The sequence below is a fragment of the Antennarius striatus genome, chromosome 7 (genome assembly GCF_040054535.1).
Source record: "Antennarius striatus isolate MH-2024 chromosome 7, ASM4005453v1, whole genome shotgun sequence".
Taxonomy (NCBI): Eukaryota; Metazoa; Chordata; class Actinopteri; order Lophiiformes; family Antennariidae; genus Antennarius; species Antennarius striatus.
This window is the reverse complement of record NC_090782.1, coordinates 532,131-676,309: the sequence shown is the minus strand read 5'-3', so window position 1 is coordinate 676,309 and position 144,179 is coordinate 532,131. Positions and strand designations below refer to the sequence as shown.

Here is a 144,179-nt window from a genome sequence, read left to right as displayed (position 1 = left end):
CTGAAATGTGTGTCGTTGTAGCTCTATGGTGACCCAGAGCCTTAGAAACAGGTCTATAATACCCCTGCGATGCGTTCATTACATCACTGTCTGCCACCTGAAGTCCCCCCACAGCTTCAGGAATGTTTCCTGTAAGCGATGGTTTGACGGGTCAAAGCCTCACCAGTCAGCCCTGGTGTGTCTGAGACTTTACATTCCTTTTCGCACAGGCTGAGTTGATATGAGAAAGTCTCATGGGTCAGCAGTTACAGTTACTTAAAACTTACATCTGTATTTACTATGTTCTTGTTTTATAGTAGATCATTCTAAAAGATTTGCCTCAGTAGAAACACACAGAAATCAGAATAAATCAGGAGCAGCTCAAATACTTTGTAGAGGAGTTACAGGAAGTGGTCTGGCCGGTTTGATTCGTTCTGTTGTTGTTGTTGTTCTACGCTGGATTACTCGGAAACGTAGTTACATCTCTATTGATCCATTAATATGAGAAAAGTATTCATTCCATCCATCCATTTTGTTATGGATGAGAGAATCTGGTCTCATTTTTTATTTATTCAATGTCATTTGTATATTTACAATAAATTGAATGTGACATAAAAGCTGTTCCTAAATTAGTCTAATGGGAATATTTTTTTCATCTCAACTGATTTTATGACTTTTTTGGCTGCACGTATTTCCTTATAAGGTTTAAAAAAAACAGTGTAAAGGAAGGAGATGGAAAGATGAAAATAAAGCCTTCAACAACGTGTAATGTTTCCATGTTAAAACTGGGATGTGAATTATTAAAGCCCCTTGAAGCAGTCTGTTCCTCTGGTTTGTGTGTAAATGGATGAATCAATCTCTTATCATCTGTTTGCCCTGCAGCCTCTTTCCCACGTGAGCCAATCAGAGAAGTGATGAAGTCGTGCTCCAAACAGACGGGATCTCATTTGTCTCACACGTTTTTTCTTTGTGGGTTTTGTGTTGAATTACATAACATTTGACAATCATATATTTTTATACTATTTTTCCGGCCCCTGTTTTATCAGCTCTGTACTTCATGTGCTTTTTGTGCTTTATGCCATGGTGTTCACTTTCACGTGTTGTAAATTATTAATAACTTAACACTTCCAAATACCTTTTTACAGATAGAGGAGAGCAAACGTTATATAGTTTGTGTACTATACTGTATTTTAAAGTTAATTTTATCCAAGATTACTCCTAAATATTTTACTTCACTCTTTTCTGCAAGAGTTATATTTTTGATACGAACCTCAAAGGTATGAGCAGCAGGCCTGCTGCGGATGGAGATGCACATTGAGACTGTTTTCTGTACATTTAAAGTTAGTTGTGACGACTCCAGCCAGTCTGAGATGTTCTCTAACTCCTGTGTCGGCTGCGCAGCTGCCATGCTGGCTGTTTTAGCAGATGCATAGACGACAGTGTCATCAGCACACATCTGGCAGCTAACGCCTGGACAGGTATTCAGAAGGTCCTTTATGTACATAGTAAACAGCAGCAATGTTTATTTGCGCATCAACGCTCACGACTTCACCTCATCGCAGATTTTTGGTCAGCAGTCACATGATACTGTACACGCATTCTATTGGCTGACGGCATCCAGAAGTGTGTTACGTTCTGTGAGTCTCAGACTCCCATGAGACACAAAAGTGTTTTAAACAGGTTTTAATATCAGTATGGGGGGGTTCACAAATGTACCGTAAATAATTGGATAGTTTGTCGTTCTATCGCGGAATTCATTAATCACATGTGGTTCACGTGTGGTGTATTTTTACTTTTCGTAAGTCGAAATTTCTTTCGTAACTAGAGGTAATATTTTCCTCCTGAGAAGTTTCGTAAGTAGAAAATTTCGTAGGTAGAGACATTCGTAAGTAGAGGTACCACTGTATATTATATTATATTATATTATATTATATTATATTATATTATATTATATTTATTGCAACATAAAACCAATGAGGACTAATTGTCTACACTATAAATCACTTATAGAAAGTAGAATCTTCTTGTCAACTACAGAGACAAGAAAGTTGTCTGACCAAGAATAGCACGTGTAAAAGTCCCTCCTCTATGCTGTAACACTATAATTAGCTCAGACATGTAGTAGTAGTGATCTTATAGTCCTCTTTGGTTGTTCTTAATAACACATCGCTGCTGACCACGTTTGCCACTCTTTCTCCCTTCTTGCCCCAGGAATGCTACTCTGAAAATATATTCAGGCTTTAGACAACCTGGGCTGCACCATTCTTCCCACTACATTCACATTTAACATTTGGGGTTGCGCTAACAATTAAGAAACCATGTCTATGTATATGTCTCTTCAGATTCTATTGGTATTTGTTTAGGAAAAGCACTGATTTCTGATGTAATAATTATGTTTCTTGGTTTGCTCAAAAGCCTTTATAATCACATTCAAGTTCATGCAGATTAATATTCATGTTCATGTCTATAAAGAGTTTCTAATTCCATATTTAATAATTATTAAATTTCATTGTCACCATTATGTTTGTATAGATAATTAATCCACATCTAATAATGTTCATTACAATCAATATTTCCTCATAAGTGAAAAACAACACAACAGTGAAAATTTTGAGTTTATATGTATTTTAAATTATTTTATTTGATCTGGGGTAAATATTAGAATGGATTGTTTTTAAAGACTATTAGATAAACCCAGTCATATTATGTTTTATTTATATTCCTTCACTGTTTACTTGTATCCGACTGTATTTAATTTATAAAACATGAATGAACGTATTTTTTCTTGTTAATATACAGATAACAAAGTTGTTTATTAGAAACAAGTAAACCTTTTTTTCATTTATTTTCCAGTCTTGCTTTCTGTAAATGTAAATACAGTGTGACCTAAAAAGTTACATTTTCAAATAATATTATTTAAGGATGCAAACATGAACAGATAGAAAATTTAAAAATACTATGGTGGTGATGTAATGAAGGCTCTTGGGGTCACTGCACGCATTATATGTCTCTTTGTGTTGTTCTCAGGTTTTAGCAAAATTACGTAGCACTTGGGTAAAAAAATACAAAACAGCATCCCATAACTTGATGCCAGAATTGCAAATATCTCCACAGCAACGGTGAATTTTCCTGGAGAGCTGGCATAAGCCGGAATAAATGTGATCCAGACGGCACAGAATGTCAACAAGCTAAAAGTGATAAATTTGGCTTCATTGAAATTATCAGGCAGGTTTCGTGCCAAAAAAGCCAGAACAAAACACAGGACAGCCAAGAGTCCTATGTACCCCAACACTGCCCAGAACCCAACAGGTGATCCCAGGGCACACTCCAGGATGATCTTCTCTTTGTAGTGTTTCATATTTTTGAAGGGAAAGGGAGGACTGATGGTTAGCCAAAGTATGCAAATCAAAACTTGTATGAGAGTAAAACTCAAAACGCTGAGCCTCTGCTGTTTAGGTCCAAACCACTTCATTACGCTACAACCTGGAAGCGTTGCTTTGAAGGCTATCAGTACCACGACTGTTTTCCCAAGCATACAAGACATGCAGAGGACAAAGGTGATGCCAAAGGCTGTGTGTCGCAGCATGCAGGACCAGTCAGAGGGCTGTCCGATGAAGGTCAGAGAACACAGAAAACACAGAGTCAAGGAGAAGAGCAGCAGGAAGCTCAGCTCAGAGTTGTTGGCCCTCACAATAGGAGTCTGTCTGTAGTGGAAAAATATCAGGGCTATAGTCACGGCCAGGCAGGCACCAAAGACAGAAAAGGTGACCAGCAGCACACCCATTAGTTCCCTGAAGGTGAGGAACTCAATAGCTTTCAAGTCACAGCCGTTCCTCTTTTCATTGGACTTGTATTCTGGAGGACATTTCTCACATTTCACTGCATCTGAAAGCATAAATACGTTCAGGCTGTACAGCACATACATCTTCAGGTACACCACTAAAGTGGTGAGAGAAATTTTGCCCAACAGGCACACGATCACAGTTAAAGTAAAGGCCAGGAGTCCTGCTGTCTCACTTGTACTGTTACTGAACTCGCCAACAGCACAGGGGATGCAATTGAAGCAGCAGGTGGGCTTGCCCTTGAAAAACACCCGGTGGGTCCCCCCCAAACACTTCTCACTGCAAACAGACACCGGCACCTGCATTTCAGAAGCATAATCATTAAAGCTTTCAAAGGAAACCTTCACATTATTTCAGAATTTATTCCATCCCGCTTCAAAGCGGTGATGTGTTGTAATGTGAGTGTCCGTTAGTCCGTCCGTTAGTCACCAAATATCTTCTCAACCTTCAGATAGAAAGATGAAACAAAAAGCACATGACTCAGGCACCAAAGGGGATGAAGATGAGATGATGACCTTGACCTTGAGAAAACAAGGTCAAGGTCGAATTTAAACTTTTGTACATTCAGGAACCGGATAAAAATAGATAGACAAGGGAGAAGGCCAGTGTGAGTAAGACCATAGATCAAAGCTAGTGCTTTGACCTACCTATGCACTAACTTTGATCTCTGGTTAAAACTAGTGTATAGCTTTGACCTACCCAGAAAGGTAAAAGCTATGCACTTGTCAGGTACTACTTTCAGGATACCCTGACCTACCCTTTGCGGGATGCTGCAGTCTGACTGCCTTGTTTGAATTATTAATTAGTAGTATTACCCCTTATCTTGATAGAAGGGGTCAAATGCTTTATTTTATTTTATTTATTTATTTTAAGGACAGGGTGTGTATGTTCTTACCTCAACACTGCTGCCTGCCCACACGGCTCTCACACCTTCCTTCATTTGAAATTGTTGGCCCTCAGGCCTGGAGGCGTCATAGTAGCCAATGGTCTCAAACTGAATGTAGCCTGTCTCATCCATCTGCCAGTTTACCAGTGCGTAACGCGCCACAGGATCACCCCAATCATCAAAATACACATTTTCACCAATATTAGTGGTAAAATTGACTTGCGTTAAGTAATGCAACACCTGTAGGAAAACAATGGTACCATTCATTTAGAATGATTAAGGCAGTATTATGAATATGGCACAGCATTGGTTTTCCAGTTTCACCTGCCACGGTTGGATATTTTCTCTATCAGCACAAGTATAGTTCTCAAAAGGACCCCGCCCATCTTCACATGTCAATAACATATGCAATGCATGAGCAACAGCATATGTGGCCTTGTAAACATTATTCAGCAAACTGGCATCCGAGATATCAGTGAAGCGTGTGTTTGTGTCCCACAGAGACTCCCTCCCTGTGCAGGCTGCTGCTGAACCCTCTGCTGGAGTCTCTGCTCTGGGAGTCAGTGTGCAGCTGAACACCGCCTCCCACAGCTCAACCAGTCCCTGGTCTCCAGGTGTGGTGGATGGCCTGCTGTTGGTCAGGAACTCTTGCAGTCCAGGAATGTGAGCATTTAGTGCTGCAAAACCCAATGCCCCCTGGACGACAGCGTAGTTTCTTGGAGAGGCGATGAAGCGATATGTGATCCAGCCCTCGCTGCCAACCCACTGTACTCCAGTCACGTTCTGAGCATGAAGCTCCTTAAAAAGTATGTCAAGGTCTGTGCCATCAGCAAACGCTACGATGACCTTGGAAGTGGATTTCTTGATGATGTCAACCACTTCTAAGAACCACTTCCTGGGATCAGTTCTGTAAATAGCTACAGAGTACTCTACACATACACCTTCCTTTTTTGCTGCTTCCAGGAAAGTAGCCATGCCACCGTTCCCGTAGTCGCTGTTTGTTCTGATAGCTCCTACCCACGTCCAGCCAAAGTGTTTCACAAGCTTTGCTAAGGCTTGGCTCTGATAGATGTCACTAGGTATGGTTCTGAAGAAAGAGGGATAGTCTCTTCTGTTGCTGAGGCACGCACACGTTGCTGAGTGACTGATCTGAAACATGTGTAACAAATAGCAGATTTTCACATCTTTGGATGCCTAATATCAAATAGTCATAGCAACACAATATATTGTCTCTAATTTAAAAATAAACGTATTCCTGGATGAAACTGCAGGGGGCACTCACCACAGGTATATGGAAAGGTCCCACGACACGCGCGATACCTATAGTGGAGGTGGATGTAGTTTCACCAATGACAGCATGTACCGTAGAGAGTTTGCTGCAGTCGCCCCCAGTCTGGTAACGATTCATGAGGTTCAGTGATGCTCTGATGGACAGAGGGACACTAGGGCAGGAGTCAAAGATCCTGTAGCCCAGTGTCCTTCCTGGTAGCAGCTCTGAGCTGTTGTTGATCTCGCTAATGGCAAACATCATGGTGTACGCATATTGCAGCTCTCCTGGGTCTAGTCTGGAGATAAGAGGATGGGGAAAATTCCGTTGTTGGAAATTTAAAAGGCAAAAATTTAAAAGACAAAAAAAATGTGCATGATGATTTCTAATCAAAATGGATACAGTTTTGTATTAGTAGAACAGTTTTCAGTGGTTTGTGCTTTCAGCAGTGTCTTACCCTTCACACTGGATTCTTCCAGGGTTAGACTGGAGAGCTGGATCAACAACGACTGGGTTCTGGTGGAAGGAGAAAATGCCTCCGATGTTGATGTCTCCCTCCTTAGAAAACTGAGCCTGTTCTTTTGTTCCATATGTCTGACACGCAGGGTTCCCTCCTCCTGTAGCCAGTAGGAAGAGAAGTGCCATACCTGCTACCAGCAGCATAGCTTTCCACCCTGTTATGTAACACCCCAGGTTCAAACACGAAACCTCAACTGTGAACATTTTATAGCGTGGCGTTTTCACAGGCCTGAACTACCTCAGCGTCACAGATAGCTGATTACAACATCCATGTTTCTCTCCACCAATGGCGGCGCTCATGATGTGACGAACAGAGTGACCTATTGAAGAGACTCAAACTTCATATCTCATCTTGAATTTTGGTGTGCTACAATAAATTTAATTAATAGTTCTCTGTTTTAAAAAATTCAATTTAAATTGAATGAAATAATTTTAAAGAAAAATGAATGAAATTAGTGCCACGGTCAGTTGATCCAAAATACCCCGAATGAATCCCTGTTGCCATGTCAAATAAACTCCAAATAAGAGCTCAGAATTCTAATTTGATTGACGGACAGACGGATGGACTGACCAACTGCAGAGTAAAGAATGCTACAATGCTAAAATGTATTTACCGTTTCAAAAATTTGACAAGACTGCTGACATAAAAAACAAACAGCAAATTCCTTCAGTTCATCAGCGCAATTTGAAGGCACATTATTTTCTTTATTGTCTGAACCCTCTTGCTCATTTCAAGGTTTTTAATAAATGTACAATTGTTACTGATTTTAAAGGGTTCTCCCCATCATATGTTTCTTGGTATTTTTATCTTGTTTAAACAGTAAAATATAACATTTTGGAGCAAAAATACAGAAAAGTAACCCAAAACTACAGGCCAGAGTAGCAAATATTTTTACAGCCACAGAGAGCTGATATATGCTGGGGTAAAAGTGATCCACACAGCACAGAATATTAACATGCTGAAGATGATAAGCCTGGCTTCATTGAAATAATCAGACAGTGTTGGAGCCAGAAACGCAAGGATTAAACAAAGCTCACCATGTGCCCCAACATAGCCCCGAACCCCAGGGGGGAACCTAAATCACACTCAAGAACAATCCGTTCTGTGGCATGAGTAGTATTTTTGTAGGGAAACGGTGGAGCAAGGTGTAACCAGAGTGCAGAAACTAAAACCTGCAATTATTGTACCTGCTGAAAACTGTTGTTCTTTGTCATGGGGAAGAGCACTGTGGAACTGTCCTTACTGGGCCTCTGGCCTTAAAACTGATTTTTTTTGCTCAGATGTAAGACATGCACAGAGGAAAAGTGAAGCCAATCGCTGTACGTCTCAACATTAGGACCATTCAGAGGGCTGGCCTATGAAGGTCAAACACAGGAAGCAGAGTCAAAGAGAAGAGCAGCACAAGGCTGAGTTCAGAGTTACTGGCTTTGACCAGAGGTGTGTGACGAAAACAAAAGAAGACACTTGACACCAGTAGAGTCAAACATGTTCCAAACAACGAGACCGTCTATGGGGGGTCCCCATGCTCTCGCTGTAAGATAAGAATTCAATCACCTGAGGAACACAGTGGCTGTGACCTTCATTTGACCAGAACTCCAATGAACACCCTGAACACTCAGGAGAATCTGAATGGAACACATACTCAAGCTAAGAAAACAGGTCAATGTTGAGATGTAGGTGAGATACAAATATAGCATTGATTTTTGTTAAAATATCACTTAGTTACTGTTAGAAGGACTTCCACTCACTGCTGGAGTTGCTGATATCTCCAGCAGCACAGGGGACACAGGAGAAACAGCAGATGGGTTTGCCTTTAATTACAGCCTGACAGAAACCAGACCCACAGTTCTCCCCACAAAATGACTGTGGCCTCTGAAAAAACACCACAACTTCTCAGTTAGTCTTGTTTCTTGCTTCTGTCATGTGAGATTTAAATTGGTAGTCTGCACACTAAAATATACAGAACACATGCATACAAGTAATTAAAAAAAACTTTTTAAAAAATGTTTTATGTTGTTGTAATCCCCAAAGGGATATTAAGATTGCACACTGTAGTGTATGTTAGTCAGTCACACGCATGCATATTAGCGTGTACAGGCCTGTGTAACACACACAACCACGCACAAGGGGGCCTGAAAGCATGCATGGGGAGGTAGAGTGGTGGGCAGCCCCTTTGTGGAGCACCCAAATGAGCAGCTTGTGAGGGGGACGGCGCCTTGCATAAGGGCGCTTCGGCAGTGCCCCAGAGGTGAACTGACACCTCCCACTGTCAGCTCACACTCCAGGTGTTTTTGGGCAGGAGCGGGAATCGAACCACCGATCTCGGAACATTGGACGACCCGCTCTACAGCTGAGCCCCTGCTGCCCCCCATGGTATTCAGGCACATTTGCTACCTTTGTGGATTCAGCAGCCCATGTTATGTTCCATTCATAGTAAACTGTTTTCCATTTGGTAGAGAAGCATCGTAGCTACCTGCAGTCACAAATACAATGTCTCCTGTTTTGTTCCTCTGCCAGAAGCTCAGAAGTTGCTGCAGAGTCACCGTTTCTGTAAAAATAGTCTCGCTCTCCTGACTGAAACGTGAAATTCACGTCTTGAAGGTGATTCCCAACCAACGATAGAGAACAGTGATCATCAATATGAATTGTTGAAATTATCATATACTCCAAGAGGGTCACCTCCTACCTGCTTTGCATCCAAATCACCTTTCCACAAGCATGAATTATTCACACAGCTTTGTACACATTATTAGATATCCTGAGCTCTGACTCATCAGTGAAAGGAGTGTTAACGCCCGGTAGTCTCTCAGAGCCAGAGCACTGGATTTGGCTAATTGGACTGGGTTCTAACCTGCAACCAAATGTGATGTCCCAAAATTCTTTCAGTACCTTATTCTGAGGATCCTGACTCGGGTTCACCTGCAAAAGAAAATCTTGCATGCCTGCTATCTTTGTCTTTCTGATGGAGAAGCCCAGAGACCCTCCAGCAGGTCATCTCAATGGCAAGACGACCTGATGTAATCCAGAACTCACGGCTCACCCACTGCAGTCCACTAAAGTTCTGTTTCAGAGCTTCCTCAAGAACAATACTTATCTCACTTTGGGCAAGGAAGGCAACTGCAACTTTTGCACTGCAATTTTTGATCACTTTGACCACCCTGGCAACCTGATCTTGTGGAAGCGAAATAATGCATGTGTGGGTCACATTTCAAATCAGAGGAAACACATTTTCAAGTTTGGCAGCGAATAACCAGATTGTCCGAAAAACAGGAAGACAGGAAGCGGGTCAACCTGACATGGGCTGGTTACCTAGATTTGGACAGTTGCCGGGAACAATTGGTTTCCTGTTTTCTCATGAATAGGACACGTACAAAGCTAACCCACACACAAATGGAGGACTGTGACTATAAAAGGGTCAGGAGACATGCATCCAGGGGCTGTTCCCGATTAATCTGTACTGATGATCTGCGTATCAATAAAGAATTCCCGTTTTGGCTGTAACATCATCCTCGTTGTACTTTGGTTTTATTTTGGTATTTTGCTGGACAAAACACTCTCACCACATAACTGGCGTCACGAATAGGATACAGGATCAGGAGGATCTCTGAAAGGAAGGAGAGCGGTCGGTGCGGCTCTGAGGGGCATCCTCTCTGCGTGGTGTGACAGGCTAGCTAAAGGTAAGGTCATTTGAATCCCTTACACAAATTTGAATTGGCAAAGTTAAAATATCTAAAGTTTAAGTCACTAAGCGTAGTTGGATGCTCCAAATAGTTGTTCAGAGACCTCAGAGACGTGAGAGGTGTTGCAGCAGAGGGTGTGTTTCGCTAAAACTCCAGGTGCACATGGACGGCTGCTGCAAGGAGAGCTTCACTTAGAGAAGTGAAGCACAGATTGGACTGATTGGCATTACGACTAAAAGGGAACAGCCAGAAATTAAGACAGCAGCTGGGGAGAAGTTTGTGGAGCTTAGTGAAGCTCGTATGTCCAAGTGTGGACTTGTGTTACTGGTCTTGGGAGACCAGGGTGAGTCTAGAGAGACCACTGTGATGTCCAAGTGTGGACCGTGTTGTGTTACTGGTCTTGGGAGACCAGGGTGAGTCTATGGGTAGACCACTTTGAGAATACGGTTTTGGGAAACCGGGGTCCAAGAGTGGACTTGTGCTGAGAATACGGTTTTGGGAAACCGGGGTCCAAGAGTGGACTTGTGTTGAGAATACGGTTTTGGGAAACCGGGGTCCAAGAGTGGACTTGTGTTGAGAATACGGTTTTGGGAAACCGGGGTCCAAGAGTGGACTTGTGTTGAGAATACGGTTTTGGGAAACCGGGGTCCAAGAGTGGACTTGTGTTGAGAATACGGTTTTGGGAAACCGGGGTCCAAGAGTGGACTTGTGCTGAGAATACGGTTTTGGGAAACCGGGGTCCAAGAGTGGACTTGTGTTGAGAATACGGTTTTGGGAAACCGGGGTCCAAGAGTGGACTTGTGCTGAGAATACGGTTTTGGGAAACCGGGGTCCAAGAGTGGACTTGTGCTGAGAATACGGTTTTGGGAAACCGGGGTCCAAGAGTGGACTTGTGTTGAGAATACGGTTTTGGGAAACCGGGGTCCAAGAGTGGACTTGTGCTGAGAATACGGTTTTGGGAAACCGGGGTCCAAGTGTGGACTTGCGTTATTACTGGTTTTGGGAAACCAGGGGGTCCCAGTGTGGACTTTGAGCTTTTTCCAGGGTTTTGAGTTGACAACCCTGGGCCCTTCTACTGCTTCCGGCGGTGAAGCAGCTGTTTTGTTTGTCCATTTGTGTGTCTTTGATCGAGTGCCGGCAGTAACCGATAGTGGCACAATTTGACTCTAATATTCAGAAAAGGTGCCAAGAAATAGCATAGTTAAGAGACTACGCCTATCGTGTCTCTATAATCCAGAAGATAGTTTGAAGAGATAACGATCATATACTGACATAATAATAAATTGTAATAACCGGCCGGTAAAAATAAGAAATTAAGAAAAATATATATAAGTGCACAATAAGTGAAGGTGATATAAAGATAATTTGGGAACCGTAATTTGTGAAATAGCGTAAAAAAAAGGCTGCAGCTAAATATAGCAATCACTTCATGCGCATGAACTTAAAATTGAATCCAATCTAAATTGAAAACCCCCTCCACTACACACATGTCCCACTGAAATAAAATGGGCGTATGAATGCATAAACTGTATAAGTAATTGATATAAACTTGTGGTGAGTCTTTCAGTGTCTGCATACATCCGTGTATACATTGGGGTGCGTTTCTTAAGCGTCATCTGGCTGAAATAAGGTCACCCAGAGTTAGTGTGTGTTTGATAAGATCCAACCATACGTATGGGAAGATCAGAGTGAATGAGAATTTGTGTGACTGATAAACCCATTGAAAATACAAGCATACAAATCAAATAATCTGAAGATACAAGCTTGGGATAAAAAAGTTTTCTTTTATGAGTGTTGAAAATTGTTCTGATGTCTTAAGTGATACTGAGTGATTGAGTGAATGAGTGCTGAGCTCTGATGTGAGTGTGTGTGTTGAAAAAACAAAAAAACAAAAACAAAAAAGTCTGTGGTTGACTGTTCGACTGAGATTGAACCGTATGTGCTGCAGATGGAGTAGTAGAAAGTGTGTTAAAGTGTGTTTAAAGCGTGTGTATTTATTTATTTGTGCATAAGTGAAGGAGAAAGTGCGTAGAGTTGGTTTGTGTGGAGAGATCTGCATGCTAGGAGGGTCAAGAAGAGACTGGAAGTTAAAATCAGGAAGCAGCCTAGAGGGGGAGGGATCAGTAGACACAGACTGGACTTGTCTAAAATATATCTAGGTGCAGAAGCTGCAAAAGAAATCCCTGAACAGGCACTGCTAGCACTGCTAGGAAGGCTAGACACAGCAGGTCAGGCGTACTGGATCGCTACGAGGGGAGGAAAAAGTGCAGGAGAACAATCTGTAGCTTCTGGATTGATCTGCCCAATAAAGGAATAGACTTGAGAAGGGAGATTAAGCGGTACTAATGAGAATAAATCTCTACATGTCCCTGAGTCAGTTCAAATTATGATGGGGAACCAATGGGGGTAATCCTCTCACAGGCCCTGCTAGGAACAATGGGGTAAATAAATGTGGTTATAAATGTTTCACTTTGGCACCATATCACAAAGAGGGTTTACATTAATAGTTACGTTGAACAAGAATTGTTTAGAAAGTTTTGGCCACGTTGATAAGAGAAGGAGAAGAGGTGAAGAGAAAAGAGATGGATTGCTAAGTATGAAGAGAATGTTAATTTCCAAGAGGAGGGATTATGTAATTTCTAAGAGGTTTGCAGTTAAATGAAGTAATGAAGGAAAAAAATATGTTTGAAGAGAAGGACAAACAGTTATGTAGGGGAAGCGATAGGATAGGGCTCTGTATCTGTCTTCACTGTCTTCACATCCTGTCTGCAACATTTTTTCTGATAACTTAAGACACTCAAACTGACTGTTTTTTTCCAAGATGTCCTGTTCCTTCCAGAGTAGCATTCTGGGATACTTTCACAAAGCAAAGGGAATTCAAAGGTGGCAACACCAGATACCAATGATGATGTTCACTAAAGACTGGATGTGAGACACGAGTCATGTGTTCATCCAGCAACAAGGCCGGAAATGAAGTAATGAGGAGAGAGTGGAGAAAGGCCAGAGCATTGAAGAAAACACACCTATGAACACTTTAGATACAAACACACACAACAACACCATTATGGTAAACATAGACAGACACACACAGGTTATGATTATGATTCTAATGACTGAAGAAGTAATGTTGTCAACAGTTCCTGGTTGTTCATTAGATTATAGGTTGACCTTAGGAACACATGGATTCAGCCCATGATAATGTTTATTTAGATCAGAAGCAAATCAGGATGTTTTATCTTTTCATTCAATCACTCATGAACCAAGGTGCCTTTTGTTGAATGGCCTAAACCACCACAGAAAACCACATCTTGTCTGTTAAGAACCTATTGGGGGCTGGAAACCAGTGTCAGAGCTCAGAGCGGTAAAGAATTTGTACGTCATCCAGCCCCAGCTGAACTAAAAAGTGAAAGATTACAGTAGACTCCTGTTGGTTAACTGATTGATTAATTATTTAATTTGATAAATGCAAACCTTGACTCACACTTCTTCTTGTATTTTTAATGATAAACATTTTACTTTACATATATATGGACAAATACCACGTTTCTTCTTTCTTGACAATGATATTTGTCTTTGCTCTTTCCGCTCGTGAAACAATCACGTGGGTATTTTAGCCGAATTATTACTCTAGAGGTGTATACATTTTGTCTGGACCTCGATCAAACGATCGTGAGTGAAAAATGAACATAAATGATGCGCTTAAGTTTTTGGATCCATGATTTTACAGAGATCTCTCAACCCCAAATGACATCACACGTGGGGAAGACGTTTTGCCATGACTGACTATGACTTGGATGTCTGACTGAAACACTGCTTTACTGACTTAAAGCAGGTTTTAAAAGGTCTATTTTATTTTTATTTTATTTTATTTTTTTCATTTTTATAACTCTTGACATAATTTACTCTGGATTTTTTTATGTGTTTATTGAGTGAATGCTGTGTTGTCTAACTGTGACAGTTGGATTTTTGTGCATTCGTGTGTAACATATGATTGTACGTGTTCTTATCAGAGGGAAATAATTTCCCTTTAAGGTTATTAACATATTTTTCATTCATTCACGCCGTAAAGCAGCTTTTGAGAAAAGACTGAAATAAAAAGATGATACAAGATGATTTGAAATTCACAAGGGATGTGGTCAAAAAGTGTATTTTCTTGAGACTGTAGAAAATAGCAAACCACACCCCCATGTCCTGTCTTGGATTTTTGGCTGCCGGGGAAGGGCCCTCCTGCGACAGCCGGAACCCATGAACAAGGACAATAGTTTTACTGATGATAGAGAATTTTTAATTTGAAAAAGGTGGATTTTTTTTTTTTTCCATTCAGAAACATGTCAACTCAAGCAAGAGAGAGAAAGAGTGGAGCATGAGATGTCGAGACTATGAAAATGCCAAAAGAAATTTGAGGATTTAGTAAAGAATTCACGAAAACTACAGTTGCACTTAACTAAAGCTCAACCACAAAACTAACAAGACTAACACCAAGACACAAATGATTTCTTGCCCCAACCTGGGCAGGGAGATGTGTGCTTGTGTGTCTCATTTCTCCCAATCAGATTTACGTGTTGGAGGCTGAGGTGATGACACGGTCACACCTGAGGTCATACACCGCGACACCGGAGGACAGTCCAGTTTACACAGATGCTATTGGCATCCTAACTGGAGTTCCAGATGAGTATATAATGACTGATAAAATTGCAGGTGGTTTTGAGTCTATCTCTGTTTGAATCACCTCCGGAAAAAATAAATAAATGAATAAATAAAAACATTGACAGGATTAATTAGGTCCATCACAACATTCAATGTCTGACAAATTTCACTAGAAACAGATTTGAAGCTGTATTTGATTAATTGTCTGCCACCACATTAGTTACTTATGAAAATAGAATTGCTGTTTGTTTTCTGTGGATGCTGTTAGTTTGCTTGCATTCAACAGTTGCTCCTAAGAAGCATCGGTCGGGCGGTGGGCAGACTGGAAACGCCCCCGTCATATCAGAAGGCAGAGCGGGAGGCCCTATTGGCGCCCGACTCCAACGAGAGAAACGCCGCAGACTTTACCTGTCCAGACATCGTCCATCCCTCTGATGGAGAGGGGGGGCAGCTTAGTCAGGTTCTACAATTCACATTCACAATGTTGCTAATGCTAATGCTAACACATGATCACGCTGCTGCAGGGACAGTTTTGTTGGTAATTATGTGCTCATTGCTCATGTGAGGGTTGTGGAGGTAAAAGGGGGGGTAATATTGTCTTAGCTACCACAGACCCCGACAATGTAGCTTTGCTGAGTCCCTAGGGCTCATGGGAAGGTTAGCTTCCATTGTTCCAGCTGAAAACACATGGCTATAGACATTTCCATATTGTTACATACACTCTCCACTGCCTGTGGAGCGGGGTGTACGCTAAATCCCTTTGGGGGGGGGAGCCAAGTCCTCAGCAGTTGGAGTGAACATATAGGATACATATAGGATCGCCACACTGAGGTGAGTTGTTGGGAATCTCCATTTAACAATGGAAATGACCACAAAATGCATCTGCTTACACAAATATTGGTAACACAACACGTAGTTCTTGTCTACCACATAATTTTCTGAACACAAAAGTGGCACGAGCTACGGAAAGAAGGGCCATACACCGTGGTGGGGGTGACCCCAACAGCGGTCCAAGTCGAGGGAAGCACCACATGGTGTCAACTGAGCCACTGCACCAAAGAGACTTTGCCAGAGACAAAGGGGAGAATGAAACTGAGAAACAATGAGGAAGATGATGTGGTTGTTGACAGGAGTCAGGGGACTGTTCTGAGGAGCCCGACTCAGATTCTGAAGCTAAAGAACAAGAGACATCCGCTGGAGTCACAGCCGCTCAGCACCGCACAGCCATGATCAAGATGAGTATGATGCAACCACAAAATTCCCAATTCACACTGTGTTGAAGCCCATGCTGGCATTCTCATCTCATGTTCATGATGACACACAACCAGTAAACCAGGAGCAAGATGACAGGAGAAGTAAGAGATCTTCACACTATGTGGAAGTGGACAGGAACAGTGATCATTTCCGAAGAAATTAGAGAGAAGGGGACAAAATGTGAAATAAGTGTTGAATTAAATAAAACCATTTTATGTAGGATGAAATCGGGGGAAGGGCAGATAAGTATGAACAACTTTTCATGCCACATAACAATTACCATAGATCAAGAAGCTCGAGATACAAGCAAAATTAGATAGGAGAATGAATCCTAATGATGCGTTCTTTGCCGACGTAAAATGTAGGAACGATGAGAGAGCCACAAACTTTCAAACATACACTAAACTGAGTCGAGTAGATAATATGGATCCAGTTTATCCGACAGAAGCAATGTTAGCAGGAACACAAGTGGGTAAGAGAATAACCTTAAAGATTCCAAGTAAGAACATAACTGCCGGTGTTACACGACGAACATTTAGGGTGTTGGAAAATGATATACTGAACCAAGAGCAGAATGTACTCTGTGGCACCACACATGATTTGCAAGCTAGTGTGAAGCTACGAGCAGCGTGGGGAATTGAACAATGTGGGATAACGGTAAAATTTTAACAAGGGGTTTGGCAGGTTCAGCTAGACACAAGTATTGTTAAGCCCAACATGACCTATGCGATAGAGATGATCATAACGGTTGAAGAGGGACAGCAAACCCGTAGGATTTGGCCCTGGGACATTAAATCTTTGACTAAGCTAACCACCACCCCCCACAGATAATTACCACTCCACATGTTACTACACAGAATGCAGTAAAAACAACATTGAAGAGCTTTATCATGTCCAAGAGCAGTGAGGCTGGAAGGGGAAGGAGAAAAGGTTAGGAAGGACATCCCCTCTAAGAAGCTGACTAGTCACTAGATTCGTAATGTAATCCTCCTTAAAGATACAAAGACTACAGGAAATGTAAACTTCCCATCGTGTTTGGAGAATACATTTTGAAACTGGGGTAGACGGGAGTTGTTTGGACGAGAATAGTGAGGTTAGAGTTTATGTAGGGAAGGACGTCTGGATCTACGAGTGTAACAGGGAAACGGTGAGTGATAAGACTCTATCTAAAAGACCTACAGGTTTCAATATGCAGATTAAAATGCCGACACCTATGATAGAAAAAACTACAGCTGCCAGGACAACTTACCCCATGAAAACAACAGAAACTGCCACACAGCTAACTACAGTCAGCACAACAGCTTCCCCAACCACCGTTAAGATTATTAGAAAGGCCACAACACCTAGTCCAAACATTATTGATCATATGACGCTATATCCATATAGTAGAATTAGTCCAACTACTACGACTGTAAAAATAACATCAGCCCCCGTTTAATACAAAAATCACAACAATACCTTTTGATAATATTGAGTGTGTAAAATGTTTGGAACACTTTGTTGTACGTTTATCTCAGATTACAATTTATCACAGAGATCTCTCCGTTGCCATGAGAAAACCTGAAGCTTTAAAGTTTGAAATGAATGACAATGCTGGTAGGGGTGGAAGCATTAAGTTGGATGGGCTAGAGGAAATTCTTGGAAAATGGGGAGCTGTTTTGGCTAAATCTGGAATAATTATACTGATAATACTGATACTATTCTCTTTATTGACATGTTGCATCGTACCTATCCTGAGGAAATGGTGTGTGAGAACAATGGACGAAAGGACGAACCTCATTAAGGACACACAGGACGCACAAATGCTAAGTATGCTACCGGCTGATGCACTGGTGCGCAGAATTCTTCTGGCGCAGAGGAGGGAGAACATGCCAGATGTGTTCACAATCTCCAACTATGAGGAAGAGCTGTTATAAGGAATGATGGACAATGGCTGATATGGATATACATTACAACTACATATGGATATATCACCAGGATATCACTATGACATTATTCTTACTATTCTGTGTAACCATTGTTTAATCATCAATTTTATCAGTTAGATCATTCTGTTTATTCTATATTCAATGTTGTGTTCTATAAAAGAAGAGGTAATCTAATTCATACCATTCAGAATTATTAGAATGACTTCTGTGTTCCAGTAAATGATTTCAGTGTGTGATGTATTTGGTCAGTCTGTTAGGATGTATTGTTTAAGGTCGCCCAACGGGAAGGGGGCCAGGGGGGGCTTTTCCTGGTTAAAAAACAGCCGCCAGGTTTTTCACCCTCATCAGGGAAGTATTAACAGATGACCAGTTATGTTAGTATATTCATGTTAAGTTCATATATCAGTAAATGGAATGTTTTTGTCGCTTATCACTATGTTTAGAGTTCACACAACCATATATTTAACCCTAAACTTACAGCGCCACCAATCCTAGTCACACACATCTAGACATGCGTGCTGATTCACCATACATTATTTCGATGAGTTGTTTATGATAATCTCATAAAGAGGAGGGATTATGTGGAAGCGAAATAATGCATGTGTGGGTCACATTTCAAATCAGAGGAAACACATTTTCAAGTTTGGCAGCGAATAACCAGATTGTCCGAAAAACAGGAAGACAGGAAGCGGGTCAACCTGACATGGGCTGGTTACCTAGATTTGGACAGTTGCCGGGAACAATTGGTTTCCTGTTTTCTCATGAATAGGACACGTACAAAGCTAACCCACACACAAATGGAGGACTGTGACTATAAAAGGGTCAGGAGACATGCATCCAGGGGCTGTTCCCGATTAATCTGTACTGATGATCTGCGTATCAATAAAGAATTCCCGTTTTGGCTGTAACATCATCCTCGTTGTACTTTGGTTTTATTTTGGTATTTTGCTGGACAAAACACTCTCACCACAATCTCTGGAGTCAGTCCTTAGAGTCAGGCCTCTGTGTATTCAATACAAACCCCAACTTGACTTGATAAATGTTGCCAGGCCACTGTTAACATAATTATTGTCCCTTTTAAGTGCACCAACCCACATACAGCCAAAGTCAGTCAGTCAGTCATTTTCTAACCCGCTTAATCCGCTAACGCAGGTCGCGGGGGAGCCGGTGCCTATCCCGGCAGTCTCAGGGCGCGAGGCGGGGGACACTCCGGGCACGACGCCAATGTACCACGGAGCCACATAGAGACAAACAATCACTCACACACACATTCACTCCTACGGTCAATTTGGGACTGGCCAATCAACCTGAGGCGCATGCTTTTGGAGGTGGGAGGAAGCCGGAGAACCCGGAGAGAAGCCACGAGAGAACTCCGCACAGAGCGGGACTCGAACCCGGGTCCGCTGTGTTGTGAGGCGGCAGCGCTAACCACTGTGCCACCGTGCCGCCCACAGCCAAAGTGTTTGACCAATTTTGCTAAAGGTCTGTTCTGGTAGTAGTCACTAGGGATTGTTCTGAAGAAGGGTGGATACTTCCTTCTGTCACTCAGACTGGAATGTCTGGAACTGTATCAGATCAACAGGACACTAAGAGCCTTCATCAAGAACTCAATGTGGAAGTGGAAGACAACCCTGGAGACTAACTCCAAGCCAATTGCCCAAGTTAACATCAAGTGCGGCATATACCAAAGGGATGCACTATCACCACTGCTGTTCTGCATAGGCCTGAACCCCCTCAGTCACATCACAAAGAGTGGCTACGGATAACGATTCCGAAGTGGGACAACAATCAGCCATCTCCTCTACATGGATGACATCAAGCTGTATGCCAGGAATGAGCGAGAAATTGACTCACTGATCCACACCACCAGGATCTACAGCGACGACATAGGGATGTCATTCGGATTAGACAAATGTGGCCGGATGGTATCAAGAAGAGGCAAGATGATCAGAACTGAAGGGGTCAACCTACCAGGGGGCAGGATAGAAGACATCAAGGACAGCTACAAATACCTTGGAATCCCACAGGCTAATGGTAACCATGAGGAGGCCGCAAGGAAGTCATCCACAGCCAAATACCTCCAGAGAGTAAGGCAAGTCCTGAGAAGTCAGCTGAATGGCAAGAACAAGGTCCGAGCCATCAACATGTATGCAGTGCCGGTCATCAGATACCCCGCTGGGATCATAAGCTGGCCAAAGGAGGAGACAGACGCCACAGATGTTAAGACTAGAAAGCTCCTCACCATGCATGGAGGGTTTCACCCCAAGTCCAGCATCCTGAGGCTGTACACTAAGCAGAAAGAGGGAGGCCGAGGACTAGTGAGCATCAGGGCCACTGTCCAGGATGAGACATCAAAAATCCAAGAGTACATCAGGAAGATGGCCCCAACAGATGAACTGCTCAGTGAATGCCTTAGACAGCAGAAACCTGAGGAGGAAGAGGAGGAGGAGGAGACAACATGGAGGGACAAGCCCCTACATGGCATGTACCACCGTCAGATAGAGGAAGTGGCTGATATCAAGAAGACCTACCAATGGCTGAATAAAGCTGGACTGATAGACAGCACAGAGGCACTGATCATGGCAGCACAAGAACAGGCCCTAAGTACAAGGGCAATAGAGGCCAATATCTACCACAGTAGATCTGACCCAAGGTGCAGGCTATGTAAAGAAGCCCCAGAGTCAGTCCAGCATGTGGTAGCTATATATGTATATATACAGTATATACAGTGTATATATATACAGTATATGCAGTGTGTGTGTGTGTGTGTGTGTGTGTGTGTGTGTGTGTGTGTGTATATATATATATATATATATATATATATATATATATATATACAGTATATGCAGTATATATATACAGTATATACTATGTGTGTGTGTGTGTGTGTGTGTGTGTGTGTGTGTGTGTGTGTGTGTGTGTGTGTGTGTGTGTGTGTGTGTGTGTGTGTGTGTGTGTGTGTGTGTGTGTGTGTGTGTAAAACTTTCTCAGCAATCTTCACTTTGGAAATCCTCCATAAGCGTCAAAAGGCCCGACAGGCCTGTGGTATTGTTGTACTGAGTCTAATACTGTAAGAAGGTGTTGGTACCTCTTGTGGGTCAGACAACAACAATATCGGTAGGGTTTTCTGACGACTTTAACCCGTTTGAATTCCTCTGATGTTTTTTTATACTCCTTTATCTTGATCTGCTGCAAGAAACTTAAGATATGATGAGCTACAAATCACGCTTGGTTTTACAGTAAACCCCTGAGCAGTGGGGAGAAATACATAAAAAAGACAATATTAATAAAAAGAATATAGTAAAATAATAGGGGACATTCCCAGTCCCAAAACTTGATTTAATCCCATGTCCACTACCAATATAAACCTCTGTGTCTGCAAGAAAACGTGGATATCACTTATATTTATCTACAGAATATAACAGGGTTCATTTTTCTGTGCTGAACACTGTTTTTACTTTTATACTTTAAATCCATGTTCCAGATTTCATATGTGCAGCACTTTTCACCTTCATGTTTTCTTCCAATGTGGTACTTGTACTTTTGTCTTCATATGGGCTCTGAATGCTGAATACACTGACGACATGAGTTTCATAGTTCTGGAATGGAATGGGACAGTTTTTGTGTCAGTAAACTATGTAAATTACCCCTTTATGAGCATAATGCACAGGATGCTGCCGAGGAGATCAATAACAGAAAGTTGAGCTCACAGTTGTTGACCTTCAACTAGTGATTGTCCTCAGTGTTCAAAAACACAAGTTTGTGTTGGGGTAGCTTACCTGAAAAGGCGCAGCCAATTTATGTAAGTACAAATTGGTTAAAGGTTAGCCAAATTATTTAATATTACACACAAATATATAAGCAGTGCACTTTTGAGGCAGTATTTCAATAGACGGGACAATAAAAAAAAAGTAACATATGAACTGTGGGTTTTCTCTTTCTTTCTGTCATTCATTTTTTGATATACACAATCCAGTAAGAGATCTCCATAACTGTGTTGTTTGTGTCACATTAACTTTTGATAATTCTGTATTTGGAAAAGGGAATCACACATATTCAAAGTGATGAAATAAAAAACACAGCATACCTAACCAAGTCACTGAACCATGAGGTATCTGATTTCATGTTATTGTTCTATTTCAGCCAAAGGGATTCTTAGTAACCAGCAGATATGCCTCTTAAGACCTCTTTAATTAAAAATAAATGGTTGTTTATGCATGTGAGGAGTTAACCAGGAACTTGGCCTCAGGCTGTCTGTACTCACAAACACTCTACGTCCCCCTAGAGTTCAGTTTGTTTCCACTCTGCTCCCACATCTCTACCCTCAACGCGCTGGAAGCTTCACTTCTGGGTTGTTGCGTCATGATCTCCTTTAGTTGAGGCCTCAGGTGAGGCCTTCAAACCATGACGCCTAACCTCTGACAAGTTTGACTAAACTAAACTGACAGGACTGAAATAAGGCCTTAGATTACAGTAAATGGTGTGAAACTAGATTTTCTGTGGTTCAGTTTTTAAAAGACAGAAGAGGAGCAGGAACTAATTTAGGATTGATCTGACATTGTTGTTGGTTCAATGTCAGATCAATTATAAAATGAGTTCCTTAGTTTAGGGCGTCACGGTGGTACAGTGTGTAACGCTGTCGCCGCTCAGCGTGTGGAGTTTGTGTGGAGTTTGCATGTTCTCCCCGTGTCTGGGGGGGTTCTCTCCGGGTTCTCCGGCTTCCTCCCCCCTCCTGAAACATCAGGTTGATTGGCTGGCTTCAAAATTGACCGTAGGTGCGAGTGTGTGTGTGTGTGTGTGTGTGTGTGTGTGTGTGTGTGTGTGTGTGTGTGTGTGTGTGTGTGTGTGTGTGTGTGTGTGTGTGTGTGTGTGTGTGTGTTTGTCTGCATCTCTGTGTGGCTCCACGGTGCACTGGCGTCGCCTCTGGAGTTTCCCCTGCTTCGCGCCCTAAGCCAGCCGGGATAGGCTCCAGCTCCCTGTGACCGCGGATCAAGCAGTTCTGACAGTGAATGAATGAGTTCCTTAGTTTAACCTCAGACTGAATACGGGAAATAAAACTATGAGAAATTTAATATTGTGTTGTGAAACATGAAACAGCTTCATGCACGTAATCAAAGACAAGTTCATCCAGGTTATCAATCAATCAATCAATCAATCAATCAATCAACTTTATTTATACAGCGCTAAATCACATCTGAAGACATTTCAAAGCACTTTACAGACAGAAAGCTAACGATGCCCTCCAGAGCAGCATAAGCGACGGTGGGGGGGGGGAAACACCCTCAATGAGGAAGAAACTCCAGGCAGGACCCAGACTCTGGAGGGGGGGTCATCCACCTTGACCTGTTGGTTGGGAAATAGAAATACACTGGGGACCGAGATAGGTCAAGGAAAAGAGATGGAGAGAGAGAGAGAGAGAGAGAGAGAGAGAGACAGAGAGAGACAGAGAGAGACAGAGAGAGAGAGAGAGAGAGAGAGAGAGAGACAGAGAGAGAGAGAGAGAGAGAGAGAGAGAGAGAGAGACAGAGAGAGAGAGAGAGAGACAGAGAGAGAGAGAGAGAGAGAGACAGAGAGAGAGAGAGAGAGAGAGAGAGAGAGAGAGAGGTCAGATTGAGTTTAATGCCCACAGTGATCTGTTGCTGAATTGTGGGCGGGGTTTCCAGGCCTGTGGATTTCCTGTCTCCATCCCCGTCCCCCCCCTGTGGAACAGAGACCAGAGACATCAGCAGTGTGGTGCAGACAGAGAGATCTGACAGGAGTGATAACTTCTAGGAGCAGAGAAAGAAAGTGAAGGAGAGGTGACAGGAGCTCCAGAGTATCTGAGCTAGTAGACGGAGAAAAATACCCCCAGCAGCCTCGGCCTATGGCAGTATATCTAGTGGGGGGGGGGGTTTATTTCAATTGTAGGCTCTATCAAAGAGGAGGGTTTTTAGTCTACTCTTAAATAAGCTAAGGGAGCCCCCCCCCCCCATGTGATCATAAGGAGTTTGAATCGTATTCTATAATTAATCTGGAGCCGATGAAGTGACGCTAGGACAGGAGAGATGTGTTCTCTCCTCCAGCTGCATTCTGAACTAACTGTAGAGTCCTAATAGGGGAGCTAGAACAGCCCATAATAAGGAATTGCAGTAATCCAATCTAGAAGTAACAAAGGCATGAATGATTTTTTTCTGCATCTTTAAAGGATAAGAAATTTATAACTTTATTAATATTTCTCCAGTGAAAGAAGTCTGTCTGGGATACAGACTGATGAGAACCAGAGGACAGATGTTCAGAAATCCCTCCCAGGTTCCTGACTTCACTGGTGGAGAATAGATCAATGGTGTCTAAGAGAATTACAATGTTAGAGAGATCATCTCTGAGATGCTTCAGCCCAATAATAATGACTTCAGGTTTGTTACTGTTCAACATTAAGAAGTTGTGAAGCATCCAGGATTTAATATATTAAGCATGTTCAGACACCTACACTCAAAAAAATAATACTGCATGTTACTTAATTCAATAAGTGAAACAGTTTTACACTCACAAATATTGCGTAGATATGAAACCTCTCAAATCTCTTAAAACAAAACCTGAGTCATGAGTACATCTAAGTAATATTTTCTAGTACATCTGAATGAATTGGTTTGGTTGAATTACCTACACAAATTGAGTACCGTATTTTCCACACTATAAGGCGCACCTAGAAGCCTAAAATGTTCTCATAATCCCGTAGTGCGCCTTATAATCCAGTGTGTTTTATATATGGATTAATATTCATATTCTTCTTCTTCTTTTCCTTTCGGCTTTTCCCTTCAGGGGTCGCCACAGCGAATCAATTTCCTCCATCTAGCCCTGTCCTTTGAATCCTCTTCTCTCACACCAACTACCTTCATGTCCTCTTTCACTACATCCATAAACCTCCTCTTTGGTCTTCCTCTAGGCCTCCTGCCTGGCAGTTCAGAACTCAGCATCCTTCTACCAATATATTCACTATCTCTCCTCTGGACATGTCCAAACCATCTCAGTCTGGCCTCTCTGACTTTATCTCCAGAACCTCTAACATGTGCTGTCCCTCTGATGTACTCATTCCTGATCCTATCCATCCTGGTCACTCCCAGAGAGAACCTCAGCATCTTCATCTCTGCTACCTCCAGCTCTGTCTCCTGTCTTTTCCTCAGTGACACTGTCTCTAGACCAAACAACATCTCTGGTCTCACCACAGTTTTGTACACCTTTCCTTTCATTTTAGCTGAAACTCTTCTATCACACATCACACCTGACACTTTCCTCCACCCGTTCCATCCTGCCTGGACACGCTTCTTCACCTCTTTTCCACACTCTCCATTGCTCTGGACTGTTGAGCCTAAGTACTTAAAATCCTCCACCTTCTCGATCTCTTCTCCCTGTAACCTCACTCTTCCACTTGGGTCCCTCTCATTCACACACATGTACTCTGTCTTACTGCGGCTAACCTTCATTCCTCTCCTTTCCAGGACAAACCTCCACCTCTCTAGCTTCTCCTCCACCTGTTCCCTGCTCTCACTACAGATCACAATGTCATCTGCAAACATCATAGTCCATGGAGATTCCTGTCTAACCTCGTCTGTCAGCCTGTCCATCACCATAGCGAACAAGAAGGGGCTCAGAGCTGATCCCTGATGCAGTCCCACCTCCACCTTGAACTCCTCTGTCACACCTACACACACCTCACCACTGTCTTACAGTCCTCATACATGTCCTGCACCGCTCTAACATACTTCTCTGCCACTCCAGACTTCCTCATACAATACCACAGTTCCTCTCTGGACACCCTGTCATCAGCTTTCTCCAGATCTACAAAAACACAATGCAGCTCCCTCTGGCCTTCTCTGTACTTCTCTATCAACATCCTCAAAGCAAATACTACATCTGTAGTACTCTGTTTTGGCATGAAACCATACTGCTGCTCACAAATGTTCACTTCTGCCCTTAGTCTAGCTTCCACTACTCTCTCCCATAACTTCATTGTATGGCTCATCAGCTTTATTCCTCTGTAGTTGCCACAACTCTGCACATCTCCCTTGTTCTTAAAAATGGGCACCAGCACACTTCTCCTCCATTCCTCAGGCATCTTCTCACTATCTAAGATCCTGTTGAACAACCCAGTCAGAAACTCTACCGCCACCTCTCCTAGACACTTCCATACCTCTACAGGTATATCATCAGGACCGACTGCCTTTCCACTCTTCATCCTCTTCAATGCCCTCCTCACTTCATCCTGACTAATCTTGGCTACATCCTGGTCCACAACAGTCACCTCTTCTAGTCTTTGTTCTCTCTCATTTTCCATGTTCATCAACTCTTCAAAGTACTCTTTCCATCTTCCCATCACACTACTGGCACCTGTCAATAGACTTCCATCCCTATCCTTAATCACCCTAACCTGCTGCACGTCCTTCCCATCTCTATCTCTCTGTCTTGCCAACCGGTATAGATCAGTCTCTCCCTCCTTACTGTCCAACCTAGCATACAAGTCATCATAAGCTTCTTGTTTGGCCTTTGCTACCTCTACCTTCACCTGACGCTGCATCTCCCTGTACTCCTGTCTACTCTCCTCAGTCCTCTCAGTGTCCCACTTCCTCTTGGCTAACCTCTTTCTCTGTATACACTCCTGTACCTCCTCATTCCACCACCAAGTCTCCTTATCTACTTTCCTTCCAGATGACACACCAAGTACTCTCCTACCTGTCTCCCTGATCACATTAGCTGTAGTTGTCCAGTCATCTGGAAGCACCTCCTGACCACCCAGAGCCTGTCTTAACTCCTTCCTAAAAGTCATGCAACACTCTTCCTTTTTCAGCTTCCACCATTTTGTCTTCTGCTCTGCCTTTGCCCTCTTCATCTTCCTCACCACCAGAGTCATCCTACACACCACCATCCTATGCTGTTTGGCTACACTCTCACCTACCACTACTTTGCAGTCACTGATCTCTTTCAGGTTACACCGTCTACACAAGATGTAGTCTACCTGTGTGCTCCTACCTCCACTCTTATAGGTCACCCTATGTTCCTGCCTCTTCTGGAAGAAAGTATTCACTACAGCCATTTCCATCCTTTTTGCAAAGTCAACTACCATCTGTCCTTCTGCGTTCCTCTCCTGGATACCAAACCTGCCCATCACCTCCTCATCACCTCTGTTTCCTGCACCAACATGTCCATTGAAGTCTGTTCCAATGACAACTCTCTCACTTCTAGGCATGCTCTGCATCAATTCATCAAGGTCCGACCAGAATTTCTCCTTCTCCTCCAGCTCACATCCTACCTGTGGAGCATACCCGCTAACAACATTGAACATCACACCTTCTATTTCTAGCTTCAGACTCATCACTCTATCTGACACTCTTTTTACCTCCAGGACATTCCTAACAAACTCCTCCTTCAAGATAACTCCTACTCCATTTCTCTTCCCATCTACACCATGATAGAACAACTTGAACCCTGCTCCTAAACTTCTAGCCTTGCTACCTTTCCACCTGGTCTCCTGGACACACAGTATGTCTACCTTCCTCCTCTGCATCATGTCAACCAACTCTCTACCTTTTCCTGTCATAGTTCCAACATTCAACGTCCCTACTCTCAGTCCTATACTCTTGGTGTTCCTCTTCTCTTTCTTCGTGCGAACGCACTTTCCTCCTCTCCTTCTTCGACCAACAGTAATCCAATTTCCACCGGCGCCCTGTAGGTCAACAGCGCCGATGGCGGTCGTTGTTAACCCGGGCCTCGACCGATCCGGTATGGAAGTCATAGGTTTGATTCGCATCTTTGATTTGGCAAAAGTTTTACGCCGGATGCCCTTCCTGACGCAACCCTCTGTATTTATCCGGGCTTGGGACCGGCACAATAAGACACTGGCTTGTGTCCTCTTGCGGCTACATTAATATTGGTTAAAAACTTGATCACTGAAAAAAAGCCGTCAGTCTGGCCGCCAGTCATGCCGCACTCCGCCACCAGAGGCGCCCCCTCACAAGGCACTCTGTGAAACAAACGTGAAAAAAAATCTAATCGTGACAAGTAACCTATCTCTCTCCCGAGAACTGCCACCTTATCTGGGTGGGGGAGTCAGGTGCTTTATGCTCCTAATAGGGTACCCCTTGGCAAACAAGTCTTGGGTGACGGGCCAGACTAAGAGCAGTAACACAACCCCTACGGGGAGAAAAATACCAAAGACATCGCCCGGTGTGATGCAACTGAAGCCCCACCCTTAAGACAGGCCCAGGGTTGGGGCTCGTATGCGAGCGCCTGGTGGCTGGGTCTCCACCCACGGGGCCCGACCGGGCTCAGCACAAAAGGACGACATGGGCCCAACCTCCGGTGGACTCACCACCCGCCGAGGAAACCGTAGGGGACGGGTGCAGTATGGATTGGGTGGCAGTCGTCAGCATGGGGCTCGACCACCCAATCCCCAGACAGAGTCTAGTTCTAGGGACATGGAATGTCACCTCGCTGGGGGGAAAGGAGCCAGAGCTTGTGAGGGAGGTTGAGAGGTACCGACTAGATATAGTCAGGCTCACCTCCACTCACAGCTTGGGCTCTGGAACCCAAACCCTTGAGAGGGGCTGGACTCTCCACTTTTCTGGTGTTACCCAAGGTGAGAGGCGGGGGGCTGGTGTGGGCTTGCTTATAGCCCCACAGCTCAGCTGTCATATGTTGGAGTTCACCCCGGTGAACAAGAGGATCATGTCCCTGCGCCTCCGGGTTGGGGACAGGTGTCTCACTGTCGTTTCGGCCTATGGGCCAAATGGCAGTGCGGAATGCCCAGCCTTTTTGGACTCCGATCGCGTGTGTTAGACACTCGGGTGAAGAGAGAGGCAGAGCTGTCAACCGATCACCACCTGGTGGTGAGCTGGATCCGCTGGCAGAGCAGGGGGCCGGACAGACTCAGCAGGCCCAAACGTGTTTTGAGAGTCTGTTGAGAACATCTGGCAGAACCCTCTCAATCAATCAATCAAGTTTTATTTATATAGCGCTTAATCATGGCGACAGACATTTCAAAGCGCTTTAACAGACAGAGAAACCCAACTGAACCCTCCAGAACAAACATAAGCAACAGTGGTGGGGAAAAACTCCCTCGATGAGGAAGAAACTCTGGGCAGGACCCAGACTCTTTTGGGCGGCCATCCTCCTCGACCGGTTGGGTGGAAAAGAAATCAAAGGAAGGTAACGACAGGGTCAGAGAAAGAGAGACAGAGAGAGAGTCAGATAGACCAGATAGAGTCAGTGTCAATGTGGTTAAGGTTATGTTTCCCATTGCTAAAGTCAAGGAACAATTAGAGCTGCATGGATGACTGTGTGGCAGCACAGAGGAAGAAAGGAAGCAGGACCCCAGCCGATGGATAGATGAGGGGTGTTACTGGTGGGTTTGGAGGAGAAGGTCCACAGAGGATGGTCCACAGCGGATGAGGGGTGGAACAGTATGATGACAACCTCTGTCAGTGAGGTCTTCAACTCCCACCTGCGGGAGAGCTTCTTCCAGATCCCACAGGAGACTTGGGACATTGAGGCAGAGTGGACCATGTTCTCTACCTCCGTCGCCAAAGCTGCTGTTCGGGGCTGTGGTCGCAAGGTCTCTGCTGCCTGTCGCAGCGGTAACCCCCAAACCTGGTGGTGGACACCGGAAGTAGGGAAGGCATCATGCTGAAGAAGGAGTCCTATCAAATCTTGTTGAATTGTGGGACTCTGACAGGTACAGGCAGGCCAGTCATATTGCAGCTCGAGTAGTCGCAGAGGCAAAAACTCTGGTCTGGGAGGAGTTCGGGGAGGCCATGGAGGAAGACTATTGGTCAACCTTGAAGAAATTCTGGCAAACCATTCGGCACCTCAGGAGGGGAAAGCGGTGCACAGTCAGCATTGTTCGATGTAGAGGTGGAGAGCTGCTGCACCGGGGGTGGATGAGATTCGCCCCGAGTACCTCAAGTCTCTGGATGTGCAGGGACTGTCATGGTTGACACGTCTCTGTAACATCGCATGGCAGTCAGAGACAGAACCTCTGGATTGGTAGACCGCGGTGGTCCCTCTTTTCAAAAAGGGGGACAGAGGGTGTGTTCCAACTATATATCACACTCCTCAGTCTCTTGGGAAAAGTCTACTTCAGGGTACTGGAAAGGAGGATTAGACCAATAGTCGAACCATGGATTCAGGAGGAGCAATGCGATTTTCGCCTTGGCCACGGAACACTAGACCAGCTGTAAACTCTCCATCGAGTGCTCGAGGGTTCATGGGAGTTTGTTCAACCAGTCCACATGTGTTTTATGGATCTGGAGAAGGCATTCAATCGTGTCCCACGTGGTATCTTGTGGGCAGTGCTTCAGGAGTATGGGGTCCTGGGCCCTTTGCTGAGGGCTGTCTGGTCCCTGTATGACTGAAGCCAGAGCTTGGTTCACATTGCCGGCAGTAAGTCAGACCTGTTCCAGGTGCATGTTGGACTCCAGCAGGGCTGCCCTCTATCACCGGTTCTGTTCATCTCTATGGACAGAATTTCTAGGCGCAGCCAGGATCCGGAGGGAGTCCGGTTTGGGGACCAAAGGACTTCATCTCTGCTTTTTGCAGACGATGTTGTCCTGTTGGCCTCATCAAACCTGGACCTTCAGCGTGAACTGGAACGGTTTACAGCCAAGTGTGACACGAGTGGGATGAGGATCAGCACCTCTAAATCTGAGGCCATGGTTCTCGACCAGAAAAGGGTGGTGTGCCCTCTTCAGGTCGGTGGAGAGTCTTTGCCCAGAGTGGAGGAGTTTAAGTATCTTGGGGTCTTGTTCAGGAGTGAGGGAAGGATGGAACGTGAGATTGACAGACGGATCGGTGCAGCTTCTGCAGTGATGTGGTCGCTGTAGGTCTGTGGTGGTGAAGAAGGAGCTGAGTCGTTAGACGAAGCTCTGGATTTACCGGTCAATCCACGTTCCTACTCTCACCTATGGTCAGGAGCTTTGGGTCATGACCCAAAGGACAAGATCCCGGATACAAGCGGCTGAAAGAGTTTCCTCCATAGAGTGGGGGGGCTACCCTTAGAGATAGGGTGAGGAGCTCAGTCACCAGGGAGGAGCTCGGAGTAGAGCCGCTGCTCCTCCCCCTCAAGAGGACCCAGCTGAGGTGGCTCGGACATCTGTTCAGGATGCCTCCTGGACGCCTCCCTGGGGAGGTGTTCCGGGCATGTCCTACCGGGAGGAGATCTCGGCGAAGACCTAGGACACACTGGAGGAACTATGTCTCTCAGCTGACCTGGGAACGCCTCGGGCTCCCCCCGGAGGAGCTGGAGGAGATGTCTGGGGAGAGGGAAGTATGGGCATCCCTGCTGAGACTGTTTGTCCCCATGACCCGGTGATTGAAGATGGATCGATGGAGGGATGGAAGTTACCCATCTGTTTTTCATCTGACAATCATTTCCTTGTTATTACAAATTTTTAATTTATTGCTATTTTATTGCTATTTTTTGGAATGTACTGAGCACAGACCCTTCTGTGTTGGAAAAAATACTATAAACAAAATCATAAAGTTTTGTGCTGTATCTTTCTCTGATTGTGCACCTCTAGACAACTGTTGCACATCTTAGCAACATTTTGAATTGTCTGAGCTGTGGTGAGGCCCAGTAGATAGTGGTTGTAGTGATTCTGTTTAGAACTGTGGAGAGTGGCTAAAAAATATGCGCAGTGGAACTGTAAATAAATAAATCCTTGTCAATCTTTTGGCTTTATTTGCTGTTATATTTACATGATGACAATATTCCAAGTGAAAAACCAAGTCTCTCCTGCACAGACTTTAATTGTATTGATTTAACTGATTACAAATAATGATTATTATGTTATTTTTAGAGAGAGACCTCATCAAATTTGAAATTAATTAATTTCCAGTCCAACACCTGGTGAACTCCTGTTCACAGCCTGGAGACAGATGTCAGAAAAACAAAGACTTGCTTGTCTTCACTTGCCTGTCCAGTCCCTTGTTTCCACCCCAGGCCCCTGGGTACAGGGTAAATGTCAGGTTAGGGGTGGTGTCATGACACAAACTCTCTGGAACATTAAACACAATAACAAGTTTGCCCCAGTGTGTGCTACACTCCAGTGAATACTGTTATTCACAGGTGGTTCAGATCAAAACACTTTGTACTCATGTGGTAGTCCCTAAAGTACAAGTTCACAACTAGTCAGCAGCCCTAAACACACACACACACACACACACACACACACACACACACACACACACACACACACATACACCCTTCTGGGTGTATCTAATTATGAGAAACTTGAGTTGTTCTAAGGTTTATCGAACCTGACAGATGGACGTGTTTTATTTGCAGACTTAGTCTCATTCTCCAAAGCCTTCATTAAGATTATTATATATCAGTTATTGACCCTCACTTTCATCTGTGTTTCTCAGTCCCTCAGTTTGCTGCTATCTACATGCATCTGGTGTGACTATTTGACACTTAAATCCCCTCACACAGCATGATTATGAATATTAAAGGAAAGTAATTAACAAACCATTGAGACATTTTTAATAGCTTTTTTTGCAGTTTTAAATATCACATTTAAGGCCTGTAGTGATTCAGCTTTTTCAATTTCATAAACTTTATTGTACCTTTCTCACCTTTGTGGGTTACGTATGTATGTATGTATGTATGTATGTATGTATGTATGTATGTATGTATGTATGTATGTATGTATGTATGTATGTATGTATGTATGTATATATGTATGTATGTATGTATGTATGTATGTGGGCCCGTTTCATGAGGGCGGGGTTAACAAACCCTGAGGTAAACCTGTGGTTCTGGGTTGCTTTACCCTGAACTTGGAAAAACCAGGGATTTCGGTTTCACAAACGGGTTTCAGGGTTAGTTTTGTAACCCAGAGTAAGTTGACCCGCAGTTTAACAGACACGACAACTCGAAAAAAAGCCATCATCAATGGAACCCCGAGTCGACGATTCACCATGACGACGCTCCGCAGCGCTTTACAGCAGTCGGAGTACAGATTTTATTTATGAATATGAAGACTTTGAGGACATTTTCAGAAGAAAGAACAGCGTTGCAGCAGCAAAGAAGAGCGACATGTCGTGGGAGTGAATTGCTGCTCAAGTCGATACGTAAGTTTAAACGTAGTCCGTTGCACTCACGGTAAAAATATTTAGGTAAACGGTTTCAATAATAGTTTATTAATTTTATTGCCCCCCCCCCCACTGGGGGGGGGCACGTCAGCAGCTGAGAATGAAGTATAAAAACATCGTTCACACAGGTCAGACTTCTTCATCGTGTCGCTGGGGATCCTCCTCTTCCTCATTGTGTCTGATATCAGTGGCGGGCCGTCAGGGCCAGCAAAGCCTTCTCTGCTGGCCTAAAACAAACTCAGTAAAACACACTTATTCATAAATATTTTTAAATAAAATTGTAATATTATTTATTATTTATTTTGTATTTTTATATAAAAAGTTTTTTTTCCATTTAAAAAGTTGGATAAAACTTTTTATCCAATCATATTTCAGCCAGCTAATGTTGTCAGGTTCCATGAAATCTGCCAGACCTTCAGAATCCACAGTGATGGTTCTGCCTGCTGTCATGAATGGACACAGCCTGTTCAGTGGACAGCGTTGGACCAATCAGCTCGCAGACTCGCAGACCTCAGGCCCTTCATGCCGGTCCTGTTTAGAAGCCTTCTAGGACGCTGACACCTGCTGGTGCAAAGGAGCCATTGCAGGGCAGTGGTGGACAGCGTTGCTGCTCGGACACACGACTCCGATGGTTTGTGGAGTAAACCTAACTTGCTACCTCAAACCTAACTGCTAGGTTAGGTTTCATTTGTCACTCTGCGACACATCGAACCTGAACCAGGACATTCGCTGCTACCCACGATGGCTGAAGGAGGAGAAGAGGTAGATCTGGTCATGGGGGGCGGCAGTGGCTCAGCGGTAGAGCAGGAGTCTTCAGACCAGACATCGCCCAGACATTGGCGGTTCGAATCCCACTCCCACCAGACATCCTTGGAGCGTGAGCTGACAGTGGGAGGTGTCAGCCACCTCCAGGCCACTGCCGAGGCGCCCTTGAGCAAGGCGCCATCCCCCCCACAAGCTGCTCATTTGGGGTGCACCCCGAAGTCGCGACCCTTCACTCTGCCTCCCCTTGTATTAGCAATTGTTGTACTAACCGCATGCCTACAGGCCCCTAGTGTGTTGTGTTTGTTCAGGGGCCTGTACACAACTTTGTATGCATGGTTTGACATACATGTATATACGCATGTAAGGAGTGTAAAAAGGTAATTTCCCCTTAGGGGATCAATAAAGTTGACTTTCTTTCTTTCTTTCTTTTTAATTTGTTCAGCGAAAATTTTAGTAACAGGAAATTCATCTACGGTGCTGGGTACAATAGATCAAATCAGAGAAAGTGGCAACTTTTAAATTTTATTTCTGGGGAGGCAAAACTTGCAATTCATGTGACCAGGAAGAGGAGAACTGAAAACAATACCGCTCAAGAAGCAGCTCCTGTTTTCTGCTGTAACATCAGATGTCGCTTAAAACTAGAATTTGGTTTCTATAAATTGACAAAAGACCTGAATAACTTTAGGAACATCTGGTGTCACAAAAATGTCCTATGGACTTTAGTTGATGACCACCTCACTTTTGCAAACTTCCTGTTATAATGCACTAATTCTTATATTGTATTTCCCTTTGTTTCTTGGTGTTTAATGTTTTTGAGTGTTTAGTGTTTGTGAAGTTTCATCTAATGAAAAATTGTAAAATGTTCTAAATGTTCTAAATGTTCTAAATGTTAAATGTGATTGAAGTTTTTTTTTGCAAAATATCTTCTTCTGAGGCACTTTAGTGCTTCATCTAATGTAAAATTGCAAAATGTTTGAATGTGATTAAAGTGTTTTTGCAAAAATCAAAAAATCTTTCTTTCTTTCTTTCAGCGGTTTCTGACCGGACCAGCGGATCTGACGTGGAGAGAGGTGTCCAGCTGCATATTCAGACGAGTGAGCCACTTGGACCTGGATGCTGCACTGTTTTTAATGGACTCTAAGCTTCTAAAGTTAAATGGTTTGCCTCCGTTTTATCGTGGTGTTTTTAAGTCATGGGCCCTTTTTAAAAGCAGCCCAGGAAAAAGCTCTGACTCTGTTCTGGTTACTGAGGGAACCACTAGTGAATGGGGCCAGGCTGGACGTCTGCAGTGGAGCCACACCTGGTCTGTCTGCAGCGCTTTGCAGAACCAGGACCGTGACCCTCCAGCAACTGGTAGACAACACCGGGCCTGCGCTGGCGGATGCCCAGGCTGTGAGCTCCCTGCTGAACATCCAGTCCACCAGGGTGGCTCAGAGGGGGCTACAACTGTGGAGGCAAAGACTCTCCGGGAAGGAGAGAAGCCTCCTCCTGGACTATAGTACAGGGACTGTACCAGACAGCAAAGACCCTTTCCCTGAGGTCCACATCAGTCCCCTGTTTGGAGAACTGGAGGGTCCTCTCCTAGGAGATGAACGACAGATCAGCCTGCACACGGCCAACAAAAAAATACTGTACAGACAATGTGTAAAAGTGATCAACAAGAAAAACCTGTGTAACAGAGCCCCCACTACCTGGGCCAACAGGATGAGGGGAAATGGACCTGACCCACAGTGGAGACTTCTGTACAAACCCCCCCTCAAGACAAAACCAGCCGACCTCCAGTGGAGGATTTTACATGGTGCCGTCGGTTCCAATGCTTTTGTCTCTGTTTTTGCCCCTGCGGTGTCCAGCCAGTGTCCCTTCTGTCCTCTTCAGGAGACAGTCTTCCATACTTTCAGTGAGTGTGGGAGACTTGCAGTGCTCTTCACTCTTCTAACGAATGTTTTTAACTTGTTCAATGAAAACTTTAGTATCAGGAAATTCATCTACGGTGCTGGGTACAATAGATCGAATCAGAGAAAGTGGCAGCTTTTACATTTTATTTCTGGGGAGGCAAAACTTGCAATTCATGTGACCAGGAAGAGGAAAATTGAAAACAATACCGCTCAAGAAGCAGCTCCTGTTTTTTGCTGTAACATCAGATGTCGCTTAAAACTAGAATTTGGTTTCTATAAATTGACAAAAGACCTGAATAACTTTAGGAACATCTGGTGTTACAAAAATGTCCTATGCACTTTAGTTGATGACCACCTCACTTTTGCAAACTTCCTGTTATAATGTACTAATTCTTATATTGTATTTCCTTTTGTTTCTTGGTGTTTAATGTTTTTGAGTGTTTAGTGTTTTTGAAATTTCATCTAATGAAAATTTGTAAAATGTTCTAAATGTTCTAAATGTTCTAAATGTTCTAAATGTTAAATGTGATTGAAGTTTGTTTGGAAAAGATCTTCTGAGGCACTTAAATGCTTTCATCTGATGTAAAACTGCAAAATGTTTGAATGAGATTAAAGTGTTTTTGCAAAAATCAAAAAAATCTTTCTTTCTTTCTTTCTTTCTGTCTTTCTTTCTTTCTTTCTGTCTTTCTTTCTGTCTTTCTTTTAGAACATCACCACCAGCAGAACGAGGACACTCTACTTTCTGCAGATGGATTTAAAGCACGTCTGGAGGATTTTGAGTTGTGTTCTTTGCTCAACACATTCAATGGGATTTTTGAACGTGCTGATTGTGCTTTTTGCAATACTACAGCGAAAAAAGTTGGACTTACAATTCTGCTTGACCAGGGTGGATGAGTTTTGTCACTCAGTTGAGCAAAGAGAAAACTGAATGACACATCTGAACAAACGGTGCGTCTCAGGTGTTCCAGCTGTGGGCCGAGGCCGGGGCGCGGAGCAAGAAGATCTGAGTACACACTACCAAAAACTCCACCACAGCATTCTAGACCACATTTGTTCCCAGACACGGAATCGATTTGAGGACCATAACATGTTGATGTTTCTCTCCCTCCTCGACCCCCAGCACTTTCACACTTACTGGGAAAAATTTCTGCAAGCAGCCTTTTCCAGCTTGATGCAGAGCCATGGAATACTGTTTGATTTCCCTGACTTAGAACAGAACTGTCTGTAATGTAGGCAGTGGCTGATTTAGAAGGGAAAAGTCCCGCTGATCTCCTTGATTTTCTTCAGATCAAAAATCTGAGTGAGAGTATGGGGCAATTAAGGCATTGGCCTCTTTGGCTGTAACCATCCCTGTGTCCACTGCTTCTGATGAGCGTCTAAAACGTGTGCCAGAAATACGACCGGACAGACGCGTCTTTCAGCATTAGCCTCCATGTCCAGAGAGAAAGACCTGCTGACGGATCTGAAACGCCACACATTGTTCGACAGAGCCATGGAAGGTTTTTAGAAGAAAGGAAGAAGGATGGATTTCATTTCTAAATGAAGAGTGGATGAACGTGTGGATCCACGTTGGTGAGTGTGAAAATGTTTTTGTCATGTTTATCAGTAAAGTCATTGGTAACAAGTTAAATGTCAAAAATACTAAAAATAATTGATTTTAAATGCTCTGGAAATTAAGTGTTGCTTGATTGGCCTTTATTAAGGGTGACGTAATGTACATGTGTGGATTCTCAAACCCTGGTGTCATTCTGATGTAATACTGATATTATGAGGCGTATCTTAGGTAGGAATACATATGACGTCACTGAAGGTCTACGGTTGAAATGCACGGCCCGCCACTGTTTGACATTGTGCAGTAAGTATTAAGTGTACGTTTGACTGTTCAGTTGTTTCATCCCCAACATAACGCTCTTGTCACGCACATGAATGCGCTCTCATCTACTGTATATCAGGTTCTGTTCAATAATGAAATACATTTAAATGTTTTATTTTTGTGTAAATAAAACAGTCAATCGGCATATGAACGTTACAAAAACAGTTGAGAAGGATATTCACACCATTGCGTACACCGATATTATATAAGAACTGAATTCAAGAGCTGACATTAGCTCGTTTCATACAGTCATAGCCAAAACTGCTCTAGTTCTTACATCAGTGGCTGTGACATTGTCCTGCTTATAACCGCTTTAAGGTATTCCAGGTTTTATTTTCTGTCTGTTTTAGTCACATGATACACACAGGAGTTAATAATCAATAAAAACAAAAAGAAATTAACAAGAAATAGAAGAAAACAAAGGTGGTCTAATATTTTATGTTACTGATTGTTCTCTTCCCATTGCTTCACATTCTGGTGGAATACAGAGTGACATTCATCCTCTACTGAAGTATTAACACATTCTCAAACCCTTTTTAACAGATCATGGATGGACAGCAGCAGAAGGGTCCCAACTGTACAGACTATCACAGTGAACTAGACCCTCAGTGACCACCAGCGGTTCATTCTGTGGAATTCATATGTACCTATTTTTTAATGTCCTACTCATGTATTCCATCTGTCTGCTGAAGAAGTTTATAGAATTTACTTTCTAAAAGTACAGAAAATAGAGATGGTTTACTAGGACCTCCAGATTAGGAGGGCAGATCTGGACATAGAGATACTGGAGCACAAGTCAGAGGTGGGTGATGGTCACAGTGAATCATGTTAACTAGTAGAATGTTAAGTATTGTAACGATACAAAAACTTTGTATTTGTATTTTTCAGAAATAAATATGCCCAGAGGACATGTGTATTGTATGTTTTTATTGCCCGCTGTGATGGTGGTGACTTAGACTCTGAAATGATTCTGGCAGATGGAGTCACTGCTCTGCCGTCCTGGATAGCAGGAGTCATCCTGGGGTGTCGTAGGCTCTCTCCTGTAATGTGTAGTGGATTCATTGGACTGGATTACACAATGAAGATGAGTGGATTATTGTGCAAATCTGTAGGTTACTGACCACCAGACAGTCTGCTGCTCAGGTAGGACCATATGTCCAAGAGCTCCACATCAGAAATGTAGTCTGCAGCATCACATGATCTGGACAGATGTTTGTCTATGATGCAGTCTTGAACGTGTTGAAACAATGTTCAGTCTACAAGTACCTGGTGGGGATGTGGTACCATCTGTGCAGCCAGAAGAGGAAATCAGGTGAATATTGATTTGCAGGACTGTTAGTTCTGGTAATAATTACGCAGGAGAATGGACTTTGACATACCTGGCAGGAGCAAAAAAACAAATCTTTGATTGTGTTTCTTAAATGCAGCTCATCGTCTGGCCAAACAAAAGACTAACAACCGCTCACACTCACTGCTTGGTGTGACTAATTCACCACAGTTGTGTGTTTGTGGTGGTGGGGGGAGGAGCTGGGGAATCAGAGAGAACCCCAACAGACATGAGGAGAACATGAAAACTGGACTCATTCAGTGTCATGTGGACGGTATTTATTCATCACAGGGAAACTCATCTCGCTGAACTTCCTGTTCACACCCGTGTGACACAGGAGCTGTGAGAAAGAACCAAGTCAGGGTGAAGAACACGTCAGATATCGTATCCAGGCTGATGAGTCTAGAGAAAGAAAACTCAGATGTGGAGCAGACACATCCCCACAGCATCAGAAACGTTCATTACCAGTCACAAACTTCTCCTTTCCCAACAACAGAATGCAGAATGTTCCAAACCCTCTCGTACGATTCCACCCACTCTGACCTGAGTTCCCTCCGGTTCATCTGACCTACAGGTACTTCTAACAGCAGCCATTGCAAATATGATGATGTCTTCATTATTTCCCTCATCAAATAACAGATGCTAACACAGCGTCACCTTCCCGTCCCACAGACACTGACAGCTCATCAGCATCTGATTAGAGGAGAAAAATAAGAGTTGTAAGTATTCATCTTTTTCTACTATTTCAAAAGACTGTTGTGGGAAATGTTCTCTGGCCTTTCAGAGAACCCCCATTCCAGTAGCAGAGATCATTACTGCACCTTCATGTGTACCAGCCAGCTCTGAGAGTCGGGGTTCCACTGGACCAAGGAAGGGAATTACAGCAGATGGACACCCTCAGAATGTTTAGACCAGGGGTCGGCGACCTTTACCACTCAAAGAGACATTTGTTGTCAGGGTCAATAAGTCCATTAAATCAGTCACGTCCTAATCCACACGATGACCTGTTACCGACCCCACACTGTCCTGCTCAGCAGTCCTCAGTATGAATCCTTCGTTTCTGGATGTAAATGATCACATTAACAGGAACACACATCATCTGAATGCACGGTGACTTCCTGCATCATCAATGCTCAGACGTACTCTAATCAATATGCTCTATTTTCTGGCAGTTTTTTTGGGGGGGGTCCAATTTTGTTGTTGTTGTTGTTGTTGTTGTTAATCCTATGTTTTATATCTAGGATTTATCTGAAATTATTCACATTTTATCCAACCTCATTATGAATTTATCCCAGTAGGTAGTTTCGTCATTTCTACTCTTATTTTTGCACATTTCCTAGAGGAGGTAACGTCCATATTCCTCTGAGGGAAAACCCTGGCAGACTTAATATCTATTTGATATATTAGTAAAGTTATATTATGTACTAGTGGGAACCTGCAGAAATTCCACAACAAAACAATAATATCAGACTTCATACCAAACATGTGAAAAGAATAAATATCTGCCTTGTTCTGTCTAGATCGATAGTAAAAAAAGCATGTTAACGTGCTTTTTGCATACCCCACCTTATATTCTCTTGGTGGTTTTCCTTTTGTTTTTGCCGCTCATGGGCTCTGGCTGAGCAGTACTTCTCTGTTTGTGAGGCATCCTTTCCTCTCTTCCAGATAGTTTCACTCACTAATGGTTGTTCTCTGTGGCGTTCTGTTTGGACCCTCTGCTCTGAACATGAACGTTGTTAACAGTTCTGACTCTAGATGGTGTCACCTGGAGTCCATCAGAGTTATGTCTGCTCCTAACATAGCAGATGTCTGATTGGTCACCTCCTTCTGGCAGATGCGCCATGATTGGTTGAGCACTTGATTGACAGGTAGTGGGTGGAGTTGGTGGCAGCGCAAGACTTTAAGTGAGCTCATTCAAATATATATGTGGGGATTATTAATTATTAATTATCCATTTTTAGGGGACATTTTGTACCTTTTATTTGACAAGGGAAATAATTATTATTTATTGGACACAACAATATTTGTCAAATTGTTCTGGATTAATTCTCGTGAACCTTCTCATTTAAAATTTATGACATCAAAACAAAATAAATTCAACACTGAGACAAATTGTTGATGTGGGCCAATGCGGGATATTAATTATTCATCTTAAAACATTGAAATAAATGATTGTTTTACCCCAAAAGCTTCCACTTCCACTTCTGTCCCTGATGAAGAACATGAGAAAGACAGAAGGTTTTCTTGTTAAAGTGTTCACAGGTCAGAAACCCAACAAACTGCAGTAAACGACTGATTCTCACCTGGAAGGGAAATCATGCTGAGGACCAACAGCAGAGCAGCTTTACAATCATTGTGTTCAGTTACAGTGATGAACCTTAAAGTCTTCATTAAATGTTCTCTGGTGAACATGGTCACTGTGTGTTACACCAAACCTGATCAATGCATTGGTCAGAAATAACCTTTTACAATTTGTATCAATGCACAAGAGGTTGCGGCTTTAATTTTGTACATTTATCAGCAATAACAAAAATAAAAAAATCCTACTTCATGTATAAGTAAAACTATGGTTTATAATGCAACCTGATAAATAATGTTTTGTTTTTCTATCCCATAAACAACTTTCCAATCACCTACAGAGGATCCATAGCACAGTCTTACCTTTGTAGGAGATGTCTTGCAGTCTTTACTCACTGCAGACTTCTGGTACGATTAAATACACGAGTGTTCCTGAATACGTCGTGATGGTTCGGCCGTTACGTGTTGCTGTGAGCTGAGCTGGTGGAGCAGCATGCACAATGTTGTAATGTTGAGTAAATGGAACACAGCTACGATAATGTTGTGGCTCAGCTGTAACGCAGAACGACTTTATCCATGTAAAGACTGAAACATGAAATAACAGTCAGGAATAAATTTGTGAAAAACATGTTTTAGGAACTTTTTTATAAATTTCACAGCGGCAGAGTTCATGTTACCTCCAGAAAGCAGTGCATCCTGGGATGCGCTTCAAGAAAAATGTGTGCATCCCAACACGACGTTTATGCATCCCAAAGGTACAGAATATACACGGTAGAGGAGTACACATGGATTGAGTTTTGTCAATAGCACAATATAAAAACTAAACTAAATGTTAATTTAAATTATTTTATTAATAACATCATAACTGTTAAAGTAAAAAGAAAAAAAAGATATTAGTTTTATTAAAATGTTAAAGCCTGGTAGTCATTTAAAGAACAGTTTTAGAAACAAAGAAAGATGTGATGCAGTTTTTTTTTTACCTGTGCTTTTCTCTCAGTAGTTTTCTTTGCCTTTAATTCATATTCTTCTGTCACGTCTGGACCAAACAATTGGTATTCAGGGATCAGAACTGATGTGGTTTAACTGACCGTTCCCAGTTTGTTCACGTTAATAACAACTCCTCCCAGTCAACTACAGTTAGTTATGGAGTTCCTCAAGGCTCGGTTCTTGGTCCAATACTGTTTATCTTGTACATGCTTCCTCTGGGTAATTTGATAAGGAAACACTCCATCAACTTCCATTGTTATGCCGATGATACGCAATTATATCTCTCGATTAAACCTGATGAAGTCAGCCAGTTATGCAAATTACAGGCGTGTATCAAAGGGATTAAAGATTGGATGACCAATAACTTTTTGTATCTCAATTCTGATAAAACTGAGGTTGTTGTGCTCGGCCAAAAAACTGTTAGGGATGTAGTGCCCAGTGATGTAATAACCTTGGATGGCATCACGTTTGAGGCCAAAACCACTGCGAGGAACCTAGGTGTCACCTTTGATCAGGATCTCTGGTTTAACACACACATTAAGCAGGTTTCTAGAACGGCCTTTTTCCATCTCAAACATTGTTAAAATCAGACATATTTTAAAACGGAGTGATGCAGAGAAATTAATCCACGCTTTCATCACTTCCAGACTAGATCACTGTAACACACTTTTTTCAGGCTGCCCCAAAAACTCGCTGAAGAGTCTTCAACTAATTCAGAATGCTGTTGTCCGTGTTCTGACCAGGACCAGTACCAGAGTCCAGGTTCTGACCAGGACCAGTACCAGAGTCCAGGTTCTGACCAGGACCAGTAACAGAGACCAGGTTCTGACCAGGACCAGTGCCAGGGACCATATTTCTCCTGTGTTGCTTCTCTGCCCTGGCTTCCTGTGAAGCTAGGATAGATGTTAAAATACTCCTCCTCACTTCCAAAGCCCTTGGTGGCACCGACCTACCTGAAGGAACTTTTAGTTCCTTATAATCCATCTAGAGCATTATGCTCTCAACATACTGGCCTACTGGTGGTTCCTAGAATGTATAAAAGTAGGACGGGGGGTAGAGCCTTTAGCTATCAAGCCCCTCTATTGTGGAACCACCCCCCTCCCTCAGTTCGGGGGGCAGACACCCTCTCACTATTTAAGACTAGACTTGAAACTTTTCTTTTTCATAAATTTTACAATTAAGACAACTTAGGTTACTACGTTTATTTTCATATAGACCTACACTGGTGGAGACTCAACATCCAGACTCACATCCCTGAAAAAGATGTGTTCAACTTCTTATATTACACAGCAAATACTTTTTGATTATGCTGCATTTTCATGTCACTATTGTGAACTTGAAGACCTGTTGGAGGGACAGGGTTTATTTATATGACACAAGTAACTCAATCAAACATATTCTATATTCAGAAAAGTGATTTGATTTGAAGGTAAAGCAGTTGCAAATTATTTACTTGTGCGATTTTATAAAGGAAGCTCCACTGAGGTCCACAGCTGCAGAGAGGTGCAGGTTCCCAGTGGTGTACTCGTTAAAAATGAAATGGAAACACGGTCTGTTCTGTTCTTCCTTGGCTGGGACGGAAAATCAACACTTATGTTGATTTAGACAAACAACAACTGAGCAACTATCATGTCGATGCTGACTGAGGGACTGAGGATGTGGTGCTGATGCTGACTGAGGATGTGGTGCTGATGCTGACTGAGGATGTGGTGCTGATGCTGACTGAGGATGTGGTGCTGATGCTGACTGAGGATGTGGTGCTGATGCTGACTGAGGATGTGGTGCTGATGCTGACTGAGGATGCGGTGCTGATGCTGACTGAGGATGCGGTGCTGATGCTGACTGAGGATGTGGTGCTGATGCTGACTGAGGATGTGGTGCTGATGCTGACTGAGGATGTGGTGCTGATGCTGACTGACGATGTGGTGCTGATGCTGACTGACGATGTGGTGCTGATGCTGACTGAGGATGCGGTGCTGATGCTGACTGAGGATGCGGTGCTGATGCTGACTGAGGATGTGGTGCTGATGCTGACTGAGGATGTGGTGCTGATGCTGACTGAGGATGCGGTGCTGATGCTGACTGAGGATGTGGTGCTGATGCTGACTGAGGATGCGGTGCTGATGCTGACTGAGGATGCGGACAGCTCGGCTCAGAGTGGAGTTTGTTCCACAGGTTGACAAACAGACTGACACCTTAGTGAACTTGTGGGGGGGGGTTCTGTGTTTGGTCACTGAGAACTCTTTGGTTGTAAATTTATGAGTTGACTGTAACATTTGAGACTCACAAGAAGCAACAAGTAAAGATGAATGAGTTTCTCTATATTTTTTACATTCTTTAGTCTTTGGTTTGTAGCCTTTGGTGTTTCTTCTTGGTATTGAGTTGGAACCTTTCTGATGGTTTTAATGATAATTTATTTTCCTGGTTGATGTGATCTGGTTTGTTTTTTTGAAATAATGAGCGCTTTAGAATTCTCTGTCTCTCTTTCTCTGACCCTGTCCTTATCTTCATTGTATTTCTTTTCCACCCAACCGGTCAAGGTGGATGACTGCCCTCCAGAGTCTGGGTCCTGCCAGGAGTTTATTCCTCAATAAGGGAGTTTTCCCCATCATTGTCTCTTATGCTCTGGAGGGTTCAGTTGGGTTTCTCTGTCTGTATGAGCATTATGAAATGTGTCTTTATGTGATTAAGCCCTTTATAAAAAAATGGGTTGATGGAAACTCAGTCAACCCCAAATATGATCATAGAACAATACAATGTAGTTCTGCCTACAGTCAGTAGTCAGTTTTATTATTTAAATCTTCAGTCCACATGTTATTAATCAAAAAAAGGGGGTTTTGTGATTAATTATGTACAATCTACAGATTGAGGGGGTCTCACCAGGGCTTTGAACCGGTTCATGGAACAAAAACGAGAACCAGAAACTGTGTTTAGCCAGAAACGGAAAAGAAACGAAAAACTTTATCTTTTTAATGTTTATTTACACAAAATAACTGTAACCAGGCACCAAAATCAGTTATGTGATTTCCTTAAATCCAACAGTTTATTCGAGAATTTCCAGTCAGGTTTCAGGGAACATCATAGTACGGAAACAGCACTTGTCAAGGTTAGCAACGACCTTCTAACCGCTTCAGACAGAGGACTTGTTTCTCTACTGGTTCTCTTGGACCTCAGTGCGGCGTTTGACACAATTGACCACAATATTCTTCTGGCACGACTGGACCAAACAATTGGTATTAAGGGATCAGCACTGATGTGGTTTAAGTCCTATTTAACTGACCGTTCCCAGTTTGTTCACGTTAATAACAACTCCTCCCAGTCAACTACAGTTAGTTATGGAGTTCCTCAAGGCTCGGTTCTTGGTCCAATACTGTTTATCTTGTACATGCTTCCTCTGGGTAATTTGATAAGAAAACACTCCATCAACTTCCATTGTTATGCCGATGATACGCAATTATATCTCTGGATTAAACCTGATGAAGTCAATCAGCTGTTCAAATTACAGGCGTGTATCAAAGGGATTAAAGATTGGATGACCAATAACTTTTTGCATCTCAATTCTGATAAAACTGAGGTTGTTGTGCTCGGCCAAAAAACTGTTAGGGATGTAGTGCCCAGTGATGTAATTACCTTGGATGGCATCACGTTTGAGGCCAAAACCACTGCGAGGAACCTAGGTGTCATCTTTGATCAGGATCTCTGGTTTAACACACACATTAAGCAGGTTTCTAGAACGGCCTTATTCCATCTCCGAAACATTGCTAAAATCAGGCATATTTTAAAACGGAGTGATGCAGAGAAATTAATCCACGCTTTCATCACTTCCAGACTAGATTACTGTAACGCACTTTTTTCAGGCTGCCCCAAAAAGTCGCTGAAGAGTCTTCAACTAATTCAGAATGCTGCCGCCCGTGTTCTGACCAGGACCAGTAACAGAGACCAGGTTCTGACCAGGACCAGTACCAGAGTCCAGTGTTCTGACCAGGACCAGTACCAGTACCAGAGACCAGGTTCTGACCAGGACCAGGACCAGAGACCATATTTCTCCTGTGCTGGCTTCTCTGCACTGGCTTCCTGTGAAAGCTAGGATAGATTTTAAAATACTCCTCCTCACTTCCAAAGCCCTTGGTGGCACCGACCTACCTGAAGGAACTTTAGTTCCTTTTAATCCATCTAGAGCATTACGCTCTCAACATACTGGCCTACTGGTGGTTCCTAGAATGTATAAAAGTAGGACGGGGGCTAGAGCCTTTAGCTATCAAGCCCCTCTATTGTGGAACCACCTCCCTACCTCAGTTCGGGGGGCAGACACCCTCTCACTATTTAAGACTAGACTTAAAACGTTTCTTTTTCATAAATTTTACAATTAAGACAACTTATGTTACTACGTTTATATTCATATAGACCTACACTGGTGGAGACTCAACATCCAGACTCACTGAGTTCCTCTCTCCTCCCCCTTCTCTCCAACCATCCCTGTTACTCCTCCTCCTCTCTGATCTCACTCTCCAAGTCTCCAATCACACCGTACTAACTAAACTTCTTCCCTGGAGTCTCTGTGCTCTATGTTCTCCCAGGTTTTTCTCAGGTTCACCCCTCATCCACCCATCTGCTATGGACCTGCTCTTCCCATCCCACCAGTACCACCCCTAACCTAATTATCGGCTGGGGTCCGGCTTCCTTTTTCCTCCACGCCACCATACTGTTCCACCCCTCATCCACCCATCCGCTGTGGACCATCTGCTGTGGACCTACACCTCCCAAACAACAGTATCACCCCTCACCTATCCATCGACTGGGGTCCTGCTGCCTCTCTTCCTTGGTGTCATCTTACTGTTCCACCCCTCATCCGCCCAGCCGCCGTGGACCTTCCTCTGTGGACCTGCACCTCCGAGCCCACCAGTATCACCCCCATCTCTCCATGTGCTGTGGACCTTCTCCTCCAAGCCCACCAGTACCACCCCTCAACTATCCATCAGCTGGGGTCCTGCTTCCTTTCCTCCTCCTTCCTCCATACAGTCATCCACACAGCTGTAATTGTGCCTTGACTTTATCAACCTGAACCATATTGATACTGTCTCTATCTGGCCTGTCTCACTCTCTGTCTCACTCTCTCTCTGTCTCTCTCTCTCTGACCCTGTTCTTATCTTCCTTTTATTTCTTTTCCACCCAACCGGTCGAGGCGGATGGCCCCCAAAAGAGTCTGGGTCCTGTCCGGAGTTTCTTCCTCAATGAGGGAGTTTTTCGCTCCACTGTCTCTGATGCTCTGGAGGGTTCAGTTGGGTTTCTGTCTGTTAAAGCGCTTTGAAATGTCTGCTGTCATGATTAAGAGATATATCAATAAAACTTGATTGATTGATTGATAACCAGTTAATACTGTTTGGGTTTTTTTAATTCTTGAAAAAAATATCTGACGATTCATTTCTTCTCATTCACTCATTGATGCAAGTCTGTAAATATTAAATTGTTTGATTTAGACTCATTGGCTGCCAGTCACTTCAGAGCAGTCACACTGCCCCCCAGTGACCTTTGACACTCTGACACACACAAACTTTGTTCCATCATCAGCTGGAGCAGCTTCTCGTCTCCTCTGATTCTCCATCCTCTGTTCAGTAACTGGATCAGTGTTGTTCTGTTTACTGTAGGGACACATCTACAGTACGGAAACTGACTGGTGTAATTGTTAATTTAAAAGTCCTAAAGCTACCTACTAATATTTACAAGGAACGTTATTAACTGGTTCAGGAACTATATTTTTACTTCACAGCGGTGATGTATTGTAATCGTCAGTGTTGGTGTGTTTGTTTGTCAGACAGACAGATGAAACAGAAAGCACACGACTCAGGCAGGAGAGGGGATGAGGATGACATGATGACCTTGAGAAAACTAGGTCAGGGTCAAATGTCGACATTTGTACACTCAGGAACCTGATAAGATAGAAAGACAAGGGAGAAGGTCAGTGTCAGACCATAGATCAAAGATACTGCTTTGATCAATGACAGGAGGTCAGAGCACTAGCTTTGATCTTTAACCTATGCAAGTAGGTCAGGGTAAAATTCTGAATTCAGGGGTGTCACAGGTTGTTACAGTCTCTGACTGCATTGGTTCTACTTTTAGGAACGTCAATTCATGAAAAACCGGAAAGATTATAATCCTGTACTTGTTTAAATATTCTGGTCCAAAGTCAGAGTCAGCTTTATAGTCAAATATATACAGTATCTATATGTTGAAGAGTCTGTGAAGACATGCTGAGTCGTCTGCAAACGATTCAGCATGTTGCCCTGCCTGTGTTGTCGTCTCCAAAGCTCTGGTCTCAACAGTGTGAGCTATACTCTCACCAACTTTATTAAAGTCCACCTTGCTGGTTCCAGGTCGGACCCCTTTTCCCTTCAGAACGGCCTTAATTCCTGGTGTCATAGATTCAACGAGGAACTGGACGTTCCTCAGAGTTGGGTCCATATTGACAGACAGCATCAGTGGCTGCAGATTTGTCTGCTGCACATCCATGATGTGAATCTCCTGCTCCACCACATCCCATAGGTGCTGTTGGACGGAGGTCTGGTGACTGGAGGCCGTTTGTTTACAGTGAACTCATTGTCGTGTTCAATAACCCGTCTGAGGCCCCGCCCACACCATGACGGATTTTTTGAAAACGCAACTTTTTTGTTGCGTTTACGCCTTCCGTCCCCACGACAACGCAGATATCCGGAACGAAAACTCAACTTTTTGAAAACGCTGGCCGAGGTGGATTTTTAAAAAAACTCTGGGTCTGCGTTGTCGTGGGGACGGCGTGTCCCCGGGACCTTTTAAAAACACTGACGTCTTTCCTGCGATGAAAACCTCTGTGACATCATATTTATGGGCCCGTGTGTTGTGACAACAAAACACGGAGGATTCCTATTAGATAAAATTTGACTCAATACTGCCACCACATGGTTTGGCATGCTTATAGCAGTCGTTGAAAACGCACTGCTGCGTTTACGTGTGGACGGAGACATTTTTGAAAACGCTGCCGTGTGGACGCGAATGTTTCGATGCGTTTTTAAAAAGTTGCGTTTTTTAAAAAATTGGTCATCGTGTGGGCGGGGCCTGAGATGATTGGAGCTTCATGACATGGTGTTATCCTGCTGGAAGTACCATCAGAAGATGGTTCACTGTGGACCCAACAACCACGCCACCTTCAAGGTCACTTAAAACGCCGTTCTTCCACATCCTGATGCTCAGTCTGACCTGCAGATCATCTCCACCAGGTCTACACGCCTTCATGCTGCTGCCATGTGATTGGCTGATTAGAAATGTGTGTTAATGAGCGGTTGGACAGGCGTTAATAAAGTAGCTGGTGTGTGTGTGTGTGTGTGTGTGTGTTTGTGTCAACTTGTGTACGGGAAAAATCCGTCCATCCTCCAGCCTGTAGTTTTTAACATTCTTCTCCAACTCATGGAACGACATGAAAATAATTCTGAAACGAGTCAAATTTAACTGACATTTCAAGAACACACCCTGTCTTAGCAGATGTTTTTAGAGTGAAAGATAAATGTTAGAACACTAAAGACAGGGATAACTGTTGTCCTTGTTAACGGCCTCCATCATGTGGAACCATGTGCCCCCCCCCCCCCCCCCCCAGCGTCCCACTCAGAAGACCTGAGGCTGTGATTACTGCCAAAGACGCCTCTACAAAGCATTGAGCAGAGGCTGTTAACGCTCGTCATGTTTCAGTCTTTATTTTTATTCCACATACAAGAAATTCAAACACACCTTTTCCACTTTCTCACAGTGGATGATTATGAGTGGAATTCTGAGCCCAAGAGAGAATTCAATCAGTTTTGTAAGGCTGCAAAATGAAAGATGGACAAAGTGAAGCTCTGTAATTCTCTCCAGATTCACTGAATATTATATTCCTATAAATGTACAGGAAACAACCACAACGCTCAAGGACTATCGATTTCCTCAGCATTACTGTATAAAGTGTCACATATACATAATATACATTATACAGTAGAGACAGTGCAATGTTCATAGTCCAGTCGAAATGGTCACAGTTCATGTTAAGCATGACCTTTAACCCTGACACTGGATCCTTCATTGTATTTTAACAAATTAGCTCTAAAGTGGTTTTTTCTGGTTACGATGTTTTAATGTCATTAATGAAGGAACTAAAATCAGTCAGCTGTGACGTTCACTCAAACTGATGCAGGGTCAGGGTCAGGGTCAGGGTTAGGGTCAGGGGCAGGGTCACCAACTGAGAAACTGCACTGATGGTGATTCTTGGGCAAAAAAAAAAAATCAAAGTTAGTGAAACCAAACTGAAGTGAGGTTGAGCCAATCAGCTGAGGCACTTTATTTATGACGTCCGACGTGTTTCAGATCCTTCCATCAGCGTCTGCCCTGAGGGGAGGATGATGACAGACTGATCTCATGGTTTGGGACCCACATCACACAGAAAGGCACTTCATGGTCCCAGAAACTGAGTTCAGACTGAAGGAACCAACGTTTCTCAGAGAGAACAGACGGTCTACAAAGACTGTGAGCGTCTTCACGCCCCAATCACACTGGTGGTCACACTGGTGATCACACTGGTGATCACACTGGTGATCACACTGGTGGTCACACTGGTGGTCACACTGGTGGTCACACTGGTGATCACACTGGTGATCCTGCCGTCGTACCAAAGTGTTCACTGGTTTTCCTCGACTGACTCGTGCGTCATGAGTTACTGGACTCAGTGAAACCACTGGTGAACATCTACAGTGATCAGCAGCAGGATAAATCTGTACTGGTGTACACGGCTGCTAACCAATCAGATGTCTGGAGTCTTCAAGTGAAGCTTCTGCTTTAAGGTGTGGACAGACGATCCCTGATACCCCACTGGACCAGTCCAGAACCCACTGAGAACCTGGTCCTGATGGGTGTTTACTCCTGTACAGACGGACCTTCTGGTTTGGTCTCCTGTGTGGAGTTCAGTCCGACACATCATCAGGTAGAAGAGGACACACTGGCAGCATCACAGGAGAAGGCTAAGCTAATCGCTAAGTAGTACATGAAACCAGTACCGAGTCATTTAGGAGTCATTTCACTTCAAATAAATTATCTGGAAAATTTTAGGGGAGGGGGGGGCTAGAAAAACGTCCTGAAGCCGGGGGGCAAACCTGTTCAGGTCCGAAGATGAACCCCTGGACTGCTGCTTTGGAATTTAGCATTAATGCATTGATGTCAATGTCTGCTATGAAGCTTCACTTAATCACACTATGAATGGTGTACATTGGCCTGTTATAGAGACAGCTCTATTACAGGCCCATCCACACGTTATAACAGGCCCGTCCACACGTTATAACAGGCCCGTCCAGAGGTTATAACAGGCCCGTCCAGAGGTTATAACAGGCGGTGTTGATGACAGACTCCAGGTGATGATACATGGACACCAGCTGAGGGGGGGGGCTGCTGCTGGCCTGCAGCTGTGATGGTAAAGGTTCACGGAATACAACCTTTAGACTCTGTGGCAGGAAGACAACAGAAAAAACTTCTGAAAAGTCTGGACGACTATTGTATAACAACGGTAATCACAGCAGAATAACTCACTGTTTTAGCAGCTTGTGTGTCCAGGAAGACCAGAACAAAGCAGTCGGTGAACTTTTGGTTCAGAACAGCCTGGAAAAGATGACAGGATATAAATCTGACGGGTACTTAAGGTGAAGTGGTAAAATCACAAATCACTTTTCATGGTTCTTGATGGTGTTAAACAGGAGGAAAAGGATCACGGTGATGATGAACATGAACAATATTAACATGATCTATACGCAGAAGGTAAGTGTCACTAGGATTTGATTCATGTCGCTTGTTTTCAGTGAACATCTTGGAGTATCCCCTCGAGAAAGATGATCTGAAAATAAGTTGTGGTTAGTATACAAACACATGACTGTACCCCAACAAACAAACAAACAAAGCCTCGTTTAAAGGGAGTGTATCCCCTTCTATGTCAATGATAATGATCGTCTCCTTTGGGCTTCTCCCTTCAGGGTCTCCACAGCCAATCAGTGTCCTCCATCTAACCCTGTCTTCTCATCCTCTCCTCTCACACCAACTACCTTCATGTCCTCTTTCACTACATCCATAAACCTCCTCTTTGGTCTTCCTCTAGGCCTCCTGCCTGGCAGTTCAGAACTCAGCATCCTTCTACCAATATATTCACTATCTCTCCTCTGGACATGTCCAAACCATCTCAGTCTGGCCTCTCTGACTTTATCTCCAGAACCTCTAACATGTGCTGTCCCTCTGATGGACTCATTCCTGATCCTATCCTTCCTGGTCACTCCCAGAGAGAACCTCAGCATCTTCATCTCTGCTACCTCCAGCTCTGTCTCCTGTCTTTTCCTCAGGGACACTGTCTCTAGACCAAACAACATCGCTGGTCTCACCACAGTTTTGTACACCTTTCCTTTCCTTTTAGCTGAAACTCTTCTATCACACATCACACCTGACACTTTCCTCCACCCGTTCCATCCTGCCTGGACATGCTTAGCTAGACTAAAGGCTCATCAGCTTTATTCCTCTGTAGTTGCCACAACTTTGCGCATCTCCCTTGTTCTTAAAACATTGACCAATCATGGTGTCATGAGAGAACTTCTGCATGTGGCATCTATCCGAGTTCGACTGAAATTCCGGGGTGTAGAGGGTGAAGAGAAGGTGGGAGAGCACGGTCCCCTTGTAGAGCTCCTATGCTGCTGGTCACTACTGATGACAAACAGCCCCCATGCAAACATACTGGGGTCTGTCTGTTATGGATAGTCTGTGATCCAGCTCATGAGGTAGGGGTCCACATCGGTGGAAGCCAGTTTCTCCAGAAGGAGCCGGGGCTGGATGGTGTTAAAGGTGCTGGAGAAGGTAAAGCAAAGCACCCTGACAGCACAGCCCCCGTCCCTCTCTGACCCTCATGGACAGTAACTCCTCCCTGGCGAACACTAGCCTGGTGCGACCCATTTGAAAAGAAGAAGAAATGAAAGACACACACACAAAAACACCCCCACAGAGGAAAGCTGCAGCCTGCTCCTGCAGGCTCACTAAACAGCAGAATGAGTGACTTGAATTTCAGTCATGTGGCTGAGGACAATGTTAGCAACAGTGGATTGGGAATAGATTTACTTTTTTCCTTATTTGGTATTCTTGTTTAAAATGAGATAATTAACACTAATAGTTCAATCCAACAACAACACGGAGTCGTCTTCAGATTTGGTAATTCATTCAGGTTACAAGGTTTTCAAAGTATAACTAAAAAAAAAGTGGATTGGGACCCTGCTCACCCTGCAGCAGTACCCCTCCCAACACACAGTTTTGTCATTCAAAGGTGAGGTGGGGCATCCTCACCTGCCCCACGTCACAGGTGTCTGGGGTTCATAAATCTGTGTGTTGCAAAGAAGGGGCTGCGAAAAAAAATCATATTTCAAAGACCAAAAATTGTGTTTATCTGTGGGTGGGGCCCAGAAAACAGATGAACATGGAGACAGATGTTCAAGAGACGAGTGTGTGTGTGTGTGTGTGTGTGTGTGTGTGTGTGTGTGTGTGTGTGTGTGTGTGTGTGTGTGTGTGTGTGTGTGTGTGTATTCATTCATTCAGAACTGTTTTAAAGATTTCTGAGTTCCACTGATGCTTCTTGTCCACTCCAGTTGGGTTCAGACTCAGAGGAACTGGGAATGAAACCAGCGGCCTTTTAGTCAAAGTGCTTCCTCCTTTAAAACATTTTCCTGTTGTACTCTTTAATGATAAAAGCAAACCCTTAATAATCCTCTAAATATCACATCACACACACTTAACTTTAACACTGATAAACTAATGTTTCCGTAATACAATGATTAAGAAGACCAGAGACATGCTGAGAAACAAGAGGCCAGCAGAGATCTGATCCATCTGCTGTCACACAACAGGGACGGAGGTCTGCTCACCAGGTACTGAGTGCCGTTGTCATCAAAGTGTCTGCAGCTCTGGGGGAAGCGGTTCAGCAGGACCCTGATCAGACTCTGGTACCAGGAGACGCTCATGCTGAGGAAACAGTCCTGCAGTGACACATCATCAATCACTATTACAATTAAAGATTATCTATTACAAGAAGGGCGGCTGATATGTCAATAACCACAGGTTTTATGCTCAGAACACTTCAGTGAGGAACAGGGTGTTAGAGTTCCTCAGGTCATCACACCAGCAGTATGTACACGAGGCGATTGGACCAGCCAACCGTGGGTGAGATACTGAGCAGCGAACAACAGAGTAGTTATCAGCAACTTAGAATGGTGACCACTTCTAAATTTAAAAAAAAGTTACTATTTGATTTTTTTAAATAATTAAAACATTGAAAATAACTTATTTCGGATGTGAGATGGAATGATGTCAAATTTAAGGGTGGACAACAGTTTGTTGATTCCATATTTCACAAAGTGTAAAATCTGCAACATTGAAAAAATGCTTAAACTTAACCTTTAAAATTCCCCACACATCAATTCTCCATATGTATGTTACATAACTTGTGTAGGAGCCTAAATGCATTTCTTGGATTTTTGGTTGAAAAAGGTTAATAAATAATTTAAAATTAGTTAAAATTCATAGCAATATAAGTTAATTGATTAGGAAGGAAGTAAAAGGCCTATTTACAGGTATTTTCAGTTCATTTGAATGATAATGTAATTAATCGTTTAAAATGTATTTGGAGTTTAAAATGGATAAAAATGTCATTTATATAATATTTGTAATGGATGGGAGCATAAATGGAAGTTTGGTATTTAAGGTGCTGTGCACCTTTAATGACTTTGGTTGAGGCTCCCTTGAGGTCAGTCATTCAGTCAGTCGGGCAGGTGGGAGTGGAGCCACACGGTTTTTGACCTCTCTCTCTTTCTCTCTCTTTTTACCTCGCTAACTCTCTACCTAGCCACCCCGTGGTTGAAGTTTTGGTTATGATGGATGCTTAATGTACATTTTCAATATTTTTCTGTATCACCCTTTTTTTGGTTTTGCTTAAGTAAACAGTTCAAACTTTGAGAGCAGTCCTGTGGATTTTTCTCGTCGATGTGGATAACGAGGGAGTAGTGAGAGCGTCAAGCCAAGCTCCATAGTGTGGAACCTACAACTTGTATATAAGTGATTAAGTGTGCCGGTTGATGACATTGATTTTATCAGCCGTCAGGGGGTTGACGGTCGTCTCCTCTGATTTCTTTCCCCTCTTCACACACGTTTTTCTCCACACTTCCAGGGGACATTTGTCCGTCGGTCTGCTTCATCTGGATTAATGATCTTGTGTTACAAAATAAACCAGATTACGCTCAGCCGACGGATGGAGACAGAAGCTCTGATTACTGCAGAATTAACAGTTATGTAATAAAAATAAGAGGGAAAAAACTCTATCGGTTGACTCTCAGGAGTCCAGGAACATTTTCTACAGGATGAAGCATGAACAGGCTTGGGGGGTGGTCTTACCAGCTGGGGGTCGATCTCCCCCACCGAGCGGCTCTGCACGGCCCCCAGCAGCTCCTCCAGCTCGCTGAAGGTCAGCTTGGACAGCTTGAGCTTGTCCAGGTGCTCCCCGTGGAACAGCCTCCTCCACAGGTTGTCCCGGCGGCAGTGGCTCATGGCCGTCTCCACGCTGCTCTGGATCTGCCTGCGGGCCGCCGACACCTCCTGGGTCAGCAGGGGGAACAGGGGGGAGGGGTAGAACAGCCCCTGGGCCTCTGCTGCCCCCCCTGCCAGAGGGTAAAACTCGTTGCCGTCACCAGGAGCCGCGTTAGCCACGGCTTCAGGTGACGCCTCCTCCCAGGGGTCCTGCTCAGCAGCACGGGTTCCAGGGGCCTCCGCCCGATCCGGGGGGAGACGACCCCCCAGGTCACCAGGATCACGGTTCATCTGTGGAAGCCTCTTGAAGCGGCGCATGTCAGCCGTGAGGCGGGGGAACAGTTCCCTCTGACTGGTCATGACCACGAAGAACCGCAGCCTACGGGGGAGGGGGGGGTGGAGAGACCAGAACCTTCAGCCAATGAGACCTCAATGCAGAACCATCACTACAGGGAGGGGGGGGTAGAACCTTCCGCCAATGAGACAATTGATCCTGTTCCGGCTGATCGGAGTGACTTCATTGGTGGAGGGGAAACAAACACTGATGAACTGCTACACCCCATCAATCTGGATCCATCTCAAGCACCAAGTGTTCAGTTTCAACTTTAACATTATTATAACAACACTGACTGAAGTGGTGCATGACAATGTAATAATTGTACTCTTATGCACCAATTCAAGTGTTATTATAATAATAATAATGTAATAATTGTACTCTTTATGTCTCTAATCTATTGTAATCTATTGTAATCTATTGTAATCCATCCCCTGATGTGAATGTTTACCTCAGCAGGTGCCTCTCCCCGTCCGACTGTTCTTCAAACGGAGCAGCGTTGTGACACACCACCAAGGTCACATCAAAGTCATCGTGGTGGGGGAGGCCCTCCAGGTCCTTGTAGGAGCCTGAGCTGATCAGAGAGTAGAACGATGAAGACAGTAGCCCTCCCTGAACTGCTACCTTTACATTGGTGGGAGGGTTTGGGGCCCCAGTCCTCGGAGCTACTGTTTATTATTGGGGGGTTTCGTGGTAAACGCCTGCATGATAGTTTCCACCAACACGGTTTGAACTACATCCGCTGTGTGTGTACCTGTGAACACAGGTCACACACACACACACACACATCACAGGTAGTGTTCGTTGCAGGGAGACGCCCCCGGTCCGAACCAGCTCCGGTCACAGCTGTCCACAGGAAGACGCATACGCGGCGTTTTCAAAAAGCTTCACTTTGCCGACGTTTTGAAGAAGCTCAGTTTTTGTCCCAGATGTCTGCGTTGTCGTGTGGATGAGAGGCGTCACCGTAGAAACAAGGTGCGTGTTGAAAAAGACCCGGGTACGTGTGGACGGGGCCTAAGACTACCTTCCTCCTGACCCACACAGGGGTACGCAGTAGAAGTCGAGACAAAACAAGGTAACATAGTTCTGTTAAACACATCGTTAAGCAGTTGGACGCCTCTGACGTATTTTTACCTGTTCCAAAGTGCCACCAGTGCATATTCATGCAGGTCTGTTGCCCCTTTCTTGCTGTCAGTGGGGGCTGTAGCCTTGGACATGCGAAGGGGCTTCATGCTGTAGGTGCCAGCATGGTCAGTGATGTAGCTGTAGAGCTGGTGGGCTGTCATCATCCTCGTGGAGATGGAGAAGCTCCCTGAGGAACACAACAACCTCTCAGATACACTGACCTTATAATCCTGCTGGCCGTCTCCCCTGACACCCGTTAAACCCTCAACACCTCCTTTTCCTCGTCAATCATTATCGCTCCAGGTGGGACGATGGCTCAGTGGTAGACGGGTCGTCTATGATCACAAGGTTGGCGGTTCGATACCCGCTCCTGTCCAGCCACCTGGAGGTGAGCTGACAGTGGGAGGTGTCAGCTCACCTCCTGAGCACTGCCGAGGCACCCTTGAGCAAGGTGCCGTCCCACTTTACAAGGTGCTCACTGGGGTGCTCCAGGAAGGAGCTGCCCGCCACTCTACCTCTACTCTACCCGTCCTCTGCTGGTTCTAGGTAGCCAGAGTAACTGCATTTGTAGAGCGGTGTGAGATACCATTCACTCAGTCACCTTGGAAGACGTGGTTTCGGCCAAACTTGGGGATGTCTGGATGGTTGGAGATGAAGTCGTCTAGAAAGTCTGTGAGCTGGTAGCCCTGGCGCAGCGTCATGTGGCAGCCTACCAGGTACTGGTGAACCACTCGCAGGTGGAAGTCGTAACTGAAGGAGTGAACGTGCATCAGGTCCCGCACCTTATCGCACTCTTCAGTGAACAGCATGGAAAGCTAGAACACAGGGGTGGAGACAGTTATCAGCATTACAGAACGACTGGACAGTAAACACCCCCACATAGAAAATATAGATTTTCTGCAGAAGGCACTCTACAAGCCAAACCTCTAGAAACTGATTAGAATCAGACTTGTGATGGTTGGTGGTGTGATCATCCACTAGTACACTCTCTGTGTGTCTGAAGGAGAATGCCAGCTGTTTTAGTGGCTCCCAAGTGTTTCAGTTTACAACTTACAATCCTGGTTTTCTGTGACCCTAAAGTTGGGCAGTGAGAACAGAGTTCTAATTTGGAATTGGTTCAAAACTCAGATTCCATTGGAATCACTGGAGGGTTTGAATTTGAAATCTGCTTCTAGTTCTGCAGTTTCCATTTGGCTCAAATTCAGTTTCTGTGGTGGCGGCGGCCTGTAGCATCCATCGTAAGAAGGTCCTATGATGAAAAACACATGTTTTCAGGTCTCTCCATATACACAGTGGTCCTCGCTAACCCTACCAACTCCTAGAATCTGGTAAACACACACACACACACACATGCTACATAAACACCTGATTGAAGCAAAGCTACCCAGTTAGCCAAATGCTAGCTGACTTCAACAGCTTGTGTGGAACTTTCAGTTTGTAGCTCTGAGCTAGGACATTAACACACACTGCTACCGTAGTCTGATCACTAGCTCCACCTCGGGGATGACCACGCTCTTATACGTGGAGAAGACGTCAATACGGCTCAGGATACGTCAGTCACTGTCAATCACTCTGTCAATCAATCACTCGGTCAATCAATCACTCTGTCAATCACGCTGTCAATCCTTTTGTTACGTCTAAATGGGGGCTGGGACCAAACGGATGGTTAGCAGGGGGTCTGGCACAAACTTCTATTTATTGATGTAGGATCCAGAAACAAACACTTCCTGCATCAATAGGGTAATAGGGGTAATAAACTGACCCCACCCCACAGGGGTAATAAACTGACCCCACCCCACAGGGGTAATAACCTCCGTTAGACAGACTCACTGGAAGTGTAGGAGCAACAAAAGCTGACAATTTGTAATGATCAGGGGTCAAACAAGAAGAGACTAAAAGAGGTTGATTGTAAAGGAAGTGCAGTAATTTATGGAAAATAAAAAAATAATTTGACCTTTCACTTTGAACTTATAACATGCCTTCAATACAAAAATATTTAAACTTTTAGACACGAACAAACTACATGTGATCAAATTCATTCATTTTCCACACCCACTTCATCCGCTGTCGAGGGTTGTTGGGGACGTGAGGGGGGGTACACTCCAGGCGCGACACCAGTGCACACACACAGAGACAAACATGCACTCACTCTCACACCAACGGGTGATTTGGTATCATCAATTAACCTGAAGCGTTTTTGAGGGGAGAGGAAGCCGGAGAACCCGGAGAGAACCCCCCCAGACACGGGGAGAACACGCAAACTCCCCACAGAGCGGGACTTGAACCCAGAACCACCTCGCTGTGCCCCGACAACACCACCCACTGCTCCACCGTGACGCCCTTGTTGTGAAATGTTTGTGTTAAATAAAGTGAACTGGACTAGTATGGAAAACGACGACAACTCACTCCTCATCCAACAGGCCCTGTCACAAAATATTTAGTTCTGTAGTTCTAGTTATCTTAAAAATACTTTTAATATCTCTCTAATCAGCCTCCGCTATGAGTTTTCTCCACTACAAACCTACAATGTGGACAAAACGTTCAGTGTCATCAGAGTCACCTGGGGAAGCACCCAAAGACAGAACGACGCTAACTTAACGTTAGATAGGCGGCTGTGGGGGGGGGGGGCATTACGGAATAAATGAATCTTTGGTTTGTTACATAAAGAAAGAGGAAAATAACAAAGACAGAGAAAGGGTAGTGACCGTCTGCAGTGAGACCACGGTAAGGATGTGTGTGGAACAAGAACACGATCCACACCTCACCAAACACTGGACTGCTGTCACCACTAGGGTTTGAACAGACTGTGTGAACAAGAAAGTGTGAGAAAGTCTAAATGTTCATGCTTGTCTGAGAATGACATATCTGTCTATATACAGTATATACAGTAATCTCTCGTTACTCACGGTTAATGTTTTCCAGAACCACCCGTCAAAAACGAAAATTCGTGACATAGTGGTTATATATATATATATATATATATATATATATATATATAATTTTAAAAATGTGAGATGTACAACAGAGGTATGTTTTACGTGAAAACTTGGGTCTGTCGGTGAGGGAGTGCTTGGTCTTGGTTCCTAAGTGATGGTGAACTCATTGTCCTTCCAGCTGGAGGTGCTGGAGGAACACGGTGCCTCCACAGTGAGGGTACATACTCACCAGGAACAGCAGGTGATTCAGGATGATGCTCTGTGTGGCCGTGGTCAAGTGAGAGGTCAGAGGATCAGTGGTGGAGTTCATGCTATTGCTAGTTCTGGTATGGGGGCCATGCAGGAAGCCTTCCCCATGACCAGGACTCTCCAGATGGGCTTTGACTAAACGTGACCCCTCCACATCACTGAAGTGTACGGTCTTCATGCCGTTGTGGGGGCACAGGCCTTTGTGACTGATATTTGTGAGGTCTCTCTCTGGTCCAAGGTGGCCCCATATCCTGTTTACAGATCTACGCCCCTCCTTCATTAAACGGCTCTCCTTGGCTTTTCTATCAGTTTGAAAAGACGAAGTAACCCAGGGTCACGCGTGAAACTACTTTGCGGTATCTCTGTGTAGACTCACCCATGATAACACTCATGAAGCTGGAGTGGTGTGTGGCTAAGGGCTAACAGCTGCTCCATGCATCAACATCAGTGGCTGAAGGAGGTTCTTCATCAGAAATAAACACTACTAAGGTCACCAGTGCACAGCCATAGTGGCTCACCTGCTGGTGGAGTCAGTGTCCGTAAAAATAAAATAAGAAACCACCAGCATACACTCTGACACGGCTGACACTAGTGTGGGATCACAGGATGTCTGTGAGCTCCTCACATGAAACGTGTTGCATTTGAGTACATTTATACACTTAAGTCATCGTCTTAACACTGAATAAATCAGCCTGGAATGTAACCATGGTATGAGTGTTGTATTTATGGGATGGAGCACCATCCGCATTCATCTCGTCCAGTTTTAAACCAGTGGGAGTGACTTTGAACATAAAGACTAATCCTAGGAGCACACACCAATCTGCCAGAAGACTACGCCCACGGACGGGTGAAACAAGTAATTATTCATTCATCATGGCGCCTGTTGGTGGGTGGGACATATTAGGAAACACTTTTGTCATCGAAGTTGATGTGTAAGAAGCAGAAAAACAAGTCAAGCTTCAGGACTTGAGTGAGTTGACAGACGAGCTGCTGTGTGTGTCAGGATAGAGTCACTGAGGTGTGTTGCGCATGGAGCTGCCCAGGGTGCCCATGTAACCCCCTTTCACTGCTGGACAACAACCATTTTGAGGTGTTGACTTGGCTTCCAAATTGCCCGCATTTCAATCCAATTGATCATCAATGGGATTTGCATGGAGGGCCCATCGTGGATTTTACAGGGGTGAACGATCTGTGTCTAACATCTTTGTAAACACTCCATCACATCTCAGAGGTCTAGAGTCCATGTCGATGGGCTAGGACTGCTTTGGCAGCCACAGGGAACCTACACAATATTAGTCAGGTGTTCTAAATGTGATGGCTGGTTTGTGCACTGGTTTGCTCACATATCTAGACATTGACAAACTCATCTGTGGTCAGACTTTAACCATTTTAGCTGCAGGAAAACCAATCTGGTTTAGCTCAGATCTGTATTTCATTTCTTGCAAGCAGCAGCAGCAGATTTGTGTGATTCAATTATTGCCCGAGACACAAACAAATGCTGGGATCGATAGTGCAATTAGAGCTGGAGGACATCCCAGGTCCAGTCCTGTGGTTACCAGAGGAAAGACATCAAGAAAATGGTGTAATTAAAGGAAGAGTGCATGGCACAGCACGGCTTCACAAACACTGAGAGTCACAAGCTGAAACACCCAGAACACCCAATCAGTGAGCATGGAGACAAGTAGCCTAATGGATTTCAAGGAGGAAAGGAAATCAGAGTGGAGTTTGAACTTCAGGAGAAGGTATTTAAATCCCCGGCCTTTGCCCAGTTAAACCAGTATTTAAATATAAACCAAAGCACTGAACAGTGAGACACAATTATTTCCCAAGAGGCGATAAGGTAGACATGTAGATTTGGAAAGGAAGGCCAGCACTGATGGCAAGAAGGACAGTTGGGGTGGGGGGAGGAGGCCAAGCCTGATTGTAGTGAGACACCCCTCCCTTAAGATGGCTGGGACATACCGCACAGTCAGATACTGGGGTGGCGTCTGGAAATGGCTTGCAACGAGGTTTGGTGAGGAGGCTGCCCTGATGGAGAGACAACATGAGGTGGGACGAGGCAAAAACATGGAGACACAGACGGACCCAAAGGATAACAACCACAAAAAAACCCGGTTAGACTTTAGAAATAATACATAAATGAAATGAGGCATCATTATACACTTTAGAGATGGTCAATCATTGTGTTGGTCAGGAGCCATACCAGGAATTTGATGACTACTCCTTATCTGGCATTATCTGAAAGGTGGCTACCAAACATGACAATCATACATTTCTAGCATACCTGCCATTGCTTGTAATCTTTGACTAAAACACCTTGAAACAAGACCCACACAATGAGTTACCAGCAAACATCCAGTACGTGATGTGTTTAGGATGGACTACATGGTGTCAGGCATGTCAAAAGAAAAGTTAATGCTTCTGTCTAGCATCTCTGGCTAACTGTGAGATCAGGACTGTTTCAGGGTAGCTGTCCTCTCTGGGGCAGAACCAACACAGTCCATAGGGTTTGGACTGGGACCCAGAGTCTGGATGGTTCCAGTCCAGCCCCACCACATGGAGTGTGCTCCCACACCTGTGCCAGTTCCCTCTTGTGCACCAAACCAGGACGTAACTCCACCACTGCTCTCCACATTCCTCGTCTACAGGCCCTTTGTGTGTGTTGTGGTTGTATTTCATGAATATTTATGTCTGTGTCACATCCCTGTCCTACTGCCAAGCCACTGCTGAGCCAGAGGCAATGTCAGGAGAATTTTACCTGGTACAAGAGAAGAACTGAATCACTGCTCAGTGGTTCAAAGTCCTCTTTAAATTTAATTTGGAATTCAAGGTATCAGACTCTGGAGGAAGAGTGGAACAGTGCAGAATCTAAGTACCTTGAAGTCCATCATTCAAGCTTATTATCTACATTTAACAATGAGACGAGGTGCAGGGATTGGAGTGTTCTGTCCATACAGCTGCTCACCTCCCGTCCTCATGGAGATACTGGTTTCCTTCTCCAACACGACTCTGCATCTGCCCACAGTACTGAAAACACTCTGAACCAGTTTACTGACCAACCTGACTAACTCACCCATGAACTCTGTTGAGTGGGTGATCGCCAAGAGGAGGATGACACATGCCAGACCTCACAATGCAGGTGGCTACCAAAGCAACCTGGGACTCCATCATGACTGGGCAGTGCCCCAGCTCCCCTCAATCCACACAAGACTGAGCATCTGAAGCTTAACCAAAACCTTAGTCCATAAATGAGTACACTCTCATGAATTGTCACGATTCTGCATTATAAATCCTTTTTTGGACTGATCTTATAAAATAATGTCATATTTTGAGAATCAAGAAATTTTATTTGATTTTTTATTGAGCTTTAACCCATAACTTTTATATTAATATTGAAATATTTGTATTCATCTATAAAAAAAGAACAACCTCAAAAAATGTATAAAGGTTTAACTGTGAGAATTAAATTAAGGAGAAAACATTTTTCTGATTACTTGATAAAATAAACATGTAAGTACTACTGATACTAATTAGTACATTGACAAGACTCATGTGATGTGATCTGCTGATCATCATAGAATAGTTATGGGTCATATTGTATTGCATTATTAACCAAATTGACCATTAAAGGGACAATACTAGTCTCTAGAATTTGAAAACACATCGACTTTTATTTGTCCTGTGACATTGTTTTCTTCATGATTGAGTTCTGAGTACTGCTATCTGTCTCTCTCTCTCTCTACAAATGTTTTTGCGCATATAAATCATTTGCAAAATTACAAGCCTGAACTCTTCCCCAACACTGTCCATCTATGTGAAACACCTGGCCTGCAGTCCATTACCTGCATAACTTCTTGATGTCTGTGAACCATCACTGAGGGTCTGAATTGGTACTGAGGGTCTGAATTGGTACAGAAACCAGAACGGACCATTCAGTCTGTGAGCTGACTGCTGGAGGGTATCCATGAATGAATCAGACATGATATAAACACATTCACCGTCTACTTCATTAGACACATCTCTCCACGTGCTTCTTAACGCAAATCAGCCAATCACATGGCAGCAACTCAGTGCATTCAGGCATGTAGACATGGTCTAGGTCAGAGGAGAATGGCCAGACTGGTACTGATAGACTGATAGACAACAGTAACTCCACTAACCACTGGGTACAACCGAGGTGCAGGAGAGCTTCTCTGAACACGTGGAACCTGGAGGCAGATGTTCTCCAGCAGCAGAGACCACACCGGGTTCCACTGCTGTCAGCTGAGAACAGGAAGCTGAGGCTACAGTCCACACAGACTCACCACCATCAGACCAGAGAAGATTTAAAATAGGAGGTCTGGTCTGATGAGTCTGGATATCTGTTGGGACATTCGGATGGTCGGGTCAGAATTTGGTGTCAATAACATAAAGGCATGGATCCATCCTGCCTGCTCTCAACGGTTCAGGCTGCTGGGGGAGTTGTGGTGTGGGGGACATCTTCATGGCACATTTAGACCCTCTTGGTACCAACTTACTGCTGTCGTACTGACAGCAGTGAGTCAGACCTGTTCCTACTGGACTCAGGCAGGGCTGTCATTTATCACCGGTTCTGTTCATAATTTTATGGACATAAATCTTATTTTCTAGATGTAACCGAGGGCCGGTTTGTGGGCCACAGGATTTCACCTCCACTTTTTGCAGATGATGTTGTCCTGTCGGCGTCATTGAGCCTGGTTTGGCAGCTGAGTGCAAAGCAAGAAGAACATTTATCAGCACTTCCAGATCCAAGGCCAGAGTTACCAACTGGAGGAAGGTGGTCTACCCTCTCAGTTGAGTCAGTGGGGAGTCTTTGCCCCAAGTGGAGGAGTTCAAGTAACTTGGGGTCTTGTTCACAAGTGAAGTGATGGAGCATGATATTAATGTGGATCAGCACAGCGGCTGCAGTGATGCAGTCATTTAGGTCTGTCGTAGTGAAGAAGGAGCTGAGCCCAAAGACGCTCAGTCCTACTCTCACCTACGGTCATGAGCTTCGAGTCAACACTGAAAGGACAAGATCCAAATGACTTTCCTCCATAGGACAGCTGAGTGCATACTTAAGATAAAGGGTGAGGAGCCACTGCTCCTCCCCCTCGAGTGGTGCCAGCTGAGGTGGAGCATCTATTTTGAATGCCTCCCGGACGCCTCCCCAGGGAGGTGTTCCTGGCATGTCCTACAGTGAGGAGGCCTCAGTGAACCATCTTCTGATGGCTGGAAGGTCTATGACTCTCACATGGCCTGGCATTGCCTCGAGATCCGCCTGGAAGAGCGGGAGGAGGTGTCTGGGGCAAGGGAAGACTGGGCATCCCTGCTCAGACTGTATCCTCCCTCAACCAGGCCCTGGATAGCGGTTTGAAGATGGATGAAAAGATAATGTGGTAAAGCGTTAATGCGTTCCTCATCGTTAATGCAGACACTGTTTTGCTGATGGCCTCTACGTCTGATAAGAGACAGCAGACTAGGATTTCTTCAACGGCACTAATATACAATGTTTCAGACAGTGAATAAAGAGCTAGAGCAATGTGTAAAAGTCTACAGGACTATTAATGGAGGCAAGCCTAGTAATGATATAATTATAATGATAATACATTTGTTATATATATAATTTTATTATATAATGGTAATATGATATAATATGTAACATATGTACAATAGTCTACCTAATCACTGAAACCATTTATTGGAATGGAATTTCAGTGTATACTTTTTCATTTTGAAAGTCACCACATTTACACAAACACTTGTTTCTGTGAAAAAAATCATTCATAACTGTAACAACTTACAATAAATAAATATACCTTCAGCACCTAATTATTCATTATCGCAATGTCCCTGAGCTAAACATCCTGTTAACATTCTTAAACCACAAACAGGACCAGATGCTGGACTCCTCTGGATCCACCGGTCAAACAAAGGAGATTAGAACACCTACCCTGTCTCATTCAAAAGTCAACACTTAAACCAACACTTTTTTATGCTTTCATTCCCAGTAGTCCATTTACAGTTGAGTATGCAGACAACACTCAAGAGTTTACCTGAGAGTTGACCGTCTGGCCCATGGGGATGCGGGAACACTCCAGCGCGTACTGCTTCACACAGAAGTAACACCCCTGCAGACGGTGGGGGCACAGCAAAGGTTCATTTGTAAGAAAATGATGAGAATGAAAACATTATGAGTACAGTTAGAACTTTTTTAATAATCATTTCTTTTGCATATCCAAACTTGGGCAGCACCGTGTGCAGTGCTGTTGCTGTTATTACACAGAAGAAAGTCCTGGGTTCAGCTCCACCTGGGGACTTCCTGTCCACTATCTGCAGGTTCTACCAGTGTGTTTGTGGGTTCTCCAGCTTCCCATCACCATCAAAGACCATGCAACGCATTTGAACTGGTCACTAGTTTTGTCCCGTTTCCCCAGCTTGTGGGCTCTACAGTCGAGACAGGACCCGTCTGATGTCCAGATGTTAGGAGTGTGAAGGGTTAAGGGGGACCCCTACAATGTATGCGGTACATGTAGAGACCTGAAACAATGTGCTTTCATAACAGAACCCCTTTAATGCTCACTTTCTCCTCTAATAATGCTAATAATGATAATGCTTTTTATTCTATTTGTAACTTTGCTGCTCTTTTTTCTGCTATTTCTGTTACTGTCTGTGCTCTTCCTCTAAATAATCACAATAACTAATATAACATAATTAATAGAACAAAAACAATAACATCATGGATTTTCTACACTGCTTACATTCTTGACAGGGAAATGAGCAATAATCCACCTGTGTTACATGTTTGTGCTGGAGGGGGGGCTGACCATCTCTCCGACCTCATGTCTGAGAGATCCCAGTCAGACACGGGAGAACATTCACCCTCCACAGTGGTGCATAGTAACACACAGTAGTGAGAACACATTGTCACTGCCTTGGTCACGTCTGTAACTTCATTACAGACTTCTGCTGACTTCATGTCCAGAGGAAAAGCTCTTAGTTAATGTCCTTTCAGTGAAATAGAGGACATTCACTAGAGTGTGATACAGGAGGTTAGAACAATGAATGGTGTGTGACTGTACTCTAGAACAGATTGACTCACAGCACTCAAACACTAGTGATCACACTAGTGATCACACTAGTGATCACACTAGTGATCACACTAGTGATGGACCAGCCACTCACCCGTCAGTCCTCTACCTGAACTCATTACTTTGTCTCATTCCAGACGTCACATGACACCGATGTCCTCCTGGACCTGATCTCGACAGGAGGTTTGTTTCCTTCCAACAGTCTACCTGAACAGTCTGTGTGAAGATCTAAAACATCATCACATCCTGCTGGATGATTAAATACAGTCAATGGAGTCCAGTTGTTCTTTACATAACTGACTCATGACTGTCCCCTGACTGTTTACAGTCCTTATAAAGTCACCCAGTGCCCCCCCTAACATCCTCTCACCTGGAAAGCCAGTTCCATCAACACGATCCCCCCCGGTAGAGCTCGCTGCAGGTGATACGCAGCAGAACCAGCAGCTGTCGTCTGCAGAGACAAAACCAACTAAACGATCAGAAGATTAGATCCGAGTTACAGCTGGACGAGTTCAGGATGGGGGGGGGTGTTCAATGATTAGACCTGCTGGTCCTATTGGGGCTAATCTCTACAGAATATGAAACAGGACATGTATGCACTTTGTTTGTGATGCTGTAGAGGAGGGATTAAGGGGTTTAGGTTTAGGGGCGTATGAGAAAAAGGTGTGTTTGTTATGGGGTCACAAGGAGGTGACAGATCTGACCTTCTTTTACATTTTTCACATTCAATGTTTGCACATTTTTCAAAAGTGGAAAAAAGGTTGAAACCTTTCAATGACATATGGTTTAGAGACATTTATAAATGACTACAGTAGGTTTTATGACATGTACAAAACCCAGCTTCTCTGGAAAAGGTGTGTCCGATTATAAAGCAACAAGTCTAAACTGAGATTAGCGTAAAACACGTTTTCTGTTGGTAACTAACGTTACTGTTAGTGATGTTGGTAACTAACGTTACTGTTACTGATGTTGGTAACTAACGTTACCGATGTTGGTAACTAACGTTACCGATGTTGGTAACTAACGTTACCGATGTTGGTAACTAACGTTACCGTTAGTGATGTTGGTAACTAACGTTACCGTTAGTGATGTTGGTAACTAACGTTACCGTTAGTGATGTTGGTAACTAACGTTACCGTTAGTGATGTTGGTAACTAACGTTACCGTTAGTGATGTTGGTAACTAACGTTACCGATAGTGATGTTGGTAACTAACGTTACCGATGTTGGTAACTAACGTTACCGATGTTGGTAACTAACGTTACCGATGTTGGTAACTAACGTTACCGATGTTGGTAACTAACGTTACCGATGTTGGTAACTAACGTAACCGATGTTGGTAACTAACGTTACCGATGTTGGTAACTAACGTTACCGATGTTGGTAACTAACGTTACCGATGTTGGTAACTAACGTTACCGATGTTGGTAACTAACGTTACCGATGTTGGTAACTAACGTTACCGATGTTGGTAACTAACGTTACCGATGTTGGTAACTAACGTTACCGATGTTGGTAACTAACGTTACCGATGTTGGTAACTAACGTTACCGATGTTGGTAACTAACGTTACCGATGTTGGTAACTAACGTTACCGATGTTGGTAACTAACGTTACCGTTAGTGATGTTGGTAACTAACGTTACCGTTAGTGATGTTGGTAACTAACGTTACCGTTAGTGATGTTGGTAACTAACGTTACCGTTAGTGATGTTGGTAACTAACGTTACCGTTAGTGATGTTGGTAACTAACGTTACCGTTAGTGATGTTGGTAACTAACGTTACCGTTAGTGATGTTGGTAACTAACGTTACCGTTAGTGATGTTGGTACCTAACGTTACCGTTAGTGATGTTGGTAACTAACGTTACCGTTAGTGATGTTGGTAACTAACGTTACCGTTAGTGATGTTGGTAACTAACGTTACCGTTAGTGATGTTGGTAACTAACGTTACCGTTAGTGATGTTGGTAACTAACGTTACCGTTAGTGATGTTGGTAACTAACGTTACCGTTAGTGATGTTGGTAACTAACGTTACCGTTAGTGATGTTGGTAACTAACGTTACCGTTAGTGATGTTGGTAACTAACGTTACCGTTAGTGATGTTGGTAACTAACGTTACCGTTAGTGATGTTGGTAACTAACGTTACCGTTAGTGATGTTGGTAACTAACGTTACCGTTAGTGATGTTGGTAACTAACGTTACCGTTAGTGATGTTGGTACCTAACGTTACCGTTAGTGATGTTGGTAACTAACGTTACCGTTAGTGATGTTGGTAACTAACGTTACCGTTAGTGATGTTGGTACCTAACGTTACCGTTAGTGATGTTGGTAACTAACGTTACCGTTAGTGATGTTGGTAACTAACGTTACCGTTACTGATGTTGGTAACTAACGTTACCGTTAGTGATGTTGGTACCTAACGTTACCGTTAGTGATGTTGGTAACTAACGTTACCGTTAGTGATGTTGGTAACTAACGTTACCGTTAGTGATGTTGGTACCTAACGTTACTGTTAGTGATGTTGGTAAATAACGTTACCGTTAGTGATGTTGGTAACTAACGTTACCGTTAGTGATGTTGGTACCTAACGTTACTGTTAGTGATGTTGGTAACTAACGTTACCGTTAGTGATGTTGGTAACTAACGTTACCGTTAGTGATGTTGGTACCTAACGTTACCGTTAGTGATGTTGGTAACTAACGTTACCGTTACTGATGTTGGTAACTAACGTTACTGTTAGTGATGTTGGTACCTAACGTTACTGTTAGTGATGTTGGTAACTAACGTTACCGTTACTGATGTTGGTAACTAACGTTACCGTTAGTGATGTTGGTAACTAACGTTACTGTTAGTGATGTTGGTACCTAACGTTACCGTTAGTGATGTTGGTAACTAACGTTACCGTTACTGATGTTGGTAACTAACGTTACTGTTAGTGATGTTGGTAACTAACGTTACTGTTAGTGATGTTGGTAACTAACGTTACTGTTAGTGATGTTGGTACCTAACGTTACTGTTAGTGATGTTGGTAACTAACGTTACCGTTAGTGATGTTGGTAACTAACGTTACCGTTAGTGATGTTGGTAAATAACGTTACCGTTAGTGATGTTGGTAACTAACGTTACCGTTAGTGATGTTGGTAACTAACGTTACCGTTAGTGATGTTGGTACCTAACGTTACTGTTAGTGATGTTGGTAACTAACGTTACCGTTAGTGATGTTGGTAACTAACGTTACCGTTAGTGATGTTGGTAACTAACGTTACCGTTAGTGATGTTGGTACCTAACGTTACTGTTAGTGATGTTGGTAACTAACGTTACCGTTAGTGATGTTGGTAAATAACGTTACCGTTAGTGATGTTGGTAAATAACGTTACCGTTAGTGATGTTGGTAACTAACGTTACCGTTACTGATGTTGGTAACTAACGTTACTGTTAGTGATGTTGGTAACTAACGTTACTGTTAGTGATGTTGGTAACTAACGTTACTGTTAGTGATGTTGGTAACTAACGTTACCGTTAGTGATGTTGGTACCTAACGTTACTGTTAGTGATGTTGGTAACTAACGTTACCGTTAGTGATGTTGGTAAATAACGTTACCGTTAGTGATGTTGGTAACTAACGTTACCGTTAGTGATGTTGGTAACTAACGTTACTGTTAGTGATGTTGGTAACTAACGTTACCGTTAGTGATGTTGGTAACTAACGTTACTGTTAGTGATGTTGGTAACTAACGTTACTGTTAGTGATGTTGGTAACTAACGTTACTGTTAGTGATGTTGGTAACTAACGTTACTGTTAGTGATGTTGGTAACTAACGTTACCGTTAGTGATGTTGGTAACTAACGTTACTGTTAGTGATGTTGGTACCTAAGGTTACTGTTAGTGATGTTGGTAACTAACGTTACCGTTAGTGATGTTGGTAAATAACGTTACCGTTAGTGATGTTGGTAACTAACGTTACTGTTAGTGATGTTGGTAACTAACGTTACCGTTAGTGATGTTGGTAAATAACGTTACCGTTAGTGATGGTAGTGATAGTTCACTGTCAGCCTAGACACATTCAGAAATATCACACGTAGGTATAAAGGAGGGAATGAACACTAGGAAGAAATTAATTACATGCAGTGAAGGAAACTATTGCTTTCTGGGGAGTGTGTGTGTGTGTGTGTGTGTGTGTGTGTGTGTGTGTGTGTGTGTGTGTGTCTCTGAGGCACTCCCCCACCTTAGGGCTGTCCTCACTCTTCTGCTTTACGTAGGAGAAGGACATCCTCCCCTCTGACGACATGGAGCTGATCATGGCGGCGCGAGCCCGAGCGATGCTGTAACAGACGTGTGGGGGGGGGGGGTCAGTCAGATCAGATAGCTTTCACAGAGAATACAGAGGGGTGGGGGAAACGGTTGTTGATGCTGTGTGAAACAGCCTCTACTGATAGAATGGTGAGGTGGTTAAACTAATGACAACAGACGACCAGCACTGGTGCAAAAGAACAACAAGAGGCGTGTGACGGACTGACCTGCGGGCGGGGGAGGGGGGCCGGACCTGCACCAGGATGAAGCCCATGCTCTGCAGGTACTGGACGTACTGCTGGAGGAAGCTGCTGGAGATGTCCAGCAGCCAGGACTCGTCCTTCAGCCGGCCGGGGAGAACGTCTGCAGAGTCGCTGCTGTAGCTCCTGTCCCGACCCGACGCCGTAGAGTCGCTGGAGCAGTGACGCTTCTGGTGCACACACACCAGGTCACATTTACACCACAGATAAACATCACACTCTGTTCACATAAAGGAAATGAATACAGCAGACCTCAGACTACAGCCGGCCTCAGTCTGAGGTCCTCATGGCGTTCTGCTTAGTGTTGGTGTTCATAGACCTAAAACTGTTCATGTCAGGAGAACTAAATGTGTAGAGACGAATCAACGGTTTCAAACATTTCATGTTCATGTTAAATGTCTTCAGTGAATTCATACGTAAATAAATGAAAGGTATGAAAGATGTAGATCAGATAAACTCCTGAGGTGACAGAAGGGTGTAGACCCAGCCCCAACCATGAGGAAGGTCTAAAACTCTTCCTGCTGATTCATTTCACTGGTAATGAAATTCAGCATCACTCTCTGTCTGGTCCCACTTGTGAACAGTACCTGTGGTGAACTAGTGTTTTTCCTCCTGTCCTGACCTGGCAGTGGAACACTAACGTGTGTTAATGGACCGCCTCCAGCTGCAGACACAGGCCTCAGAGGTTCCTCTGCTCCTGTCATCAACCACTACCTGTGTCTCTGCTTCACACCAGCTGCCATGAGCCCCCCAGGACGGGACTGGTCGTCAGGGGAAACGGTTCATTTGTGTTTTATGTTCGTTTATCAGTAAACAATCCTTTAAGCCTCTAAATGACCAAACAGGAACCAGTGGGGCCTAAATATCACTGGGGATCCTGGGGGGTGGGAGGACGCTGAGGACACACACACAAAGACAAAAAAAACACACACACACACACACACTCACACACACACACACACACAGACACAGACACACACACAGACACACACACACACACACACACACACAGACACACACACACAGACACAAACACACACACAAACACACACAAACACACACACACAGACACAAACACACAAAGACACAAACACACACACACACACACACAGACACACACACAGACACACACACACACACAGACACACACACACAGACACAAACACACACAAACACACACAAACACACACACACAGACACAAACACACACAGACACACACACAAACACACACACGCACACAAAGACACAAACACACACACACAGACACAAACACACACACACAGACACAAACACACACAAACACACACACACAGACACAAACACACACACAAACACACACAAACACACACACACAGACACAAACACACACAAACACACACACACAGACACAAACACACACACGCACACAAAGACACAAACACACACACGCACACAAAGACACAAACACACACACACAGACACACACACAAACACACACACACAGACACACACACACAAACACACACACACAGACACACACACACACACACACACAGACACACACACACACACACAGACACACACACACACACACACACACACACAGACACACACAGACACAAACACACACACAAACACACACAAACACACACACACAGACACAAACACACACAGACACACACACACAAACACACACACACACACACACACACACACAAACACACACAGACACACACACAAACACACAAAGACACAAACACAAACACACACACAAAGACACACACACAGACACACACACAGACACACACACACACACACACACACACACACACACACAAACACACACACACACACACACACACAAACACACACACACACACACCTTCACTGGCAGCTGGACGATCTGTTCCTGCTGGATCTGCTTACGGAACAGGGGGTCAAACAGGAGGGGCGTGGCGCAGTAGTGGACCAGCCTGGAGGACTGCTTCAGGATGTCCAGGTCTGTCCCCTGGGGGGGTATGTTAATGAGACGGTGTCAGTGCTGGGGGGGAACCCTGATGGATAGAACAGGGTCCAGACTGCAGCATCATGACCACACACAGTGTGTGTGTCCAGTGTGGTCTACACACTGGACACACACACTGTTCCTGGTGGTCTACACACTGGACACACGCACACACTGTTCCTGGTGGTCTACACACTGGACACACACACACTGTTCCTGGTGGTCTACACACTGGACACACACACTGTTCCTGGTGGTCTACACACTGGACACACACACACTGTTCCTGGTGGTCTACACACTGGACACACACACACTGTTCCTGGTGGTCTACACACTGGACACGCACACTGTTCCTGGTGGTCTACACACTGGACACACACACACACTGTTCCTGGTGGTCTACCCTACACACTGGACACACGTACACACTGTTCCAGGTGGTCTACACACTGGACACACACACTGTTCCTGGTGGTCTACACACTGGACACACACACTGTTCCTGGTAGTCTACACACTGGACACACGCACTGTTCCTGGTGGTCTACACACTGGACACACACACTGTTCCTGGTAGTCTACACACTGGACACACACACTGTTCCTGGTGGTCTACACACTGGACACACACACTGTTCCTGGTAGTCTACACACTGGACACACACACACTGTTCCTGGTGGTCTACACACTGGACACACACACTGTTCCTGGTGGTCTACACACTGGACACACACACTGTTCCTGGTAGTCTACACACTGGACACACACACACTGTTCCTGGTGGTCTACACACTGGACACACACACTGTTCCTGGTGGTCTACACACTGGACACACACACTGTTCCTGGTAGTCTACACACTGGACACACACACTGTTCCTGGTAGTCTACACACTGGACACACACACACTGTTCCCGGTGGTCTACACACTGGACACACACACACTGTTCCTGGTGGTCTACACACTGGACACACACACACTGTTCCTGGTGGTCTACACACTGGACACACACATACTGTTCCTGGTGGTCTACACACTGGACACACACACTGTTCCTGGTGGTCTACACACTGGACACACAGGGGGGGTTGTTACTCACAGAGATGGGCATGTTGGACTGCGCTGACCTCTGCTGCCAGGTCACAAACAGGTTTTCTATCTTCATCTGTTTCTCCATTTCTGTCAGCAGAGACAAGTGGGGGTCATTCCAACCCAGTGCGGGGGTGATGGAGGAGGGGACCCCAGCCCGTACCTCTACGCTCAGCAGCTTTGATGTCCAGCAGCTGTCCCCCGTGTCGGGATACCACGTCGCCCTCCACCAGGGGGCGCAAGGAGCACACGTCCCTGAGGGCCTCGTCGAAGGGCAGCAGCTCAGAGGGGAAGTGGAGCGGGGCCAGGCTCCGACCGGAGCCCCCCAGTCGGCCCTGGTCCTTACTGGTGAAGGGGGGTACGGCGCTGCGCAGCAACGCATCAGGCTCCATGGAGGGGCTCAGGAACGGGTTGGGGTCCTGTCACCCCAGGAAGAAAAGCAACCAATAAAAACACAAATGGGAACTACGGCCAAACAGTAGAAAAGGATGTTTCCATCCAGACTGTAAATCAGCAGCAGCAGCAAACAACACCAGTAAATAAGAAATACACTCCAGGTAAAGGAAAAGGACCACCAGAGTACAGCTGGGATTACCTTAGTGTGTGTGACCAGAATGCACCACTGTTTCTCTGGACTGCTGACCTCCAGTATTTAAAGTTCTCCACCTTCACTCTTCGTCTCTCCTCCTCTCATTTATTCATGTGTTCTGTTTTACTCTCCTGCTCCTCTCCATGACACCACCTTTCTGAATGTTCCTCCACCTGTCCCTGCTCTCACTGCAGATCACAATGTCATCTGCAAACCCGGTGGTCGATGGGAATGGTAGTGTAACTTCCTGTGTCAGCCTAACAACACCACTGCAGACAGGAGGGGCTCAGAGCTGATCCCTGATCAGTCCACCTCTACCTCCAACTCCTCTGTCACACCTCTCTGTTCTGCTGCCCTCGGACATGTCCTGCATTAGTCCAACTAAAAACTCTGTTGTCACACCAGAAGACCTTCTTGTGATAAAAACATTGATTTGAAACTCCATGTTGAGGCTGTTCTGTAAATAGTTTTAAAATAAACCATAAATATAGCAACTTCTGATCAATGCATATCAATTTCAGACTTGAAATAATGTAGTGATTTAAGCCCCACCCATTTCTGGTCCAACCACACCCACTTCCAGGTTAAGCCCCACCCATACAGATAGTGGTGTACTCGCTCATCCCTAGAGCCTACACACACATTATATAGTATCAGTTACCTCTGACACCTATAATCAATATGGTTTCATTTATTAAATAGATTATTGTCACTCAGGGGCTATTTTTCCAAGAGCAGCCAATAATGATCCTTTGTCCTGCTAGAAATCCCACTACTGGGAACTGTCAGCGTAGAAACACTACACCTGCTCTGTAAAGACAGTCTGAGCACATGTAAACACAGGTCAGAGGTCAACGTGTTTGAGATGTCACCAGAGGGACATCATGGCAGCTGCTGCCTCATAGGTCACCTCAGTGGGTGAAGAACCGTCTCACTGCAGACACGTCCAGGTGCTCCCCCACCCTCACCTGTTTGGAGTCCAGTTCGTGGGTGGGGGCGTCAGAGAAGCAGTAGTGATGGTAGAGCCCCATCTTCTGGTTCAGCAGACACTGGACAACGTGAGCTCTGGCATTCTGCCACTTCACCAGTCGCACCAGTTCACGGTTCAGGGACGAGCCCAGGTCCACAGACCAGTTGTAGCTGTACAGGGTCACCTGCAGGACCAGTGGGGAGAGTGGTTAGACGGGGTCAGGACCGTCAGGAGCTCCCACAAGAAGGTCATCCATCCCTCCGTCGGTCTCATCTGTAGCCACTGTTCTGCCCCACAGGTCTGGGGTGTTGCTGGAGCCGATCCCAGCCGGCTATGGGCGAGTCACAAGTGCATCTTGGGTAGTTTTGGGTGATGAATCCGTTAAAGAAGAGAATGCCTTCCTGCCTCCCACACAACTTACATCCAACAGTCAGAAATGTAACGGTGTAGTTTACTGTTTGTCACAAGGAGTATTTCCAACAGTTCCCACCTTCTTGTCCAGGACGCTGATGAACAGGAACCTCTGGCGGGGGGCCACGCCCGCCCCAGCCTTGTTGGGGCTGAAGCAGTCACTCGGCTCCAGAGCCTCGAAACGCTGGAAGCCTTTGTGAGCTGGAGGAAGAGACGTGAGTGGAACCATGAAGCAGCAAACCCCCCCACAGTTCCTCTACCTCACTGGAACCAAAGGGTCACAGGGGTCACAGGGGTCACAGGTGATTCCTGTGTTCAACAGCTTCAGCTGGACTTACAAAACAAACTGAAGACACCTCCAATCCAAGAGGCGTCTTCACTTCAAACAGCTGTGGGGATTTCAGGCTGTTAGAATTATTATTATCAGGGGAAGTCATTAAAATCCAGTTCCAGGGTTCTGTGTGGGGGCTGCCCTCCCCCAACCCAGGGGAACTGGAGTCCATTCACACAGGTATTCAGAGGGGTGTCAGTGGCTGAACTGCACACAGATGGAACAGCAATGGGGGCGAAAAGCAACGACAACGCAGCAGGACTGATGGTGTCAAGAATTAAAATCTACAGAGAACAGAAATATCAGGGATGTCTGCTCAATGTAACACTGAGCCAACGTGTCACTGTATCAGTGATCAATCACTCTGTATGCAAATCAGGTCAGAGTGGAGCATCTGCTGATCAGCTACGTCATGTAGAGCTGTGTCATAGGCAGTGGATTGGCTACATTATGGTTTTAATCCCATTTCATGAATCTGGATTAGCAGTCCGTCAGATATCATGGCTGTCAGTGCTGTTTGATCTGGTTTAACGCCTGTTCATCTTCAACAGATCACAAACAGGGTTATATACGTTTAGTGTCCTCGACTGTAAGGCTGAATGTCTGTGTGTTGACATCAGAATAAAAGATGAACTGAATGAGTCTGAATGAGTTGTGAGGTGGGGGGGGTTCAGTGTGGTGGGGGGGTTCAGTGGTGATGAACTCCGGCTTGTGACCCCATCAGCTGAGACATCCCATCAGCACCCGTGTGTGAAGCTGAAGAATGAACTTACGTGTGAACCTATTTAGCACGGGGGAGTGTTCCTCATCTGAACTGTCGTCTGTAAGCAAACACATGGTACAAACAGCCAGGCGGGGGCGACAGTGAGACACACAGCTCAACACCAATGACCAGGAGGCAAACACACACACACACACACACACACACACACACACACACTGGTTACTCTACACAGCTAAGAAAACACACATCCAGAGCAGCAGCAGCGTGTTGACGGCTGTGACAATGAACTGGCACAAAAGATGGGGGGGGGTCACTTAAATTTCAGATGCAAAAGACTAAAATAGAGGGCTACCAACGTAGACCGGATGTAGACTGGATGTACCAGTGGGGCACAGAAGCAGAGGGACAGAAACGGTCCTGTGGGTGGGGTCCGGACCCCCCCAACACACACACACACACCACAGAACCATAACACTCACTGGCTCCAGACATTACCCTGCTCGGTGCTGCAGTGCCATTGGTGGAAGTTTCGTCCAGTCAGAATGAAGCTCCTTGAGGCACCTGGGGGCTGGCTCAGGTTGGGGGTCAGGGGTAACGGCACAAACACCTCTCCAGACCCCGGGCAGCTAAAGGTGTGGGGCAAACACTAAACATTATTGATGAAAATGTAAGAAAATACCAAGATGTCCACAACAGTCTTCTTTAACACTCAGACTGTGACTTCCTTTCAGTCTGGCTGAAGGTCTGAAGACCCACCACAAAGGGCTCACCTGGTGTTTCTGAAGGCCCTGACGCTCGTGTCGCTGGCCAGCGAGCTGACCAGGTTAACAATCTCCACCAAGACGGAGGGTAGAAGGAAATGTGAAGCCATGTCTACGGTGCACTGCTGGACAGAGGGGCAGCCTGTTGGTGGCAGATGGAGAGGGGGTAGTTAGCTTGGGGCAGACAGAACTGATTATCAGACGCTCTCAACAGCCTGTATAACACTCAGAGACATGGGCTCATCAAACCACACTCACCAAGCTGGGACATGAAGGTGATCCAGGGCTGGTAGGTGAGCTGGTAGATGGAGTGGAGACTGCCCACGTCCCCCTCCTCCAGCAGAGAGATCCTCCTCCTGCATGGAGAGTTAAACAACATGGGTCTACTAATGCTAATGCTGAAACTCATGCTAATACTCATGCTAATAATAATAATACTAATGCTAATACTAGTGTTAATACTAATGCTAATACTCATGCTAATACTAATGCTAATGCTAATACTCATGCTAATACTAATGTTAATACTAATGCTGAAACTCATGCTAATGCTCATACTAATACTTATACTAATATTAGTGCTCATGCTAATACTCATGCTAATACTAATGCTAATTCTAATGCTAATTCTAATACTAACGCTAATACTAATTCTAATGCTAATAATAAAGCTAATTCTAATGCTTATTCTAATGCAAACGCCAATACTAATTCTAATGCTAATACTAACGCTAATACTAATGCTAATTCTAATGCTTATTCTAATGCAAACGCCAATACTAATTCTAATGCCAATACTAACGCTAATACTAATGCTAATTCTAATGCTAATACTAACGCTAATACTAATGCGAATTCTAATGCTAGTTCTAATGCTAATTCTAATGCTAATACAAATGCTAATGCTGTTCACCAGTAGAGGTATTTTGGTGTGTGACGTGATGAAGATGAAGATGAAGACTTCAATCACCACCAGGGAATGGATTGTGTTCTGTCTGACCGCTGCTGGTTTCATTCCCTCTGTCAGCCAGCAGGTGGAGCTAGTGTCTAGTGACGCTGTGTGTGTGTGTGTGTGTGTGTGTGTGTGTGTGTGTGTGTGTGTGTGTGTGTGTGTGTGTGTGTGTGTGTGTGTGTGTGTGTGTGTGTGTCACACACCTCTGGACCTGCTCCTGCTCCACTACCACTGCTCTCTCCTGGCTCCACTGCTGCTTCACGTTCTCCGTCTTGTGTCGTCGTCGTGCAGCTCGACCCTCCTCCCCCCTCTCCTGGACGATGTCGTCTGTCGTCTTCGGACTCCCCAGCTCTGACGTGTCTGGTTTACTCTGCAGGGATTCAAACCCACAACACATGTGGGGTGCATTTAAGACGGGGCCACAGGGACCACATTCACAAGTGGTCTTTGGGGGCACACACCACACACACACACACACACACACACCACACACACACACACACACACACACACACACACACACACACACACACACACACACACACACACACACACACACACACACACACACAAACACACACACACACATACACAGCTGACCACTAGAGGGCGTCAGTGTGTCTCTGATTAAATGAATCACACTCGGACTCATTCCTGCTGGTGGGGGCAGGAACTGGGACACACCAGTCACACCACTGACCAGTATGTCCCAGAAGCTGCGGCGGGTGCTCCTGTTGGGGGGTGCGGTGGACTCTGGCGTCAGGGGGTTGCTGCCCACAGCCTGGGGTAAGGCGCCAGCAGAGGGGCAAGTCTTCAGGACACGGGGGCCGCTGCGCTGCCCCACACCGTCCTTCACCTCCTCAGCCTCAGGGAGGGGAACCAGCAGCCCTGGGACACGTTACAGACACAACAAGGGTGTGAAGGGGTAACACTGAGGGGCAGACTGTGTTCAATCTGCCCCCAGATTGAACAGTCACCCCCTCACCTTTATCTTCAGTCTGGGCGTCTGCTGGGGGGCTGGAGGGGCCCACACACAGAGGGTTGGGCAGGACCCTCAGCTCCATCAGAACGTCACACAGGGCGTGGCGCAGCGCCCCCTGCAGTTTGTCACTCAGCTGGGAGGGGCTGATGTTACCCTGTTCCCAGATGTCAAACCGGACCAACAGGGGGGGCTCTGCTGGGGGAGAGGGCTGTTAGTGACAGGAACACACACACACACACAGACACACACACACACAGACAGACACACACACACACAGACAGACACACACACACACAGACAGACACACACACACACACAGACACACACACACAGACACACACACACACACACACACACACACACAGAGACACACAGAGAAACACACACACACACACACACACACAGAGACACACAGACACACACACACACACACACACACACACCCACACACACACACACACACACACACACACACCTGTAACAGAACAGTGTGTTGTTAGTGACACAGTGAGGTGTCGTCACCTGTCCCTGTAGTGACCCTGTGGGGGTTCACTTTGTCCACGCTGGTCAGCCTGGTGAAGTCCTCTGGATGGAGGGGGGCGCTGCAGGTCTCTGGTCTGTGTGGTCTGACACAGTCCTGTCCCGGGGGGGGCAGGGGGCGCCCGTGGGCGTCCAGGAAGGACAGGGTGATGCACGCGATTCCTGCCAGAGCAGAGGGACTGGTGTGAGGTTCACTGGTCCTCCCCAGTCACACAAACACACAGTGTGTTCTCCTCTGGTGTGGAGGGGGGGCACGCTGGTCCCAGATGATGTGGTTACCTTTGCCCCCTGTGCCCTGGCCCCCAGGCTTATTGTAGAGATAGATGTCACCATCAGACAGGTCACTCTTCAGATGGCAGTAGTGCTGCAGGAGGACACCAGAGCAGATCACACACACAGCGAGGGGGGGTCACCAGTCGTTCACCAGACGTTCACCAGTCGCTCTCCAGTCGTTCACCAGTCGTTCACCAGTCGTTCACCAGACGTTCACCAGACGTTCACCAGACGTTCACCAGTCGCTCACCAGTCGTTCACCAGTCGTTCACCAGTCGTTCACCAGTCGTTCACCAGTCGTTCACCAGTCGCTCACCAGTCGCTCTCCAGTCGTTCACCAGTCGCTCTCCAGTCGTTCACCAGTCGCTCTCCAGTCGCTCTCCAGTCGCTCACCAGTCGCTCTCCAGTCGTTCACCAGTCGCTCTCCAGTCGTTCACCAGTCGCTCTCCAGTCGTTCACCAGTCGCTCTCCAGTCGTTCACCAGTCGCTCACCAGTCACTCTCCAGTCATTCACCAGTCGCTCTCCAGTCGTTCACCAGTCACTCTCCAGTCGTTCACCAGTCGTTCACCAGTCACTCTCCAGTCACTCTCCAGTCACTCACCAGTCATTCACCAGTCATTCACCTGCCACTCATTTAGAGACTGGATCAGGCTGAGTGTGTTAACACACATGTGTTAAAACCTAAAGCCTGAAACCAAAACATTGCCTTTGCGTCATCAGTGGTCTGATCACTGACAGCTGGTGATGTGAGTGTGACACGTTGGTGTGAGAGGTGTGAAACACCCTGAGAGGGGGGCCTTCACCTTGAAGTGATGAGCCGTGTTGCTGTCTGTGTACTTGGGCACATGGAGGAAGATGAGGAGGTTCTGCTTCAGGTAGTGGGACACAGCCGACAGCCAGGGCAGACAGAAGGGGGGCAGGCTGAAGGTCATGACCTCCGTGGCAGGAGATCCTGAGGGCTGGATGAACTGGAACGATTAAAGCAGCTGGGGTCACAGAGGTCACTCTGAACACGTTTAAAGCAGCTGGGGTCACAGAGGTCACTCTGAACACGTTTAAAGCAGCTGGGGTCACAGAGGTCACTCTGAACACGTTTAAAGCAGCTGGGGTCACAGAGGTCACTCTGAACCGGAAGAACTGAACTGAACACCATCTTCAAGAACACTGACTCCCTGTCCTCCCCCATCAAACACTGACTCCCTGTCCTCCCCCCATCAAACACTGACTCCCTGTCCTCCCCCATCAAACACTGACTCCCTGTCCTCCCCCCATCAAACACTGACTCCCTGTCCTCCCCCATCAAACACTGACTCCCTGTCCTCCCCCCATCAAACACTGACTCCCTGTCCTCCCCCCATCAAACACTGACTCCCTGTCCTCCCCCCATCAAACACTGACTCCCTGTCCTCCCCCATCAAACACTGACTCCCTGTCCTCCCCCCATCAAACACTGACTCCCTGTCCTCCCCCATCAAACACTGACTCCCTGTCCTCCCCCCATCAAACAATAAGTCCCTGTCCTCCCCCATCAAACACTGACTCCCTGTCCTCCCCCATCAAACACTGACTCCCTGTCCTCCCCCCATCAAACACTGACTCCCTGTCCTCCCCCCATCAAACAATAAGTCCCTGTCCTCCCCCATCAAACACTGACTCCCTGTCCTCCCACCATCAAACACTGACTCCCTGTCCTCCCCCATCAAACACTGACTCCCTGTCCTCCCCCATCAAACACTGACTCCCTGTCCTCCCCCATCAAACACTGACTCTCCTGCTGCTGCGTTCACTGACTTCAGGACTTCAGGGCTTTACCTCCACGTCGGCTGGAGTCAGCTTACAGTTCCTGACCAGCATGACGGTGATGATGTCCAGGGTGGTCTCGTCCAGACGTTTACACAACAGCTTCACCAGCTCGTCAGTGATCTCTGGACCTGGAGACAGACAGACAGACAGACAGGACCAGCTTCAGGCAGGAAAACACCATTTAACCAGTTAACACCATTACTAGTGAACACCATTACTAGTGAACACCATCACTAGTGAACACCATCACTAGTGAACACCATTGCTCCATAACACCATCACTAGTGATCACCATTGCTCCATAACACCATCACTAGTTAACACCATCACTAGTTAACACCATCACTAGTTAACACCATCACTAGTTAACACCATCACTAGTTAACACCATCACTAGTTAACACCATCACTAGTTAACACCATTACTAGTGAACACCATTACTAGTGAACACCATCACTAGTGAACACCATCACTAGTGAACACCATTGCTCCATAACACCATCACTAGTTAACACCATCACTCCCTAACACCATCACTCCCTAACACCATCACTCCCTAACACCATCACTCCCTAACACCATCACTCCCTAACACCATCACTAGTTAACACCATCACTCGTTAACACCATCACTCGTTAACACCATCACTCGTTAACACCATCACTCGTTAACACCATCACTAGTTAACACCATCACTAGTTAACACCATCACTAGTTAACACCATCACTAGTTAACACCATCACTAGTTAACACCATCACTAGTTAACACCATCACTAGTTTACACCATCACTAGTTTACACCATCACTAGTTTACACCATCACTAGTTAACACCATCACTCGTTAACACCATCACTCGTTAACACCATCACTCGTTAACACCATCACTAGTTAACACCATCTCTAGTTAACACCATCTCTAGTTAACACCATCACTAGTTAACACCATCTCTAGTTAACACCATCACTAGTTAACACCATCACTCGTTAACACCATCACTCGTTAACACCATCACTCGTTAACACCATCACTAGTTAACACCAGTACTAGTTAACACCATCACTCCCCAACACCATCAGTAGTTAACACCATCACCCCCCAACACCATCACTAGTGAACACCATCGCTCCCAAACACCATCACTAGTGAACACCATCACTCCCCAACACCATCAGTAGTTAACACCATCACTCCCTAACACCATCACTAGTTAACACCATCGCTCCCTAACACCATCACTAGTGAACACCATTGCTCCCTAACACCATCACTAGTTAACACCATCACTAGTTAACACCATCACTAGTTAACACCATCACTCCCCAACACCATCACTCGTTAACACCATCACTCATTAACACCATCACTCATTAACACCATCACTAGTTAACACCATCACTAGTTAACACCATCACTAGTTAACACCATCACTAGTTAACACCATCACTAGTTAACACCATCACTAGTTTACACCATCACTAGTTTACACCATCACTAGTTAACACCATCACTCGTTAACACCATCACTCGTTAACACCATCACTAGTTAACACCATCTCTAGTTAACACCATCTCTAGTTAACACCATCACTAGTTAACACCATCTCTAGTTAACACCATCACTCCCCAACACCATCAGTAGTTAACACCATCACCCCCCAACACCATCACTAGTTAACACCATCACTCGTTAACACCATCACTAGTTAACACCATCTCTAGTTAACACCATCTCTAGTTAACACCATCACTAGTTAACACCATCACTAGTTAACACCATCACTCCCCAACACCATCAGTAGTTAACACCATCACCCCCCAACACCATCACTAGTGAACACCATCGCTCCCAAACACCATCACTAGTGAACACCATCGCTCCCTAACACCATCACTAGCGAACACCATCGCTCCCTAACACCATCACTAGTGAACACCATCACTCCCCAACACCATCAGTAGTTAACACCATCACTCCCCAACACCATCACTAGTTAACACCATCGCTCCCTAACACCATCACTAGTGAACACCATTGCTCCCTAACACCATCACTAGTTAACACCATCACTAGTTAACACCATCACTCCCCAACACCATCAGTAGTTAACACCATCACTCCCCAACACCATCACTAGTTAACACCATCGCTCCCCAACACCATCACTAGTGAACACCATCGCTTCCTAACACCATCGCTAGTTAACACCATCACTAGTTAACACCATCGCTCCCCAGCACCATCACTAGTTAACACCATCGCTTCCTAACACCATCGCTAGTTAACACCATCACTAGTTAACACCATCGCTCCCCAGCACCATCACTAGTGAACACCATCGCTCCCTAACACCATCGCTAGTTAACACCATCACTAGTTAACACCATCACTAGTTAACACCATCACTAGTGAACACCATCGCTCCCTAACACCATCGCTAGTTAACACCATCACTAGTTAACACCATCACTCGTTAACACCATCACTCGTTAACACGGTGCATAGATCACAGGTAGTGCTCTGATCAATAGGTCAGAGCACTAGCTGTGATCGTTGACCTATGCCAGTAGGTCAGGGTATAATCTTGAGTTCAGGGGTGTTGCAGGATGTTGCAGTCTGACTGCTCGGGTTCTAGTTTTAAATTAACTGTAATAATAAAGAAAATCAATCAAGTAATGAGCAGTCATTCTGTCTCTGGCGCTACCTGCGTCTCCTACTCCGTGCACCAGCAGCAGGATGTGTCTGTCCGTCTGTCCAGCGGGTCTGGAGCCGTCCAGAGAGGACCTGGACCCCTGGGGGAACCAACAGATCAGTACACCAGTAATCCACACTAACCATTCATCCATTCATCTACTAAACTCGCTTATTCCGCTGTTGTGTGTCAAAATATGTGGTGTTACAACAGCTGGACACGTGAGGCTTATAGACAGGGGGGGGGGCACACGTGTACAAAGTTTGTGTTTTTAAATGTACTGCAGTTTATATTCAGGTACACGTAATAGTCCAGAGATTAAGATTAAAGCATCTGCATGTGAAGCAGTAATGTGGAGTTTTGCGCCCCCCACAAAACCAAAGGTATATTCAGTAAAGAGACTCAGACCTGACCCCCCCCACCTACCATGGGGTCATCTGACAGCAGGGGCTCCTGACTCCGGCTCAGGCCGCTGGAGCGACTCACGTACAGGTTTCCATCCACGTCTGAGTACTTGGCTGTGAGCGATGTTTCACAAAGCCTGACCAGACAAACACACCGAACAGGAGTGTGTTGGTATACACACCGGTAACACTGAGGAACCTGAGACACTTCAAGAACAATTACACTTCTGTCACTTTCAAATGCTACCTGCTGTTAGCTGAACCAGAGACAACAGCCTCCTGGCATCAGACTCATCAGATGAACACAACAGGCCTGTTGGCTCAGTAAGACTGATTACAACTGATTTCTGAGGTTCAGACTTAGAAATCAGTTGGACTGAATTCACCACAGGGACGTGTGTGTGAGTCATTATGGTCTGATTGAACCTAATAATGTCAGATGATGGACGTGGATTGACATACAGAGCTGTGTTTTATATTTCCAGTCAAATCACTGTAAATGTGTAAAAATGATTTAGAGCAGAGAAGTCAAACCTGAGGTAGAAAACGGATTTAGTTGTGCGTTCCTGATAGACAAACATGTTCTTCCTGTTGACCACACAGAAGGAGTTCAGCACAGAGCGCAGCGCCTGGATCGCTAGCATTAGGGGACAAAAAATAAAGAATTTATAAAGTGTTGTAAAGGTCACCTGCTAATCCTACAAATCAGAGAAACAAATCAGAAATTGTTGTGAAGGTGTCATGAAAATGAAGTACAGTCGACCCTCGGTTTTCGAACATAATCCGTTCCAGAAGGCTGTTTGAAAAGCGAGTTGCTCGAAATCCGAAACTATTTTTCCCATTATTATTAGTGTAAATCATTTTAATCCGTTCCAAATCTAAAAAACAACTTTTTCTAAGTTTTGTTTTTACCATTTTACACCATAAACTGCACTGTATACTGTTTACCATAAATAAAAAGGGTAGAAATAGACACTGTTTTATTTTAATTTGCTGAAAACACTAGATCCTTTAGCCACATCACTTGCTTTAAGCTGGTCTTTATTTTTTAGGATGGTGCTTATCGTCGGTTTCACCATCCCGAACTCCTTCTCCAAGACAGACACACACGCCTGATTCATATTTTGCTATTAATTCTTATTTAAATTCAATAGTTTTGCGCACTACTTTCCTCTTTTCTTCACCAGCTTTACCACTTGCACTTTCTTTCTTTGGACCCATGATTAGGGGCTAATACACGATGCAAAACTAAAAGAATCAGTCAGATTTGCGTAAATAACAACGAACAGGTCTGCTCCGAATGAACTTTGAATACGGAGGAAGCATCCTGGGCATTCCAGTTCGCTCAGCTCCGGAGTGAGCCGCTGTGACGGAGCGGTCTCTACCGCTCCGTCCATCTCCGTTCCGCGCGCCTCTCTCCCTCGCCCAGGAGAGCGGCTGCACGGGTTCTTTCGGTTTGGTCGAGAGCCGAATTTTTGGTCGAGTTCTGAGACGTAAGATTCTCAAATTTTCTGTCGAAAACCGATTTGGTGGAGAACAGAAGCGTTCGATAACCGAGGTTTGACTGTACAGGGAACAATACAGACCACATAGTACTTTAATAATTATAACAGTCACTAATGTCAGATTGAAAGTTGACATTTTACGTTTCAAACTACTAGCTCAGGCTGCTAACTGAAGGAAATAAATACAAACACCTGAACACAGGAGAATAAAACTTCTTGTAGCCTGCATCAAAGTCTATCTATACTGTAGATTAGCATCATTTTGTGAAGTGTCCAGCTGCCATCTCCAACAGTCAAAGCCACACGATTCCCTTCTTGTGAACGTTTTTCACGTGTCCCTGACTGAACACCCCATGACGCACCGCAGCTGAAGGTGTGTGTTTACCGGTACCAAACACACACTTGTCAGATGGTGTTGTGAGAGCCTTCAGTAGGAACATGACCCCCCTGTTTCCACAGCCCCCACTCACCCCTGGCCACCCCCATGTTGGGCCCCATCTTGAGGCGGGGGTGGATGTGGATGATGGTCCTCCACACCACCTCACAGGAGAAGTGTCCAGGGATGAACTGCATGGTGGCTGCCAGGTAGTCCCTGGGCTGGTAGCTGTCCTCTGTGTGGTAGTCTGTGCAGGGGGGGCACACACAGGAGCAATGACCCCCACCATCATCAAACCTCCACACCACACACACAACAGCTGACTCACCGTCAGACGTGTTGAGCCTCTGTCGGTACACAGACTCGTTCTTCCAGATGTCCTCCTCACTCTCAGCCACCAGCAGGGAGTTACACACATGAGTGTCATGGAGGTCCTGGAGCAGCATCCGCTGCTCACACACACACAGGGACACACACACACACAGGGATACACACACACAGGGACACACACACAGGGACACACACACAGGGACACACACACAGGGACACACACACAGGGACACACAGGGACACACACACAGGGACACACACACAGGGACACACACACAGGGACACACACACAGGGATACACAGGGACACACACACACACACACACAGGGATACACACACACAGGGACACACACACACACAGGGATACACACACACAGGGATACACACACACACACACACACACACACACACAGGGATACACACACACACACACAGGGATACACACACACACACACAGGGATACACACACACAGGGATACACACACACACACACACAGGGATACACACACACACACACACACACAGGGACACACACACACACACACACACAGGGATACACACACACACACACAGGGATACACACACACAGGGATACACACACACACACACACACACACAGGGATACACACACACACACACAGGGATACACACACACAGGGATACACACACACACACACACACACACAGGGATACACACACACAGGGATACACACACACAGGGATACACACACACACACACACACACACACACACACACACACACACACAAATATACAGATTCAGGTCATCATTTAGCTTTTGCTGCAGCATTGTAGACATGATGATTTACCCCGGTTAGGGGCAGACACATCACACATGTATTGTCTTCATGATGATTTACCCCGGTTAGGGGCAGACACATCACACATGTATTGTCTTCATGATGATTTACCCCGGTTAGGGGCAGACACATCACACATGTATTGTCTTCATGATGATTTACCCCGGTTAGGGGCAGACACATCACACATGTATTGTCTTCATGATGATTTACCCCGGTTAGGGGCAGACACATCACACATGTATTGTCTTCATGATGATTTACCCCGGTTAGGGGCAGACACATCACAGAGTCCAGTGGTGACCAATCCCAGCTGTGTGTAGGACAGTGTGTCTGTGCCCCCCCCACCTCATTGGTCGGTTCACTCAAAAACATCCGTGGCGTGTTTTAATGAATGAAAAGCTGAGCTGGCATTGAATGTTCCACTTATCACTCACTCATGAGAGATCTACTTTTGAAGTGTGTATTGATCCTGTCCCTACAGAGGTGTACGGTTTCTCACTGACGTGTGGAGCAGCTTTGTACACGCAGACACGACACATCCATGTAGTGGGTGGAGCTTCAGCACATACCTGATTGACGATCCTGCAGATCTCACCGATCTTCCTGACCACCATCTGATGGAGCTGCAGGTACTCAGGCAGCTCCTGGTAGTCCTCCTTCTTCTCCAGCTCCTCAGTGCTGGTTCCTGCTCTCTGTCTGAGGCACCTGAGACAAACGGACTGGTCTTAGAACACCTGCTGGACCCGACCAGCAGCCAGAACCATCCAACAGCCTGACTCTGGATCGTGTCTGACAGAACTACTGTCCTTCAGCTTCCTTCATGAACTCTGAGGAGAGTAAATGATATGTATCCAACACTTAACATTCACTTACTCAGAAAAGTACCTACTAGAAGCTACACTAGATGGTCACAAGTATGTCAGCTCCCCATCAGAGGATAGATAGATAGATAGATAGATAGATAGATAGATAGATAGATAGATAGATAGATAGATAGATAGATAGATAGATAGATAGATAGATACTTTAATAATCCCAGAGGACATTCCACATATCCACTGGATAATATCCACCGGGACAAAACCCAACCCAACAGGACAGACCACGAGACAGACACGACACTAACAGACACGACACTAACAGGACATATACTAAACTATAACTAAAATGTAAACAGTATTAAATTAAATTAAATCCATTTAACCGCGTGCTGACCTTCAGGCATTCCAAAGCCAGAGCAACAACCTGATGGGGGGGGGGGGTCTTGTTTGGGCGTTAGCACAGGGAATGAAACGTGTACCAGGGGTAAACGCCCCAGTGAAAAGAACTCAATGCTTCAGCACAACAATTCATCCTCCCAGTATTATGGGAGTAGTTTGGAGATAGCCCCTCCCTGTTTCCACATGATTCCACCCCTGTTCATGAAGCGAGGTCCATAGAAACCTGGACCAGGACGTTTGGCTCTGAACAACCTGACTGACCTGCAGGCAGTCTGAACCAGAACCGGAACGGCTCTACGGTGAGTCAGAGCGCAGAAGGGGGGCCAGGCCTTCACATCCAATGACAGTGTCTGATTTCACAAGTGCACTTCTGACAAAATGGGCAAAACCTCCCATAACTACCCTGGTGAACCCTGTAGAACACCTCCCTAGAAGAGCTGAAGCTGTTGACGGTGGACTGACGTCACATTAAATCCTCTCTTAAAAATCAGATGCCACTCAAGTTCAGCTGATGGAAACTAAGGTGAGCAAACAGTGAGACGGAACGAGAGTCCCAGAGTCACTGCAAACCAAGACCTCAGCGTGCACTGATGGAACAAGGACAGAACAACATCCTCTGGACAGTGCTGAACACACAGGCTGTGGGGTTCTGTGGGGTTCTGTGGGGTCCTATGGTGTTCTGTGGTGTTCTGTGGGGTCCTGTGGGGTTCTGTGGGGTTCTGTGGGGTTCTGTGGGGTTCAGGGGAGTCTGCTGGACCTGGAATGGGAGTAGACCTTCACTCTGTCCTGCTGGATCTTCACTATCAGCCAGAAGTCGGGCATCAGGGGCAGCTGGCACTCCTGTTCGTCCAGGGAGGGGCTCTCACACTCAGAGTCGCTGCTGCCCCCGTCGTAACCTGCAGCATCGCCAAAGGACAAGGCACCAGGTCAGAGGACTCAACACTGACCTCACCCCCCCCAGGAGCAGCTCTTACCCTGCATGTCTGAGTCCAGACTGCCCTGGCTGGAGACCACGCTCTGGACGCGACTGGGCCTCAGTTTGCCATAGTCTGTGATAAACAAGACACACCAGTGTTCCCAGTAGCTCCACACCCACACCACCAGTCTGCCCCAACACAACTGAACGACTCACTCTGAGACGCCGACTGCAACGATTCTGCCAGACTGGCACTGGACGGCGTTTTGGGGGGTGAGGCCGGTTCTGTGCAGGGTTCAGGCGGTCCCTGGGTGTTACTGGGCTGACCCCTGTCCCCCACTGGGACGGACCGACTCTGGGACACAGAGTCCTCGTCCTCCTGTCTCACCGTGTCGCTGGATTCTACATGTGCATCACCAGGACTGTCAGCAGTGGTGCTGAGGGACGTCCTGTCTTCAGGCTGCAGGTTAAAACACACACACACACACACACACACACACACACACACACACACACACACACTTTAAAATTCATATAATTTGTATTGCAGATGAATTTCAGACACTTAACCATTTGTTACCCCTCATGCCTTCACTCAACCAATCATAATCCACCAAGGCAAGAAGCACAAACCAATCAGAGACCAGGCAGGACAGTTCATGTCCCAAAGTTGAATGACAGATCTCTAAAGAGCTTCCAGCTGGGATGTTAGAGAACACAAACATTTGCCTGTATATCCGTCCATCTTCAACCTCTTATCCGAGGCCGTGTCGCCGGGGCAACAGTCTCAGCAGGGATGCCCATACTTCCCTCTCCCCAGAAACCACCTCCAGCTCCTCCAGGGGGAGCCAGAGGCGTTCCCGGATCAGCCGAGAGACATAGTCCCGCCATAGTCCCTAGGTCTTCCCCGAGATCTCCTCCCGGTAGGACATGCCCGGAACACCTCCCCAGGGAGGCGTCCAGGAGGCATCCTGAACAGATGTCCGAGCCACCGCAGCTGGGTCCTCTCGAGGGGGAGGAGCAGCGGCTCTACTCCGAGCTCCTCCCTGGTGACTGAGCTCCTCACCCTATCTCTAAGGGTGTGCCCCCCACGCTTTGGAGGAAACTCATTTCAGCCGCTTGTATCCGGGATCTTGTCCTTTGGGTCATGACCCAAAGCTCCTGACCATAGATGAGAGTAGGAACGTAGATTGACTGGTAAATCCAGAGCTTCGTCTAACGACTCAGCTCCTTCTTCACCACCACAGACCTACAACGACCACATCACTGCAGAAGCTGCACCGATCCGTCTGTCAATCTCACGTTCCATCCTTCCCTCACTCCTGAACAAGACCCCAAGATACTTAAACTCCTCCACTTGGGGCAAGGACTCTCCTCCAAAGTGAAGAGGGCACACCACCCTTTTCTGGTCGAGAACCATGGCCTCGGATTTAGAGGTGCTGATCCTCATCCCACTCGTGTCACACTCGGCTGCAAACCGTCCCAGTGCAGCTGAAGGTCCAGGTTTGATGAGGGCCAACAGGACAACATCGTCTGCAAAAAGCAGAGATGAAGTCCTTTGGTCCCCAAACAGGACTCCCTCCGGATCCTGGCTGCACCTAGAAATTCTGTCCATAGAGATGAACAGAACCGGTGATAGAGGACAGCCCTGCTGGAGTCCAACATGCACCTGGAACAGGTCTGACTTACTGCCGGCAATGCGAACCAATGCTCTGGCTTCGGTCATACAGGGACCAGACAGCCCTCAGCAAAGGGCCCAGGACCCCATACTCCTGAAGCACTGCCCACAAGATACCACGAGGGACAGGATCGAATGCCTTCTCCAGATCCACAAAACACATGTGGACTGGTTGGGCAAACTCCCATGAACCCTCAGGACGAAAACCACCTTGTTCCTCCTGATCCGGTTCGACTATCGGTCTAATCCTCCTCTCCAGTACTCTGGAATAGACTTACCCCGGGAGGCTGTGTGTGACCCCCTATAGTTGGAACACACCCTCCGGTCCCCCTTTTTGAAAAGAGGGACCACCGCCCCGGTCTGCCAATCCAGAGGTTCTGTCTCCGACTGCCACGCGATGTTACAGAGACGTGTCCACCATGACAGTCCCTGCACATCCAGAGACTTGAGGCACTCTGGGAGAATCTCATCCACCCCCGCTGCTTTGCCACCAAGGAGTTTGGTGACCACCTCGGTGACTTCAGCTTGGGTGATGGATGAGTCCCCCTCTGGAACCTCAGGCTCTGCTTCCTTTGTGGCATTGAGGAGATCCAACAGACTCCAGCGGATCCAACTCACCACCAGGTGGTGATCGGTTGACAGCTCTGCCCCTCTCTTCACCTGAGTGTCCAACACACGGTTGGAGGTCTGATGATACAACAACGAAGTGGGTCATCGACCTCCAGCCTAGGGTGCCCTGGTGCCATGTGCACTTATGGACATCCCTATGGATGAACAAGGTGTTCGTGTAACACAGAAGTCCAATAACAGAACACCACTCGTGTTCAGATCGGGGAGGCCTTTCATCCCAATCACCCCCCTCCAGGTCTTACTGTCATTGCCCACGTGAGCGTTGAAGTCCCCAAGGAGAACAATGGAGTCCCCAGTCGGAGCATTATCCAGTACCCCTCCCAGGGACTCCAAAAAGGCCAGGTATTCCTCACTCCTGATTGGCCCGTAGGCCGAAACGACAGTGAGACACCTGTCCCCAACGCGAAGGCGCAGGGACGCGACCCTCTGGTTCACCTGGGTGAACTCCAACATCTGACGGCTGAGCTGTGGGGCCACAAACAAGACCACACCAGCCCGCCGCCTCACACGTAGTCGGTACCTCTCAACCTCCCTCACAAGCTCTGGCTCCTTTCCCCCCAGCGAGGTGACATTCCATGTCCCTAGAGCTAGACTCTGTCTGGGGATTGGGTGGTCGAGCCCCATGCTGACGACTGCCACCCAATCCACACTGCACCCGTCCCCTACGGTGTCCTCGGCGGGTGGTGAGTCCACCGGAGGTTGGGCCCAAGTAGTCCTTTTGGGCTGAGCCAGGCCGGGCCCCATCGGCAGAGGCCCGGCCACCAGGCGCTCCTATACGAGCCCCAACCCCAGGCCTGGCTCCAGGGTGGGGCCCTGGTCACGCGAACAAACACGAATCACTGTGTACGTTTGACTCATCGTGTCAATTGGTGATGACACGCCCCCCTTAGCCATCACTGGCTGCAGGTGATCATGTGACGCTACATCATTAGCCTACCTGTGCTACAGGGGTTTCTGTGCACTCCGTAGTGGATTTCTGCCTGTCATGATGGTACGTCATCTGATTGATTTCTTAATATTTTAATTCATAGTAAATATGTTGGAAAAAAAAAAGGAAGTGGTCAGAGGAGTATGTGTAACCTGAATGTACATGTACTGTATAACGGAACGTGGGCGGCACAGGCGCAGCGGTTAGCGCTGCCGCCTCACAACACGGCGGACCCGGGTCGAGTCCCACTCTGTGCGGAGTTCGCATGTTCTCCCCGTGTCTACGTGGGTTCTCTCCGGGTTCTCTGGCTTCCTCCCCCCTCCAGAAACATGCGCTTCAGGTTGATTGGCCGGTCCAAATCGCCCGTAGGAGTGAGTGTGTGTGTGAGTGATTATATGTTTTTGTGTGTGGCTCCGCGGTGCACTGGTGTCGTGCCCGGAGTGTCCCCCGCCTCGCGCCCTATGCCGCCGAGATAGGCTCCGGCTCCCCCCTTACTAAAGATGGGTTCGGTGAGTGAGCACATGAAACCAGGAGGGTTCAGCACCTCCAGCAAGGCTAAGAACCACTGCTATAGGGGCTTTGTTACTGCTCTTAGTCTGGCCCGTCACCCAGGACCTGTTTGCCAAGGGGGACCCCAGCAGGAGCATAAAGCATAGCTCCTGGGATCATTCAGCACTCAAACTCCCCCCACCACGATAAGGCGGCAGGTCCAGGGGGGTTGTCTGTACGTATTTCTGTTAAATCATTTTTCCATCTAATCATTGACTCTCACACATCATCTGATGACACAGCACCTCATGATCCGTCAGCTGAGCCTCCGCTTCACAGTCCAGCAACACCTCCTCCCCCTTCACTGCAGTGCTGCAGGGGTTGGTGAGGTGTGGGGGCCCCGCTGTCATCTCAGACAGCCTCTTAGAGGCGTGGATCCTCTGGGGGTGGTGTCTGCTCAGGGACATGTAGTAGAAGCTGTCCTCTTCTCCATTCAGCACAAAGCCAGCGAAAGACATCCTACGAAACTCCTGCAGGTCAGACATCAGACACACCATTAGAGACAACTCAGTGCTAGTCATCAGTGAAAACATTCATTATATTTACATGAACATAATGTAAAGCATCACTTGTACTTGAGTACTGTATGTGTTCTCATGTACATTCTCTGAGCTTCAGCTTCACTAAAGCCACTGCCATTAAAACCAGAGCGATCAGCAGCATCACCAATTCTGTTTTCATCTCATTGATCCACAAAATGTTATCAGAAACTGTTCATATGTTCATTATATTGTTCAAAAAAGGATTAAACTAGACAAGACACGGGTTTACGAAGTAAAAGTAATTAAAGGTGAGCCTGACAGAGCAGACGGATAAGAGACTCGCTCTGTATTCTCTTTCTTCCTCTATATAGAATATAACAAAGCCAGCAAAGGAAGACATGAATGTAGATCAGATGTGTAGGTAGTATTTAAATGAGCATTGTATGGAGCTAAAGCAGTGGTTTCATGCGTGTCTTTGCCTCCTTGAACTTCTCCAGAGACTGCTCCGGCCCGAACACAAACTGCAGAGGGACGTCTTCACAGTGACAGTTGGGTCGGCCGCTGGAGCGCAGGACGTGATCCACCACCTTCTGCAGGGTCGCTACGCTGATGACCCACGAGTGACGCAACGTAGAGACCATCTCATCCTCCAGCAGCCAGCGGATCTGAAGCAGAGCAGAACCACAACGAATGTCGTGAATATTAAAGGAGGCACAAGGAGGACTTCAGTCTCCTCGAGTCAAACTTTACCGTCTAATGGAAGCATTAAAATCAATCGTGTGAATCGTTCCCTGAATCAGATAATCCATGAACATGATCGGTGACTGGTATAACGGAGCTTCTGCATGAGGATCATATTTGAAACTTGCATGGCTCATATTTAGTAAAACACGACTCACCTCATCCATTGTAGCTAAAATCGCTAACTTGTGAGGGACTGGGAGCCTGGATAAGGAATCCCCACTTAATCTGACAGGAGAGAGGGAGATTAACAGGGGACCTGACCAGGTCATCACTAACAGATTACCAGCAGCACTGACCCGTCCACACCGGGGGCCCTCAGGACGTCCAGCGCCGGCAGCAGCTCCTCGTCAGAGCGGTAGGAGGAGGGCTGAGCTGGGGAGCGGGTCAGGGACACGCTGCTCTCTGACGTGTACCTGCAGGGGACAGGTGTGTGACATCACAGGTGTGTGACATTAACCAGTGCTAGCTGAGCTAATGTGTGGGTCTGTGCTGAATGACCACCAGGAGAACACATCCTACCCTTCAACAGACTTACTGTACCTCAGACTGTCTGAGACTCTATTCTGATGGAACCCTCCAACAACCACCCTCCATCTGCACTTTAGATGACGTTTGTCCGAACTTCATGACCTCTGCTCCAGCTGACATCACCAAACTCCCTTTAATTGAAACGCTTTTTGAGACCAACGGTAGAGTCCCACAGGTCCTGGACACGTCTCAAGCTCTACTGATAACCACCAACACACCAGTGGAACCGCCAGCAGAGTCTCCTCCATCCAGTCTGTTCACGTTGCTGCAGAGCTTTGCAGCGTTGGCTCAGACACACTGAACATCTCATGTTCACACATTCAGACACTTCCTGTGTTGGAGGAGGACAACAGAAACAGACCAGCTGTCTGTCAGAAGAACTGATCCAGAGATGTGGACTAACGTCAGCAGCAGCTCCTACAGACGACCTCTGACCTCAGAGCGTCTAACGGTGTTTCAGGTGTGTTTGTCTGACCTCATGTTTGCAGTGGGAGGGGGACTCTGAGTCCTTACCCAGTTAATATATTTTACTGATCTGAATTACCAACACCTTAATTCAGATCTTCTGCTGCCTCCTGACGTCATGTCACAAATAATCTGGGACAATCCCGTCGTCTTTAAAGCCCACTGCATCATGTCTCACCTGTTGTGATGGAAGTCAGCCATGACTTCTATCTCCAGAGGCAGAGTGAGGACGAACAGGTCCAGGGTGACTGACAGCTCATTGAGGTCTACAGACGGTAAAGCCTCAGCGCTCTCCAGACAGGAAATGATCTCACCTGCAGTAACAACCAATGAAAAGGCTGAAAAACTGAATGGTCTCCATGGTAACGATGGAACACTGAGATAAACTGGATCAGATCTGATGTTTTTCTGGGTAGTTAACGTGACACACCCACCCAGGCAGGTGGGCAGGGTCTGGATGGGGGTGGAGCCGTGGCAGCTCTTCATGTTGATGGAACACGTGACGTGAAGGAACAGCGGGGGCATGTCCAGCTGCGGCCTCCCGTGGCCCAGCGGGGACACGCCCTCCAGGATGCTGAAGGAGTCCTGGTCCTGGTTGACCGTGTTGGAGTCGGACAGGGACAGGTCGTCCCCCCCGCTGCCTGGACGCTCCTCGTACTCCACCACCACGTCAGTGTCGCTGTCCACCCCCAGGTAGCAGCCCAGCAGGCCCTCTGTTCACACGGATAGAACACGTCACCGCACCGCCGTCAGGAACAGGCGTGGTGACGCCTCATTGGTCGGACTGGTTCGTACCGTCCTCAGTGGCCGGCTCTGCGTCGGACACCAGCTGGTCGTTGGGTCTCGCCCCCGTGTCGCTGTCCTCCGACTCGTCCTGAGGAGACAGACGCGCTGCGTCAGCAAAAACTACTGCAGCTGGATTGGTCCTCCAGGCAGTCACCTGACACACCCTCCATACATCACCTGCTGGTCACCTGTGGGGGTGTAGTTACAGAAACAGCTGCAGCTCACCTTGCCTTTGGAGGACGAGGGGCAGTAGAAAAAGTAATGTGGGTTGGAGGGAACCGTCTGGAAATACTGAGACAGGATGTCCAGGAACTTATCCTGTTGGTGACAACACATCAGACAGGCTGACAGGACCCCTGTGTGACTAGGTGGTGACTAACAACACAACACAACACATCAGACAGGACCCCTGTGTGACAAGGTGGTGACTAACAACACAACACAACACATCAGACAGGACCCCTGTGTGACAAGGTGGTGACTAACAACACAACACAACACAACAGACAGGACCCCTGTGTGACAAGGTGGTGACTAACAACACAACACAACACATCAGACAGGACCCCTGTGTGACAAGGTGGTGACTAACAACACAACACAACAGACAGGACCCCTGTGTGACAAGGTGGTGACTAACAACACAACACAACACATCAGACAGGACCCCTGTGTGACAAGGTGGTGACTAACAACACAACACAACAGACAGGACCCCTGTGTGACAAGGTGGTGACTAACAACACAACACAACACAACAGACAGGACCCCTGTGTGACAAGGTGGTGACTAACAACACAACACAACAGACAGGACCCCTGTGTGACAAGGTGGTGACTAACAACACAACACAACACATCAGACAGGACCCCTGTGTGACAAGGTGGTGACTAACAACACAACACAACAGACAGGACCCCTGTGTGACAAGGTGGTGACTAACAACACAACACAACACAACAGACAGGACCCCTGTGTGACAAGGTGGTGACTAACAACACAACACAACAGACAGGACCCCTGTCTGACAAGGTGGTGACTAACAACACAACACATCAGACAGGACCCCTGTGTGACAAGGTGGTGACTAACAACACAACACAACAGACAGGACCCCTGTGTGACAAGGTGGTGACTAACAACACAACACATCAGACAGGACCCCTGTCTGACAAGGTGGTGACTAACAACACAACACAACACAACAGACAGGACCCCTGTGTGACAAGGTGGTGACTAACAACACAACACATCACAGTGAGCAGGGAGAGCTGCGTTACCTGTATGATTTTATGCAGGTCTGGACAGACTTCACACCTGGGCTGTGTCTGCAGCAGGGACAGGGGGAACTCTGGGCCCCTGAGGGCCTTCGGTTCATCACCAGCCACTGGAGCAGGAGACGCCACTCTGGGCTCAGCCTCACTGGCCTCGTCCAGGTCAACACCGGTTCTGAAAAGACCACACTGATCACTGGGGGGCTACAAGGACCCGAAACAGGACCCGAGGGCCACAACAAGTGGAGAGATGAACAGCCACACAGGTACCTGGATGAGGAGGGCAGGACAGTCTTGTCTGGTTGGTCCTCCTCAGCCTCTCCAAGGATGAATGTTGGGGGGCGCCTGAGATTCCTCCGGACCCGTCCTGAAGCCTCTCCGTGCTCCCTGAAGCCTCGGATGTGTCCACAGAGGGTGTAGAGGAAGGACGTGACGTCGATCTCCTGCAGGGACTCCTCACAGCAGTCCATGGCCATCAGGACGTCCTGGGAGCTGATGCTGTAGGCCTGCTGCAGGCCGCGGTACACGCCTGGGCACCGCGGAGAGAGGAACCCACGGGTTCAGGTTCACGTTAACCTGGTTGGTTTCATGGACACGGACCACTTCGTGGTGTTTAAAGAATTGTACAGGTAGTCCTCAACATACAAACACAAATGGTTCTGAGAGGTTGTTCCTAACTTGAATTGTTCGTCCACAACATACAAACAAGTGTTGGAGTGTTGGAGCTGTGTGAACTTAGCAGTGCTGCCCCTGTGGGGGTTGTGGCAGAAAAAGGAATTGCAGGATGATAGTATGATACGGTGACACCTTTGTTCGTATCTACGAATGTCCCTAAGTGGAATGTTTGGAAGTTGAGGACTAGCTGTACACACACACCTGAACCTCCATTAATGACAGAGCCCCACAAGGCGTTCCTGTCTGGTGTCTGATTGCTCGTGAACCCCCCCTGTCCTGACCTGGAGCTCTGAATACATCACTCCATCATGGTGCTGCTGGTGCTGCTCCTGGTGAGTACCTGTGACGTAGCTCTGGTGGTAGTGCTCCTGCAGCAGGCTGCAGTAGGAGGCCAGCTCCTTGTGTTTGTGGGGCTGGGACAGGAGGTCCGTCCAGGAGGACGAGCTGCTGCGGTCCTGAGACAGGGACCTGGGGGGACGCGTGGACAAAACCACTGGTCAACAGGTTTAGTGACAAACGTGTTCGTCCATCAACACGTGTGCGTTCACTCTCCACACCATGGACCATGGTGCACCCCGTCAGAAACACTGGAAAACTAAACCACTAACAGTTGTTTGTTCACTTCGTGTTTAATAATGACTTCAAATTAACTGTAGAGAGGAAATAAAGTATTAACTCTACAGTCTATTTTCATTCTACCCCCCCCCCCCACCAGCCTACAATGTCTGAAGGTCACAGTGGAATTCCCTCAGGGTTACACGGATCTCCAGGTGGGAGCAGCTCTCTGGATTCTGGATGTTGGTCCAGACCAGACCAGACAGTCCATCATGGTGGTCTGGAAAGTCTCAGTGGGACAGTGTGTGTGTGTGTGTGTGTGTGTCCTGTTAGTGGTGTGTGTGTGTGTGTGTGTGTGTGTGTGTCCTGTTAGTGGTGTGTGTGTGTGTGTGTGTGTGTGTGTGTCCTGTTAGTGGTGTGTGTGTGTGTGTGTGTGTGTGTGTGTCCTGTTAGTGGTGTGTGTGTGTGTGTGTGTGTGTGTGTGTGTGTGTGTGTGTGTGTGTGTGTGTGTCCTGTTAGTGGTGTGTGTGTGTGTGTGTGTGTGTGTCCTGTTAGTGGTGTGTGTGTGTGTGTGTGTGTGTGTGTGTGTGTGTGTCCTGTTAGTGGTGTGTGTGTGTGTGTGTGTGTGTGTGTGTGTGTGTGTGTGTCCTGTTAGTGGTGTGTGTGTGTGTGTGTGTGTGTGTCCTGTTAGTGGTGTGTGTGTGTGTGTGTGTGTGTGTGTGTGTGTCCTGTTAGTGGTGTGTGTGTGTGTGTCCTGTTAGTGGTGTGTGTGTGTGTGTCCTGTTAGTGGTGTGTGTGTGTGTGTCCTGTTAGTGGTGTGTGTGTGTGTGTGTGTGTGTGTGTGTGTGTGTGTGTGTGTGTGTGTGTGTCCTGTTAGTGGTGTGTGTGTGTGTGTGTGTGTCCTGTTAGTGGTGTGTGTATGGTGTGTGTGTGTGTGTGTCCCTCACTACACCTGCATTCCCAGGTGTAGTGAGGGCTTCCCCCCGCTGCCTGAGAAACCTGTTTTTTCAGCAGTTTGGTGCCACCGAACGGAGGGGTGCCTGTGAGATGCCCCCCCCTCCCCCCCTGCTCGCATGCAGGCCTGGTTTGTTCAAACTATAAAGGTGGAGGGTTCCCGGCGCCATGTGGACTCCGCTGATGGTCGCGTGCGGCGCCCAGCGGGGCGGACGCTACGCTGCCTGGGTCGTGGGCTCTGCTGCCCACGGTGTGGAGGTAAGAGACGGAGCTCACTGGAACGCTTCAGCTCAAACACAGCATTTGTGGGTGCTGTCCTCTGCTCTGTGGGGGGGGGTGACACATTTGTTCTAGCATCATGGGGGGTCCTGGGACTCCGTACAGGACTACGCCCTGTGGGGAATGAAACCACGAGCTTACTCCAGCGGTTCTAGGTGGAGGATGTAGCACCAGTTTGTTCTAGCATCATGGTTGTGTATTTGTTCGCTGCTCGTTACTCGTTGTTTGCTCTATGCTCTGAGGGAAACAACCCAGTCAGTACTTTTCGCGTCGGATCACTTCTCCGTCGGATTGAGAGCTCCTCTGTGGTCCGACCTCCAGCCGACCTGCAGCGTTTTCACCAAACACACCAACACTGACAGCACGTCAGCGCTTTGAGGAGGGATGGAATGCAGCCAGATGAGCTCCCAGAATGCTCTCTGACACGTCTACACTGGTCAGGTGACCAAAGGTCACTCAGACTGATGAGTCAGCATTCCTGCTTTGTGTCATGGCAGTGATGTCAGAGGTCAGAGGTCACATTTTCACACCAGTTTGCGTTGGAATATACTGATGTCATTCTGCCCCCCTGTGGGGGGGCTGGATCCACTGGGGGCAGTACCGATGCCCCTGAGTGACACATGAGAGGAATGAGACCCCGGCCCTTAACCCCCGTACCTGAGGAAGACGTCCCTGGGGGGGCGTCTGGAGCCGGGGTGCACCAGCTGCTCCTTCAGGTGCTCCAGGGAGCAGCTGTAGACGTAGACCGGACACCTCAGGGGGGGGCCGTCACACGAGCCCTGCCTGCTGACGCTCCTGGGGGGTTCGGCAAACTGGACCCCCTCCCTGTCCCCCGCGTCTGGAAAACCACAACAGGGGGTGTGTCCCACAGGTGTGTGTGACATGGGCGGAGCTGGGCGTGGCCCCGAGGGGAACACCCACCTGAGGGCGGGGTCCTGGTTGCTCTGAGGTCCCAGCTGGGGGGGTCCAGGTCCAGGGAGCCGCTGGAGCCGGTCTGGTCTCCAGACTGGGAGGATCTGGCAGCGGGGCGCCGGCCGCTTAGGCTGAGGGGGCCGGGCCCCCGGTCCGGGCCCTCGGGGGAGCCGGGCAGGGAGTCGGCCTGGGACTTGATGCTGGGGGTCAGGGTGGGGTCCTCCTGGGGGCTGATGGCACTGAGGGCCTGGGGGTCCATCAGCAGAAGCACGTCTGGAACACAACACAGTGAGAGGAAGGCTGTGCACCCCCCCCCCCTCCAACAGGAGGAGGCTGTGCCCCCCCCCACAGGAACAGGGTCCTACCTGAGAAGGAGGCGGGGAGGAAGGTGAGGAAGATCTGCTGGGCGCTGGCGGACTTCACGTAGCACCTCCACTGTGGTGTGGGGGGGCTCCTCTCCCCCAGGGGGGGGCCCTCATCCCCCAGGTCAGCATTACTGAAGCTCTGCAGGAAACAGTTCACACTGGTGTTCACCGTTCACCAGTTCTCCTCCTCCTCTGGGCTTTTCCCTTCAGGGTCTCCACAGCCAATCAGTGTCCTCCATCTAACCCTGTCTTCTCATCCTCTTCTCTCACACCAACTACCTTCATGTCCTCTTTCACTACATCCATAAACCTCCTCTTTGGTCTTCCTCTAGGCCTCCTGCCTGGTAGTTCAGAACTCAGCATCCTTCTACCAATATATTCACTATCTCTCCTCTGGACATGTCCAAACCATCTCAGTCTGGCCTCTCTGACTTTATCTCCAGAACCTCTAACATGTGCTGTCCCTCTGATGGACTCATTCCTGATCCTATCCATCCTGGTCACTCCCAGAGAGAACCTCAGCATCTTCATCTCTGCTACCTCCAGCTCTGTCTCCTGTCTTTTCCTCAGGGACACTGTCTCTAGACCAAACAACATCTCTGGTCTCACCACAGTTTTGTACACCTTTCCTTTCATTGTAGCTGAAACTCTTCTATCACACATCACACCTGACACTTTCCTCCACCCGTTCCATCCTGCCTGGACACGCTTCTTCACCTCTTTTCCACACTCTCCATTGCTCTGGACTGTTGACCCTAAGTACTTCAAATCCTCCACCTTCTTGATCTCTTCTCCCTGTAACCTCACTATTCCACTTGGGTCCCTCTCATTCACACACATGTACTCTGTCTTACTGCGGCTAACCTTCATTCCTCTCCTTTCCAGGACAAACCTCCACCTCTCTAGCTTCTCCTCCACCTGTTCCCTGCTCTCACTGCAGATCACAATGTCATCTGCAAACATCATAGTCCATGGACATTCCTGTCTAACCTGGTCTGTCAGCCTGTCCATCACCATAGCAACAAGAAGGGGCTCAGAGCTGATCCCTGATGCAGTCCCACCTCCACCTTGAACTCCTCTGTCACACCTACACACACCTCACCACTGTCTTACAGTCCTCATACATGTCCTGCACCGCTCTAACATACTTCTCTGCCACTCCAGACTTCCTCATACAATACCACAGTTCCTCTCTGGACACCCTGTCATCAGCTTTCTCCAGATCTACAAAAACACAATGCAGCTCCCTCTGGCCTTCTCTGGACTTCTCTATCAACATCCTCAGAGCAGATACCATGAACGACTGACACGGATGTAACCACCAACAAGAACTACCATTCACATGGAAAGGATGTCTTCATCACCGTCATCATCACCACACTAGAACACCAGGAATACCTGCCTGCTGTCAGAAAACAGCGCTTTGATGTTTCCTGTAGTTTTTGAATGAAACTGACTATAATCTAATTATACGTGTTCATTCCTGTTTGTTATATTGTAGCCATAGATTATAGGAAATAGTTTATGATCATTGGTCCTTGCAGGGTTCAATAAAGCAAAACAGATATAGATGACATGTTCATACATGTCTATGCAATATACAGTATATACATGTGTGTTAGTGATTTACATGACAGGATTAGACATTAGATTAGAAATAAAACCAGGTTTATGTTCTCAGATTAAAGTAAAAACTGACTTTAATCCCAGACCTGACTTCCATCATAAACTGTAGGAGATTATTTACATTCTGATACGCTGATCAAATCGATACAAAGGTATTGATCCCACCCTAGAGGTGAACCGGTCCACCCTAGAGGTGAACCGGTCCACCCTAGAGGTGAACCGGTTCACCCTAGAGGTGAACCGGTCCACCCTAGAGGTGAACCGGTTCACCCTAGAGGTGAACCGGTTCACCCTAGAGGTGTACCGGTCCACCCTAGAGGTGAACCGGTCCACCCTAGAGGTGAACCGGTCCACCCTAGAGGTGAACCGGTCCACCCTAGAGGTGAACCGGTCCACCCTAGAGGTGAACCGGTCCACCTCTAGGGTGGACCGGTCCACCCTAGAGGTGAACTGGTCCACCTCTAGGGTGGACCGGTCCACCCTAGAGGTGAACTGGTCCACCCTAGAGGTGAACCGGTCCACCCTAGAGGTGAACCGGTCCACCCTAGAGGTGTACCGGTCCACCCTAGAGGTGAACCGGTCCACCCTAGAGGTGAACCGGTCCACCCTAGAGGTGAACCGGTCCACCCTAGAGGTGAACCGGTCCACCCTAGAGGTGAACCGGTCCACCCTAGAGGTGAACCGGTCCACCCTAGAGGTGAACTGGTCCACCCTAGAGGTGAACTGGTGGAGGAGCGGGACTAAGATGAATGGATGCTGTTTGGGCCCCACCCTTTCTCCTTGGGGGGCAGTTTACCTGCAGGGTGCTGGTGGACCCCGTCACGTCGGTGCAGCTGCTGTGGAACGTGGTGGTGGTGGGGGGCCGGTCCTGGAGCTTCAGTGGCTCCTCTGACAAACACAGACCAGCAGGTCAGACACGTGTCCCCCCCACATCATTAATGAAGTGACATGTGTCCCCCCCCAGCTACAACAACCAGAGAGGAGAGACAGGTCCAGACCTTTAATGAGGGGCAGGCAGAAGGGGGGGGCGTGGCCGTCCCGCTCGCGCTCCAGGATGTGGTGCATGAAGGCCTGGTGTTCGGGGCCCCCCAGGGGGATCTCCCTGTCGCTCAGCTCCTGCTCCAGGCTGCTGTGGAACAGGCTGAGCAGCAGCTCATTGGGCAGGCAGGGGGGGCTCTGGGGGGGGGCCTCGCTCTCCACTGAAACACACACACACACACACACGTGTTCCTGACTGCCCCCCTACACCTCTGTGGTGAACGGTGACGGTGGGGGTGTGGGGGGGTACCTGTGCTGAAGGTGAGGAAGAACAGCTCCACCTGCTGGCAGCGAGGGAGCAGCTGGATGAGGTCAAACTGGAACGGGACCGTGGAGACACTCTCCTCACCCCCCAGGGCTTCTCCTGTGGACAGACCCCCCAGTCCTCTGGTGAGCAGTGACCCTGTTCTCTGTTCAGGGGTCATTCCCCCAGGTTTTACCCAGCCTTTACAGAAGAGCAGAATATTTCTACAGCTCTCAGACCCCCCCTCCTGACACTAGAGAACCTCAGGACATCCTGTAGCCCCCAGAGGACTAAAGAATGGGATTCTGACCCATCAACCACCAGAGGCTGCTGGGCAGGAAGTGTTTCAGCTGCTCCACTGCACACAAACTACAGACCACTGAAAACAGGTCTGAAGGGAGCTGCAGCGGTTCCTCTACTTACAAACGTCTCTACAAGCTAAATGTCCAAGCTACGAACACCTCAACGGGAAAATATTACCTCTAGTTACGAAAGACATTTCAGGATAATAAAAGGTAAAAATACAGTTTGGGCTGATACTCACAGCTCCCACAGGTTCCTGAACGCAACATTCTCATAGCTGCTCTGCCATTGGCTGTTACCTAGCATCCTGGCATCCCATTGGCTCAGAGGGACCTCTGTGTGGAGCTAGATAGGTGTCTATGCAGCGTCCTCGTCATTCACCCCTCGACCCCTGAGGTGTTCTGATAGTTTTACGTAAATATTTTAACTTTTAGAGTATTCACTATGGACCCCAAGAAAGTGACGGAGAAAAGAGGAAAAGAAAAGACGAAGAAAAGAGTTTTTTTGTCCGTACAAACAAATCAAGAGATGATAGAAAAGCCTGAAAAAGGGATGCGTTTGGTTGATCTCACCAAAGAATATGGCCGTAATGCATCTACAATCACCACGTTATTAAAACAAAAGGAAGTTTAAGGAGTTTAAGGCGTCGCGTGGGTGGTTGGAGAAGTTCAGAAGGAGGACTGGAATTCACTCTGTTGTTCATGGGGGGGCAAGAGGGCATGAACCAAAGAGGGCAAAAAACAATGAGGACAGCAGTTAAAAGGTAAAGGACCATCATTATTATTCTTTATTCTTTGTTTTTTACGTTATACACAACTCTCATTTATTGTGTAATAATCTAGTCGTAACATGTATTTGTTACATGTTTAGATGCATTTTTATGCTTTATAAAACATTTATGTCTGAATTTTGGGGGCTTGGAACGGATTAGGGCATTTGTATGGAAAATGTGTCTCGACTACGAAATTTTCTACTTAGGTAAGTTCTTCCTGAACCAATTAAGTAGACGTACCACTGTAATATATACTGTATTTACTGAAGTACCAAAGTACAATAACCTCTATGTGTGACTCACACGGTGAACCCCCATTACTTTAAACCCTTTAAACCCTGCTGCTTTTCAGGATTTGAACTAACGGTGACATCAAACCCTTGTTTTTACCTGTGTGGTGTTTCAGTCCAGTGGGCAGAGACAAAACCTGCTCCTTATGCTGACACAGCTGACTCAGGTACTCAAAGGTCATCATGGTGGACATACAGGTCAGGTCCTTGGGGAATATCTGCAGAGAGATGTCAGAATGTCCTTTACAGCGAGTCAGGACACCCCAGTGAAGAGAGTGTTGTCTCTACACACTGCCTGAGGGATCTGCTGGTACTGGAGGCCCTGGAGGTGTCCGTGCTGCTCCGTGCAGTCCGTCACCGTCCCACACTGAGGCTCCACCCAGCACTCCGTCACCAGGTTCAGCTCCGAGTCCACGTCCACCGCCTCCACCTCCGTGTCGTTGTCATCGTCCGTGGAGAAACTAGCAGAGAACACGAGGCCGTTACAGCCCATCAGACGTGTTCTAGTCGAATAAGAGTTAATGTCAGGGAGCCTGTGAGGTGATGACCTCTGACCTCCTTCACTACAGAAAGAACCAACGTTCAACACTTCGTTGTCTTTACTTTTCTTAACAGCTCATGTTGCACATTTTCTCTACAAATATGTAAATGATCTTAAAACACAATGTCGCTGCCTTTGTGGCACAACTTTACCAAACGACTAAGGTGAAAACTGCAGGAACAAGAACGACCCCCCCCCAGTAGACGGATGCACCTCAGCATCATCAGGCAGTATTCAAAGTTAAAACGTGTTGATATCCACAGAGCCTCACTACAAGTAACACGTCTGTTATTCTCAAATCAGTACTGGGGTTCCATGTTTGTCCTGATCAGCTGATGTTTGTGTGCAATTCATTTACTTTTTAGGGACACTGTAGCAAAAATAGGAATATGTACAAATACATAGCTGAGAGAGGGCAGCTCAACACACGTCTGGTCTGTCAGAGCTGGTCAGACCCCACACACCTGTCCTTAGTCAACATGGAGTGAGGTGGAAACAGGATGTACTGCACCAGACACGACTGGCTCTCTCTGGCCACGCCCCCAGATGCCCCCTAGAGGAGACAGGAAGTCAGTGTCCACACATGAACCACACGAGCAACGCTTCAGGAAAACAAGGCCATTCATTTCAAACATTAAATTAATAGACTGGAAGTGAAGACATGTGAGGGGCCTCACCTGCATCGGCAGCTCGATCACCATGTTCACTATTCCCTCCCCACTGGCAGCAAAGTGGAACCCCTCCGACAGGCGGATCCTACACAGGAACCAGGACAGGCACACAGTTACCCCACATGAAGCACAACGCTGACACGCGGCCGACTCTGGGCTGAAACGCGGCCGACTCTGGGCTGAAACGCGGCCGACTCTGGGCTGAAACGCGGCCGACTCTGGGCTGAAACGCGGCCGACTCTGGGCTGAAACGCGGCCGACTCTGGGCTGAAACGCGGCCGACTCTGGGCTGAAACGCGGCCGACTCTGGGCTGAAACGCGGCCGACTCTGGGCTGAAACGCGGCCGACTCTGGGCTGAAACGCGGCCGACTCTGGGCTGAAACGCGGCAGACTCTGGGCTGAAACGCGGCAGACTCTGGGCTGAAACGCGGCCGACTCTGGGCTGAAACGCGGCCGACTCTGGGCTGAAACGCGGCCGACTCTGGGCTGAAACGCGGCCGACTCTGGGCTGAAACGCGGCCGACTCTGGGCTGAAACGCGGCCGACTCTGGGCTGAAACGCGGCCGACTCTGGGCTGAAACGCGGCCGACTCTGGGCTGAAACGCGGCCGACTCTGGGCTGAAACGCGGCCGACTCTGGGCTGAAACGCGGCCGACTTTGAATTTTACAGTATTTCATTTTGTTGCAGCTCATCCATATTATACACATGGGGGGCGGGGGGTTATTGCATAATGTCAAATGAACCTTTGAGTGCTCAGCACCTTTTAAAAGCTTCTCCCAGAAAGACATCAAACTTTAATATTTAATATAATTGAATAACCAAGTGAAAACAGGTTGGCACTGAAGCCTTTGACAGGTTAAATAACAGTTTCAGATGCAAACAGGTCCGTCCTGAACACCAACATGTTTCAGTGAGTCTGTGCTTCTGACATAACGTTTTCATCACATGACGGTAACACCCATGAAAACTACTTATGCAAAGAAACGTGCATTAAATGGTGTGTGTGTGAGAACAGCACTAACTGCATTAATGGTTCTGGTGTGGGTTTATCCCAGTCTAGACTCCATGGGTCTCTTAGTGAACTCACTCAGACAGCATGGACAGGATGTGGGAGACTGCCTGCAGGGCCACAGCGGGCCCCTGGCTGCTCTGCACCGCCCACACCCAGCGCCGGTGCAGGAAGTAGCGGGACAGAGAGGCCAGGGTGGAGGACGCCGTCCGATTGGCTGCCATGCAGAGGGGGGCGGCACTGTTGGGGGGCTGAGGAAAGTTGTCCATGCTGAGAATGAAGGGCGTGTTGAAGTCCAACGGCAGCTTGTCATACCTGAAAGCAGTGGAATTAAACTGTGAAGTCCCCTACAGATATTACTACATACTGTATATTACTACAGGTATTACTACACATGTTACTACAGATATTACTACATACAGTATATTACTACAGGTATTACTACAGGTATTACTACACGTGTTGCTACAGGTGTTACTACAGGTGTTGCTACAGGTGTTGCTACAGGTGTTGCTACAGGTGTTGCTACAGGTGTTGCTACAGGTGTTGCTACAGGTGTTGCTACAGGTGTTACTACAGGTGTTGCTACAGGTGTTACTACAGGTGTTACTACAGGTGTTACTACAGGTGTTACTACAGGTGTGTGGAGGTTCTGTCAGCTTGGTTCAGTGTCCACAGGAGAAAATATGAATTAAAGGAAAACTATTGAGTGAAAAAGAAACGTGGAAAAACAAAACTGTATTACATCTTAATTTATTTGTAAAACTTTTTTTAATGACTACCAGGCTTTAACATTTTCATACTATAATTTTACAATTTTTTTTCTTCTTACTTAAACAGTCATGATGATGTTATTAATGAATAAATAAAGGTTTTAGTTTTTATATTGTACTATTGTTAAACTCAATCCTTGCGTCGTTTCTACTGTATATTCTGTTATTACTTTAGGGATGTATAAACGTCATGTCAGGATGCACACATTTTTCCTGAAGCGTATCCCAGGATGCACTGCTTTCTATAGGTAAAATGAACTCTGGTGCATCAGGATAAGAAGAGGGGCAGCTGAAGTGCTGCACCCATCATGTCTAGTGCCTCCTGCCCCAACCTGTGGGAGCAGTGTTCTGGTCTGGGGTTAGGTCCAGGTTATTCCACCTTCGCTGATGCCTCAGCAGCTCATGGGGCTCAGACTGTGAGGGAGGGTTCAGGGGGGTGAGACTTCATTTCCACACATGGACCAACCAGAGTCCAGACCTGACCCCCCTGACAACCTTTGGGGTAGCTGGAGAAGGCTTTGCCCAGAAGTCACACTCCACCATCACCAACACAACGTCTTGATGAAACAATAAAGCGTCCCTGGATGTAATAAATATTGTGACGCTGCAGAGGCTCATGGGAACGACCCCACAGGCGTGGACTCACCGTATGAGCAGCTTGTCCAGAGGCTTGTTGACCCCCACCACACAGGGCCTGTCGGACAGGGCAGGTTTGGATGCAGGAACGGTCAGGGACTTGGAGGGCGACGGGTGGCTGGCGTTCTTCCTCTTGGTCTTGGGGGTGACCTCTTTACTGTGGACTCGGTGGGGGAAGCGGAGCTTCAGAATCTGCTCCCGGAGCTCATCCACAATCTGATGAGAACAAGAACATCACCGTGGGTCAGAACGTTCTGAACCCTAAGGATCTGTGCTGGACACGGGTCCAGTCAGCGTTCCTGTGGTGTCTCAGGTCACAGGTACACTGAACACGACTGAACACGACTGAACACTGAACACATCACACACACTCCAGACTAAACGTCTCTGAGCTGGGGGGGGGGGCGTTGGAGGTGTCTGGACATCTCACTACCTTGTTCCTGACGTTGGCTGCCGTGCCGATGGGGAAGCCCAGACGCAGCACCATGCAGGGCGTCTTAGAGATGAGACGCACCAGGTAGAAGGACAGGGGGGGCTGGTCCAGAGCACTGAGACACAAGCAGGCACCATCAGTGACAATCAGGCACCATTAGTGACAATCAGGCACCATCAGTGACAATCAGGCACCATCAGTGACAATCAGGCACCATCAGTGACAATCAGGCACCATTAGTGACAATCAGGCACCATCAGTGACAATCAGGCACCATTAGTGACAATCAGGCACCATCAGTGACAATCAGGCACCATCAGTGACAATCAGGCACCATCAGTGACAATCAGGCACCATTAGTGACAATCAGGCACCATCAGTGACAATCAGGCACCATTAGTGACAATCAGGCACCATCAGTGACAATCAGGCACCATTAGTGACAATCAGGCACCATCAGTGACAATCAGGCACCATCAGTGACAATCAGGCACCATCAGTGCAGCTTCTCTAAAACACACTGAGAGCAAAACATTCTGACCTTCTCACAGTCTCAAAGAAATGTTACCTTCACAGGTCATTGAGGTACTGTAATAACCCCCCCCCTGCTGGTCTCACCTGTAAATGAGCTTGACGTAGGAGTAGCCCTCCACCAGCACGAAGCTGCTCCAGTCCCTCAGCAGTGAGGTGAGGGCGGAGTGGGAGATGCGGCACTGGATGGTGGAGTAGCGCCCGTTGTTCCCCGCCGTGTGCAGGTGTTTGGGCACCGGCCTGCAAGAACAGCTGCTTAATAGGGGGGCCACTGGGAACACTGGGAACACTGGGAAGCTCTCTAGACGCCGTCTCACATGTCGTGCTCCAGGATGACGGCGATGCGATGCATGTGCAGCCACCTCTGCCAGAAGGTGGCGTCCATGGACAGGATGGGCTTCCAGTAGGCGGCGAACTGGGACTGGGAGGAGTCCTTGGAGCCGCTGTGCTGCAGCGACAGCACCTGGAAGGACAGACCAAACAGGTGAAGGACGCACACCTGGAGGGCAGCAGGAGCAGGACCGGTTGTCAGCGTGTTTAGAGATTTAGAGGATTACAAAGTCAGTAAAAGTCTGAAATAGTTTGGAAATAAATCCCTGTCATAAAGGGATCTACAGAAATAATGAGCATCAGATCAGCAGGAATAAAGAGGGATTAGGAGTGTGATGGAATTCCAAGTGTTTCATAAATCCACCTGAACTGGGAGGATTCAGACAAAACTTAAATCATGACCAACCAAAGCTTTAACTTGTAGTTAAATGTAATGATAAACATGGTTATTAACAACCTAAACTACCAGCGTGGAACATACCACAGCAATCTGTCTGTTAGAAGAAACAACTGCAAACACACGTGTGAAAACTCCCAGAAGCTCTGAGGGGCATCAAGGTGTGTGGTGTCAGGTGTGAACAGCACTGACCACACCCCTCAGGGGTAATAAACTAACCCCACACGCATGACGCTACACAGGTCAGACACCTGGAACTCCTGACTCACTAATGCAGCAGCAGCTTCTCCATCATGTTTCTGACAAAACATTTTAACCATTTACCTTCCTGTTTCCCCCTCAGTGGTTCTGTTGGAATGAAAATCACTTTGATGGTTTTAATGTAGATTATCATGTAGTCTTAGCTTCCATTACATCAGAGAATTGAAAACAGAGCCTGTTGCTGGCTGTGTGTGTGTGTGTGTGTGTGTGTGTGTGTGTGTGTGTGTGTGTTTGCTACCAGAAAGTTCAAAATAAAACCTGTCCAACAACTTCATGGTTAATCCATTACTAACCATCAGTGGTGATGTAGCTGACGCTGCTCAGACACACTGTGTACTGTAACTGTTCATATTTCTATACTTTTCCTGAGCCCCTCCCAGTGACCCCCCCGAGGGGCTCCCAGTCCCCCCACACCCTAAACGTATTCAATCTGAATGTATTAAACAAAGACAGGTAAAACGTAACAGACTGCTCCAGACAGACTCTGTGGCTGAATGATGTCATTAACTGTCCTGACTGGGGTGTTCAGGTGTGATGGTGGGGGGGTGCAGTACTGGGGTGGTGGATCCAGGAGGAACGTAGAACAGAGGAACCCCGTTCTTGGTGCTCTCAGGGATCAGGTAGTTCTCAGGAACCGAGTTGAAGGACTGGAGGTGAACCAGCATCTGGTCAGTCTGGTTGATGCTGGGGGGGCAGAAGGACAGCTGTCAGTCAACAGCATCACCCTGGTTTACTGTGTGTGTGTGTGTGTGTGTGTGTGTGTGTGTGTGTGTGTGTGTGTGTGTGTGTGTGTGTGTGTGCGTGCCTCTGCAGCGTGTTCCAGAAGCGGCGGATGACGGAGGTGCGGTAGGGGCTGGTGATGGGCTTCCTCTGGGTGCAGCTGATGTCGTGCAGGATGTCGTAGCTGCCCTCCATCGTCACCTCCACCCGCGTCGTCCTCTTGGGGGGGTCCAGCGGCCACGAAGTGGCCGCCAGGTACTCGATGTGCATGTTATGTTTCCATAGTAACACCAGCTTCACCTCCAGCTGGGTCCCACCTTCAGACACAAAAGCAGAGGCTCTTCAGGAGGGGTCGGTGCGCTGACGGACGGTAACCACGGAGACGGACCTTTGGTGAGGCTGATCTCTCTGATGGTGTAGCCCTCCCTCAGGCGCACGGACACCACGCTGATCAGGTGGGCGTGCACCTCCTTCTCCGTGTGCTTCTTCCTCCTCATGACCAGGGCGGGGTTCCCGCTGGCCGACAGCAGGTGCTCGTTCAACAGTTTGTGTTGGGACACTAGAACACAGTAGTCTCTCACTATGATCACCAGTATGATCACCAGTATGATCACCAGTATGATCACCAGTATGATCACCAGTATGATCACCAGTAACCACAAGTAGTCACCGACTCATCGCAGTAAAACACCAGACGTGTGCTTTTGGAGCTGGTACAGACAGAGCGCTGGTGAAACGTGGTTGAGACTCACCACAGAGGTGCTCTGAGTTGATGCTCTCAGGGCTCTTCAGGAAGGAGTAGGTGAGGAAGGCCTTGTGGTAGGCGTTCATCTCTCTGCTGTTCAGGTCCACCTCGGGGCAGCTGGGCAGGTAGGAGCCGAAGGTGGCCACTGAGATGAACTTCATCAGCTCCACGTTGGGTATGTAGCCGAAGCTGCAGTCGTAGGAGTACGCCCCACCCACCTGCAGGGGGCGCCGTACGGTTCAGAACAGAGGGAACGGGACAGAGGAACAGACGGTCACTGCGCTCTACTCACCTGCACAAAGGAGCAGGCGATGGTTCCACTCCTGAGCTGGTTCAGCAGCGTCTCACACACGGCCACGTCAGGAACACTGGTCACCCCGTCTGTGATGATGATGATACCTGAAACACACCTGGAGGGTCAGGACGCACCACAGCGTCACCACGGACAGACACACACTGACTGGTCACGTCTATCACTCATTTTGTTGAAGGTGACACCATTGCCCCCTCTTCAGGCTGGACAGCAAACTGCACACACACACACACACACACACACACACACACACACACACACTGAGAGGCAGAGCAGCAGGCAGCTCTTGTTGTGGTCAACCCTATGAGCAACTTCTAAAGGGGACGATGTCTGGCTCAAGGGCACCTCGGCAGTGTTGGGGTGGTGAACTGGCACCTCTCCACTGCCAGTTCACCCTCCAAACATCTGGTCCACATGAGGGTTGAACCGGCCCCTTCCGGGCCCCGGCCCCAGTCCTGATGGATTCAGTGTGATCAGGGATCAATACATCAACAAGACATTATCAATATTGTTAAATCAGTGCAGAACGTTCTCCTCAAACCACACAGACAGGTCCATTACACAGGGAATAGGAGCGTAAACACAACACACCATGTTTATGAGACAAACACGTGGTTAAATACAGTCATGATCTAGTTAGGATCTAGTTATAATATAGTTATAATATAGTTATAAGACAGTTATAAGCTAGTAACCTGTTGAGTGATAAAGTACCTGCAGGCTCTAGAGTTTGTTCTAACGGGTTACAGTCCAACCTGTGTTGTCATTTGGCAGAGCTTTTATTAGCTTGTAGCAGGAGCTACACACACAGCATCAATAACAACGACCTCACACACCTGAACCAGAAGTGCTCCAGCATTAGAAACACAGGTGGCAGAGAGCAGCGGTGCACCAGCGACATCCACTGGGGGTACATATTGAAAAGTACTATATTCAACAACCTGCTCAGAGGGATTTTATCCATTCTGCTCTGAGCTGTGACCAGGGGCAGCTCTATCAGCAACAGACATGATTTCTCATCACAATTAATCATTTACCTTTTTTCCCCAACTATAAATCACTTTTCGTCATGGTTTTCTGGTCCTGGGACTGATACTCTGGTGCAACTTATGTATTAGAATGTAAAGGTTATTTCACGTTTGTTATGTTCACATTTACGGCCACAAGAGGGCACTGTTACTGCGGTTACGTCTGCACCACTGAAGATGTAACCTTTAAACATCGACTTACAAACAGAACTGAGACAGACGGAACACAAACGCCCCCAAAAAACAAAACCATACTGAACAGATTCCAAGCAGCAGGTGGTGTAATAAAAGGTCCCAAACACATCCACCTCTGGAGGGACACCGAGGAGGAAGAGTTCAATGGAGTTCGTGATTCAGAGTGAGATCCAGAGTCTGGTAAACTTGTTACGTTTAAGTGACATTTACCTGAATACCTGTTAATCACTTCTGGTTCACCTAACAAGTTAACAGGAAAATGAAATGAAGCGCTTCAAAACCTGAACCACCACTGAATCCTGTGGGAAACCAGAACAGGAACAACAGAATGTCTGTGATTCAATCCAGGAAGTAAACAGGGATCAGTGACTGGAAGACATTTACATGAGGATTGTTCTGAATTTGTCAACAAAATGCAACAAAATACGGCACGATTTTCATGGAAGGTTAAACTACAAGCCAGACAGAACGCTGGAGAGAAAGAGATCACTCCCTGAAGGTCCAGTCAGACACCAACTCACTTCATAGAGGAAGAAAGTGTAAAGCTTGTTCACTACTGCTTTGAATAGGACCAGGGGGGATTCTAAAATAACCTGGAATTATATTTAAGAAACTATTGGGTGACCCCCCCCCCCAAAAGAAAAAAACAAACAAACAAATGAAACTACTGCAAATTCATCTCATCCTACCAGCACTGGAGTTGGGGGGCAGTAGCTGCAGAGCCAGGATACCCTGGCGCACCATGCTGACCAGACCCATGTCCGCTGATACCATGGAGACACCCTGGGTCCTGGGGGGCTGCTCATCGGGGGCGACGTGTGGAGGACCGGAGCTCTGCTCCACAGACTGAGGGTCAGAACAAATGAATCCATCAATGTGAATCCAAACTGGATGGAGAGACAGAGACGCTCCACTGGTCCTCCAGGTGACCCCCCCATAACACTGTTCCTGTCTGCAGACACTACCCCTGAACACTTCCTGTCTGCAGACACTACCTCTGAACACTTCCTGTCTGCAGACACTACCCCTGAACACTTCCTGTCTGCAGACACTACCCCTGAACACTTCCTGTCTGCAGACACTACCCATGAACACTTCCTGTCTGCAGACACTACCTCTGAACACTTCTTGTCTGCAGACACTACCTCTGAACACTTCCTGTCTGCAGACACTACCTCTGAACACTTCCTGTCTGCAGACACTACCTCTGAACACTTCCTGTCTGCAGACACTACCCATGAACACTTCCTGTCTGCAGACACTACCCCTGAACACTTCCTGTCTGCAGACACTACCCATGAACACTTCCTGTCTGCAGACACTACCTCTGAACACTTCCTGTCTGCAGACACTACCCATGAACACTTCCTGTCTGCAGACACTACCCATGAACACTTCCTGTCTGCAGACACTACCCATGAACACTTCCTCCTCTGCAGACACTACCCATGAACACTTCCTGTCTGCAGACACTACCCATGAACACCTCCTGTCTGCAGACACTACCTCTGAACACTTCCTGTCTGCAGACACTACCCATGAACACTTCCTGTCTGCAGACACTACCCATGAACACTTCCTGTCTGCAGACACTACCTCTGAACACTTCCTGTCTGCAGACACTACCCATGAACACTTCCTGTCTGCAGACACTACCTCTGAACACTTCCTGTCTGCAGACACTACCTCTGAACACTTCCTGTCTGCAGACACTACCCATGAACACTTCCTGTCTGCAGACACTACCTCTGAACACTTCCTGTCTGCAGACACTACCCATGAACACTTCCTGTCTGCAGACACTACCTCTGAACACTTCCTGTCTGCAGACACTACCTCTGAACACTTCCTGTCTGCAGACACTACCTCTGAATACTTCCTGTCTGCAGACACTACCCATGAACACTTCCTGTCTGCAGACACTACCCATGAACACTTCCTGTCTGCAGACACTACCCATGAACACTTCCTGTCTGCAGACACTACCTCTGAACACTTCCTGTCTGCAGACACTACCCATGAACACTTCCTGCCTGCAGACACTACCTCTGAACACTTCCTGTCTGCAGACACTACCCATGAACACTTCCTGTCTGCAGACACTACCTCTGAACACTTCCTGTCTGCAGACACTACCTCTGAACACTTCCTGTCTGCAGACACTACCTCTGAACACTTCCTGTCTGCAGACACTACCTCTGAACACTTCCTGTCTGCAGACACTACCTCTGAACACTTCCTGACTGCAGACACTACCTCTGAACACTTCCTGTCTGCAGACACTACCCATGAACACTTCCTGTCTGCAGACACTACCCATGAACACTTCCTGTCTGCAGACACTACCTCTGAACACTTCCTGTCTGCACACTACCCATGAACACTTCCTGTCTGCAGACACTACCTCTGAACACTTCCTGTCTGCAGACACTACCTCTGAATACTTCCTGTCTGCAGACACTACCCATGAACACTTCCTGTCTGCAGACACTACCCATGAACACTTCCTGTCTGCAGACACTACCCATGAACACTTCCTGTCTGCAGACACTACCTCTGAACACTTCCTGTCTGCAGACACTACCCATGAACACTTCCTGCCTGCAGACACTACCTCTGAACACTTCCTGTCTGCAGACACTACCCATGAACACTTCCTGTCTGCAGACACTACCTCTGAACACTTCCTGTCTGCAGACACTACCTCTGAACACTTCCTGTCTGCAGACACTACCTCTGAACACTTCCTGTCTGCAGACACTACCTCTGAACACTTCCTGTCTGCAGACACTACCTCTGAACACTTCCTGACTGCAGACACTACCTCTGAACACTTCCTGTCTGCAGACACTACCCATGAACACTTCCTGTCTGCAGACACTACCCATGAACACTTCCTGTCTGCAGACACTACCTCTGAACACTTCCTGTCTGCAGACACTACCCATGAACACTTCCTGTCTGCAGACACTACCTCTGAACACTTCCTGTCTGCAGACACTACCCATGAACACTTCCTGTCTGCAGACACTACCTCTGAACACTTCCTGTCTGCAGACACTACCCATGAACACTTCCTGTCTGCAGACACTACCCATGAACACTTCCTGTCTGCAGACACTACCCATGAACACTTCCTGTCTGCAGACACTACCCCTGAACACTTCCTGTCTGCAGACACTACCTCTGAACACTTCCTGTCTGCAGACACTACCCATGAACACTTCCTGTCTGCAGACACTACCCATGAACACTTCCTGTCTGCAGACACTACCCATGAACACTTCCTGTCTGCAGACACTACCTCTGAACACTTCCTGTCTGCAGACACTACCTCTGAACACTTCCTGTCTGCAGACACTACCCATGAACACTTCCTGTCTGCAGACACTACCTCTGAACACTTCCTGTCTGCAGACACTACCTCTGAACACTTCCTGTCTGCAGACACTACCTCTGAACACTTCCTGTCTGCAGACACTACCCATGAACACTTCCTGTCTGCAGACACTACCTCTGAACACTTCCTGTCTGCAGACACTACCTCTGAACACTTCCTGTCTGCAGACACTACCCATGAACACTTCCTGTCTGCAGACACTACCTCTGAACACTTCCTGTCTGCAGACACTACCTCTGAACACTTCCTGTCTGCAGACACTACCTCTGAACACTTCCTGTCTGCAGACACTACCCATGAACACTTCCTGTCTGCAGACACTACCTCTGAACACTTCCTGTCTGCAGACACTACCTCTGAACACTTCCTGTCTGCAGACACTACCTCTGAACACTTCCTGTCTGCAGACACTACCCATGAACACTTCCTGTCTGCAGACACTACCTCTGAACACTTCCTGTCTGCAGACACTACCTCTGAACACTTCCTGTCTGCAGACACTACCCATGAACACTTCCTGTCTGCAGACACTACCTCTGAACACTTCCTGTCTGCAGACACTACCTCTGAACACTTCCTGTCTGCAGACACTACCCATGAACACTTCCTGTCTGCAGACACTACCCATGAACACTTCCTGTCTGCAGACACTACCCATGAACACTTCCTGTCTGCAGACACTACCCATGAACACTTCCTGTCTGCAGACACTACCCATGAACACTTCCTGTCTGCAGACACTACCCATGAACACTTCCTGTCTGCAGACACTACCCATGAACACTTCCTGTCTGCAGACACTACCCATGAACACTTCCTGTCTGCAGACACTACCCATGAACACTTCCTGTCTGCAGACACTACCCATGAACACTTCCTGTCTGCAGACACTACCCATGAACACTCACCTGTTGGTGCTGCTGATGGAGGACCTGAGCGATGTTGCTCTCCACTGCTCTGAGCTGCTGGTAGATGTGGAGCAGGAACTCCTCCAGGTCCATGGTGTCCAGCTGACAGCCCTGAACCAGAACCTGGGAGGAAGGAAGTCAGCTGGAGCGTCAAACACACCAGACTGGTGGCTTCATCGCTGCAGGACGAGAGGTCTAAAAGGAGCCGTCGGTCACTCATCTATGTCAGAAAAGGGTCAGGTCCCACGCTGTGTATTAAACACAGCGTGGGACATAACTGTGTACGTATGTTCTTCTACATACACAGTTAATGGGGGGGGCATAAATGCTCTACCCAGAGGAGGTGTGTGAGACAAAGGTTCATTCTAGCTGAAACATCACTTTGATTCCACAGCCCAGAACCCTAAAGCTTCACGTGTGTGAATGTTCACACTAGTGCTCTCTAGATTTCACTAGTGTGGGCAGACGACCCCCCCAGCCTGCTGATCCCACCGTCAGGTTCACTACAGACATCAAAAGCTAAAGTCTAACGTAAACAGCTTTTAAATGCGCTGCAGTGATGTGGAGGTGGACCCCCCCCCCACAGCAGGTTCAATGTGTGACGGCGGTGAGCAGTGGTGAAACACACTCGTGTGGTGTTACCATCCACAACACACTCCTGTAACACCAACCGGCCCCAGCACGGACCTGATGGGACGTGAGGCCGATGATGGACGAGTACGCCAGGATGGTGACGAAGATGTTGGGCCTGAAGGGCTGGTCGGTACCGGGGACCTGGAACGTCTGGGTCAGACCCGTCAGACACCGGGACAGGGCCTGGAACACCTCGTCAAAGATCATCTCCCCTGTCCCGTCATCCTGCAACACACACACACACACACACACACACACACACACACACACACACACACACACACACACACACACACACACACACAGGATGTGTTCACATTCATGTGGGAGTCGTCCACTAACAGACACTAACTCGTTAGTTTAACTGTTAGCTGTAATCATTCAGAACCCAGTCAGCAGATGTTCCGCTGTGTTTGTCTCACCACGATCCCTGTGGAGGGACTCAGGTCCAGCTCGATGATGAAGCGATACCTCCGTGCCAGGAAGGTGGCGCGGGTGGAAGGCATCAACACACAGGGGCGCCTGGGGGGAAGCTGGTCAGGATGCCAGCCTTTAGGGAGGACGCTCAGCAAGTCCAGTTCATTTCCTGAGTTCAGCTGCAAGTGATCAGAGGATTGAAAGAGGAGGCAAGGATTTAGACAGAGAGAGAGAACGTGGATCCCTTCTGAAGCCTTCCTGAAGGAAATAAGATTCTGGCATCATCTAAAAGCATTTCACAGAAAAAAGCACACAGGGTAACAAAAAGTTTTTAAAAACTGATAAATACAAATATACACAGGATGGCTGGAGGTAGCAGAGATGAAGATGCTGAGGTTCTCTCTGGGAGTGACCAGGATGGATAGGATCAGGAATGAGTCCATCAGAGGGACAGCACATGTTAGAGGTTCTGGAGATAAAGTCAGAGAGGACAGACTGAGATGGTTTGGACATGTCCAGAGGAGAGATAGTGAATATATTGGTAGAAGGATGCCGAGTTCTGAACTGCCAGGCAGGAGGCCTAGAGGAAGACCAAAGAGGAGGTTTATGGATGTAGTGAAAGAGGACATGAAGGTAGTTGGTGTGAGAGAAGAGGATGAGAAGACAGGGTTAGATGGAGGACACTGATTGGCTGTGGAGACCCCTGAAGGGAGAAGCCCAGAGGAGAAGAAGATTGTTCATGTTTACACTATGTTTTACACCAATCCTGCTTTATGTGCTTTCAAATGCCCCTTGGGGACTAATAAAGTTATTTGAACTGAATTGAACTGAATTGAATAATCATCTACTGTAGTTACTGGTGGCTCCTGCCGTTTCCTATCTATCTTCCTCCCCCTCCGCCCAGTGAAGAGTTGTCCCGCCTGACGGCCTGAGGGACAATGTCCTTCATCTAGTCGTCCTGTGTTTGGGAAGGAAAGCCTCGGTCTGATCAGACTCCTCTGGCTGCTGAAGGATGTGTGGCTCTGTCTACACTGTCCTCTCCTCCAACACCGTCACCAGAGAGCAGCCAGCTTCATGCTAGCTTCATGCTAGCTTCACACAGTCTGCTGCTCCGGTACAGGTGCAGGTGGCTGATGGGGGACGTTCAGTCCAGTCACAGCCCCCAGACCTTACTGTCGTGTTCAGAGGTTTACGTTCCCTGGCAGAATTTATAACTTCTGTCATTTTTCAGAGAGTATGAACGATAACACAAAAGGTTTCTTTCTTTCATGGTTACTGCTCAGGTGAAGCCAGTTATTATCCAATAACTGGGTTACTCTTGTTACATCGTAACAGGAACCACACAAACGACCCTGATTAAACGTTGACACGTGATACATTTGCACACAGGTTGTCAGAAGTGGGTCTGAGTGTCTTGAAGGTAACCGTCCACACCTGTAGAGAGGGTGTCCACAGGTTCTAACTCACCAGTTCAGGTGTGGAGGCTGGACAGATGACTTGGTTAAGTTTACCAAGGAACCACGCAAGACGGACGTTCCTGGAGATGCGATACTCCTCCTTCATCAGAAGGTAGATCTGCTCAGCCTCGTCCAGCTGGTCATGAGAGCAATGCATTACTGACACGTCTGTCACTACAGACAACACCATTCAACACAAATACACAACATGAACACAACATGAACCACCTCCACTGTTTAAAGTTTACCGACTGACTGCAGAAGTGGACAGCAGTAAAAACAGTTTGTGTGATTATAAAAGATGGGCAGAGAATCTAAGGTATCCACTCCCTTAGGGGCAAACTTTAGTTAGGGTAAGGGTGTAAGGTTTAGGGGTAGGGTTTAGGTTTAGGGCTAAAGCTAACGATACCTCAGACACAAAAGCTAACATTACCTCACACACCAAAGCTAACGTCACCTCATAGACTAAAGCTAACGTTACCTCAGACACTAAAGCTAACGTTACCTCAGACACTAAAGCTAACGTTACCTCAGACACTAAAGCTAACGTTACCTCAGACACTAAAGCTAACGTCACCTCAGACACTAAAGCTAACGTCACCTCAGACACTAAAGCTAACGTCACCTCAGACACTAAAGCTAACGTCACCTCAGACACTAAAGCTAACGTTACCTCAGAGACTAAAGCTAACGTTACCTCAGACACTAAAGCTAACGTTACCTCAGACACTAAAGCTAACGTCACCTCAGACACTAAAGCTAACGTTACCTCAGACACTAAAGCTAACGTTACATCAGACACTAAAGCTAACGTCACCTCAGACACTAAAGCTAACGTTACCTCAGACACTAAAGCTAACGTTACCTCAGACACTAAAGCTAACGTTACCTCAGACACTAAAGCTAACGTTACCTCAGACACTAAAGCTAACGTTACCTCAGACACTAAAGCTAACGTTACCTCAGACACTAAAGCTAACGTTACCTCAGACACCAAAGCTAACGTTACCTCAGACACTAAAGCTAATGTCACCTCAGACACTAAAGCTAACGTTACCTCAGACACTAAAGCTAACGTTACCTCAGACACTAAAGCTAACGTTACCTCAGACACTAAAGCTAACGTTACCTCAGACACTAAAGCTAACGTTACCTCAGACACTAAAGCTAACGTTACCTCAGACACTAAAGCTAACGTTACCTCAGACACTAAAGCTAACGTTACCTCAGACACTAAAGCTAACGTTACCTCAGACATTAAAGCTAACGTCACCTCAGACACTAAAGCTAACGTTACCTCAGACATTAAAGCTAACGTTACCTCAGAGACTAAAGCTAACGTTACCTCAGAGACTAAAGCTAACGTTGCCTCAGACACTAAAGCTAACGTTACCTCAGACACTAAAGCTAACGTTACCTCAGACACTAAAGCTAACGTTACCTCAGAGACTAAAGCTAATGTTACCTCAGACACTAAAGCTAACGTTACCTCAGACATTAAAGCTAACGTTACCTCAGACACTAAAGCTAATGTTACCTCAGACATTAAAGCTAACGTTACCTCAGACACTAAAGCTAACGTTACATCAGACACTAAAGCTAACGTTACCTCAGAGACTAAAGCTAATGTTACCTCAGACACTAAAGCTAACGTTACCTCAGACATTAAAGCTAACGTTACCTCAGACACTAAAGCTAATGTTACCTCAGACATTAAAGCTAACGTTACCTCAGACACTAAAGCTAATGTTACCTCAGACATTAAAGCTAACGTTACCTCAGACACTAAAGCTAACGTTACCTCAGAGACTAAAGCTAACGTTACCTCAGAGACTAAAGCTAACGTTACCTCAGACACTAAAGCTAACGTTACCTCAGACACTAAAGCTAACGTTACCTCAGACACTAAAGCTAACGTTACCTCAGACACTAAAGCTAACGTTACCTCAGACACTAAAGCTAACGTTACCTCAGACACTAAAGCTAACGTTACCTCAGACACTAAAGCTAACGTTACCTCAGACACTAAAGCTAACGTTACCTCAGACACTAAAGCTAACGTTACCTCAGACATTAAAGCTAACGTCACCTCAGACACTAAAGCTAACGTTACCTCAGACATTAAAGCTAACGTTACCTCAGAGACTAAAGCTAACGTTACCTCAGAGACTAAAGCTAACGTTGCCTCAGACACTAAAGCTAACGTTACCTCAGACACTAAAGCTAACGTTACCTCAGACACTAAAGCTAACGTTACCTCAGAGACTAAAGCTAATGTTACCTCAGACACTAAAGCTAACGTTACCTCAGACATTAAAGCTAACGTTACCTCAGACACTAAAGCTAATGTTACCTCAGACATTAAAGCTAACGTTACCTCAGACACTAAAGCTAATGTTACCTCAGACATTAAAGCTAACGTTACCTCAGACACTAAAGCTAACGTTACATCAGACACTAAAGCTAACGTTACCTCAGAGACTAAAGCTAATGTTACCTCAGACACTAAAGCTAACGTTACCTCAGACATTAAAGCTAACGTTACCTCAGACACTAAAGCTAATGTTACCTCAGACATTAAAGCTAACGTTACCTCAGACACTAAAGCTAATGTTACCTCAGACATTAAAGCTAACGTTACCTCAGACACTAAAGCTAACGTTACCTCAGACACTAAAGCTAACGTTACCTCAGAGACTAAAGCTAACGTTACCTCAGACACTAAAGCTAACGTTACCTCAGACACTAAAGCTAACGTTGCCTCAGACACTAAAGCTAACGTTGCCTCAGACACTAAGGCTAACATCAAAGCTCACCTCGGTGTCCTGTCTGTCCGCCATGCCGCGGCTGTGATCGGAGCGGCTAACACCAGCCTCACATCACACCCTCTGACGCCGTTCGGCTCTGCGCGCCCCGGACAGACTGCTGTTTGTCACCGCCGGTCAGCAGTAGCTCTTAAACGAGGTGACGTCGGACATCATTTCCGGGCACGTCTTAACAAATAAAATCCTGTTAATTTTAAACACAAAAACTGCTCTAAAAATATCACTTTGTTTATGTCAAAGCGTAAAATTACTGCCCAGCACGTTGGAAATTTCTCTATATCGTTCAAAAATCATTGTTTTGTTGGTACAAGAGATGCTGTTAAGTAGTTGACTACGCTCTATTTTAGACACAACTTTTATGCTCTTATTTTGAAATTATTTATAAATTTCCTTAGTATCATATGATCCGGAAGTACAACCGCTTCTTTTTTCCACAACAAAAGCACAGGAGAACCGTTGTTGTCATGGTCATCGTCATCATCTGCTGAATGACACAAAACCCACCGGGTCCCGTCTGTTTGGATGACGTCACACAGGCCCCTTCAGTGAATGAAGACCGGAAACACGTCACAGCGTGAGGAAAGACTTTCCTTTGAAACCACTGCGAAGTGTGAAATTACTTCCGCTCCGACCAAATGCGCGTCGCTCAATATTGACGTCACAGAACGCGACATCGTCTCTTCTCCACGTTGTTGGTGACGGCGGATTTCGGAGCTGTTAAAGTCAGATCGTCGCTCTGTTCAGTCATGGAGAAACAGGAGCCCGCCGCCCCCGGGAGGAGGCCGAAGCCCCCCGGGGGGAAGGACGACTCAGACCCCGTGAGGAACTTTGAGAAGTGGAAGAAGAAATACAACCGGACCAAGACGCGGGTGAAGCGGGAGCGGGCGCGGAGGAAGCCCGGCTGGCAGCTGGAGCGGGACTACATCCAGGCGCTGGTCGGCAGGTCCGCTCACATCGACCCGCAGCAGGTGGTCAAGTTCTCCGACTTCCCCATCTCCAAGAAGACCCTGCTGGGCCTGCAGGAGGGTCAGTACCGCCAGCCCACGGAGATCCAGAGGCAGACCATCGGCCTCGCCCTGCAGGGGAGAGACGTCCTGGCTGCGGCCAAGACCGGCTCCGGGAAGACCCTGGCCTTCCTCATCCCGGTGCTGGAGGGTCTGTACCGGCAGCAGTGGAGCTCCCTGGACGGGCTGGGGGCCCTCATCATCTCCCCCACCAGAGAGCTGGCCTACCAGACGTTCGAGGTCCTCCGTAAGGTGGGGAAGAACCACGACTTCTCAGCGGGGCTCATCATCGGTGGGAAGGACCTGCAGACCGAGTCGGAGAAGATCCAGCACACCAACGTCATCATCTGCACCCCGGGCCGGCTGCTGCAGCACATGGACCAGACGGCCACCTTCCACGCCTCCAGCCTGCAGCTGCTGGTCCTGGACGAGGCCGACCGGATCCTGGACCTGGGCTTCCAGGAGACGCTCAACGCCATCGTGGAGAACCTCCCCCGCAGCCGGCAGACGCTGCTGTTCTCCGCCACGCAGACCAAGTCCCTCAAAGACCTGGCCCGGCTCAGCCTCAAGGACCCCGAGTACGTGTGGGTCCACCAGCAGGCCCGCTTCAGCACGCCGGCCACGCTGGAGCAGAGCTACGTGGTGGTGGAGCTGCACCAGAAGGTCAACGTGCTCTACTCCTTCATCAGGAGCCACCTGAGGAGGAAGGTGATGGTGTTCTTCGCCTGCTGTAAGGAGGTGCAGTACCTGTTCCGGGTGCTGTGCCGCCTGCGGCCCGGCGTGCCGGTGCTGGCGCTCCACGGCCGGCAGCAGCAGATGAAGCGGGTGGAGGTCTACAACCAGTTCCTCCGCAAGCAGAGCGCCGTGCTGCTCGCCACCGACGTCGCCGCCCGGGGGCTGGACTTCCCCTCCGTCAACTGGGTGCTGCAGTTCGACTGTCCCGAGGACGCCGACACCTACATCCACAGGGTGGGGCGCACCGCCAGGTACAAGGAGGGGGGGGAGGCTCTGCTGCTGCTGCTGCCTTCAGAGGAGAAGGGCATGGTCCGCCAGCTGCAGGACAAGAAGGTCCCCATCAGCAAGATCCAGGTGGGGCCCCCCCACATCACACCCCACATCACACCCCACCTCACACCCCACCTCACACCCCCACATCACACCCCACATCACACCCCACCTCACACCCCACCTCACACCCCACATCACACCCCACCTCACACCCCCACATCACACCCCACCTCACACCCCACATCACACCCCACCTCACACCCCCACATCACACCAAACGAACCTGGTGCTTTAGTGTCATCAGCACATGAAGCAGGTGGTTGAAGGTGTCTGGTGTCCACACACACACACACCCTCACACACACACACACACACCCTCACACACACACACACACACCCTCACACACACACACACACACACACACACACACTGGTCCTACACCAGGACCTGGTGTGACTACCCTACTGTGTCTCAGTGTAACAGAGTTGACTAAACCACAAAAGGACACCCTCTGTGTCCCAGACAGTGAGGCACGGGTGGACGACCGACACTCCCCATAGGGGGTCCGGGGGGCCTCCCCAGACCCCCTATGGGGAGGTTGTTTTCCTGCGTTCTGAGGACAAAATCTTGTGTTCAGTTTCCCTCCAAAAACCCCCTAAAGCCAGCAGCTGGAGCTGAACTCTCTTTATTTCTGTCCTACTTGATGCAGGAATGAATGTGAGATTCAACCATTGAAAACTTCATTCACTCTGAAGATACAGTCAGACTAAATATTACTCAGTGTTTACTGGTAGTTTACTGAGACTAGAAGACATTTAACTCTGACCACCACCATCACCATTGGTATGTCAGGGTTTAGTTTAGATTATTTAATTCAATAACATGATTTTTCATTTCCATTTAAAAACACATAAAACATCAAGCGAGGTGAAAACACATTTACATCATCGCTGGTTATTCCTGCTGGTCAGAGGGAACAAAAGTCTAAGACTACTAACAAGTATTGATAATATCTTTCATTGACCTTCTGATCGGTCTGTCTCCACCCCCCCCCTCAGCATTCACCATTTGTTTATTAATGAGGACTTTAACACAAACTCTACTAGAAACACTGGATTCTTTTGATTGATGGTCCTCTCCTTGTCTTACACCAATTCACGGGTTCAGCTTGGAAAAAAACAATATTTTGTTTCTCATTGGACGAGAGGAGGTCATGACCCCAGTGCATATTTAATGATCGGGAGCGTTCGGGTCACTTCGGTTATTTCCGTCGGCACACACAAATAGCGGCGCTAGCGAGCGACAAAGTTGTAAGTTTTAGCCTTTTTTCCTAAAATAAGCGCTCCTCTGAGGCTACACAGGCTAGAAACCTGGTAGCCAACCTGGGATTCACTTCACCTGTGGAGAAGGGGGGAACGGCTGGAGCAAGACCAGACACACACACACAGACACACACACTCACGAGGGAGAAGGCCAGTGAGTCTCAGACCATAGATCAAAGGTAGTGCTTTGATCTATGGTCTGAGACATTTTCTGTCCTGAGATTGTTTTGCACACATCTCAGGAACCGGAGGAGACAGAACGACGGGACAGAAGGCGTTGCGTTCAGGGAGGGAAGGGGATGAACATTACATCACAACCTTGACCTTGAAAAACTAGGTCATTTTCACTTTTAAACCGTTTAGGTACACAGCTGTGAAACCTGAAGACAGAATGCACCTGTTACATGTTGGATCATGGGTCTTTATTACATGACCTTGACCTATGAGAGTAGGTCAGGGTCACATGTTGGATTCATGGGTGTCGCAGGATGTTTCAGTCTGTGCCCGCCCTGTTCATTAATGTGCTGCTGTGGTTGGGTGCAGGTGAATCCAGACAAGCTGCAGGACGTCCAGCAGAAGCTGCAGGCGTTCCTGGCCCAGGAGGCGGAGCAGAAGGGGCGGGCCCAGCGCTGCTTCGTGTCCTACCTGCGTTCCGTCCACCTGATGAAGAACAAGGAGGTGTTCGACGTCTTCAAGCTGCACACTCAGCAGTACGCCCTGTCCCTGGGGCTGGCCGTGGCCCCCAGGGTCCGCTTCCTCAAGAAGCCTGGGGCCCGCAGACCGGAGCAGCAGCCAGAAGAAGAGGAGGAGCTGAGGAGCTTCAGGGCCCAGCTGGCTGGAGGTCAGAGGTCAGCGTCAGAAGAGTCAGGTGACAGCGAGGAGGAAGCAGAGCAGCACAGAACGCCGCATCAGGACTCAGACGATGAAGACGAGGACGGTTTGAGAGACGACGACCTGCTGACACTCAAGAGGAGAGACGTCTTCAACCTCACGGGGGGCCAGGAGCCGCTGGGGGAGCCGCTGGGGGAGCCTGAGGGGGGCCCCCGACCCAGAACCCAGAAGGGGACCAGGGTCAAAGACGCCAAGAAGGTCCTCAAGAGGAACTTCCAGATCAACACCAAACTGACTTTCAATGAGGAAGGAGACGCCGTTCAGCTGTGGCCCCCAGTCCAGCGCTCAGTGACCGGGGGGGGGGACGAGGAGGAGGAGGGGGTGTCGGGCATCAACGTGGAGGAGGCGAAGGAGCGGCTGAGGCGTGAGGACCAGGAGTTTGACAAGAAGGAGTTCAGCCGGCGGGTGAAGGCCAAACACCGGGAGCAGAGGCAGAGGGCCAGGGCCGCCCGCAGGGAGGCCGCGGGGGGGGCCGGCGGGGGGGGGCGGGCCCCCGACCAGGACGAGGTGGTGGCCTACCTGGCCCATCACAGCGACGAGGAGTTCCACCCCAGCACCCTGCCAGACCCGGACCGGGGTCAGTCTGGGGGGGGGGAGGAAGAACGGAGACCAGAGAAACGGCAGCAGGGGGGTGACGGCAGCGACGAGGAGGGGGGGGGACCGAAGAGGAAGAAGGTCAGAGGTCAGCGGCGTGACAGGACCGCCCTGGACACGGGCCTGAGTCTGGCTGATGATGAGGAGATAGCCCTGCAGCTGCTGGGGGGGCACGGGTAGAGTTGTAGCCCTGCAGCTGCTGGGGGGGCAGGGGTAGAGTTGTAGCCCTGCAGCTGCTGGGGGGGCACCACCCCTGACAGGACCAGGACCACAGGGGTACCAGCAGCTGACGTCAGGAGCTGGTCCAGACCGGCTCAGAGTCTCCGTCCTGTTTCTGTTCTGCTCATGAAGTCACGTCCCTCTGGTCCAGCTGCAGGAGTGGTTTTCCAGGGGGGGGGGGTCATGTAGAGCAGAGGACCTTCAGTGTAACACCATGAACACCTGGAGGGGCGGAGCTCTCCGTACCTGGACTTCTCTTTGGTGGTTGGTGTCTAGACTTCTGTCGTTCACCAGTGCTTGAGTCTGTATTCAGGTGAATGTTCACCTTCACGGTGGGGGGGCACTGGGGGCTGTTGCTGACCCCCATCTACCCCTGATGTGGGTCAGGAGTCGGTCCGCTGGGGGGGCACTGGGGGCTGTTGCTGACCCCCATCTACCCCTGATGTGGGTCAGGAGTCGGTCCGCTGGGGGGGGCACTGGGGGCTGTTGCTGACCCCCATCTACCCCTGATGTGGGTCAGGAGTCGGTCCGCTGGGGGGGCACTGGGGGCTGTTGCTGACCCCCATCTACCCCTGATGTGGGTCAGGAGTCGGTCCGCTGGGGGGGGCACTGGGGGCTGTTGCTGACCCCCATCTACCCCTGATGTGGGTCAGGAGTCGGTCCGCTGGGGGGGCACTGGGGGCTGTTGCTGACCCCCATCTACCCCTGATGTGGGTCAGGAGTCGGTCCGCTTCCAGACACACGTCCTGGTTTGACTCTAGTTTCTGCTGGAGGTGTTCAGTCACACAGAAGTGTGTGTTGATGACCTGACCCCGTGACCTCTGACCCGATCTGAGGGCACCGGGTTGACACAAAGCCGTTTGTTGCTGGTTGCTACGGTAACGGTTTGCTTGTCAGAACCTTGGTTTACAGGCTGCTCACAACCTGCAGTGACTGAACGTTCAGAATGAAGCCAGTGATCAGACGACCCACAGCGACTGGGGGGGGCTCCTGTGTCGAACACGTGTGTCTGAAGACACGTCTGTATTGATTCTCTATTGATTCTATTGATTCTATTGATTCTCTATTGATTCTCTATTGATTCTATTGATTCTCTATTGATTCTATTGATTCTCTATTGATTCTATTGATTCTATTGATTCTGTATTGATTCTATTGATTCTCTATTGATTCTATTGATTCTGTATTGATTCTATTGATTCTCTATTGATTCTATTGATTCTCTATTGATTCTGTATTGATTCTATTGATTCTGTATTGATTCTATTGATTCTATTGATTCTGTATTGATTCTATTGATTCTGTATTGATTCTATTGATTCTATTGATTCTGTATTGATTCTGTATTGATTCTATTGATTCTGTATTGATTCTATTGATTCTGTATAGATTCTATTGATTCTGTATTGATTCTGTATTGATTCTGTATTGATTCTATTGATTCTCTATTGATTCTATTGATTCTATTGATTCTGTATTGATTCCAGTGTTTTCCTGTTCAATCTGTCTCCTTCCTGGACGTTCCTTGTATTTTTCATTTGCATTGCCGTATTAAAACAAAAGCACCCTGAAAATGAACTCCACACACAGACGTTCGGTCGGGGGGGGGGGGGTGAAGCAGGAGTCGACCTGCTGCAGGTCAAAGGTCATGTATGTAATGTTACAGGCTGGCTTCTGATAATGATTCTATATTGATTCAGACGATCATTAACCGAGTCCAACAGCTGATGTTTACTGAGGTACGGGCTCCTCATGTGATCATTAATGTAAAGGATAACTTCTTTAAGTCCGTCCTCAAAGGCCAGATGTAACCTAGAACTCAATGTAACTCAATGTCACTACTCTGAATTTATCACTTATTCAAGTTACAAACATTAGTCGTACAGAAGGAATATGTTGTTGCTCTGTTGTAACAAATCAACATGAATTAAATAATATAAAAAATGTTTTCAATTTTTTTTAATTAAATAAAAATCCTTCTAATCTGTCAGGTTATTAAACCCACAGAACTCCATCGATCAAGGATCAAACTATCAATCAATAAAGAAACATAACATCAGACACGAGTTAGGACGTTAACTTTGTTCACTACGTTTAGTCCGTTAAAATGGGATGAACTACTGCATTGTGGGAAATATAGTTTTGGACACTGACCTTTAATGCTCTCGCGGGCCACATAAAGTGATGCTGGGGGCCACATTTGGCCCCCGGGCCTTGACTGTGACATGCGCTGAGGGCTCAGTGACTGCTTAGATGGTGTAATGGAGTCAGCAGTTACACCGACGGGTCTTATCTTCTCATACGTCTGGTTCCTCACTGCAGGTCTGGTGATGAAGCAGACCAGAACCCCCCAGCAGGTGTTCAGAACCAGAGTCGTTCTGTGTGGAGGAGGACCGACCGATGAAAGAGCCTCCAGAAAGACCAAAAGTTGTGAGTCCTGGTTCTTCAGTGGTGTGACTCCTGGTTGGGTGTGACTCCACTGAATGATCCTCTGCAGAGCTGAGGATCTATTCCGGGGGGAGCCCCCCATTACCAAAGAATCTGTCCCAGGCAGAAATAAGAAAAACCAGAAGGTTTGTCATCTTTCTGCACCATGCTGCACTGACTGGACTCAGACCAACTTAAAACATTCATGATCAGTAAATTCTCCTTTTTATTACATGAAACCTGGTTTTATATGGAGTGTTTTTGCCCCTTGACCTTTGTCCCCTCACCAGGTTTGGACTCTCAGTCCCTCATAAGACTGAAATTAAATTTGATCAATAACTTGCTCCGCGGTGCACTGGCGTAACACACGGGGTGTCCCCTGCTTCCTGCCTCCAGGTGTCTTGGAAAGGCTCCGACCCTGTGACGATGGCAGAAGTGGGTTCAGAAGACGATTGAATGAAAAACAGTAACTTTATTGACAAATGGAACAGAAATTCCTTATTTTAATGAAAAAGATGGATATTAGTAGATATTAGATATTTTGACATTTTAATACATGAGTAATGTAAAACCAGATTTGATGTAACCATGAAAAAACCGTTTGTGTGGTGTGATGGAAACGATGCTTTCGTCTGAATGACATCAGAATAAAACAGAAAGTATGTACAGAGTAATATTTGGGTTATTTCATCACCACCGCTAGTGGTTAATATTTCTACACACTAATTAATATTTCTACACACTGGTTGATATTTCTACACACTGATTAATATTTCTACACACTGATTAATATTTCTACACACTAATTAATATTTCTACACACTAATTAATATTTCTACACACTAATTAATATTTCTACACACTGGTTAATATTTCTACACACTGATTAATATTTCTACACACTGATTAATATTTCTACACACTGATGAATATTTCTACACACTGATGAATATTTCTACACACTGGTTAATATTTCTACACACTGATTAATATTTCTACACACTGGTTAATATTTCTACACACTGATTAATATTTCTACACACTGATGAATATTTCTACACACTGGTTAATATTTCTACACACTGATTAATATTTCTACACACTGGTTAATATTTCTACACACTAATTAATATTTCTACACACTAATTAATATTTCTACACACTAATTAATATTTCTACACACTGGTTAATATTTCTACACACTGATTAATATTTCTACACACTGATGAATATTTCTACACACTGGTTAATATTTCTACACACTAATTAATATTTCTACACACTGATTAATATTTCTACACACTGATGAATATTTCTACACACTGGTTAATATTTCTACACACTGGTTAATATTTCTACACACCGATGAATATTTATACACACCGATTAATATTTCTACACACTAATTAATATTTCTACACACTAATTAATATTTCTACACACTGATGAATATTTCTACACACTGGTTAATATTTCTACACACTGATTAATATTTCTACACACTGATGAATATTTCTACACACTGGTTAATATTTCTACACACTGATGAATATTTCTACACACTGATGAATATTTCTACACACTGATTAATATTTCTACACACTGGTTAATATTTCTACACACTGGTTAATATTTCTACACACTAATTAATATTTCTACACACTGATGAATATTTCTACACACTAATTAATATTTCTACACACTGATGAATATTTCTACACACTGGTTAATATTTCTACACACTGGTTAATATTTCTACACACTGATGAATATTTCTACACACTGATTAATATTTCTACACACTAATTAATATTTCTACACACTAATTAATATTTCTACACACTGATGAATATTTCTACACACTGATGAATATTTCTACACACTAATTAATATTTCTACACACTAATTAATATTTCTACACACTGATGAATATTTCTACACACTGGTTAATATTTCTACACACTGATTAATATTTCTACACACTGATGAATATTTCTACACACTGGTTAATATTTCTACACACTGATTAATATTTCTACACACTGATGGATATTTCTACACACTGATGAATATTTCTACACACTAATTAATATTTCTACACACTGATGAATATTTCTACACACTAATTAATATTTCTACACACTGATGAATATTTCTACACACTGGTTAATATTTCTACACACTGATTAATATTTCTACACACTGATGAATATTTCTACACACTGATGAATATTTCTACACACTGGTTAATATTTCTACACACTAATTAATATTTCTACACACTGATGAATATTTCTACACACTGATTAATATTTCTACACACTGATTAATATTTCTACACACTGATTAATATTTCTACACACTGATGAATATTTCTACACACTGGTTAATATTTCTACACACTGATTAATATTTCTACACACTGGTTAATATTTCTACACACTGATGAATATTTCTACACACTGATTAATATTTCTACACACTGATGAATATTTCTACACACTGATGAATATTTCTACACACTGATTAATATTTCTACACACTGATGAATATTTCTACACACTAATTAATATTTCTACACACTAATTAATATTTCTACACACTGATGAATATTTCTACACACTGATTAATATTTCTACACACTGATTAATATTTCTACACACTGATGAATATTTCTACACACTAATTAATATTTCTACACACTGATGAATATTTCTACACACTAATTAATATTTCTACACACTGATGAATATTTCTACACACTAATTAATATTTCTACACACTAATTAATATTTCTACACACTGATGAATATTTCTACACACTAATTAATATTTCTACACACTGATTAATATTTCTACACACTGATGAAGTTGATCAAATCCAAAAAATGTCAAAAACATGTGTCTGATTTTTGAATGTGTTCAAACCACGTGGTTTGACATCTCTGGTGAAATAAAGTTTCACTCCAAGGACTCTTCTGTCATTCCGCTGATGATCACATAATCAATAATCACTGAATCAATAATCACACGATCGTCTGTCCAGCAGCAGCCGATCCCTCCGCACGCACATTTACGAGGTTCCTGAACGCATCACAGCCTGCAGGTGAGTCCAGGATCCGCGTGGAGATTCCACAGGTGAGCTCTGAACCCACACGGGGTGACCCCGCGGGTACCGAACCGGTCCGAACCGAACCGAACCGAACCGGTCCGAACCGAACCGGTCCGAACCGAACCGAACCGGTCCGAACCGGTCCGAACCGTCAGGAAAGCGTTACTTGTCACTGATGAGCTCCAGCAGGTCATCAAAGGGTTAACCTGAAGCAGGAAGCTCCACACAGGTTCAGGTCATTAGCATCGGCTGCTCACCTCAATGCTAATTCTGTTAATGCTACACCTGATGCTAGCTGTAGATGCTACACCTGATGCTAACTGTAGATGCTACACCTGATGCTAACTGTAGATGCTACACCTGATGCTAACTGTCGTTGCTACACCTGATGCTAACTGTCGATGCTACACCTGATGCTAACTGTAGATGCTACACCTGATGCTAACTGTAGATGCTACACCTGATGCTAACTGTCGATGCTACACCTGATGCTAACTGTCGATGCTACACCTGATGCTAACTGTAGATGCTACACCTGATGCTAACTGTCGATGCTACACCTGATGCTAACTGTCGATGCTACACCTGATGCTAACTGTCGATGCTACACCTGATGCTAACTGTCGATGCTACACCTGATGCTAACTGTAGATGCTACACCTGATGCTAACTGTAGATGCTACACCTGATGCTAACTGTAGATGCTACACCTGATGCTAACTGTAGCTGCTACACCTGATGCTAACTGTCGATGCTACACCTGATGCTAACTGTAGATGCTACACCTGATGCTAACTGTAGATGCTACACCTGATGCTAACTGTAGCTGCTACACCTGATGCTAACTGTAGATGCTACACCTGATGCTAACTGTCGATGCCTTTGTGTTTGATCAGGGTCTGTTTGTCCACTGTTTGTTGTCACAGCTCATCATGACCACGGATCAAGAGGCTGTGGATCCGACGCTGTTGCTCCAGGTCTCGGCTCCATGTGGCCCCATCAGTGCCCCTGAAGGCTGCCCACAGAGGGATCGTGTGTCTGCCCAACCCAAAGTCACCCCCCCTGTCCAGAGCCACCCCCCCCCCTCATCTACAATCACAGCATCGGTGCCGCGGTTGTCCTCCCCCCTCATGGTGATAGCAAAGGTATCCACGCCGGCGAGAGTCGGCGCCGATGGCGACCCGCGGGCAGCCAAACCGGCCCAAAGCCAGGGGGCCTCTACGAGCCAGGCTGCCCCCCCAGGAGGGACGGTGGTGATCGCTGTACCGAGAACAGCACCTCTCCAGGCAGTCGCTGTGGCCCCACAGCTCCCAGGCGGCGTGCACATGCCCCCAGGTGAGGGGGTGTCACCGGTGGGAGTAATTCCATGATGAGGTGGAACATGGATCCTGTGCAGCGGGGGAGCCAGGCCGGCCCCCATGCCCCCCCCCCCACTGGCACTGAGTTTCTAACTGCAGCCGTCTGTTGCAGGGATGGTGCTGCTCCGCAGCGGCGGTGGTCAGCTCATGCTGGTTTCCCATCATGCTTTGGCACAGGCTCAGCAGGGTCCACGCAGCACCGTTACTCCAGCAAACAGAGCCGCGGCCCCCCAGGTGTCGGTTCGTGCTCCTGCGCTGCCTTTGTTAAGGGGTGGTGGGTGAAGGGGTGTTTGTTGGTGTGTGAAGGTGTGTGTCCTGAAGGCCCCTGCAGACGCTGGAGCCCACAGCAAGAAGGTGGTGGTGGTCAGGATGACGGCCCCCCCCAGGGTCCAGGCTGGACCTGTGCAGGAGACGGCTGTGGTCAAGGTACCGCTGGTGTACGCTCATTCACTGCAGGGGTGTCACCACTGATCCTGTAGTACTGTAGTACTGTAGTACTGTAGTACTGTAGTACTGTAATACTGTAGTACTGTAGTACTGTAGTGATGTAGTACTGTAGTACTGTAGTACTGTAGTGATGTAGTACTGTAGTACTGTAATACTGTAGTACTGTAATACTGTAGTACTGTAATACTGTAGTACTGTAATACTGTAGTACTGTAGTACTGTAGTACTGTAGTGATGCAGTACTGTAGTACTGTAGTACTGTAGTACTGTAGTACTGTAATACTGTAGTACTGTAGTGCTGTAGTACTGTAGTACTGTAGTGATGCAGTACTGTAGTACTGTAGTACTGTAGTACTGTAGTACTGTAGTGCTGTAGTACTGTAGTACTGTAGTGATGCAGTACTGTAGTACTGTAGTACTGTAGTACTGTAGTGCTGTAGTACTGTAATACTGTAGTACTGTAGTGATGTAGTACTGTAGTACTGTAGTACTGTATTACTGTAGTGATGCAGTACTGTAGTACTGTAGTACTGTAGTGATGTAGTACTGTAGTACTGTAGTGATGTAGTACTGTAGTACTGTAGTACTGTAGTGCTGTAGTACTGTAATACTGTAGTACTGTAGTGATGCAGTACTGTAGTACTGTAGTACTGTAGTGATGTAGTACTGTAGTACTGTAGTGATGTAGTACTGTAGTACTGTAGTACTGTAGTGATGTAGTACTGTAGTACTGTAGTGATGTAGTACTGTAGTACTGTAGTGATGTAGTACTGTAGTACTGTAGTGATGTAGTACTGTAATACTGTAGTGATGTAGTACTGTAGTACTGTAGTACTGTAGTGATGCAGTACTGTAGTACTGTAGTACTGTAGTGATGTAGTACTGTAGTACTGTAGTACTGTAGTACTGTAGTGACGTAGTACTGTAGTACTGTAGTACTGTAGTGATGTAGTACTGTAGTACTGTAGTGATGTAGTACTGTAGTACTGTAGTGATGTAGTACTGTAGTACTGTAGTGATGTAGTACTGTAGTGATGTAGTACTGTAGTACTGTAGTGATGTAGTACTGTAGTACTGTAGTGATGTAGTACTGTAGTACTGTAGTACTGTAGTACTGTAGTGACGTAGTACTGTAGTACTGTAGTACTGTAGTGATGTAGTACTGTAGTACTGTAGTGATGTAGTACTGTAGTACTGTAGTGATGTAGTACTGTAGTACTGTAGTGATGTAGTACTGTAGTACTGTAGTACTGTAGTGATGTAGTACTGTAGTACTGTAGTGATGTAGTACTGTAGTACTGTAGTACTGTAGTACTGTAATACTGTAGTACTGTAGTGATGTAGTACTGTAGTACTGTAGTGATGTAGTACTGTAGTACTGTAGTGATGTAGTACTGTAGTACTGTAGTACTGTAGTGATGTAGTACTATAGTACTGTAGTGATGTAGTACTGTAGTACTACATGGTGCTGCCCTTGCCCTTGGGTCTCCTGTTCCAGGGTGTTGGTGGATCTTCTACAACAGCTGCTGGCCAAGCAGCCAGTTCTGTGTGTGAGACGCGCCGACAGGCTTGTGTTCAGACAGACAGCAGCAAGGAGCCAGCTGCCTTTACTGAGGTGAGTCTAACCAGTGCATCCTCACATCAAGGCTCCTCCTCAAGGCTAGTCCTGCCCTAAAGTCAAGTTCAAGATAACCAGATAACCAATTATCTGGATTAACTCAACCCTTATAAGGTGATGAGCAAGTCAATAAGTCAACCCAGGTGTTCTCAATGTAGCCGTGGACAACTGAACTGTGTGTGATTTGATTACACACACACACACACACACACACACACACACACACACACACACACACACACACACACACACACACTGCTGTGCCTCTTTGTAAACTTGAAAATGGAGTTGTAAGAGTTGTACAGTAATCCCTCGCTTGTTAGCACTTCTAAATGCACGGCTTCACTACATCACAGATTTTTAGTACTTAGTCACATGATACCGTACACGCATGCTATTGGCTTACAGCATCTGGAAGTGTTCTACGTTCTGACATTCACGGAACGCAGCGTACTTCCATGTATTAAAGAAACACTTTAATACAAAAGTGTTTTAAACAGTCTATCAGAGTGTTTTAAAGGTAACACAGATAGAAGGTGGTTTAATGCTACCTCCAGCTCTGTCTCCTGTCTTTTCCTCAGGGACACTGTCTCTAGACCAAACAACATCGCTGGTCTCACCACAGTTTTGTACACCTTTCCTTTCATTTTAGCTGAAACTCTTCTATCACACATCACACCTGACACTTTCCTCCACCCGTTCCATCCTGCCTGGACACGCTTCTTCACCTCTTTTCCACACTCTCCATTGCTCTGGACTGTTGACCCTAAGTACTTCAAATCCTCCACCTTCTTGATCTCTTCTCCCTGTAACCTCACTCTTCCACTTGGGTCCCTCTCATTCACACACATGTACTCTGTCTTACTGCGGCTAACCTTCATTCCTCTCCTTTCCAGGACAAACCTCCACCTCTCTAGCTTCTCCTCCACCTGTTCCCTGCTCTCACTGCAGATCACAATGTCATCTGCAAACATCATAGTCCATGGAGATTCCTGTCTGACCTCGTCTGTCAGCCTGTCCATCACCATAGCAACAAGAAGGGGCTCAGAGCTGATCCCTGATGCAGTCCCACCTCCACCTTGAACTCCTCTGTCACACCTACACACACCTCACCACTGTCTTACAGTCCTCATACATGTCCTGCACCGCTCTAACATACTTCTCTGCCACTCCAGACTTCCTCATACAATACCACAGTTCCTCTCTGGACACCCTGTCATCAGCTTTCTCCAGATCTACAAAAACACAATGCAGCTACTTCTGGCCTTCTCTGTACTTCTCTGTCAACATCCTCAACGCAAATACTACATCTGTAGTACTCTGTTTTGGCATGAAACTATACTGCTGCTCACAAATGTTCACTTCTGCCCTTAGTCTAGCTTCCACTACTCTCTCCCATAACTTCATTGTATGTCTCATCAGCTTTATTCCTCTGTAGTTGCCACAACTCTGCACATCTCCCTTGTTCTTAAAAATGGGCACCAGCACACTTCTCCTCCATTCCTCAGGCATCTTCTCACTATCTAAGATCCTGTTGAACAACCCAGTCAGAAACTCTACTGCCACCTCTCCTAGACACTTCCAAACCTCTACAGGTATATCATCAGGACCGACTGCCTTTCCACTCTTCATCCTCTTCAATGCCCTCCTCACTTCATCCTGACTAATTTTTGCTACATCCTGGTCCACAACAGTCACCTCTTCCAGTCTTTGTTCTCTCTCATTTTCCACGTTCATCAACTCTTCAAAGTACTCTTTCCATCTTCCCATCACACTACTGGCACCTGTCAATAGACTTCCATCCCTATCCTTAATCACCCTAACCTGCTGCACGTCCTTCCCATCTCTGTCTCTCTGTCTTGCCAACCGGTATAGATCAGTCTCTCCCTCCTTACTGTCCAACCTAGCATACAAGTCATCATCAGCTTCTTGTTTGTCCTTTGCTACCTCTACCTTCACCTTACGCTGCATCTCCCTGTACTCCTGTCTACTCTCCTCAGTCCTCTCAGTGTCCCACTTCTTCTTAGCTAACCTCTTTCTCTGTATACACTCCTGTACCTCCTCATTCCACCACCAAGTCTCCTTATCTACTTTCCTTCCAGATGACACACCAAGTACTCTCCTACCTGTCTCCCTGATCACATTAGCTGTAGTTGTCCAGTCATCTGGAAGCACCTCCTGACCACCCAGAGCCTGTCTTAACTCCTTCCTAAAAGTCATGCAACACTCTTCCTTTTTCAGCTTCCACCATTTCGTCTTCTGCTCTGTCTTTGCCCTCTTGATCTTCCTCACCACCAGAGTCATCCTACACACCACCATCCTATGCTGTTTGGCTACACTCTCACCTACCACTACCTTACAGTCACTGATCTCCTTCAGGTTACACCGTCTACACAAGATGAAGTCTACCTGTGTGCTCCTACCTCCACTCTTATAGGTCACCCTATGTTCCTGCCTCTTCTGGAAGAAAGTATTAAAGTATTCACTACAGCCATTTCCATCCTTTTTGCAAAATCAACTACCATCTGTCCTTCTGCGTTCCTCTCCTGGATACCAAACCTGCCCATCACCTCCTCATCACCTCTGTTTCCTGCACCAACATGTCCATTGAAGTCTGCTCCAATGACAACTCTCTCACTTCCAGGTCTGCTCTGCATCATTTCATCAAAGTCCGACCAGAATTTCTCCTTCTCCTCCAGCTCACATCCTACCTGTGGAGCATACCCACTAACAACATTGAACATCACACCTTCTATTTCTAGCTTCAGACTCATCACTCTATCTGACACTCTTTTTACCTCCAGGACATTCCTAACAAACTCCTCCTTCAAGATAACTCCTCCTCCATTTCTCTTCCCATCTACACCATGATAGAACAACTTGAACCCTGCTCCTAAACTTCTAGCCTTGCTACCTTTCCACCTGGTCTCCTGGACACACAGTATGTCTACCTTCCTCCTCTGCATCATGTCAACCAACTCTCTACCTTTTCCTGTCATAGTTCCAACATTTAACGTCCCTACTCTCAGTCCTATACTCTTGGTGTTCCTCTTCTCTCTCTTTCTCCTCTCCTTCTTCGACCAACAGTAATCCAATTTCCACCGGCGCCCTGTAGGTCAACAGCGCTGATGGCGGTCGTTGTTAAACCAGGCCTCGACCGATCCGGTATGGAAGTCGTAGGTTTGATTCGCATCTTTGATTTGGCAAAAGTTTTATGCCGGATGCCCTTCCTGACGCAACCCTCTGTATTTATCCGGGCTTGGGACCGGCACAATAAGACACTGGCTTGTGTCCTCTTGTAGCTACATTGTCTGGAATACTGTTGTAGTGTCTGGAATGGTCAGGGCTCACTGAAGGACTGGAGCACACGTCTCCGTCATGGACACTGTTTCTCTAGTGTCTTGCATGATATTGCAATTTGTCATCTCCAGTTTGCTGTTTATATAAATATATAATAAATAAGTAACCTTGTAAGATCTCAAGATACACTTTACAAATAAATCCATGTGGTTGCTGCTTCAACAGTGTGACAACATTATCTATAAAAGTAAGATTTGGGATGATGTAAGGATGATGTGGCACATTTTTACAGTTGGTTGTTTGTCATTTCACCTACAGGAGACTCTGGAAAGTGTGAAGAAGTGTAAAAACTTCCTGGTGACTCTGATCAAGCTGGCCTCCAGTGGCTCCAGGTCTGCCCACATGGCTGTCAATGTCAGAGGGCTCGTCAAGAGTTTGCTGGTATGTCTGCCTCACCACAGAAACTAGTTTCACTTTAAACCTTGAACTTTATCTTTAACGTAGAAAAATGCTCAGCATAAGCTGTTGTAATGGTGTGTGTTGCTGTACATTCTGAATACACTCACTGCACTGAACTGACACTAATGGTTGATAACTAACTACAGTAACATTGCTTATCCACCATTGTAGAACCATCTAATCAAACTACATAAACATGTTTGTCTTTCCTTGATGTGAGATTAATCTCACAGTACAACCCTCTCTTAACACAAATATATTGCATTTTACTTATTGATAAGTGTTT

At 46.7% G+C, this 144,179-nt stretch overlaps 4 protein-coding genes and 1 pseudogene across 13 annotated transcripts in view; 2 read left to right on the top strand and 3 right to left on the bottom strand.

Annotated features, from left to right (window-relative positions):
- Positions 1-2,935: 2,935 nt before the first annotated feature.
- olfcj1 (olfactory receptor C family, j1) lies at positions 2,936-6,571 on the bottom strand. The gene is made up of 6 exons (XM_068319186.1): positions 6,432-6,571; positions 5,990-6,272; positions 5,032-5,856; positions 4,717-4,947; positions 3,997-4,120; positions 2,936-3,864 (listed from the first exon to the last, which is right to left on the bottom strand). The coding sequence occupies exons 2-6, from the start codon at positions 6,236-6,238 to the stop codon at positions 2,936-2,938; spliced, it is 2,358 nt and encodes a 785-aa protein (XP_068175287.1). The 5' UTR covers positions 6,239-6,272; positions 6,432-6,571.
- A 689-nt stretch (positions 6,572-7,260) lies between these two features.
- On the bottom strand, positions 7,261-8,018 carry LOC137598737 (vomeronasal type-2 receptor 26-like; annotated as a pseudogene).
- A 41,955-nt stretch (positions 8,019-49,973) lies between these two features.
- On the bottom strand, positions 49,974-126,263 carry szt2 (SZT2 subunit of KICSTOR complex). 7 transcript variants are annotated; one of them, XM_068318448.1, is made up of 74 exons: positions 126,125-126,263; positions 123,319-123,444; positions 121,857-122,030; positions 121,489-121,659; positions 120,802-120,924; positions 117,183-117,339; positions 115,250-115,356; positions 114,965-115,175; positions 114,601-114,771; positions 114,298-114,529; positions 114,047-114,176; positions 112,822-112,967; positions 112,592-112,744; positions 111,974-112,088; positions 111,551-111,756; positions 110,210-110,446; positions 109,127-109,205; positions 108,914-109,002; positions 108,201-108,369; positions 108,009-108,126; positions 106,550-106,663; positions 106,260-106,460; positions 106,058-106,149; positions 103,636-103,774; positions 103,280-103,543; positions 103,016-103,196; positions 100,911-101,038; positions 100,166-100,424; positions 99,902-100,070; positions 98,847-98,939; positions 98,631-98,709; positions 98,270-98,548; positions 98,014-98,149; positions 97,139-97,255; positions 96,998-97,067; positions 96,578-96,763; positions 95,862-96,086; positions 92,048-92,291; positions 91,890-91,964; positions 91,673-91,811; positions 90,265-90,400; positions 88,871-88,991; positions 88,637-88,789; positions 87,196-87,298; positions 86,684-86,798; positions 86,270-86,357; positions 83,571-83,689; positions 82,562-82,726; positions 81,764-81,848; positions 81,467-81,646; positions 80,948-81,136; positions 80,663-80,850; positions 80,166-80,332; positions 79,269-79,366; positions 79,020-79,152; positions 78,745-78,875; positions 78,299-78,346; positions 77,274-77,395; positions 76,782-76,967; positions 75,388-75,643; positions 75,235-75,314; positions 74,007-74,132; positions 72,112-72,314; positions 71,820-71,916; positions 67,961-68,041; positions 66,556-66,630; positions 62,465-62,530; positions 57,919-58,132; positions 57,327-57,504; positions 56,644-56,766; positions 55,727-56,237; positions 54,205-54,315; positions 51,848-51,916; positions 49,974-51,762 (listed from the first exon to the last, which is right to left on the bottom strand). In XM_068318448.1, the coding sequence occupies exons 1-74, from the start codon at positions 126,146-126,148 to the stop codon at positions 51,619-51,621; spliced, it is 10,989 nt and encodes a 3,662-aa protein (XP_068174549.1). In that variant the 5' UTR covers positions 126,149-126,263; the 3' UTR covers positions 49,974-51,618. The 7 variants fall into 7 exon arrangements, 6 of the variants coding, with proteins under 6 accessions (XP_068174549.1, XP_068174551.1, XP_068174552.1 ...); XM_068318450.1 differs by lacking the exon at positions 62,465-62,530; XM_068318451.1 differs by lacking the exon at positions 67,961-68,041.
- Positions 126,264-126,811: 548 nt separating this feature from the next.
- Positions 126,812-131,572, top strand: ddx10 (DEAD (Asp-Glu-Ala-Asp) box polypeptide 10). Its single transcript, XM_068319431.1, has 2 exons — positions 126,812-128,226; positions 130,012-131,572. Exons 1-2 carry the CDS (start codon positions 126,880-126,882, stop codon positions 131,131-131,133), a joined length of 2,469 nt encoding a protein of 822 aa, XP_068175532.1. The 5' UTR covers positions 126,812-126,879; the 3' UTR covers positions 131,134-131,572.
- A 5,439-nt stretch (positions 131,573-137,011) lies between these two features.
- LOC137599048 (transcription initiation factor TFIID subunit 4-like) overlaps positions 137,012-144,179 on the top strand; it is a 20,799-nt gene continuing 13,631 nt past the window's right edge. For 3 of the 4 annotated variants that reach the window (XM_068319699.1, XM_068319696.1, XM_068319700.1), the window contains exons 1-5: positions 137,012-138,046; positions 138,182-138,309; positions 138,391-138,495; positions 140,015-140,131; positions 143,753-143,875. In XM_068319699.1, coding sequence (XP_068175800.1) covers positions 137,563-138,046; positions 138,182-138,309; positions 138,391-138,495; positions 140,015-140,131; positions 143,753-143,875 — 957 coding nt within the window. In that variant the 5' untranslated portion in view covers positions 137,012-137,562. The remainder of the gene's footprint in view (positions 138,047-138,181; positions 138,310-138,390; positions 138,496-140,014; positions 140,132-143,752; positions 143,876-144,179) is intronic. The other variant, XM_068319698.1, reaches the window with a different exon arrangement.

What these genes read in the sequence shown, in the direction of transcription:
- olfcj1 (XM_068319186.1), bottom strand. Translation starts at nt 6,238, where the DNA reads ATGATGTTTGCCATTAGCGAGATCAACAACAGCTCAGAGCTGCTACCA. An exon ending in GACCTTTCCATATACCTGTG is followed by an intron (nt 5,857 to 5,989) that starts GTGAGTGCCCCC and finishes CACATGTTTCAG; the next exon opens with ATCAGTCACTCAGCAACGTG. An exon ending in GGGCAGGCAGCAGTGTTGAG is followed by an intron (nt 4,121 to 4,716) that starts GTAAGAACATAC and finishes TCTGAAATGCAG; the next exon opens with GTGCCGGTGTCTGTTTGCAG.
- szt2 (XM_068318448.1), bottom strand. Translation starts at nt 126,148, where the DNA reads ATGGCGGACAGACAGGACACCGAG. An exon ending in AACCAGGACCCCGCCCTCAG is followed by an intron (nt 103,197 to 103,279) that starts GTGGGTGTTCCC and finishes GTGGTTTTCCAG; the next exon opens with ACGCGGGGGACAGGGAGGGG. An exon ending in GGGAGATCGACCCCCAGCTG is followed by an intron (nt 54,316 to 55,726) that starts GTAAGACCACCC and finishes GTGTCACTGCAG; the next exon opens with GACTGTTTCCTCAGCATGAG.
- ddx10 (XM_068319431.1), top strand. Translation starts at nt 126,880, where the DNA reads ATGGAGAAACAGGAGCCCGCCGCCCCCGGGAGGAGGCCGAAGCCCCCC. An exon ending in TCCCCATCAGCAAGATCCAG is followed by an intron (nt 128,227 to 130,011) that starts GTGGGGCCCCCC and finishes GGTTGGGTGCAG; the next exon opens with GTGAATCCAGACAAGCTGCA.